Genomic DNA, 130,823 nt, shown 5'->3' with positions numbered 1-130,823 from the left:
GTGCCTGAGTGTTTGCTATCTTCTCTGGAATTTGTTGATTTCAGAATCAAAACTGGGAACGTCTTGTAGCTATTAGGCTAGGAAGGTACTTCCTAGAGAATTCAGCAATACTCAAGAATCTCACTCTATTGACTAGTCATTCAAGATTAAAAAAGTCTGCTTTCAAGGAACTCCTTAAAATGCCAAGAGGCTCTACCGAATGTGAAGTCGTCCTTGACTGGTAAATGAGTAGAGAGGTTTTATGATTTTGTGGTATATACTATATACGAAGCGACAATGAGAGTCGTAGTTTCATGGTTGGTTTGATAATTAACTGATATTTATTATTATTACTTATTAGCGTTGTTATATTTACTCCCTGCTTTATGAATTCACATGACAGCTAGATCTTATATGATCAGCTCAAATGATATTGATCAACTCATAGCAGAGGGAGATAATATATATTAATAATTACAGTATTCCATTGAACCGTGTTTTACCCAAACAATCACAAATTTAATTTTAAAAACGAGTAAAGTTGAGTAATCATTATCTATCTTAACAATTTTTGAAGTACAAATTTGTGTCCTCTTCTCTTTTCTGTCGTGTCTACTTAAAATCATAAATTAATATCCGATTTTACTAATCAGATCCTCATTAATTATCTATACAAATTCTAATGGGACCATGTCAAATTAACCTTTAATGACTCAGGAATATTGATGTGGAGTATTCCTTATATTTCCTCTACTTGATTAAGAGTTTCTTTTTCAATTTTATAGCTCCGATTCTTCTATAAAAAAGTAAAACATCATTTAATTATTTTCGGTAATAGAAACAAAAATATCTCAATTCCATATACGATTTATACTAATGGTCAAAAACTAAATTCTAAATTAATTGATTTCGCAGTTTCCTTCTACAATCAAAAAAATCACATTCACTAATATACCGTAACAGAGGCAATAATATCTTATAATATATTTAATCTATTCTATTAAAGCTGAAGTACTCACTAGACTCAAATAGGACCATGGCTTTGTTTTGGTAGGTTTTTCATTAAAAATGATTAGAGAATCACTTATTTTAATTAAACTAACCTATAGTTTCGATTTATCTAAATGACCATTATACCCTTGGGTCGATCACTTAAAACTAACCGGATCGGGACGCGGATCCCCTCTGACCCGAAAATAGAAGACAAAAAATTTGCGGATCTGTTTGTTCTCCAGATTAATAATTTTTGGATCCTGTACATTATTTGATTCAAGAATAGTTAAACACACAACCAAACAGAGGTATAATCCCTATAAATAAGAATATTGGTATCAGAGTATTTAATGGCTTCAGTAATATCAAATATTAACTACTACCATACTTAATCCCTATAATTATTATGAATATTAATAATAATGAGAAATCTTTAATACTTATCAATTGTGACTTTGTTGCTTCCAAAATAATCAATAGATTAAATATGAAATTGTATATATATGTAAACTTATTTGATTTGCTTTTATATTATGAGATATTTACGGAAACAACAAATCAACTGAATACAATTAAATAAAAACAAATCATTATTTAGTTTAGATTTTTTTAATATTTCCTTAACGAAATTATAGTAATTAATTATGATTAGTATAGATGGAAAAAATAAAAACCGCAGAAATTATATATATGTAAAGTTGTAAAATAATTTACAGAAAATGTGTATTTTATATCCCATATCGACTAAATATTTTGGAATATGGTTCAGAATCACTATAAATATATGACTAATATGTTTTGAGTACAAATAAACAGGAAGCTTGATTTATCATGTCTCCAAATTTAACAGTTTAATTTGGTTCTATATTTGAGCTTATTTAAACTTTTAAAAAGTAAACATATTATAATATATTTACGTTTTTAAAAAAGTTTAAGAGATTAGAAATATTTAAATTCTTATAGAATGTTAAAATTATTATAAATATTTGAACTCCGTCGAAATTTTTAAAATATTATAATATATTTAAGTCTATAAAATATTTAATTAATATTAATATTTTCACTCTTAAAAATTTTAAAAGTGAAATCTCAAACAAATCTGAGATTTTTATTTTGTTAACTTTATCTACTTAGTAAAAAGTCAAACAAATAAAAATTACGATAGTGAGGGAAAACCTCAAACAAAGACAACCAATGTTGTTTTTAAAGAAGTTTTCCAAAAATCTCTATTAGGAAAAGGAATGGTAATTACTTCCTAAATATTTGGTAAATCATAGTTTTTTTTTGAATAATATCTATACTAAGAATTCTATATATATATATATATATATTCTATTTTGGTGTATAGATTAAATACAATAAATGGTTGAAGCGGTTAAGGAAGGAATATGATACCTCCATCAGTTTATAAGTCATGTCTAATATTACTATTTTTAATTTTTTTCTTCTCTTATTGTTTACTGTGGATATTAAACATTCATAAACACAAATTATTATCATTATTGCTACAGCACGAGATTATATATTTTGTTAGTTACTTTTTTTGTAATTAGTATTTTTGTAATGTAGTTTTTTATTTTCACTTATTTTCTTTGTTTATATATTGTTTATTTGTATATTTGGGGTTATATAGTGTATAGATTCGTATATTTGAATTTTTTTTTTTGAATATTTGGGGTTATAGCTATCCCTCTAAGATGTCCATAATCCAAGAAAAAGGAAAATTAAAAAAAAAATTACTAAAAATAAATATAGTATTCTTAATGCTGTCAACAGACCGAGAGGTTGAGATTAGATCTAGGGCGTTTCAGCGACCGAGAGGTGTAGATGAGATGCGTGAATTAGCTAATGCTAGAGGTTTACTTGACTCTGAGTAAGGGATTAGATGAGTTTGAGTTTACTCACAATAGTGAATCGTTCTTAATGTCTGCTTGTTCATATTGCTAGTGCGAGAGTGTGGTAAGTGATCAAGGTTGATTTTTGCTAGTGCGAGAGTGTGGTGACAAGGTTTTAGAGATTAATTGTCTAGGACATAATTGCTTGAGGCATATAAGGCATCTGTACTGGTCTAGAATACTTAGGATTCGATTACCCCATCCTTACGAGCTTTCATATTTTATTTGTTTACATTTTCTTTACTTACTTGACCAATTACACGATCAGGTACATGATAACCTGCATCGAGTAATACTTCGAGCTGTTCATATCTCATTTGCTTACTCGATCACCCCACTCGATCCTGTACTCGACTGCTTGCATGGAGTGCTTAGGTCGTGTGGTTTCTTTGTTTATATTCCTTTCTATTATTTATTTTAGGACTGTTAGAACAAAAACCCTATCTGCTTGGCTTGACTTGTATTGTCCTGATCATATCCTTCCTGCTAGCAATAAACAACCATTTGGATTGATAACCTTTTGTACTACAACTGCATAGGGAATTGATACCCTGGCTGTAAACCCTACTATCAATTAGATATATAAAAAACACGATATGGGAGTTATATGAAGGGAAAAATTTGATACAATATTAATAAAAGTAAAACACATCATTATAACTCAATACTATAACACGAGTTAAATTTAATATTTTGTTAACACCACTAATATTAGATATATCAAATTGTATTAGTTTAATTAAGAGTGTAAAACAATTTTTTTTAGCGGTATAACGTAACATATATATTTATATAATATTGTAAAATATATATTTCAATTCAAAGAAACTCAATATACTCATAATACAAAATCATAAAATTTATACATAAAAGTACAATGCAAAAATTGTCCCGTGGTGTACCACGGGGTAAATCCTAGTATGATAACATGTTGTAAACTAGAGAAACTCGAAGGAGGTTTTCTCTTGTCTTATTATTCATGATTTAATGGAACATTACATATATATAGTGAAGGGCAAAGCCCAAGTACATTAGGATGTCTAAACCGACCTAGACTAAAGGAGGTGGCCGATGGGCTTTAATGTCTTGGACGTACATGGGCCGAGTACGGGCCGAGTATAGGCCGGTTATGGTAATCCACCATCCGTGTTTTACAACACTCCCCCTTGGATGATATAACCGTGCAAATGCTAAGTAGGATCTCTGTAATGCGCTTGGGGGTGCTGCCTCATTAAAACCTTACCAGGAAAACCCATTGGGACAAAACCATGGTGAAGGAAAAAGAGTACATCACGCATTACTCCCCCCTGTTCCAAGCATCCCTAGAAGTCCTTAAGTCTCCGCATTCCAATCTGGTGCGTGAGCTTCCTGAATGTTGACGTCGGTAAAGATTTGGTGAAGAGATCGGCTGAATTGTCTAATTAAGGAAGCTCACGACCTAGACTAAACCGACCTAGACTAAAGGAGGTGCTCCTACCAAACAAAGCTTTTTTCAGTAAGCTGGTTATAAATTATGATCGTATTGAATTAAATTCATTTTAGTACGGCGTCATTTCAATAAGCTGGTTTATAAACAAAACTTTTATCAGTAAGCTGGTTATAAATTATAATCGTATTGAATTAAATTCATTTTAGTAGAACTTGGACAATACGATAAATTTGTTTAGTATCAAACTCAGCCTAATAGGCCCAAAATGAGGGGAAGCACCATCTTCAGTCTTCACTATCACGAGCGTGTGCAACAAACAAAGGTTACCAAAGGATTCGTATATCTTTCTCGCTCGCACTTACGTTCGTCTCGTGTTCTTCAAATATTATCCTCCATACCGTACGGGTGTTTTTTTTTTAATTTTATTTTTTGGATATATATATGTCTAAGATTACTAACCTAGGGTTTTTTTTGTTTGGCTGATTGATCGTAAGCTATGTTTCCGTAATTTCATACGCCACCAAATCGTCTCTTTCTTAAACTTTCGTTTTCAATTTTGTTAGGTAAAGTTTTGTACACAAGAATAAAAAAAAACATGGTTGATAGAGAGAAACCGGAACTTTTGAATGGTTGGCAACTTTTCTTGAGAGCTGCCCTAATCTGAAATCCCTCGACTTGGTGATTAATCTGCTAAACCTTGTGATATTTTTTTTCCTCATCTCTATATGGAGCTTCTGAAATATCCATTCACTGTGTGATTAACTATCCTCTCATTTTTCCTCAACTACCAGGAGCTATATCACATGGAGAGAAGTCACATTAATTTATCATATGTGCCCATGAGTTTGCCATGGTCTCTTGAGTTTGTTGATTCCCAAATCACATTCTCGGGACTTGGTGCGAAATTAAATTGAAGATAGCAAGATACTTCTTAGAGAATTCTGCTGCCCTCAGGAAACTGACTCTACATTTAGATTCGGATTATACAGAAGATATCTTGAAGAAACTCTTGATAATCCCAAAAGCCTCTACCGAATGAGAGGTTGTCATTGTTAAAGCATAGGTAAATCGGTTGATGTAGTCTTAGTCTATTGAACATATGTTCCTGATGAAACTATTTTAGTACTTAGCTCGCCTTTTGTTTTCGGGTATCCAATGAAACATATGTTTTATTGAAGAGAAGTATGATCCATGTTTCAGCATGAGGGGTTAAGGAAATGATCATAACTTCGGACACCTTCAAAGTATTATTATACGTTTATATAATTTGTCTTCAAGAAAGTTTACTACGCTAATATCTTAATTTACAACTCTAATTAAGATCGTGTTGTTAAAGCGGATAACAATATATAAGATGTTCTGTTTACTATACTGATTTCAGTTGATTCTATTTGCTATGGATGGGCCTTGTATATCTTGAATGTGCTGACCATATTGTATATAAATAATTTGAAGTACAATGGTAGTTTTTAATAGTGTAATATATGTATATGAAAATGTCTTTTAATTTTGAGATATTTGGAAAATTAGTACATTTTTGAAACATAATTGGTAATTTATTACATTCACTATTTATAATTTGCAAAATAATCACCTTCAACTATTCACTACTATTTACATTACTTTCTAACCCTCAAAAATTCTTTTTATTTACAAGTATGCCATTAAAATTAAATATTTTATTATTTTATTACATGATCCCTTGAATTTAATAATTAAAATACTAATCAAAATAAATTTATATTCTAAAAAATTTTAGGTATATAAAATTCTATATTCTTGCATCTATTATTTGATATCCATTTTGTTTGATGATTTGTTTTTATTAGGTAAAATAAAGTTCACAAATTTTTATCCGTACAATCATTAAATATACAGATGCAATCCGTACAGTTTATTAAGTGTACAGGTAAATAATAATATATATATTTGAGGTGTACAGCTAGTTTAGTATACATATGTATATTAATATATACATTTTCATCCGTACAGCTGATATAAAGTACATTAAATATGAATAAATTAAAAATATTTCTATTTTTGTATTTCCGTACACTAAATGAGCTGTACGGATCCAACTACACTTTTGTAATTTCACAATAATACACTCTACCCCACTTTCTCATCTATCTCACAAATCTTCTATTACACAAATAGTAAAAACTACCTAATTATCTAATTATAAATAGTACATGTACTAAAAATCCAATTAAGTTTTAAAAATGTACTATTTTGTATAGAAACCCTTTAATTTTTCTAATTTGGGTAATAATTTGTTATTGCTACACCTTAAGAATTGAGTTTAGGTCTAATTTTCCAGAGATTTCTGATTTGGGCTTATTTGGCCTTTTTGGGTAATTTTTGAATTTTTGAATTTTTTTTTTCTCAACCAAGATTGCTATATTGATGAGATTGTATAGTGTACTGACTGGCTTAATGTTAGTGAAATCTTTAAGTATATTGATGAGATTGATATTGTTAGAGGTGTAATTAATTGTCGATTTTTAATATAATTCAAATTAGGCAATCTAAATAGTTGTTATGGTTGTTTTCCAAATTTACAACCGAAATTACTAGTATATTGATGAGAATGTGTAGCGACATTTCTGGATTAGTATTTGTGATAGAGAGGTAAATTAGAATTTGGAAACACACATAAATATAGTAACTATAGCATCGTTGCAAATTTCGCGGTCGTAACTCTTTCTCGCAATGTTGCAACACAATTGTGACAAATTAGTCTGGACTGTCTGTCTTATGCGTTAATTTTTTTATTTGTCTTTGCTTGTGACACCTACTTATGGTGCATTGTTATTCACTTCTATTCATTTTTCGAAGTCTTATTGCAAAAAAAAATCAAAATACTAATCATTTAGTATCTAGTATATATACATATTTACACAAGTATATGTTCCATCAATGTGGTAGAATAGAAGATGAAGAACTCAACTTGTACGTACTAAATGTTTTTTGAACAATGTGTGAGAGATGTATACACTGTTTCAAATTTGTAACCCAATGTAGAATCAATTTTCGAATTCACTGATAACAAGAATCATGTGAATGGATGATGAGTAGCTGCTTCCCTATAGAATTTTGGATATATATTAATAAATTTAGATATTTCTCATGTTTGACACTTGGAGTACAACTTTCATATCTGACTTTGTGATCAACTCAAATGTACTTTGAGCCTCTTTACCATCTTTTTTGGCTATGTGCACTATTTTTCTTTCTATACTTCAATTAGTATACTGACTTTGAATTTATTTTGGTGAAATCCGGTTACATAATTTTCTATTTGGTTCGAAAAATTCAATATACATAACTTTTTGCAATGTAAGAGCATAATATCATTATTGGGAGAATTCTTCCCAGTTTCTCAAAAAAAAAATTAATATTTTATTTTGTAACTAATAGAAAACTTACAGGTGTAGAATCAAGGTGAGAAGCGTTTCTACTCTGAGAATTAAAATAACAGTTCTTTCTCCTTTTCTCTCTTTTTATATTATTTTATTAATTTTTAGTAAAAGAACTATGCGAGAGTAACCACCACTAATGATGGTCTAAGGGTCAAATTAGAATTTGGTTCAAGTTTTTTTCTGTATGAAAAAATCGAATGCTTGCCTCATGTCCTCCGGTGACTCTCTCCGCATCTCTGGTCTTGGAGGAAGCCACTTTTCGTATCAGAATCGTCGCCTCGGAACACTGCATTCCAGTATTATGCTATATTTGCCAGTTAATTTCATCTTCACTTTTTGCCATATTTAGAAAATTTGTTGGTGTATCCTGAATTATTGTTCAAAAAAAAAATCAGATTAATAATTTGTTTAAAACACATGTTTAAATTTAATTAGTGCTTACAAAAAAGAGACATCTCATTAAGTAAAAAGAAATATTCTGTAAAAAAAGAAATTAAAAATAAAAACTGTGTTTATAACTATGAATAAAATAGAACATGGGAGTTTTACTGAATAATACTTTCTTTTATTAATTCGATCTCAAGAAACTTTACAATGGATATAGTGAGCTTATATATTAGCAAACATAACATTCTAGAGTTCTATCTTAGGGTAGGATTGAAGTCCACTTGGCTAACATCTAGCCGCACACCTCTGCTGAGATAGCATTGAATTGGTTAGCCAGTACAATAGGGGAGCAACAAGTTGGTATAGCTTTCGTCATGCTCTGCACCGGTTGTGAAGTTGTCGGCCGATGTTTCGGAGAAGGACTCTGATGCAGAGCAGGACCCCCTTGTTGCAGAGCAGGACCATTTGTCCTCTTATGTTGAGAGGATGATGAATTTTGACCATATGGGCCGTGAGAGGCCTTTGCAGCTTGGGCTTGAGGCTTTATACTTTCATGCCCCTGCAAACTGAGTGTGGGAGAGACTCGAACATTCAGTTTGTTGCGCAGATGTTGAAAAGGTCGTTGAGCCAAGGATTTGGTAAACATATCTGCAAGCTGCTGTCAGCTGAAATTTGTTGGACCTCCAGGACACCAAGTGCAACACGTTCACGAATATAATGATAATCAACGTCAAAGTGTTTAGAACGGTTATGAAGAACCGGATTAGCGGAGAGATAAACTGCAGAGAGATTATCGCAACGAAGGACTGCTGGATGAGATTGAGAGATTCCCAAATTAATCTTGCAGAACAGAGGAAATCCAAGTGAGTTCAGAGGCAGTAGCAGCAAGAGCTCGGTATTCAGCTTCAGTAGAGGACCGTGACACAGTTGGTTGTCTCTTAGCCGACCAAGAAATAACATTTGATCCCAACAAGACACAAAAACCAGATGTTGAACGATGGGTATCCTTACAACCCGCATAGTCACTGTCACTATAGGAAACAATAAAGAGATTTGTGCTCCTAGAAATATGCAAACCCATTGCAGACGTGCCACGAAGATAACGAAGGATGCATTTGAGGAGACCAAAGTCAGAGACTGTAGGAGAGTGCATCCGCTGGCAAATGAAGTTGACTGCAAATTGGATATCAGGACGCGTAATTGGCAGGTACTGAAGCTTCCCAGCGAGACTCCGAAAGTAAGATGGCTCAGAGAACAATCGTTTGTCCTGAAAGACGTGATCAAGTCGCAAGGGAAGTGGTGTGTGACATGAATTATAGTTGGACATATTAGCATGGTGAAGGATTTCTTCAGTGTATTTAGTTTGATGAAGAAACAGACCTTGAGGATGAGACTTTGCTTGGATGCCAAGGAAATAGTGCAAGTTAGATAAATATTTCATTGCAAAGCGAGATTTGAGCTCCGCAATGAGAGACTTAAATAACGTAGGATTGGATCCAGTGAGAAGTATGTCATCGACATATAGCAAAAGGACCAGGATGTTACCATTATGATGATAGGTGAACAACGACGAATCCACTTTGCTGCAGACAAAACCAAAACTCCAAGAGATAGTCGCTAAACTTGTCATACCAAGCACGAGGGGCTTGCTTCAAGCCATAGAGAGCCTTTCGCAAAGAGCAGACATGATTCGGGTAAGCAACATCTTCGAAACCCGGTGGCTGAATCATATACACCTGTTCTTGTAAGTCACTGTGAAGAAACGCATTCTTCACATAAAGTTGAGTAATAGCCCAGTTCTTCGTCGTGGCAACGGTAAGCACAATCCTGATGGTAGAGGTTCAAACAACCGGACTATAAGTCTCATTAAAGTCAACCCCAAGTTCTTGGTTGAAACCTTTGGCAACAAGGCGCGCCTTAAGCTTATTCACCGTGCCATCAGCATTAAGTTTAACGGTGAAAACCCATCGACACCCCAAAATATTCATCTCATCCGTAGCTGGAATCAAGGACCATGTATGATTCTTATAAATGGAGTCAAGCTCATCTAACATAGCTTGTCTCCATCCCGGATGAGCCAGAGCCTCTACTACAATTGTCGGAAGAGACGAAATTGTTTTACTAGCCACAAGAGCATACCTTGGATTTAGTTTGTGAATGCAAGCTTTAGACCGTGTATTCATTGGATGAAGTGATGAGGTTGTCGTGGTGTGATCCGTATCTGTAGTGGGAGAAAGAAGATTGAATGTCCTCTGTTGTGAGAGTGGAATCATCTCCTGAGGGTGACACTGCATGACTCGGTGATGGACAGGTTATGTCATCTTGAGGGTACTCCACCACACAATCAAGTGACAATGGATTACTTGTTGTAGGTTGCGCTGGAATAACCGGAATGTTCGAAATTGAGCATCAGTAGACTGCCAAGCCCCAAGTAGACAAGTTTTATGTTCTGTAACCAGCTCTCTATACTTATCCATGAAGGAAAAACATGATTCATCAAAGATGGCATGCCGACTAATGTAGACATGACCAGTTGGTGGGTAGAGACACCTATAGCCTTTGTACTGAGGATGATAGCCTAGAAAAACACATTGGAGAGAGCGAGGATCGAACTTATGTTGTGTGAATGGGCGAAGACAGGGGTAACATGCAGCACCAAATACACGGAGAACAAAATAATCCGGTTTCTTCATGAATAACACCTCAGGTGGACTCTGCTGATTCAATACCTTGGATGGAAGCAAATTGCCTATAAAGTTGGCAGAATAGAATGCCTCAACCCAATATTTAAGAGTCATTTTGCTATGAAACAGCATCAACAGACCAAGCTCAATTAAATATCGATGTCTTCGTTCGGCTATGCCATTTTGTTGTGGCGTGGATGGACACGACATTTGATGATGAATACCGTGATTCTGTAAGTGTGTTCGAAAGCGACTACTAATGAACTCACCACCACCATCGCTTTGAAAGACTTTGATCTTTCTACTAAATTGATTCTCAATTTGTTTTGGAAACCAATAAACACATCACAGAAATCCGACTTTACTTTGAGAGGAAATATCCAAGAGTATCGAGAAAACTCATCCACAAAAACAGCATAAATAACGGAAACCTTGAATGGATACAACTGGGGAAGAAACCCAAAGATCATAATGAAGTTGATCAAGAGGGTTCATAACATTTGAAGTAGAAGAATAAAAAGGAAGCTGACAACTCTTTCCCATTTGGCAAGGTTCACAAACGGAAGTAGTGCTGCTCTTATTGATTGAAATTGCCTTGCTGGTTTGTAGAAGTTGAAGAACCTGAAAGTTTGCATGACCAAGACGCTGATACCACACCATATCACTTGCAGCAACTTGTCGATTTGAATAAAAAGCAACAAACTCTGGATTCTTCAACACATAGAGCCCTTCATTATGCGGCCTCTTGTCACAACCTTCTGAGTTTGTTAGTCAATAATATATACAACATTAGAATCAAAGATTACACCACAAGGGTAATCATCACACAACTTTGAAACCGAGAGCAAATATTTGTGCATAGACGGACATACAAGAACATCACAGAGGGGAATACTACATGCGGTTGTGGTAAGAGTGGTAGATCCAACATGTGTGATCGGTTGATGTGTACCATCAGCAACCATCACATTTTCAGGACCATTGTAAGGTGTCGCAGATTGAAGAGAGTCCACTGTTGGAGTGATATGAGCAGTAGCTCCAGAGTCAGTCAACCACTCTCGACCACTAGTGTCTGAAACTTGTAACGCAGCAAGGGCTTGTGGAACATCATCACTTTGGTATGAAGTATCAAACCGGTTCCAACATTTAAGGGCAACATGGCCAACACGACCACAAATCTGACATACATGTCGAGGATTAGAGGAGTACCAGACTAATTCGGGTTCCAACCAGAGGAGTTAACTTGTTGGGAAAATCCTCTGCCCCGGGTTGAGTATCCTCCTTGTCCTCGATGACCTCCACGACCCCTCTGTCCAGAACCATGATAGCCGCCTCTCTGAGTTTGGAAATCAAGATGTGGTGATACATCAGATTGAGTCTTGTACGACTGTAGCTTCGAATCAAATCCAGAAATCTCCAAGACAACATCATTGAACATTGGGGATGGTGTGCGAGACATCGAGCTTTGAAGAACGGTAGTTATTGGGAAAGGTGAAGATCTTCATATTCTCATCAACTGGTTTGCCAATGGAGCTCAAGTTGTCACACACAGCTCGAAACTCACGGCAATACGTAGTAAAGTTTCTAACCTTGATGTTCAGGAGCTGCAATCGGCGTCGAAGGTCAAAATCGCGAGAAACAGAGCTTTTGTGGAAGTTTCCAGCAAGAGACAACCAGACATCTTGAGATGTAGACAAGGCATGAACTAGTCCCAACACTTCTTCAGTGAGAGTACCAAAGATCCATGACTTTATGAGCTCGTCTGTATAGATACAAGCTTCATGCTCCCGATTTGGAGCTTCGACGACGTTAGTGACAATAGTCGCCGGAGGTTTGACAATGCTTCCATGAACAAAACCGAGAAGTTTCTGACAGCGGAGAAGAGACTCAAACTGTGTTTTCCACAGGAGATAATTGCTATCACTCAGTTTTATTATGACTGAGCTAGCTACATGGAGAAACGACGATAACGGGTAATGACCAGGACCCTCTGCCATGACAGCACCGGTTAGGTTTTAAGAGAGCTCTGATACCATGTGAATAATATAGAATAGGAGAGTTTTACTGAATAATACTTTATTTTATTAATTCAATCTCAAGAAACTTTACAATGGATATAGTGAGCTTATATATTAGCAAACAGAACATTTTAGAGTTCTATCTTAGGGTAGGATTGAAGTCCACTTGGCTAACATCTAGCCGCACACCTCAGCTGAGATATCATTGAATTGGTTAGCCAGTACAATAGGGGAGCAGCAAGTTGGTATAGCTTTCTTCATGCTCTGCACCGGTTGTGAAGTTGTCGGTCAATGTTCCGGAGAAGGGAATCTGATGCAGAGCAGGACCACCTTGTTGCAAAGCAGGACCATTTGTCCTCTTATGTTGAGAGGATGATGACTTTTGACCATATGGGCCTTGAGAGGCATTTGCAGCTTGGGCTTGAGGCTTTATACTTTCAATAACTAACATTATATATATATATATATATATATATATATATATATATGCCTGAATTACGTGATTTTGAAGAAGTGGATGGTCTAAAGAAGGCTGATCTCGTATGAAGATTATGAGAATGGCTTTGCTGAGCATGATGAGAATGGCTTGGCTGAGGGTGATGACTCTTACGTGAATGGCTTCGATGAGGATGAGGATGGACGTTGTCATCAACTCATATTCCTATGAAGAAGAAGCATATATGTAATAAATTACTTATGTAATAAGTTAAATATATCATCTTGGAATTTAAATGCTTTACCTTTTAAATTGTTACGAGGCTTAAATTTTTTTTGACTTTGATGCATATTTTAAGCAATTTAATCTGCTAATTTCAAGTGAAAAAAGCTATCAAATTGTTGTAGTTATGTCTTGCTAGTACCATTATATAATACAGTGAAACAATACATCTTCATTAGCATGCAATGATTACATACTAGATTAAATCTTAGATATTTCCGGATTATGATCAAAAAAATATTAAATTCATTAAATATTTAAAATAGAAAATTTTGAAAATTAAGTTAAATCATACATGTAATTATATAGAATAATATTGAACACACAATCAAATCATTCACCGATTGAAAATTACATTTTTTTTTTCAGAATTTTCCTATATTATGTTAATTACTAATTTTTACACATCAAATTTTGTATATTTTAATCACTTTCTGTATAAACTTCTTTTACTATATGTTTATAACAAATAATAATTACAATTAAATTGCACATAATTTTCTATTAAAATTAGTAATTTAATAGATGACTTAACTATAATATTTAGTCATATAATAGATTAATTTTTATTTTATACACTTCAAAAAAATATTAATTGCAATCCTTTTTTTATAATTTTTTTAATTTTTTTCTATAATTTTAAAATAAATTTTATTTTCACATGTGTCAAAATATTATCGATATACTTTGACACATGTCGCGATTATGAATTACTAACTTTGAAAACCAAGCTTTATATAGATACTACATAAAGGCCCGCACGATGTGCGGGTATTGAGATTGTTGAAGAGATTAAATCTTAAATCCTAAACAATTTTTTTTTAAATATAAAAGAAATATTATTTCTTGAAGTAAATATATAAATAATTAGAGAAAAAATCATATTTGTATTTACCTTCATACATTTATTTATATATCTATATATTATAACAATTATTACAATAATCTAAAGCTAAATTATACCCCATCAAAATCATATTTGTATTTACCGTCATACACTTATTTATATTTTTATATTTTTAATATATTATAACAATTATTATAATAATCTAAAGCTAAATTGTACCCATACCAAAACTTTTGCCAAATACTCATCATTAAAAATATTATTACTGTTAAATTTCAAAAACGTTTCACAACTTATTACAAAATAATTTACATACAAAGAATTCATCAAAGCAACATACAATGTAGTAACCCACATACAATTTTACGGTATGTTTCACCATTAAAAATATGCTCTTAAACCCTAAATTATTTTATTGTTAAAGTATGTTCTTTATCACCACTTATAAAATGTCTTTTAGACAAATTATATGTTGCTTGGTATAATTATAGTTCTTATAATTACTAAAATTGTATTGTGACATAATTTCTTTAACCATTAATTTTTTTTGCTCCAAAGATATTTTGGATGAAAAACTGGTGAAAATTATCTACTCTATTATAATGATTTTATGATCAACCCAATTAAAGTTGAGAAATTGAAAGAAAGGTAATATCACATAATAAAAATAAAAATTTGAATATTATAATCATGATGGTATATATAAAGCCTTAGATAATTCATATATACAAAATAAAAACTTTATAAACAATCCAAAACATGATTTATGTCATAATCACGTTAAGGATCGATGCCTTATTTACTCCTCAGGAGTATCGCATTGTATCAAAACTACTTAGAACTATGACCTCATCTTAAATATTCTCGAATCGTAAGTTCTCAACTTATTTCTATCCGAATCTTTAAAACTTATAACGCTACTAACTGTAGAATTACTTTTGGAACCTCCATCAGTGTCTCCATCCTCGATTAATTTAGCGGGCTTTATATACTTTGATTCCATTTCATTGAGTCTAATAGCTTCCATTGAAGAACCCACACAAATAAAAGACCCAAAATAGATTTGCAAAATTATATCAGAAAAAAATCAAAGATAAAAGCTTTTGATATAAACATGTAAATTTTATGTATATATAATGTTATTTTCTTAATTAGTTGTTCCTATTATGTTTCAAAAATAATGATTCTTTTGACATAATTTATGTTATTTTTTTAGATTTGTTATTCACTATTTCTTGCAATAATATACATGCTTAATAAATTGTTTTTTTGTTTATACATGTCAAAATCTAATTGAAAAAAACACATATAATATAATAAGCGTAAGATATCTGTTAGATTCGCTTGCAAGATATATGTGGTTAAATTTGATGGTTCAAATGTTTGCTAGTTTTAACTTCTTTTTATTGTTTGTAATAAATCCTGAAATATATATTTTTGTTAGATGAAAATGTTTCGACAAAAAGAGAAAAAGTTAAAAATTAAAAGTTGTTACCATTTTCTTAGCTGCATAGTTGTAAGCTGGAGTCTCTATATTTTGTTAAATAATATTAGTCAATTATGAAAAAAATATGTATGTGAAGCTGAATCTGAGTTTTATACTTACGTATTGATTTAGTTTGTCGACCATTGCCTGAAGTGTAGCTAGTTTCAGTCGCATATGAGGTTCATCGGTAAGCGCCTTTTCCATCATAACAATCTGATTATTATTCATAATGGTTCTATTCCTTTTCTTGGCTGACTTTTCATTATTTTCACAGTTTTGGTTTCCATTTGTAGTGCTCATGTTTGAAAATTCTAATTCAGTTTGATACATTGGAATGACGTATTCCTCTCTATATATATGACAAAGATCTGAGAGAATACATATCTTTATATTTGAATTCTTTTTCTTTTAATATTAGGCAAGGAATTTAATATAACATAGGATTGTTTTGTATAAGTTAATTATTGTAAAAATTTTAGGATAAATATATATATATATATATATATATATATATATATATATATATTTTAAGATTAGGCCAAGAAATTCAATATAACGTAGACGATTCCTTTTTCTTTAAAATTACAAAATTGTATAATTTAATATAATTTTTAAAATTATTATTTTAATAATCTACAACATAATAAGATTTTGACACATGTCGCGATCTTATGAATTAGTAACTTTTGAAACCATACTTTATATAATAAGATATAGAGGGTGTATTTATAATTATATTCTTTTTAGGATTAACAAAAAAAATTAATATAATAATATTACAATTATCTTATTCTTTGTTTTGCCAAGCTTGAAAACTGTGATTTATGATCATTAAAATTAACACATGTCACGATCTGATGAGTTACCAACTTTGATATTTAATCGTTAAAATTGATACTTATCACGATCCGGTGAGTTTTTAATTTTGATCGTGAAACTAAAACGTGTCACGATCTAGTTTGATATTTAATCGTTAAAATTGACACGTGTCAAGATCTGGTGAATTTTTCAACTTGATATTTAATCGATAAAACTGACACATGTCACGATCTAGTGAGTTACTAACTTTAAGAACTAAAGTTTATATAATAAGATGTTATCTTTATAATATAGCAAGTTAGTATGACATAGCAAAAGATCTTACAAAAATTTTAAAGCTACTAGATAAGATCATATATATATTAGCTAATATAAAATGAGAAATATATCATATATAATTTATTTAATGGAATGATTCATTGATTTATGACTTATCTTATAATTCCTCTCTTTTGATCTCTTTCCCAAAACAAATAAAATCACATAAAGTTATGAGAACTGGTGTCCCAGCCTTGCTTAGAAAAATCTTCTACTATATTATTATTATATATACATGTACTTTGACAAGACAATACACAAAAAAAAAACATATCTTGATTACTATCTAACTGGAAATAATTTGTAATGTCTTCCCAACTTTTGACGCTCCTCGTCATCCTATCTGCGGCTGTGATCTACCACATCCCCGTTGTGACTTGTATTGAACCATGGTGTGTGGCGTTGCCTGAAACCACACCAGAGCAGTTACAAGCCAACATTAAATTTGCTTGCGAAAAAGTCGATTGTTCACCGATCCAATACGGTGGATATTGTTATTATCCTAATACTTTACTAGACCATGCGTCGTTTGTCATGGATATGTACTACCAGAGCCATGGTCGCACTGTTAATGCTTGTGACTTTAACCATTCCGGATACCTTATTTATTCCGACCCAAGTCAGGGAACATGTATCCATTGAGTTTAATAATAAAGGAACTTTTTATAAAACTTATAAATTACGTTTGCATCCCTAAGATAAAATTAATGTAATTGTTGTATTAAATTAAATCTTCAGAAGTTTCAATGTTCTTAGCGATCACATATATCTTATATAATTAAGTGGAAAATCCTCTTAATCATATGTTTTAAGAAGTTGACACATAGGCACTCTTCATTTTGAATTTTGACATGTGTCATCTTTTAAACTTAAATCTTATAATTATTTATTTTTGTTAATTTCAGTTAAATTTAAACCAACCTCAAATACACGGTTATCCATCTTTTATGGATTTAATTATAAATTTATATTAGAAATGTATATGAATAATATAAAATTCCAGCATTTTATTTTTTCGTTTTTCTCATTTATTTTAATAACCAAAGATCAAACTAATTAAATTTTAATATAATTGCATATTGTAATGTAAATGAAAGGTTTATTATCGAACTACACATGTTCTATTAATAATATTTTTATAATAAAGTAGAGAATCCTCTCTAATCACATGCTCTAAGATGTTGACACATAGACACTCTTTCTTTTGACATGTGTCATATTTTAAATTTAAATTTTATAATAATTTATTTTTGTTAACTTTAGTTAAAGTCAAACAAATCAAATCCAAGTACACTATTATCCATATTTAATAGGTTTAATTATAATTTTATATTAAAAATTTATATGAATAATATTATTCCAGCATTTTATTTTGTCCTTTTTATCATTTATTTTAATAACCAAATATCAAACTAATTTTTTAAAAAAATAAATGCATATTGTAATGTATATGAAATAGTTTTTATCAAACTACACATGTCATATTAATGTATTTTTTTGAGAATTTGTTAGAAATACCCTTTTTGATATACCCCTTTTTAAAAATACCATTTTTTTTTGCTATTTTCATTTTGAGACATTTGTTGCAATGTTCGGATTTAGAAATGATATGTATGGCATTTTGAGTCTTCTATGTATAAAGTTCATATAAATTTATTTCTTGCTATATATATATATATATATATATATATATATATATATATATAGATTTTAGAGCATAGCCAAATGTGAGAAATATATTATAGCAACAATATATAGCTATACTTGACAAAACCATAGTACAAATATACAGCTACTATTAATTATAATATGACAAATAAATAACGCTACTAATAATTTTAATATAACGATAATATGGCGCTAATATAGAGCGATAATTAATAGCATAGGGAAAAAGCGTTATTGTATGTGCTCCCTTTAAGATAGCACCGACAAAGACAGCGTTTACGAAATCGCTATCAAAACGATATAATAGCGTTTTCGTGTGCTAAGAATACACATATTCCTTGTAGTGGTCATATCTAATTGAAAAGAAGATAAAATGAGTAAAAACTGAGCTAAAAAAAAGTTGACGGTAATAGATTTAGGATCCTGTGGAGAATATGACCGTGAAATTACCATTTTTCTTATTAATTTCACATATTTTTCTATTAAAATTAGTAATTTAATAGATAACTTAACTATAATATTTAGTCATATAATAATTATTTTTTTTTATATACTTTAAAAAATATTAATTGCAATCCTTTTATTTTTAGAATTTTTTACTTTTTCCTATAATTTTTAAATAAAATTTATTTTCACATGTGTCAAAATATTATCGATATACTTTGACACATGTCGCGATTATATGAAATACTAACTTTGAAAAGGAAGCTTTATATAGATTTGTTATCTTTATAATATAGCAAGTTAGTATGACATATCAAAAGATCTTACAAAAATTTTAAAGCTACTAGATAAGATCATATATATATTAGCTAATATAAAATGAGAAATATATCATATATAATTTATTTAATGGAATGATTTATTGATCTATTACTTATCTTATAATTCCTCTCTTTTGATCTCTTTCCCAAAACAAATAAAATCACATAAAGTTATGAGAACTGGTGTCCCAGCCTTGCTTAGAAAAATCTTCTACTATATTATTATTATATATACATGTACTTTGACAAGACAATACACACAAAAAAAACATATCTTCATTACTATCTAACTGGAAATAATTTGTAATGTCTTCCCAACTTTTGACGCTCCTCATCATCCTATCTGCGGCTGTGATCTACCACATCCCCGTTGTGACTTGTATTGAACCATGGTGTGTGGCGTTGCCTGAAACCACACCAGAGCAGTTACAAGCCAACATTAAATTTGCTTGCGAAAAAGTCGATTGTTCACCGATCCAATACGGTGGATATTGTTATTATCCTAATACTTTACTAGACCATGCGTCGTTTGTCATGGATATGTACTACCAGAGCCATGGTCGCACTGTTAATGCTTGTGACTTTAACCATTCCGGATACCTTATTTATTCCGACCCAAGTCAGGGAACATGTATCCATTGAGTTTAATAATAAAGGAACTTTTTATAAAACTTATAAATTACGTTTGCATCCCTAAGATAAAATTAATGTAATTGTTGTATTAAATTAAATCTTCAGAAGTTTCAATGTTCTTAGCGATCACATATATCTTATATAATTAAGTGGAAAATCCTCTTAATCATATGTTTTAAGAAGTTGACATATAGGCACTCTTCATTTTGAATTTTGACATGTGTCATCTTTTAAACTTAAATCTTATAATTATTTATTTTTGATAATTTCAGTTAAATTCAAAAAAATCAAACCCAAATACACTATTGTTCATCTTTTGTAGATGGAGCATTTTCAAAAATACCCCTTTTCCTATGTCATTTTTAAAAAATACACTTTCATTTTGTCCTTTTTAAAAAATACCCATTTTCTATGTATAAAATGACTAAATTATAAATACTAAATTTCAAATACTAAACCATATCCTATCAAAACTATATCCTAAATGTAAAATAGAGAACCCAAGCATAAAAAGAAAATACTAAAAACTAATTTAACATATTGTAATTGTATAAAAGAGAGCAAAAAGGAAAATGTTCAAAACAAAATGGGTATTTTTAAAAAGAGGCATCTCAAAAAGAATATTTTTAACAAATTCTCTTTAAAGATTTAACTATATATATATATATATGTATATTAAAATGTTTATGAATTATATTATCCCATCATTTAATTTATTTTCTCATTTATTTTAGTAACTAAAGATCAAACTAAAATATTTTAAAATAATTGCATATTATAATGTAAATGAAAGGGTTCTTATCAAACTACACATGTCCTATTGATAATTGAAACGATCCGACCCGTTTTTTAAATAATAATAATAATAATAATAATCTCAACTAGTGGTCTCGTACCCACTAGCCACCTAACCACAATGACACAACAGCGGATAACATAAACCGACACCATCAAACCAATAACCTATAAATATTAAATCAATAATTCAAGGGATTCAATCCAGCAGATTCATAAACATAAAACCATCAACCTAGCAATGTTCTAATGACCCAACTCTAACAACCTAACCGAAGTCAGACCACAATCAATGAGTCACTAGAACATCCTCCTCTTCATCGCCTTGATTCCACGATCACACTTTGCCTTTACCTGCACCACAACACATATAAGATGCATGAGTATTTTATAAACACTCAGTGAGACAATCCTTCCATCTATTGGGCTATACACACAAGCAATTGAGATAACTCTAACCATCAAACAACAATCAACAAACAAACAACAAACCAGGGCAACCGCATCGACAGACACCAACCCATGCATCGACCGACACCAACCAATGCATAGACCGACACTAATTGGGGTTGCATCGACCGACACAAGCTTGCATCGATCGACGCAAAACTTGCCTGCATCGACCGACACTAACACTGCATCGACCGACGCATGCTCAATATTACACGGAATCCCTAATTGCATCGACCGACACCTCTACATGGTATTGATCGACGCTCCTAGATCAAATCGCGCCGTCCTTGCATTGTATCGACCGACACTCAAAGTTCATTGATCGACACACATATCGAGCATCGTTTGTTCCCGAAGCTTCTCGCCGGATTTCCGTTCCTATGGGCCTCTGTTTGATAATAATTGATATCCTTAATTATTTTTATGGGCCTCTGTTTGATAATAATTGATGTCCTTATTTTTATGGGCCTTCATTTGTTTTAGTCACATCCAATTTTGCATACATGCTTAAGACAAATTTACATAAAATCGGTCTAATAAATGTAATATAAACGATCTTCTTAATTGTATCTCAATCAAAGGTAAATTATTAGAAGACAAATAATTTAACTTACCTTAACAGTTAACAACCTTAGCTATATATACAGTACTTCACCTTCCTGTACTATTGAATGTTAAATTCCTTAATAAACTTTACAGGATATCCCAACGACATAATAAGAAAGAAAATTATCAATGCCTTTCTTATTAGTTATTACTACCATTGAGACTCACGTTTAATGTTTCTAAAATCATCGATTTTAAAATTGACTAAATTGAATCAGACATTGATCTTCTACTTGGTCACCAAGGATTACATTAACTACTACCCTTTATCACTAAACTCTACACACCAGTATAAATAATTCTACTTGATATCATCTCACCTCACACGAATGTCAAAATGTGAAATTGGAGACATCAAATCGATTGGAGATGAGTTTGAATGTGTTTTCGTGTGGAATATGAAACGAAGAAACATTAGAATGAATCAACAATCTCCGGTTTTTTTTTCTTTCTCTATATTTCCTTTTTTTTTATTTTGCTTAAAATTTTGCAAGCCTAAGTCCAGGATGTAATATTTGATCCAATCCCAAAAAAACAATTGCCAAAAAAGCCATTCCAAAATTGATAGATCAACTTAAAAGGTTGTTATTTCAATATACTTATGTTTTTAATCCTTTTTATGGGACTAAAAAATATTAATATTTTTAAACTTAATAATTATTGTTATGTTTATAAGTAAATTATACGCTATTATTTGATTAAGTCACAATATTGCTAATGATTAAATTATTTTACACAATCTTGTTGAATTAACTTTATTTGATATGTCAAATATTTTAATATTCATAGTATTGACCATAACATAAAATGAAGATTTTAACCCGTATGTCTACTAATGTCATTTCAAACCATCTTTTTTGAAACTCGTCCTGCTATATTAACCACATTCTATAGTATTTTGAACTTTTTATAAATTTACATATTCATAATATTTTAAAGTTCTTATTAAGTTGATATCAATAATAATATTTAAAAATGTAAATGTTTTAAATTTTTTAAAAATTTTATATATAATTTTGTAAGATTTTACAGGTTTTTAGTTTTAGTATTAAAACTATATGTATATATATAATGATAATGTTTTCAGGATTTAACCCATGATACATTGAATTTAAAATATACAATTATACTAAGTTTAATTTTTTTAATCAAACCCATTAAAACAAAGCTCAATAATGAACCATAATACTAAAAGAACAGCCCAATTAACCGTTTTCATCTTTTTCCAACCTTTTGACGCACCTTCATCCCAAATCAACGTTTCTTCATCCTTCATCTCTGATTCATCCCAAAAAATACCTAATGGTGTTTGATCGTCTCTGCAACAGATGAGGTAATGCATGTGTCCATCGGTGAGTAATCGACGGAATTGGTGTGAGATAAGTAATTTTTCGATGACTATGGAGGAATTCTAACGGCGGTGAAGACAAAACTGTGTGTGGTTGAGCTCGTGAAGAGTCTTTGAAAATGTAGAGATTCGTTATGGTGGAAACTTGAAAAATGTTTTTCCTCTGTTCGTATTTATGAGATGCAAGACTATGATAAGTTTCCCATTTTTCTACCTTACTTTAACTCTTTTTTCCTGGGAATTGCGTGAGGTCTATAATAACTTTCGAAATGGAAAGTGTATGTTTTAGCCAGTGCCGGTCCTGTTATATTTGTGGCCAAATACGAAATCCAAATTTGAGGCCTTTATATAAAAAATAATACCACATTGCCAAAAAAAAAAAATTCTCAACATAAAATCCAACATAAAACAGAGAATGAGAGAAACGATAGCTTATTTAAACTTCTTCTTGAAGATACTCCTTGTTGCTTTCCGTTCTGCAAAGTCATTCATCAACTTTTCATAATCAAGGTGTTTGATCATGTCTTTTTCAATCGATAACATAGCCAAACCATTCAACCTATCTTGTGACATTGTTGATCTTAAGTAAGACTTGATAAACTTTAGCTTTGAAAAGCTTCGCTCTGCAGAGGCTACTGAAACCGGGATTGTAAGCATAATTCTATAAGCAATTCATGTATTTGGATAACAGTCTTTCAACCTTCTCAAAAATTCTAATACCTCAGCAGTCCTTTTGACATTTTCTGGTAGAACTTCTCGAAAGACCTTGATTTCAAAGAATAAATCAATCCCATCAATATCTGAACGTTCTCCATGCTTAAGAGAAGCTTCAAGATTGATACATGATTCCTTTAAGCTATCATCAGTTGCTGAATTGAGTTTTCTCAGATCAAACAAGAAACCAAACGTTTTCTCATACTCTTGAAATTGGTCTAACCTTGTTTGAAGAGAAACTAGAGCTTGATCCATGATTTTGATGAAATACTCGATTCTAAACTTCCCCTCTTCGCTCAGAACCACACTTTCATCATCAACTTGTCTTGGCTCTTCATCAAAATGGGTTTTCTTTTTAATAGGGCGCTTCCTTTTAACATGAAAGATGGGTTCGATATCCATCTCAACAGCAATTTTTGTGGCTTCAACTTTTGCTGCTTCAAAACCCGTTTCTCTATACTTTTGAAAAAAAGAGACTAACCCTTTTAGTTGTGTAGTCGCTGCATCCATATCTATATCTTCACTTTGCAAAGTCTTGCTCACAGTATTCACGGCAGCCAAAATATCATACCATATAACAATACTAAACAAAAACTCAAATCCTCCAATTCCGTGAGTTTCACTTATCGCAAGACACTCAGCCTCACTCCGAGTTTTAGGATCTTCTGTGTTTTCAACCAAGAAAAACAGAGCATCACGGATTTCAGGAGCTTGAAAACGTATAGCTTTAACGCTCTCAAGATGACTTTCCCAACGAGTATCTGATAAGGGTTTAAGTGTAGGACCTCCTACCATTTTCTTGTATATATCCCACCTAGTAGTAGAAGGCGAGAACAATGTATATAAACGTTGGATGATCCCAAAAAAATCAATCGCTTTAGTAGATGACTTAGCCATATCACAAAGTGCCAAATTCAGATTATGACAACCACATGGCGTATAAAATGCTCTTGGATTAACATCAAGCATTCTTTTTGTACTCCTTTATGCTTCCCCTTCATATTTGAGCCATTGTCGTAGCCTTGTCCTCGGACATCATCAATGTCCAAGTTAAGATCAGTCAATGTATCACAAAGTAGATCAAACAACCCTTTTCCTGATTTATCACCAACCTCCAAAAAGTGAATGAAATATTCTGATACCTGAGCTAAATCCATAGAAACATCCACACATCGAATGATAAGAGACATTTGCTCTTTGTGACTAATATCGGGAGTACAATCCAGAATAACTGAAAAATATTTTGCCTCTTGAATCTTCTTAATGATCATAAGCTTCATCTCTGATCCCAACATTGCTATCAATTCATTCTGAATTTTGTGACTGAGATAATGGTATTGAGTTTTCTTCTCTTTGATACGTCTGATGTGCTCCCTGATCACTGGATCAAAAACTCCAAACATTTCAATAAAGCTAAGAAAATTCCCATTGTTGTTCTCACCAATCTTATCATTGCTTCCACGGAAAGCTATATTGCATTTAGCCAAAGTCTTCACTAGTGCAAATAATCTCAATAAAACTTCTCGCCAATGATTTTTCTCTTTCTTGATTTCTTCTTGGACAGACTTATCAATTGTTATATCCTTTTTCAATCTCAACTCCAATTCCATCCATTGGCTCATGCACACAAGGTGACCATGACTACGTTCATGTTGACCAAGCCTTCCTGCAACATTGTTCCAATCCATGAATCATGTTCTTGCCAATTGAGAAGTATCCTTTTCCCCTGCAAACAGCTTGCAACAGAAACAGTAGATTTTCTCTGACTTTTTTAAATAGATTAGCCAACATCTATCTTGTTTATCACCGTTCTTCATTGGCCTTTTGTAGAGTTTATGAGAAAAATGTCTACCATTGACATTTTTGGGAAACTTATAATCCTCATACGGTCGTGCTAGAGGACCTTTTCCAACCAAAAAATCTCTCAACATTTGATCAATTTTTCCCCAATTTGCAGGATCCAAAGAATCCTCGTTGAAAGGCACACTATCTCCATGATTACCAACAACATCCTCATCATCTTTCTCAACCCTATTATTATTTGCTTCTTGCTCTTCACTATGGATTCTAACCTCATTAAGTTCTCCTTGCTTAGAAGTTTCACAATGTTCATCAGCTGTTATGTCACTGTGAGATTTTGGTTTTTTCAAATACCTGAACATAGAATTGGCTAGAGATTTTGTTAATTCTTCTTCTCTTTTCTTCTTTCTTTTCTTTGGAGCTCCATCCTCAAATCTCGATTTCATCTCTCTGAAATTGAAAATATATTAAAATATGAGTCTGTGAATCTGTGAATTTAAGAATATTACACAACGAATTGCAAAGAAACAAAAAAGTTACGAAACTTAACTGTAAATGTGTAAGAACTATCAAATCAAACAACAATTTTGGAAGTTTTTTATATTAAATCAATCGTTATCATTCAGCCATTTACGATTGTATCTGAAAATCAATTAATCTAGTAGAAAAACCAATACCAAATCAAAGCTTGTTCTCTACGACTCTACTCCAAACGCTCTCTAGTTTTCTCTCGAAGATTCAAGATTGTACTTCGGTACTTGTAAACATATATTGGTTTCCAGCTGTTGGTCCTTATCTAGATCTCTAACAAGCCTTCTTAAGCTTTACAAAAAAAAAAAATGGGTTTTTATTTTGAGGCCACATACAAATGTATCATAAGTATGTGTCAAGGGCCGGGCCTAGTTTTGGCTTATCTTGTACTCTATAAAGCTAATAATTGCATGTTGATGAATATGGACTTCATTGTATAATTCTTTTTAACCATTTTTAAAGGTAATCAACTACTTTACTCCACTAAATCCAACAATCATATCTGCTTGTATATTAAATCCAGCTTCTTCGTCCTTATGGGTCTTCTTGATAGTCTTTTGCTTTGGAGAGTGCATATTAAAATCAAGAGACCAATTATTATAGTTTAATTGGAGTTACAATAAGTCGTACCTTTTAGTCATTGTTTTGACATGAGCGAGACATGACCCTGGTTTATTTCCAATTAAAGAAAAGTTGTTCTAACTAAGTGGCTACTTCAAAACCAAAAAGTCCATATATCATCACATAATGGTCAAAATTTGGTCTTACATAAAACTCTTACCTGAAAGTTGCTGGAGAGGAGTTTAGAAATTCAGGAGGAACATATGCAGCCATTCCGACAAAAGTGCGCACCTTATAGACATGCTTAAAATCCACAATCTCAGAGAAAGGCCTTAAGCTCAAGAATATAGAAAAATATCATAGATCTCATATTACCGGAAGTTGCATTAGGAAGTACTGTGATTTGACTTTTTATAGACTAATGGTATGACTTCTTTCAAGAGTCTCCCTCTTTGTTTTTTTACAGTGAATACAGGATTTTTACTTGAACGCACCATATGGCTATGTAAGGCTTCAAGTCTCTAAGATAGTAAAATGAAACAGCCATGTGTTTGTCGCTTTAGGTGCTGTGTGTTTAACTTTGTTTCAACGTATATATATATATATATATATATATGTCGTTGGGTTTGGTGATCAAGTAGGTTAAATGATTAGTTTTGATCATATTTCCAAAAAAATTGTGATTTATTTGTTTTGATTAGGTTTTTTGATAACGATTGTATGTAAAAGGTAAATGTGGGTAAAGTATAATATTTTCAATTAATAATAATAAACTACAAAAAGAATCAAAGATATTCTAGTTTCTATTTTTGGTGCAAAATATTTAAATATTTGAATAGTTATAATTTTGTAGAGATAATTAAGGAAAAAATATTATTAAGATTTTGGCTATATTTCCTTAACAAATCGACATTGAAGTCCAATTTTTTATTCATTAACAACTGAATAGATTTGGTCAACGACTTACAATATTTTTATTATTGAGTTTTGTGCAAATTTATAAGGATTAACTTTGTAAATATGTTTTTTAAATAAGTATAATTTAAAGGTATAACCAAAATGTACTTTAAAAATGTATATATAGATAGAACATATCAAAAATTTAAAATATAAAAAATTACAAAATCTTATTATATATGGTTACAAAAAGGTCATTAGGGCAAGTCCAATGGTAGTATATAATTTTGAGACTCTTAATTTTTTTAACAATATATTATGTATTTGTTATAAAATAAGAATTTCTAGAAACTTAGAGGGGGTATTCAACTTGTTTTTTTAAGGATTTTAGAATATTTTAATATTTTAGAATTTTGTAAGATTTAGGAGATGTTTAGAAGATTTTAATATTTTAGATTTATTTTTATTTTTCTTTTAGATAATGAAATGTGATTCTATCAGATTCTATGAGATTTTATAGTAAACTTTGTGTGATTTTAAAATATTTTGCTGTAGATTTTTATTAATCACTTATTTGTGAAGAACTACTGTCGATCTAGATAAGAACAAAAACAAAAACAGAGTAATTAAGCTAAAAAGCTGCAGGGCCACTGTTTTTTATGTTGCCAAGTCTTTTACGTTCATCAAGGCTTCCACCTTCCAGCTTCAGCATTTTTTTTTTAGCTTAATTAATCACTAAACTCCAAAGAGAGAGAGAAGCAAACGTGATAAAGAGAGAGGCAAACTTGAGAGAGATTTACGACGACAAATTCTGGTATTAATCTTGAATTGTGATGTCTGAAAATTGCTGTTTACATTTGAGGAAATATCTTGAAACTGTCTATCTCAAATTCTCTCAGGTCTAAAGAGCATACTAATACCCTACAGAAGCTACCTTGTGAAGATACAATATGGGCAAAATTTACTCGACTTTGGCTAGTTAATGAGCAACCTCAGCAAGAGAAGCTGGAGTTTCCAGAAGAATTGAGACATAATGAAGCAAATCAGAGTTACTCTGCAATCCCTGTAAGCCTTTCGGGAATCTTCGCTTTCGTTTTGTACATAGAAGTCGTAAAGAGAAGGAATCTGAGGATTAGGTTCGGTAGTATAGATAAATATATATATATATATATATATATATATATATATATATATATGAAAATGTGGAAACGCTAGTAAGTGGTGTGTGTCTTTTAAACCCGACTCAGAACCACGCAAGAGATCAGTCAAGCGACTCTCGTTTAACCCATATCTGCCACACCCTCCATGAGACCCAAACTGACCTGAAAAAAAAACCAAAAAAACACCCAAAAGAAAACAGTTACACACTAAATCAGTCACAATATTTATCTCAGTGAAAGAGAGACTAGAAAACGTTACCAATGGTGAAGCAGCTAAACATCTTTTCAAGAGCAGAAGAGAGCTCAAGGTAGCTTTTGTAAGTTTTGAGATCGATTTTTCTCAAGTAAGGAGCACCTTCCATACTCACTTTGACATACAAGCAAGGTTGTTGTTCTGGTCCAGACTTAGCCTTTGCATCTTCTGTCTCTGAGTTATTACCTGGTTTCTGAGATTGATCCGGTATGCTTTTACGGCGACAATGATTTACGACGACAAGATAAAAGTATCTTGCACAGACTGCAAATTGCAGTACATGAGAGATTTTTTCAAATTAGAGGGAGAAAAGAGAGAGTTTACTGATTGTGATGATGGTTTCTATGGCTGAAAAGAGAGATAATAGAGATGGTGATGGTTTGTTTCTTTACAACACCTAAGAACAGAGAAAACAACTCACAAAAACAGAGAGATAAGAAAGTTTTGAGACGAATTCAGGGATGCCAAAGCCACGAGGTGCAGAGCCAGCGATGTCAAAGGCAAGAGTGAAAGGAGACAAGAGAAGCTTGATTGGACTGAGCATCAGCGAATTGTGCTAAACGACGTGTACTAAACGACCTGGTCCTCTCGACATTAGAACGAAGAAGAAGAAGATAAGGAGCTTTCTAGTTTTGAGTGACGAAATCCTTCAAAATTCCATGTTAAAAGGTATGATTTGAGAATATTATTTTTCAACTAAAAAGAAGAAAAAAAGTCTCCTAGAATCATTCAAAGTAGCATTCTAAAAAATGTTGTGATATTTTGAATAAGAAGAGATTTTAAGTTGGTTTTATAAACTATTGATTGAATAACAAGAGATTCTGGATTATTTTAAATGATTTTATATAAATCTTAGTTGAATAACATAGGATTTCATGAGATTTTTTAAAAACCTCAAGAGGGGGTATTTGTTTCAGATTTTAAGAGAATTTTAATGACTTTAAATAAAATCATGGAAAGTATAAAATGAAAAATTCTAGGTGATTGTTAGAAAGTTTTTTAAAATCTTGTTGATTTGTTTTTCCTAATCTAGTAAAATCTCTCATAAAATCTTTCTAAAAAAATATTCTTTTGTTTATTTAAAGTTTCTATGAAAAAAAAAATCTCTTTACTTATCTCTCTCATCTTCCTTACAACTCGACCCACCGAACACATAATTTCACCACGATGGTTTATGCAAGCTATGAAAAACCGAACACATAATTGAGATTTAGTGTTAAGGTTAGTTGATATGAACTAACCACCGAACACATAATTGAGAAAATTTTCTCTTTACTCAATACGTAACAAAAAGGTTGATATAAAGATATGTTGAGTCTGAGAGAAAAATCGAAGAGATGAGGACAGAGCAAACTATGAATATATATCCCAAAAGACCCACGTTTTTATTTTCAACAAAAGAACAACAAAAGTCATGGACTCTATTATGATTCACAATCTCTCTATTTGATTAAAGAGTTTTCAAGACTTTTGTTACGAAGAAAATGATATAAAATCCCAAACCAATAACATAATATTCATTAATAATCCAAAATTCTTTTATTTTAACTGAATAACATAAAAGTTTTAATGACTTTATAAACTCTTAATCCAATAAATTTTAGACAACTTTTTACAAATCCACAACTAATAACACCAAATTTTAACAGAGTTTTAAAAAGTCTTGATTGAATAACAACATATTTTATAAAACGTTTAAAGTCATTAAAATTCTCTTTAAATCCCAAACCAACACCTCCCTCTTAATTAAAATTATCCCCTCCACTGGTAGTATATAACTGAGGTTCTTAAATTTGAAATCAAAACATTTTTTAGTGGGTTCACATGAGGAATGGCTTTTGGAACCACAGTTGGAACCACAGTCGCTAACACTACTACCTTTGTCAAAACCCAATAAGAAGAAGTCGCTAACACTACTACCTTTGTCAAAACCCAATAAGAAGAAGCTGTCTAAACCCAACAAGAAGAAGCATGCTTCTTCACATATTAACTATTTAAAATATTAACTACCTCAAATTTTTAAATCAGAAGCAGCGCTCAAGAGAGAGTTGGCTGCTGAAACCAAAGCTACACCTCCATTCTCGGCCTTTCAGTACTTCTTGTACACTGCACGTAGCCTGCTCTCACCGCATCTCGAGTGAAGAAAAGCAAGAAGCTTTGAGCAGTCCCTATAGAACAAAGAACAAACATAAGTTTCTGCAGTTAAGAGACAAAACAAAACAGATGATGATATTTCAAAGTCTTTTCTCTTCTTACATAATCTCAGATTCTATGTACCCTGTGTGGAACTGCAATGTATCAGTCCAAGCTGGGGACTTTTTCAGTGAGCACCTTGGTGTGTAAACACCTGAAGCAGCAAGCATGGAGGGACATTGGACCATCTGTTGAAATACCTTTAGACCTTCTTCAAATTGACCCTGAAGTTTTAAACCAATGTCCATAATAAGTACATAGAACAATCCAGTATATCTATACATAATTGCAAACATAGTTTAAAAGGATCAAAACACACAAGAAAGAAATACAGGATTGGTTTTGCAGATGATTGGGTTTTACCTTGACCACATGCATTTGACCAATCAAGACTTGTATGTTTCTCTCCTCAGTTACTCGGTTTCCTTGTCGAGCAACCTCCATAGCTTACATGAGATATCAAAGACAGAGGAGTCATGAGTCTTATGCATTACCATTGCAAGAAATAAGACAAGATCAAACGTGAATCCTTCTGCAATATCGAAATCAAGGCACTACTATTCTATTACCAACCAAGAAAAAAAGAAAACACAATTTCTACTAAACATCCACTTAAACACATTACGTGCAAAGCTTCTGATCAAACGTGATCAGTTGTGCCATTGTCTCGTAACAAAGCGCTTCTAAATGCTTCCATTCAATTTCATGAGGCTCTAATTTCATCAGCTTCTCAAAAACCAAGATGCCCGTGGCCAGGATTTGTCAAGAAATCAACACAAGAAGCCGCCGATTCAATCTTCTCTGATGGAGATTCGAATCTCCTTTGATTTCCATCTCCTCCCGATTGAGAGATTCGCGAGAGTTCGAGAGAGAGAGAGAGAGAGTCTATTGGGAGAGGAAGAGGAAGCATCGACCAAAAAAAAATTCTAAATTAAAAGGTTTACCCAACCATTTGCTGACACGTCACAACTCTTATATGGTTATTGAGTCTACTAACCTAGATGCGTACAAAGAGGGCCTCTTGATTTTTTTTTCCATTTTCTGATTATTTTTTCTCTTTCTCCTAAAACTCTACCTTAAAACCTCAGAAGGTCTAGGGCAAATTCACAACAGTGGTCTAGGGCAAGAAATCATTCTCGACATGAGACCGTCAACGTCAAGGAAGGCGAATAGTTAGATCTGCGGTGGTAATTAAACTCCATTATATTCCGGTGTGTTCTTCTTCTTCTTTTCATACTTCTTTTCCTTGATTTCTAGTTCATTTGAGAAATTTTGACTAGGGTTTGTGTCGCCATTCCTCTTTCTCCGAGCTTTGTACGCATCTAAAATTCTAGATTAGTGTTCAAAACTAGTTGGTTGTTTATGTAACTTTCAGTTTTTTTTCTTCTTCTTTTGTTAAATTTGATGATGCAGATTATAGGTGTGTGCTGAGAAACAAAAATAATGGGTCGAAAGAAGAAAACCAAAATATGTGACAAAGTGTCACATGGGGAAGCAGATAGGATAAGCCAATTACCGGAACATTTGATATGTGAAATACTTTATCATCTTCCTACCAAGGATGCTGTTAGAACCAGTGTTTTGTCTACCCAATGGAGATATCTTTGGCTGTCGGTTCCTGGATTAGACTTAGAGCCATTCTCAAGTTCCAATATCCCTTATAGTCTTGTTGAGAGGTTTTTTGATTTCCACAGGGAGTCGTGTATACGCAAATTCCGGGTCAATTTCGTTCGTAATATTGGCATGGATTATTGTCCCACCCAATGGATTGATGTTGTGATTAAGAGTAGGATTCAGCATCTTGATGTTTGTTGTTTGCAGTTTATTGATCAGATACCCTCGAGCATATATACTTGTGAGACACTAGTACACTTACGACTCTATTGGGCTTTCTTGCCAAATGCCGAGTTTGTTTGCTTACCTTGCCAATGAGGCCACGTTGGAGAAACTTATCTCAGGCTCTCTAGCTCTGGAGGATTTAACCATCATCAAAACGTCAAGGGAGAGTATAGATAAGGTACAAGTGCGCTCTCATACACTAAAGAGAATCCATATCGATTGCTCCACGCAAGTTGTGATTGATGCACCTCTACTCCAGTGTCTGAAGACTAAGGTTTACTTGACAAAGAACTTTGAGATCCTCAATTCTGGTTTCTCTGGTAAACTAGATATTGATTCCGTAAAGGAATATAGAGAAAGCATGATTTGCAATATCCTCACCGATGTCACCGATACTTGGAGGGTCAAGGATCTAGTTATTAGTAACCTTATTTGGAAGGTATATATCTCAACTTTTCAGCATATTTTTGTTTAAAAACCTATTCCTCCACAAGACTTTCTCACCATGGCATTCCTTTTTACCTGTTTACTTCTGCTACCAGGGAATACTTCAATACTTTAAATCGGGACCAGTGCTTCAGTTTCGTGACCTATCCCGCTTGAATGTTAAATTTTCTAAATCTGATCTTGAAATGTTGCCAATCCTTCTTGAGAGCTGCCCAAAACTAGAATCGTTCGTATTGGTAATTAATGAATAACTTTAACCCTCTGATTTATAATATCTTTTGCGTTTATTTCTCTACTCCAATTTATTTTCTTCTGTTCTTACAGGAATTGGTCAAGGGCAAATACATCTTTCGTGAGAAGAAAGATTCTAAGGTGATGTTTTCAACAGTGCCTCAGTGTTTGGTATCATTGCTAAAGTTTGTGGAATGGAAACGTGCGTACTCATTGTTTGAAGGAGAAATGGAGCTAATAAGATACTTCCTGAAGAATTCAACAATCCTGGAGAAATTTAGGCTTGATGCTTATTCTACCGAAAAAGCTAAGTGTGCCTTCCTTCAAGAACTCCTTGCAATGCCAAGATGCTCTAGCATTTGTGAAATCCATTATTCTTTCATTCCTAGAAAAAATATTGAATATTTCGTTGGTTGATGTTTTGGTTGTTAGATTAGTTGATTTTATGAGGGATCGATGTATTAGGCTTTGAGCCAAAAGCAACTTTTCCTGTTTAAGTCATTCTTATGTTACTTATTTCGAATTTGATCATACATCAAGTCAGTTTCTTTTTCAATGCAAATTTCGGTAAACAGAATTCGCAAAAATGAAGCTAATAAAAATATAGGAATCGTCAAGAAACTCCCACTAGATTAGTGAATTTGTTGTAGCTGCATCTTCTTTAGCTAAGACTCATATGGCTCAGTCTCAGGGGTCAAAGAAGAATGACAAAGAAGTCCAAATTGTGCATTTCATTTGTGCCTTATAAGTAATTATTATCATCCCTCTCTAGTTTGCAGTTATCAAATTCCCTATCTCCAGTTCTGATGAAGCCATGAAAATCATTAGGTATATTCCTAAAGAAACTGGCTCAGTTTAACTTGGTAACAACTAGAGAGACACCAAGAGTATAGTTTGTGTATGTTTCCTAGGATTAAACAGGGGATAAAAATTGTCTTGTAACAACTCATGTTGTTTACTGTTTAGAATCGATTGGTTGCGACTCTGTTTTTTCTTTGGCATGTGGGGAAAAAGTTTTAGAATTAACCATAAATTAACTAAGAACATCACTAGGTTGTTCTTCTTCTTTTTACTTGAACCTTTTTTCTATAATGTTTTTATAAGACGTTGAAAAACTCAATTAGTAGATAACGTTGATTATTATCACCAAAGGCTACATTCAAAGGAGATGGATCAAATCAGTTTTTTTTCATCTCCTCCCGAATGTTTGTTATCGTCTCTCAAGTTCATTGATTTTTTGTTATGTATGGTTATTACGTAAACACGATCAGACACTTTTAATCATGCAATACATAATATTGATTAGTAAACTCCTCTTCTCTTCAGATCACATCAGTTTATAAAGCCTTACTTAACAAAGAACTTGAAGATCCTCAATCCGGGTATATAGTAATCCTTAACCGATATCGTAAATGTGCTGACTATAAACTCAGCCCAATAGGCCCAAAATTACTAGAAAACCTTTCACGAGTTCCATAACAGATTTGTCTCTTTTGCTCGTGCTTTCAGGTTCGTTCCTTCAATATTTCCAGACACTTACCTTGGTTAATCGTGTTCTTTTGTAAGTTTGTTCAAAGTTTTTTAACAAAAAAGAAAAAAAATAGACATGGTTGATAGAAAGAAATCTAAACAAGCTCCTTTCAAAGGGTTAAGTGAGAGGTTGAAGGAAGCTAGGATAAGCGAATTACCTGATCCCTTAATTATAAACAAATAACTAGAATGGGGTTTTGTGGTTTTATCACGTAAAGACAATGTGAGTTTGCGTACAAGTTCATGACAAAGGTTATTGGTTGGTTTGGCTTCGGTTCTTTGTAATGATGCTATTAGCGTTCTTCTTTTGCTCTTTGAATTTCTGAACTCTAAGCAAGGTCAAATGTGTTACTTAACATATTAAGATTTTGACAAAATATATGTATATATTCATTAATCCTAATTTTTTTCTTTTGTTCCTGTTTAATAATGTGAAAGTTGTGATTTTGGAAAATTCAAAGAAAGAAAGGAGAAGAAAGAAAAGCTAAATTTATATATATAGTTACAGTATAGCGTAGATGTAAATGGTAATGGAAAATTTACATATTCTTTTCACTCGAAATTGATTTATAGGAAAATCCGTAGACTTGATGATTAGCTTTACTGACCCTACGATGATTTTCTCCATCTCTATGAAAGTTGCTGCCATATCATTTCATTATGTTTTCTCCTCTCTTATTTTTCCTCAGTTTCAGGTTGAAATGTATCGCTCACAGGAGATGAATCAAATGGGTTATTCATATGTTGTGCCCAAGTGTTTGTTATCATCTCTCGAGTTTGTAGAAATCAACAAGATGGGTAACCTAAAAAATCTTAGTAAGTTTGTTAATTAGTTACTTCCTAGAGAATTCGGCAAGAATCAAGAAGCTTACCCTTGGTTTGCCTTATTCAATAAAAGAAAACTTTACTATCAAGGAACTCCTCAAAATGCCAAGAGAGTCAACCGAATGTGTAGTTGTCGACTGTTCCTCTGATTGGTAATATGAGTAGAGGTGAGGTTTTATGATTTTTGTGTAACAAAGCGAATATGAGAATATTAGTTTCATGGCTGGTTTTGGCTTTTCAATGATATTTTATTATTTTTCCTCTTTGCTTTATGAATTTACATGGTTAAGCCCAATTGGATTTGTTTTCTTCTTGCGCTATCTAATTGGCAATCTATTTTTTCCGAAATAATCTGAATTAAACCATTGGTTCGGGTCGGTCAGAAACCAAATTCACACACACTTATATATACGTAAACTGGTCTTTTAATAAAACGTTACCATTCCAATTGTTTTTTATCGGAACCCTAAAATCTCGATATACATGAAATCATATGCTACATGATCGTGGAGGAAGACGAAGAGTTTTGATCTGCGGTGGTGACTAAACTTCATTCCGGTGCGTTCTTCCTCTTCTGTTTCTTGATTTTACTCATCTTTAGAAACCTTGAAAACCCTAACCTAACAAGTCTCGTATAGTCGTATGTGTTCTTCTCATAGGGTTTGTCGCAATTCATCTGTGTCCGTGTTTAGTTTTTTTTTTTTACTATTAGAAATTGGTTTGGTGTTTCTCTAAATTTCCCTTTTTTAAAAAACAAAAACTTTCTTAAATTTTATAATGCAGATTAGTTGTGGGAAGAGAAACAAATGGTGAGTAGAAAGAAAAAACCACGATCAGTCGAAGATCGGATAAGCCACTTACCTGATCACTTGATATCTGAAATACTTACTCGTCTTTCTACTAAGGATGCTGTAAGAACAAGTGTTTTATCCACTAGATGGAGAAATCTTTGGCAATTGGTTCCTATATTGGATTTAGACTCCCGAAGTGAGTTCCGGTTGTTTAGCGAGTTTGTGAGTTTTGCTGGCAGGTTCTTTGATTTCCACAAAGACTCATGCGTACAAAAACTACGTTTAACTACTTATGATCCCGATGATAAGTCCTATCTCACCTCATGGATAGATTTTGTGACTAGGCGTAGGATTCAACATCTTGAAATTAATGTTGTTAGCTGTTACTATAGCTTCGGTGACATACCCCTGAGCTTGTATACTTGTGATACACTGGTACACTTACAACTGTATCGACTCACCATGGTTAACGTCGGCTGTGTTTCCTTACCTTGTGTGAAGATCCTCCATTTAAAGTATAATCACTCTCCTAACGAGGCCATTTTGGAGAAACTTATCTCAGGTTCCCCAGTTCTAGAAGATTTGACCATCATCAGAAGTTCGACTGAAAACGCAAAGGTGTTACAAGTGCGTTCTAAGACGCTAAAGAGAATCCACGTAAACGAGTTTGTCCATGTTGTCATTGATGCTCCTCTTCTCCAGTGTCTAAAGACAAACCTCCATTTGACAAAAAACATCACGATCACCAATTCGGGTTTCCCAGCCAAAGTAGATATTGACTTTGGTGGTGCGCATGATGTGGGGGATCCAAATGGCGTATCCAAGAGAAAAGTGATTCGTGATATCCTCACTGATATTTCAAGGGTCAGGGAGCTAGTTATAAGTTTGTATTTTTGGAAGGTAAACTTGTCAACGTTTGAACATATAAAATATATTCTTCCACAACATAAAATTTTTAACCAGCGTTATTCTTTTTTGGTTTGTTACCAGGACATCTTTCCAAGTTTCGCACCTGGACCGTTGCTCCATTTTTCTTACTTGTCCAGATTGACCGCTACATTTTGTGACTCCGATCTATGGATGTTGCCAAATCTTCTTAAGAGCTGCCCAAAACTAGAATCTCTTATCTTGGTGATTAATAGTTCTATCTTATTAGTCTGTGAAAGCTTTTATGCATTTCTACTCAACTTGTTTTCTTATGTTATTGTTTTTATTTCCGCAGAGATTGTCTGCCAACCGCCTTTATATACGTGGTACGAAGAATAATGAACCAAAGTTCACGTTTCACACGGTAGTGATCCCGTGTGTGGTATCATCGCTCAAGTTTGTGGAATTGAAAAGTCCAATCGTAGGGTATGAAGGAGAAATGGAGCTAGTAAGATACTTCCTGAAGAATTCAACAATCCTCGAGAAAATGAGTGTGACATTTTCTGGTTATCTAAGGAGGAAAAGGGTAAAAGCCACGGATGCCATCTTCAAAGAACTCCTTGCAATGCCAAGATCATCTAGCGCTTGTCAACTACTTGTTGTTTAACTAGTAACTAAAACATTGCTTCTTCTTCATCGTTTAAGCACAATTAAGAGATGGTGGCGGTTCTAGCATCCAAGTTTGGTTTGAAACAAGATTCTATTAATATAAAAATATTTTGATTTGGAATGTTTTGAAATATATAAAGTTGTGTAAAAAGTTTATTTTTTTTGAATCTAATGTTAAATTAGATTTTAAAAAAACATTGCTTTTTTTTTTTTTTTGGTCGTTAAACATTAATTACTCTTATGTTTCTTGGTAGTTGCTATTGATTCATGCATGCAATCTCACAAATTACCAATTTTATTCCGAATTTCATGGATACTTGCACAAATTGTTCAAGCACTTTTGCATCAATGTTTTTTTAGACCCCGACCCGGACAATGCGGCTCCAATGCTAATATCAATTAATGTTTAAATCATGGACAGTCATATGAGTTTGCTCTTTTCATTTTTGTTGTATAAACTCATTTGTGTAAGACTATTGGAACCCTCACCCGGTACTCTCAAGTCTCAAGTCTCTCGAAAGACATCAATGTCGATGGTACGAGGGACATGCGTAGCAGGTTCATGGTCATGGCTGGTAAGTTTTACTCGTTCGGCTCTTAATGGGCCAAAGATAACACGGCCTAATAGGCCCAAAAGGACCTGAGACGTCATCTTCACTCTCACGAGTAAGAATTTGCCAAACGATTGATACTGTAAATTTCAGAACTTTCCGAGTCGTCTCGTCTCTCTCTCTCTCTCTCACTTTTGTTCGTCTCTTCTTCGTCAAACATTTCCACCATTTTCGTTTCTTTAACCTTTCTTCAGCTCTTCTCTTCGTCAATCGTGGGTTTTATTCACCCATCTTTGGGTTTTAAAATTTTTGGGTTTTTTTTTTCTTGAGTCACATTTCTGATAAACCCTAGTTTTTTTTTCTTCCTTCCAGTGCGATCATTAGTAGTGGAATTGGAGTCTCTTCGGTGAGTTTCTTAGTAATGGATACCGCTTCGAGCGTAGCTGCAACTCGTGGCGGTTCCCTTCAGAATCCGTCGCCGACGACTCCGTCGAGAAAAGAATGGCGTGCCGGTTCGGATTCACAAAACGTTGGAGACGGTTCAGATTATGTGGTAAGGTTTTAGCTTCTGGGTTATGTTTATGTTTAGAGGACTGAATAGACTGAATCTGAAAGTTTTGATTTTTTTTTTTAAATTTCATATACTGTTTTATCTGTTGATTTCACTGTATTGATTCTTTGGTAAAGTGATTTGCTTTTGATTTGTTTCCTAGTTCATATTTTGATTGTCTTTGTCAAATTTTGTTGCAGGATTTGGAACAGTTGAAGCTGAACCGAACTGATGAGAGAACGATTTATGAGGTTAATTATTTCTGGCTTTGTGATGTTACTTAGTTTTTTGTTGTACTTATTGGAGAGTGGAAACGAGATTTTTATGGGGGTTTCTTGTTGAGCAGAATGGAAGAGAGCAGGATGGTTTTTCAGATAGTGAGATGTTGCAGCAACAGATTCTCAATGTTTCTAGGAAGAAAGGAGAACTTCAGCAGTTGGAGATTGAGCTTCGAGCTCAGATGTTTGCGAGACATGAGATCATGGAAATCCAGAGCAACTATGAATCTCAATTCACAGAGTATGCTAATGCTGCTGCTAGAATGCAGGTTAGGTTTTAGTCCAGTCCCCTGATATATTAGCATGGTTTTTTATTTCATTGAGCATTGTGTTGCAAGGAAGTTAAAGGAATGTTGTTGAATTTTTAGGAGCAACTTCATGAGAAGGAGCGATCTATTCGGGAGGCAGAGAGGAAGTTAGAAGAGAAAGACAGAGAGCTACATGCGATTAAACTGGATAATGAAGCGGTCTGTTGGTTTATATATTATTACTAGATTCTTTTCTGATATAAATCTGAATGTCTTGTTTCTAAGTTCTTTTTGTTCTGATACTAGGCATGGGCCAAAGAGGGTATCCTAAGAGAACAGAATAAAGAACTTGCCACATTCAGGTGCTTTTTAATTCCTTAACTCGTTTTCACTTTGTTAAGTTTGTATGATGTTTCCTATTATACTGAATTTATCTGTTACTCTTCTATCTTATATAGGGTTCTGCTACTTTTGTTTTAAAATTATAGTATCCAGCCTTTCGATTTCTTCTTGATTAGACGTTTTAGGCATGAGGTTTTGGAAAATATAACACACTACTTTTTTCCTTTCTTAATATGCAGGAGAGAGCGTGATCATTCTGAAGCTGAGAGGTCCCAAAATATACATAAAATATCTGAACTTCAGGAGCATATTCAAGAGAAAGAGAGCCAGCTCAGTGAATTGCAGGAACAAGTTAGTTTTCCCTTCTTTTTATGACACAATCAAATTTGTCAAACATATGGACCTTTCAGTTATATATCATTGTCGTTTTTGAAATTCTAATACACTAACACCAGAATCCTTATCCTTAATGGCTTTGTAGAATAGGAATGCTCAAGAAACTATCTTGTACAAGGATGAGCAACTAAGAGAAGCGCAAGGTTGGATTGCCCGTGCCCAAGAGATAGATGCTTTACAATCATCTACAAATCATTCGTTGCAGGCTGAATTGCGAGAACGTACGGAGCAGTATAACCAGCTCTGGCATGGTTGTCAGAGACAGGTCAGTTCCCTGGATATCTTCCAATTCCTAATTGGTTTTCCTTGAAATGATTCTACTCTAAACGTATGTTGTACCTTGTCGTTGAGTTCAGTTTGCAGAGATGGAGAGGTTGCATGTGCATACAGTGAAACAGCTTCAGCTTGAGCTAGCCAATGTAAAGGAAGCAGGTGGTTCCAAAACTAATTCCAGCGGTGCCTCCCAGACTATTCAAAACAGCGGGAACCAATTTGATGCTCATGGAAACAGCGCAGAAAGTGCAAACATTGGTGTCCGTTCAAATGGAAAAAGCTCAGATAACATCTCATCTTTTACTTCAGCTGATGATAAGGCTACCCAGGTACATGTCTGTTTCTATTGATTCTCTTGAATGATTTCTCTCTGTTTGGCGTTTTGTGTTGGATTCACAAGATGATTGCGTATCCACAATACAATGTTAGCATGTGTTGAGATGAATCTGTACATTTTCTTATTCAGTTGGCTCTCGTCAACCTATTAATTGTTGAACATTAGATGTTAAAACTGCATCAATAAGGACGGCATAGATGTTCTGTGATCTTGTATCTGGAAGTATTTGTTTCATTACTTGTTTTCAATTTAATGCTGATTCTTCAAAATTCTAGATTTTTCATTCTCCACATCATATTTGCTATTCAGTACGATGGCTTGTATTCTTGACGATGAAATTATCCTTGCTAAAATACTTGAGATGGATCCTATTATAGCTGTAACTGCCTTTTCTCTTGTAATTATTTGTAGAACAACCGTGTTGATGGGGTGTCATCTTCTAATCTTGTAACGTATGGGTACCATCAAGCGGGTCAGATGACCCCTCTGCATTCTATTTTCATGCACCAACAAGAGATTTCTCAGCTTGTTCAGCCTCAGGTCCCTTCACCTCATTTTGCACAATCAGTGTTGCTGCAAAAGGTGTGTGTGCTGAAGAATGCTTTTTTTGTTTCATTTTTTTTTTACAGTTATTGACCATTGTCTTTCCTGCTTTTGTTTGTAGGCTGTACCAGATAATTCACAGATGCCTACGCAGAATCATGTGCATCCATCTCAAGGTGTTCATGGCTTGGTAAGTTCTGATCTGAAGAGTGAATATCAAGTGCCTGCCAACGGACAGTCTTTTGGTCAAGGGTATGGAGATGTTCAAACTAGCCAAGGAGCACAATACGGATCTACACCATCGTCCACTGTGAATGAACAGGTAGGGGATGTTTTTATTACGCTATACATGTTCAATACGATATGTCGATACCGTCTTAGAAAGTACTTGTTAACAGGCAGTGGAATCTGGCAATGGAGATTATAATGGATCTAATCACTTGGAGAATAACATTCAAGACATTTCTTCACAGTTCCGTGATGCGCTAAGGCTTGACTCCCATGCCCATAATCAGAAACCCGAGGTATGCAATGCTCATATTACCTAGCAATTTTTCTTGGCTTGTAGAGCCTAGTTAGGTTGGCTACAGGGAAATGTTCTGAATGTGTCTCCAATTTCTCTCCCCAGGAAGTTAATGGCCAGGTTTCACCTGATGAACACAATGGTGCTACATCCATTGTGCCTGAAACTCTATTCTCATCTGGGAAACCTGAGAGGAACTCAGAGAGTACTCTGCTTGATGAAAGGTCACTTTTGACATGCATCCTCCGAACTATACCAGCTGGTGGAAGAATCCGAATTAGTTCAACGGTGAGCTAACTAATTGTAACCACAATGAGTCTGAACAATTTAATTTGAGAAAGTGCTTTCGTGTAATGTCTGTTTCATATGTGATAAACAGCTTCCAAACCGTTTGGGCAAAATGCTAGCCCCTCTGCACTGGCATGATTACAGGAAAAAGTACGGGAAGCTGGATGATTTTGTTGCTAGCCATCTTGAGGTCTGTGTGCTTCATCCCAATTACTAAACAACTAATGTGTTCTTCTTAAAACTTCAAAATGCTAAACTGGTTTTGGCTGCAGTTATTTGTGATAGAGGATGACTACATTCAAGTTAGAGAAGGTGCACAGAAAATTGTAGCAGCATCAGCAGCAGCAGCCAAAGTGGCAGCAGCAGCTGCAGCGTCGTCATCCTCAAACTCCATGTATGTGGCTATGACTCCTATGGCTCAGTCTCAGGGGTTAAAGAAGAATGACAACACAGTTCAAAGAGGTAGGCAGAGCTCTGATTATATGGGGAAGCAACAACGTAAGGTCTGATTTTACAAGTCAAGCTTTCAAAAGTGAAAGGCATATAGAGTGAGGCAAAACAATCTTCTATCTTGCTTTCATTTTTCGGTGTATTAATGGCTAATGCTCAGAAGTTTAAGATATACATTCAATTTTACTTCTGCCCTTTGAAATAGTATCCATGCCCAAAATCAACAATTGTTAAATTTACATGCTTAGAGTCGGCCATTGAAACCAGCAAAACTCAACGCCTACCATCATTTAGACATTTACACTTCAAATTATTTGCCTCTTACATTCGTCCAATCTATAAACCAAAACAGCAAAACGAAAACTCATTTCTTAACTTACTTAATTACAGCCTTCCAAATATATATAGAGGAATCAAACCCTCTTAGCAATTGACACGCTACAAATCTATTCATCATTAAATCATTTAGCAAGGCAGAACGGTTGTGCAGTTGGGATCTGTGCACGTGATTGTGTCGATTGCAGCAGAGGAAGCTTCGTCAAGTTGCAGCGAACAGACTCTGTTTTGCCTCGGGTCTTCTCTTTTCCTTTTCTTGATTTGAACACTTCTGTGTTAACTGGAGTCTCAGGAGGTGTATTGAACTGTGGATTTTAAAAGATTTGCTGGGATTTTAATATTTTAGAATTTTGGGAGATTTGAGTATTTTTGGGGATTTTGATATTTTGACAGATTTTTTGAAATTTGGGTTTTGGGTTTGGTGAGATTTGATTATAAATTTTAGGTGATTTTAGAATATATGAAAAGGAAAGAAAAAAAACAGCTTAAGAGAATAATAACATTTCATTTCATCACCCTTTGGTTAATTTAAGAAGAAAATAGACATTGAGTTAAAAGGAGACAAAGCATTTCTCAATAAAAAGTATTAGATAAAAAAATAATAAACCAACAGTAAGAATGAAAACAATCTAATATAAAGCACAATAATATTGCATCATGATCCCATATTCATAGCATCTATGTCCACATGTTTTCTGCTATAGTTGCTCTCCAGTTATTAGCAACCACTCTTTGTTGGTTTTGAGTACCATGAAGCTGTTCTTCTTCATTATTCCCATCATCAACTATTTCATCAGCATCAGTTCCTTCTGCATTTCTAACATCTTCAAACAAGTCTGAACGACATTCTTCACGAAGATAATTATGTAAAACAACACAAGCAAGTACTAACTCTACTTGTGTCTTATATGGAAATGGTGGTGCATATTTGAAGATGAAAAATCTTGACTTGAAGATGCCGAAAATCCTCTCTACTACGTTTCGTAAGCTAGAGTGACGATGGTTAAACAACTCATTTGCAGTTACAGGATCTTTTCCTTGTCCCCTAAAGTCTTGGAGATGATAGCGAGTACTTCGGAATGGAGCTAAAAATTGACGACGATTGGCGAATCCACAATCAACTAAATAATATTTTCCTACAATTTTAAAGTTATACAAATATAAGTGAGATAACTTGAAAATTAACAACAAAGAATATTAGTTTTATCATAATATAATGACATACCTTCTGGAACTATTAATTTGTTGGTGTTCCTAGTTAAAGCATCGTTTAGTACCTTTGCGTCGTGAGCTGAACCTTCCCATCCGCTAAGAACATATGTAAATTCTAAATCAAAATTACATGCAGCTAACACATTTTGCGATAATTGTCCTTTTCGATTACGGTAGCTAGACGAGTCTTGTCCAGTTATCATTGCGGGGATATGAGTTCCATCAATAGCCCCTACACAATCCTAAGGAAAATAGAAACAAAAGATTAGCTAGCCATATAGCTTTTTGAAATACTAGAAAACAAGCAGAAGAAAACAATCTCATACCTTAAAATAAGGATAAAATCGTGTGTTATCCTTTATTTTTGTAGGCACTGCAAGCCCAGGTTTAGCCATATACTTTGGAGCAAGTGCTTTTAACACCTTCAGAATTGTGTTAAAGCTCTTACTTATTGAAAATTTTGATCTCTGAAATCTAGTTTCAGCTGAAACATATCTTGAATTTTGACCAACAATGAACAAAAATGTGGCAAGCATTTCTTCAACTGAAACATATCTTGTGTCTTTTAAACCCATCTCCAATCTGAAAATAGAGCATAGATTCAGAAATGCTTCTGGTCCATACGGTACAAACGTCAAAATGTGTCATGTTTCTCATGAACCAATTGTTTTTGTATGTATTCATGTCCAAGTCTTGTAGCTGGCTTTCTTATCTGGCGTGGTATATGCAGAACAGAATATTGAATCTTCGCAATGATTGACAAAACCATCATAATATCAATATCTGACTTGAAATTTCTCATTCGTCTTCTTTTTCTTCTTGCTTGTATCTCTTCGCTTTCATGAACAATGCGATCCATTATCCAAATTCTACACAAAAACATAGCTATAAAACCATCATCATATGGAGAAAGTACATATCATCGACTAGAAAACAAACGAGGAACGTACGTTCTTCGTACGAGGAAGAACGTATTATATAAAGACACAAAATAATATAATAACATAACAATTATTTAAAAAGAAGAACGTACGAGGAAGCAACATGGGCGGCTACTGAGGATATGGAGAACAAATGATGTAGGACAAGAAATCATATATATATATATTCACCCTAATGTATCGACTATAGAACAAACATGTCATAGCCTAAGAATTATTTAAACGAACACTTTCGAATCTATCTCCACATGACTATAGAACAAACATTAGCAGAACTAACTCATATGAGAAAGTAGGCTATGAGAAAGTAGCAGAACTAACTCATATGAGAAATTAGGAGATGAAGAACAAACGAACACTTTCTTAATTCTTAGGCTATGAGAAATTGAATTCATTCTCTGGATACAAACTCATATAATAATATAACAATTCTCTCATTTAGAAGAACTTACGAGAGAAAGAGATGCGGCTGCTAATGTGGAGATGAAGAACAAATGAAGGAGGGCAAGAAATCATATACATATATATTCAACCCTAATGTGGCCTTTAATGTGGCCCTAGGAAGTACGAATATGATTGTTTTGCATATTTTTTTGCGAAATATCTCTTGTTCAACTTTCATCCAAGAATAAAAAGCAATAAAAGAGTTGATTATTTTTTAAAAGAAGACATGTCTTAATTCAAAAATAAAATAAAAAAGAAAGCTCATAAGGTATTGCTAATTTGAAAACGAAAAACTATTAAATAAAAAAAAAAAAAAAACCGTCTTCAATTTTTGTTGATGCATCCAACTTCAGTCTCATGGTTTACGAAGGTTTCGAAGAATCCATCCCTTGCGATCTGCTATAGACATATGGACGAATTCATATTTCATACCTAAGCTGTGAATCAATGTCATGGCTTCATAACACAAACCATCATCCAAATCAGGAATTTCTTTGATAGCATCCCACACGTTATTAGCTTTGTCCTCAGCTTCTTTTTCTTCATTTTCCTTTTCCCATCTTTTTTGTATCATGCCAAAAATCTGCTGACCAAAATTTTGCACTGTATTCATTTCATCAACAACCTTGTTCGAGTTTGCATCAGTTCTAGCCTTCTTTCTTAGAGGAAGCTTGCCCCCCCCCCCTTCTTGTCTCTAATGCAAAGAAAACTTCTTGAACAGATGTTTCTTCGTACGTTATTTCCTCATCTTCCATTATTTGGTCACGACATGAATTATCTGTCACTTCATTCTCTCCAACGTGATATGTATTTGTATCAATGGCATCGCTTAATCCCACAACATTCCTTCCAGTAGCAGTATTTGATTCAAAAATCATTCGTAAATCTCCAAAATCTTCAAATGAGTCATCACGCAGATTTGTTTTACCTGGATGAGCCTATTTGAAAATAAAAACATTTTAGTAATTTTGATACATATGAGCAACACTACTATGTTCACAAATTCTATGTTATAATTTTGCTTACCTTCAAATAGTTAGCCCATACTTCATCTCGAGCAGTGAATTTCTTCGTTTCAAGGTCCCACCCAAAACCACAACTAAAACGAAAATGATCTGACAAGCCTTGGTACTTATTCTTCTAGATCTTTAACCTATTTGTATACTCCTTGTAGCTTTTGTTAATGCCAAGATTTTGGTTTAGTGTTGGTAACACTCTTGTCTCCATGGTTAATTTGCTGAACTTTCCATTACCATCACAAAAACCCTGATTGATTGCATCCACTAGGAGCTGGACTAACATCTTGCTTTCATGTTCTAACCACTGGTTATATTGACCTTTAGCTTTCACAGCCTGTGAATCTCCCATTGTAGTGTGTACGTTAACTAGCCATACCATACAAAAAAAAAACCCAAACAATTCATGAGTTATGATGTATCCCACAGATCTCAAACAAGTATTATTTATAAACTGGCTGGCCATCAATTCGTTTCCAACTTAAGAAATTTCTTTCGTTGGGATATATATCTATGGGATAACATACACACATACATGTTTTGTATTCTTTATTTTCTTTACTCCCAAAGTGAACAACATGATACAAAACGTGGAATTAAAAAGAAAAGTAAAAAGTAATAGCAAATACTCACCTTGCCAGAGAAGAAAATAAACCTCAAGTATGATAGTAGGAGAGAAGAAAGCTGTCGATCGTGAATATATTTATATACACCAATAAACTAACCCTAGCTAACAAGAAAGGAAGGGGAAAAGCCCATATATTAGCCTTCTTTCTTGATCCAAAAAAGAGCAGCCCACTAATGCTAAACAATTGTCAAAGAATGTCTCAATTTTTTTTTAGCAAAACGATTTGAAGCAGACAGTTTACCTTTGTCTATGATGAAGTTCCAGATACCATCCATTGATTCTTGTAGAAGATAAACTCGTTTAAGGATTCCATACATCAATAAATTTTGATTTTTCCAGAGTAAAGAGAGAAGCGAGACGAGAGAAGAGAGAAGAGCGAAAGAGAGAAAGAGAGAAAGATAGATCTATCTATTCAGAAAGAGAGAAAGAGAGAAAGAGAGAAGAGAGAAGAGCGAAAGAGAGAAAGAGAGAGAGAGTTCGTAAAAAACAGATTGCCAGTATCCAATTTTTTTTTTTTTTTGGAAGATCGAAGAATAGTTTGAAATTTCACCTTTAGAGGTGTGATTTTGTAAGACATATTTTTGAACTAAAAAAGTTACAAAAGTCTCCTAAAATCACATTCAATAAATTTTTTAAAAAAATTTGTGATTTTTTGAATAACAGTATATTTGAAGTGAGATTTATAAATTATTTATTGAATAACAAGAGATTGTAAATGATTTTAATAAATTTCGCATTGAATAACATAAGATTTCAGATGATTTTAAAAAATCATCAATTAAATAACATGGGATTTAAGAATATCCCAAAATCTCTTAAAATCCTCAGTTCAATACACCCCCCTAAGTAACTCAATAATGAGCTTTAAAAGTGGTGTGATTTTATGTCAGTGTGTCTTTTAATTGTGTAGCTAAGATGATAAAAAAGTTTCCAATGATAAATTAATATATCAAGTGGTAATAATTTATATACTTTTTCTATTTACTATTTAACATTGTTAGATTCTAGAGTTTTATTATATTGGTTCAATGATATAGGTTGGAATTTTATTATATCCAATTTTATACTCATCTTCTAATACTTTCTTTTAGCAAAAAAATCAATTTTTCTATTAAAAAAAATTCTCAAAGTTTAGGTAGTCTAATTAAGTAACTCAATAATGAGCTTTAAAAGTGGTGTGATTTTATGTGAATGTGTCTTTTAATTGTGTAGCTAAGATGATAAAAAAGTGTCCAATGATAAATTAATATATCAAGTGATAATAATTTATATGCTTTTTCTATTTACTATTTAACATTGTTAGATTCTAGAGTTTTATTATATTGGTTCAATGATGTAGGTTGGACTTTAATTTATTTCCATTTTTCTTCATCTTATAAATAAACCAAGGAACAGAGTATTAGAGTACAAAGGTGCAAAACAAAGTTGCAGATAAAGGTAAAACCTGACTATGCCAGGTCTTCAGAGTAACAAACTCGATTTCTTGCATAACAAACAACTCGATTTAATTCTTACAAAAATACAAAAAATTGTACATCCAAAACTTATAAATCAGATGACAAACTTCACATGTTCTCTCTAATTTTTACTAATCAGATGACAATGACTTGAGACACAACTAAAATTTGCTTGGACAAAATGAGGTTCCAATTTTACCAAACCAAATCAAATCAAGAGGTCTAACTAAACCTACATTTTGTATGGCAAGAGCTAGTAACTCGATTCGACATTGCTAAGAGTTTTCTAACACCTGAACATATATAAAGATCAATGTAAAATTATAGAAAACGCAAAATTCCATGGTTTTATTAAGATACATACATATGTTAGTCTTTATTCGTAAACATTTTGACACATATTAAGACCATAATTTGTTCGTCGAAACAATAAAATGAAGACCATACAGTAATTTGTTTACAATGATAACAGTTCAAAAATACATGTCTTTTCATAAGTATAACATCTGCAAGACTCTGAAACATCTTCAATAGCTTGGGGACAAAAAAAATGATGTTTGTTACACTAGACCGAAAAAAAAAAAAGATGATTGCCCAAGTTTCTTGAGAATTACCCAAGTTTACCTTACTAGTTCATTTCAGCGACATAACTCTCGTTATTGAAAACTGCATTGACATAGAAACCTTGAAAGCAACTTGATGTATGATCGTTAATATCTAACTTGAAATTGGAATCTATCTTCTTTATTATAAAACTTCTGGCTTTGCTTCTCTGTACTTCAAACAGGTTCCTGCTTGATTAAATAATGCAAGTATCCATCAGATTCGAAATAGAACTGGTAATTGGTGATTATTACATGAGCAGCAACCACCTAAAATCATTATTTTCTTTTGCCGCATAGCCTCCTAAAATCAAATGTGGAGAAGAGAACAAACAAATAAATAAAAGTAAGAAACCTGAGTAGAGAGATACATGAGAATTTAAAGCTATTAATTATATTACCATTATGAGAGATTCTAGTTTTGTGCAGCTCTCAAGAAGGGCTGGCAGCATTTCAATATCACATATAGCAAATCTAGCATGCAAGCGGGATAGGTTACGAAACTGACGCACTGTTCTCGATTTTGAGTATAGAAAGAATTCCTGGAAAAACAAAGTTATGGTGAGAAGCTATGCTCAAACGTTAAGATATGTAAACCTTCAAAATATCACTAGTAATAACTAGATCGCTGACCCTCCTAATATCGGCGAGGATATCCCGAATCACTTTTTTAGGAGGTCTCTCTAAGGGTCGGCGGCGCCTCCATTGCAAATCAATATCTAGTTTGGCAGGGAAACCAGAACTGATGATCTGAAAGTCTTTTGTTGAGGCTATCTTAGTCTTCAGACACTGGAGTAGAGGTGCATCGATAACAAATCCACTAGAGTGATCCATATCCATGTCGATTTTCTTTAGCGTATGAGAGCGAAGTTGTATTGCATTATGATTCGAACATCCAAAGAGTTTTAAATCTTCCAGAACTGGAGAGCCTGAGATAAGTTTCTCAAGTGTGGTATCACTAGTAAATCTAATACGTTTTAAATGCATGATCTTCAGACAAGGTAATGACACAAACTCGGTATTAGGCAAGCTAACCCATTCGAGTCGTAAGTGTACTAGTGTCTCACAGGTATATATGCTCACTGGTATCTCATCACTTGAGTAATAATTAACATCAAGATGCTGAATCTTAGGCCTAGTCACAGCATCAATCCATGACTTGAGACCACATATATGATGACGATAACCCAAATATAACCGAAGCTTGCGTATCCATGACTCCCTGTGGGAATCAAAAAACCTCTCAACAAATTTAAAAAAGGCATCGATATTTGAGAAGTTGATATTTAAGAAGTCGTAGAGGGCTAAGTCCAGTCCAGGAACCGTTTGCCAAAGATATCTCCATCTTTTGGACAAAAGGCTTGTTCTTACAGCATCCTTAGTAGAAAGACGAAGAAGTATTTCAGATATCAAAGGTTCGTGTAAGTTGCTTATCAAATCTTCCTTCTGTAACTCTTTGTCACATATTGTGGTTCTCTTCTTTCTACCCACCATTTTGTTTTTCTTCACACAACTCTATTATATAATCTGCATCATCCCTAATAATTTCACAAATTATTAAAATTGAAAGTTACAGAAACAACCAACTAATTAATTTCGAATGTTATTTACGAGATACATGAGTAACCAAGAGAGAAGAACTAACATTACATGCGCAGGGCTTGTTAGGTTTAGGGTTTTCAACCTAGAAATTAAAGGAAAAGTATAAATCGAGTAACTTTGACACAAACGCCTTACGTTTTTTATCTCTTACTAGAAACGCCTTGCTGTTTTATCTTTGAACCAAGAAACAACCAGAAGTCCGATTGGACCAAACCGGAAATACCCACTTTTGTGCAGACAATTAGTCCTGGTTTCAAATTTTGATGCCCGCAAAGCTAATAGGTCAATTCGACTGACATATTAAAAAAGCAAAAAAGAAACTATGAAACTACTCTCATATTCCCGTTTTGTCTACACACACAAAAAATAAAATAAAATCATAAAACCTCTAAATATTATACCAATCAAAGGAAAAATCAGTTGGTGGAAACTGGTAGTGATCACTTGCTTGAACTCTCACTGCACTTCTGCTCAAGACTCTAGTTCATGGTCATGACCGATGTCTAACTTGTGTATGAAATGGCCACGATAACATTTCCATGGTTTTATTAATTTACATGTTAGTCTTTTTTTTCGTAAACATTTTGACACATATATTAAGACTATAGTTTCTACGTCGGTAGTTTTATTTATTAATTTACATGCTCTTAAGAAGCTTTAGCAAGATTTCTTAGATTGTAAACTTCTAATAAAGCTAGCTCTCTGAAACAGGACATGCAACAAAAACTGAGGCAGAGACAGGGGAATGACATGTAACTATCATGATTCCTAACAAAAAAATATCTTAAGAAACAGTTTCATCAATCTCTATCACACAAAAGAAAAAAACTGCTTTACGTGTGTGGAAAGATATCTACTGACTAAACCGGTGTCAAAAGACTATTAGCTTCACGTGTCCTGTTTGGCTGTTTTGTATTGAACAATAATCACAGTACAACGATTGAACAATTAACGGAGCGTCGTGGTATGAAAAGGATTTTCTTGAGGATGTCCACTACTTTAAAATCTGCACCACCACCCAAACGTACGTAGAGTCAGCTTCTTGAGAATTGCTGAGCACTTTATAAAGTAAGTGGCTAGCTTCATTATTTCCGCAGGACATCCACTGTATGGCATTTTGATATCAACAAACTCGAGCGACGACAATAAACATCGAGGCACATCTGATGAAAAACAGATCTGATTCATCATCCACATCTTAAGATGATTATCCAATACCTGTGGGGAAATAAATTAGACAGGAAAAAATTAAACACACAATGAAAAAAAACAAATATGCGAAATCTTCTTAGAGATATGAAAGAAAAAGAAAAAAGTAATAGGGTTTATAAAATACCATCACCAATACGAGGGATTTCAGATTCGGGCAGTGCTCAAGAAAAGTTGGCAACCATATTAAATCGGATACGCAGAGTGTAAGACATAGATGAGTCATGTAAACAAATTCTACGTTGGCATAGTGACGAATGACCTGAAACAAAACCAGACATCATAAAGTATTGTGTCTAAGGAAGAGACTTACATCAAAGAAAAAATTGCATGCATAATAAACATACCTTGAAAGTGTCTTGATATATGATCATGTTCTCGACCTTTGAAACCCGATGTGAATTGGAAAACAAGTCATCAAAACTCACAAGGGGAATCCGGCCGGGGATTCAGATCCAAACAAGGAACCGAAAGCCAGAGGCTTCTCCATCTGGTAGATAAAACGCTTGTCGTAACAATGTCCTTTACGGGGAGATAAGAAAGTATGTGACTGATCAAATGATCAGGTAATTGGTTTATTCTATCTTCCTTCAATCTACCACGACATAACCCGCTGACACGAGCTTGTTTAGATTTCCCTCTACAATCCATGTGTTGTCTCCTGTACGTAGAAACTATATATTTCTGCAAAACAACACTAAAAACGTAAAGTTTAAGATAGCTTGCAAGCAACAATACTATCGATTCTTATGTTCCAGTGAAAATAGTTTATTTTCAACATCAATAATATTAACATCAACATTGGAAAGAAGACGAAGAAGACTCTTCGTGATTCGTGACATATGCAGAAGTAATTACAGTGATTCGTGAGAGAGAGACGAAGAACCACGTAAAAGCAAGTTAGGGCTAGGATTAGGGTTTTCAAGGCCTTAATTTTGAAGATGATTTTACAACAAGAAAAGTAAAAATAAGAACAACTTACCGTATTTTTAGCCGGCGGAACGAAATCAGTTGCCGAAACTTTAGATGGTGTATACGCCGCGAGGGGAATAGAATCACTTGCTAGAATTTTAAATTCACTTACCCGAACTCTATGGAGTTCTTTGAATCCTGGAGTCTGTAGGTTAATTTCTTCTGTATATATATAATGAATGTTTTCAATTATTATTAACACAAAAGCCCAACATAATACAATATTTTAATATGGCATTGGGTTGAAATTGTTTTCTATATGGGCCGTAATTGACATGTTTATTAATTCTTCTAAACATTTTTTTTTGTCAATTTTTTTTTTCTTCTTTTTTTTTTTTTTTTATAATATCGATCAGAATTTGTTGTTTTCATGGACATGGCCTAATAATAACTCCTTTATTAAGTGTGAACATATTTTTAGTTTCTAATATTATAAATATATTAATATTTAGGAAATTTCCGGATAATTATAGGGTGGAATGTAGATAATATACGTATACAATAACATCAAATATTTTGTTAAAATCAGTTTAGATACGATTTTTATGTGAGTATCTAAACCGATTAATTTTATGTTTATTTTAATGGTCAATAATCAACATATTATATTTAATTTAATTGACCATGTTAATTGCAGTAAGTAATTAGTTGGCAAAGACTAAAAAGTTGCCGTAATTGAGGTAGATATCAATATAATTTGGTAAACAATCTCAATCAAAGTCAAATATATATTTGCTTATTTGGTAATCCTATGATATGCTCGATTTTTAAATTTTTGAAAGAAAAAAAAGAATAACATATTCGAGACACTTGGCGTGAATGGTAGTAATCCCTAACGAGAAAAAAAGAAAAAATAATAACATGGTCCATGCCCAAATATGACGCGTTAATATCAAATAAAGAAAGAAAGAAAAGAAATATTCACATTCCTTTCAATAAAATAAAAATCAAATAATACGATTATTCCCTTATTCCTCACGATTACATTCTTTAATAGAAGAAAAAAAAGCATTCACATTTGAATTACTCTTTGTTTTTTTCATCATTATCATCATCATCATCATCATCATCAAACTACACTAAAAGAAAAGAAAAGAAAAAAAGAGATTAAGCAAACTAAAAAAAAATCTCAAAAAAAGAGATCTGTCAAACCAAACCAAACCAATCAAATCCAAAACCAATTACATGTCAAACCCAAAACCAAACCAACGAAATCAAATTAGACTTCAGAAACATCGGAGATGGTTGTTGTGGTGGGTATGGTTGTGGCCGTGACCACCATGACTATGACGACGGCGATGAGTCTCCTCGTCGATGATTTCCTGAACATGCTTAAACTCATCAACACGGCAAGGGATCGTAATAGGACCAGCGTGCTTGAACCCATACTCCTTTTCAGCTTCTTTCAAGAGGTCCAAGAACAGAGGATGACTCAAGAACACCAAAGGAACAACGAATCTGTGTAGACCTTCCTCGTCGTCTTCGTGTCCAACCAAGATCGCAACACAGCCTTTAGGAACATCATGATGGTTATGGTGGTGATGGTGGAGTATGTGGAGATGAGGGACATGAAAGTGAAAGTTGAACACCATCTGCTTCGGACTCTGTTTTGGACTCTGTTTTTGATTAGATTCCTCAAAACCCATCAAAAAGAAGGAACCTTTTGCACCGAAACCAAACAAGAAAACACAACGAATGAGTAAAAAGATCGACGAGGAGGTAAAAAGAAGAAGGTGTTGGAGCGGGGGTTGATGCTAGAAGACGGTGATAGAAAAAGGCCAAGGATCAACAGCAGAAGAGATTATAAGAAGAAATAGAGAAAGATCTGAGTCGGTGAGAGATTTGGGGATGTTGCTCATGATAGGCTAAGCATGAAGAGATTATATATTTTTTGGTTTTGGTTTTTTTTTTTTAATGAGGAAGTTGAGAAGAATTTGGAATTAGGGAAATATATTGTTGCAAGTATATATATACAGATTTGGGTGTAGGGTTTTTGCTTAACGCGTACATTTCCAAAGGGCCAAAGGCTTTTTCTCCTATTTGTTGTATTTTATTTTAGTTTTTCTTTTTTGTATAACAAAAACAAATAGTTGATGAGGTGGAATTGACGTGGTAAAAATTGGAGCGTGTTAGGAGTACTTAGGGTAGGGTTTTACCGATGTTAGGAGGTTTGTTACATCACCATATTATTTTCTATGTTTTATAATTTCTATACCACAAAACCAAAACAAAAAATAAGATTCCAGTGGTTTTGAACAGTCAAATTTGTTTAATTTAAAAAAATAAAAAAAAATAATGAAGGATAATTTTTAGACAAAACATAGTATTTTGATTACATATAGTACCTATATATTATTTAAAGTATATATGTATATACATACATATGTGATTAACATATTTATATTTAGTGATTATTGTATATTGAAATTTAGTTATTCACCAAATCTATATATAATAGCAATCTAAATAAATGCCACCAAAAGTTGTATTTTTTCAATCGTATCTTTTTGATTATTTTCTAAAAAAATCTGTAGAAAATTTAAATATTTGTTTTACAAAAAGTTGCGATTGTTCATTTTAACAGTTTTTTTTGTAAAGTTGCAACTGTTCATTGTAGAGTTGTGTCTATTCGAATATTCGTATCTTTTGAAAACTATATATATATATATATATATATATATATATATTTGAACTGTTTTCATTTTTTTGCCTTGACACAAAAAATATAATTTCAATCTCAACAATTTTTACAGCTCTCCAAATTATTCTTTAGCATTCATCCTTTTAAAAGTAAAGAAATTCCTCCAATTATTGATTTAACAAAATATTTTTGGAATGATGAATCTAATTTACAAAAGAGATTTTTTCCAAAAGTTAGATGGATTATATAGTGAGCTTTTGGATTTGACTTTTGAATATGGTAATAAATATGTCTTTTGTTGTTTAAAATCAGTTTATATGAGTTTTTAGGTATAATCAAGTGCAAATACAACAGTTGCAATTTCTCGGAGTATTTTTTCGTTCAAACGGTTGTATTTGTTCATTGTTGTGTCTTTTCACTATATTTTATTTATATTTTTTCATCACAACTTCTCGTTCTAATAGGTGTGTCTATTTAAATAGTCATGTTTTTGAACTCTCTTTATATTTTTCTCTTCATCACTAACTAACAAGTTCGTTGAAACACATTTTTCATTTTATGTTAAATCTAAATAATAAATATTTATATCTAATATTCAACGTTATTCTATAATCCAATTAAAATTTTAGAAATGATTATATCAATAGAGAAATTTAATACGACTTAATATAGAATTTACAATTGCGTCTATTTATCGTAACGTTTGTTAAAAATATTTAAAAAATAATAATAACAATCTGAATAAATGTGAACAACAATTGGGACTTTTCATAATAGTTTTTGTAAAAAAAATGGTGTTTTTTTTAAACTCAAACAATTGTATTTGTTCATTGTAGAGTTGTGTCTTTAATGATCACTTTCTCAGTTAGGATCACTTTGTCATAATGATTTTTTTAATCGTAGCTCTTTATCTTAATTTTTCATAAAAATATCTTATATTTATAGTATTTTAAACAACATGTTTTGCAAAGTTGTGTTTATTCTATATAATATTTTTTGTTATAAGTTTTCATTTTGATGGTTGTATATTTAATAACAGTTTATGTTTAATGTTTATGTATTCAAACTATTCTATTACATTCAAATAATTTTATAATGTATTATTTTAAATTTTAAATTTAATTTTTTTTTTCTAAAATACTTACCCCGCGACATCGCGGGGGGTCTGAATCCTAGTAATAATAATACTAATAGGTAAAAATAACTTGGATTCTAGTACAATTATTCTTTTTATACCTCTTGTCAACTAAATATATTTTTAAGCCCCTGCACAGATTGAGAAATGGTCAAAATTGTTAGTTGTTAATCATTTTTATTTTTGGGTTTGCTAGCTGCATTAATATCATTGTATATGTTTTATTTATGATGCTATAGCTTAACATTATAAGTTTATAACTCATATATGTGTAATATAAATAGTTAACTACCTAGGTACCGAACTATCAAAGGTTTCTCGTAAGATAGACAACCAGTTGTCGAACCTCAAAGACAAATTATCGGTGTGGCATTCACATCAACGGTAGGGGGTAGCGATTTACATTGTTACCTTATAAGCAAAGATAAAAACGTACTACTAATCAAATTCGGTTGATGTGTTTTTTACTTTGATCAGCTGGCACAAGGCCCCTTAGCATTTCAAAAAGCCAACGACTCGGTAAATTATATGAATAAACAATCTTATATCAAAAAGTATATATTTGTGGGACTCTTGAAAACATTATAATAAACAAACCGGAGGTTTCCAAAAAAAAAATCGAGAAATGAAAGAAAAAATAAATAAATTGGAATAGAGATTGAGGTAATGTGTGTTTCACTAGTTCATTGTGTGATTACCGGAAAACGGCCAGAATCAACCCAAACAATTTACTGAACGCTTTTTCATACTCAATCTATGACCTCGTACATTTATCAATCTGAACCGACAAATAATTCAAATTTCCTACCTAAACTTTATAAATTTAGCTAATTTCAACATTTTAATAAGCGGTGTTAGTTGACCGTTTAACAACGCTGAGTTAGACGCCAACGAAGCTATCACGTGGCATCTTGACATCAAAACGATGTCGTTTTTGGTAGCTCAAATAAAACAAAAATAAAATGTCATTACCACAACTCGAACCTAGGGAAGGAGAGTCAAACAACCAACCATCTGAACAGGGGACATATCGATTTATATGGCTTTTAAGAACAAAAGTGCAATATATTATCTCATATCTCTCTTCTTCTTCTTCAATTAGACATGAAAAACGACAATCTAATATCAAAAAGTATAGATCGAAGAGTATCAACATTATTTGAAAAAAAAGAATTGATTCTTGTATAGAAGATTACAAAACCCAGATCTGGATTTTACAAAATTTCAGATCTGCAGAAACAGAAACCTAATTATGTGAAATGGATTGATACTTCAGTTTCCGCCATGGAAGAAGTATGCTAAGGTAAAGAGGTTTTCATTCCTTCATCAAGAATAAAACGTCCTCTCATACTCATATTGGTGCTTTCATGTCTAACTGAAGAAGAAGAGCTATGAAAGAAAATATATTTTATTGTTGTTTATGGAAAGTATATAATTCAATGTCTCAGTGGTTTAGGTGCTGGTTGGTTTGAGTGTGCTTCCTTAGGTTCGAATCCTTGTAACGACATTTTATTTTTGTTTTATTTGAGCTACCAAAACGACGTCGTTTTGATGTCTAGATGCCACGTAATAGTTTCGTTGGCGTCTGACTCAGCACTGTTAAACGGTTAACTAACATCGTTTATTAAAATGTTGAAATCGGCTAAATTTATAAAGTTTAGATAGAAAATTTGAATTATTTGTCGTTCAGGTTGATAAATACATGGGGTCATAGATCGAGTATGAAAAAATGTTATGCAAATTGTTTGAGTTGATTTTCGTTGTTTTCCCGTGTGATCACCGTGATCGTGACTTAAGGTAAATGGATAAACACGACTAATGGTAAATGGATAAACACGATTAAAAGGTCAAACCTAACAAGCTATTCGTTTTGGATAGTTACAATGTATTTAAAATCGTTCCCGTGATCCCAAGAGGTGCATGCGAAATTACATCCCCGTATTCAAATAATATTATATTTCTATCAGTTAGTACGTAATCTGTTTGGTAAGTTTTTGTATTATATATTTGACTTTATATATACCAATTTAAGAAAGTCATATGGTACTTAAGAAAGTATAAAACATCAAATACGACATATTTTTTTATAACGTGTTAGATACTCATATAGGATCCATTCGAGAATATGCTTATTCACATAATCACATTAGTCTAAAATCATTCAATAGGCAAACTTAAATGTTTCCAACATTTTGAATTTTGGTGGCTTGCTTTTAACCAAAAAAAAATAAAAATAGTGGCTTGAGGTTTGAGATTGCTATATGCGGAAAGAAGGCATTATTCATAAGGATCATGCTCGTGAAAAAAAATTCAACTTCCATATCGATCGAAAAAAATTCTAAAGCGAGTGGTTAAGGACTCCGCCACATCATCCAAACGTAGGCCCAAGAACCTATCTATACATTAAAATGTTATACAAAACACGTCACAGCGTAACGTAACGTAACCCTTACCTGGGATGAGAGTAGCGCGTCAAGCGCATGATGACAAAAATGTCCTTTGCCGAGTAAAGCGCATGTCGCGGCTCCTCAGGTGCCTATAACGCCGCCGATCAATATCACTAGTCCAATTTATATATGACGCGTGTTGCTTGCTTGGTTTATTTGCGCTCTCACTTTGGTTTTGCTTCTTATCCGGTTCATCTTGTTACAATGCTTGATAAGGTTTGGTTCAGTTACGAATTTGGTTTGGAAAGTGTAAGCACAATCTCAATCCGAATGAAGTTTTACTAGGCCAAAATGAGACCAGCTCGGTTTAGTTTGGTTTTATTCCATTAGGTTAATTAAGAATAAGAAGGTTCCAAAGTTTGCGGACCATCATGTCGGCACGATATGACAAAAGACCTTACGGATGGAGTAATAGCCGTTGGATTACCAAGAAAGTTGGAATCATGTGCTCTATGTTATAAACTTTGATCTTGAGTTTTTTTTTTCTTTTTTCTTGATATAAAAGCGGACGACGACTTTTTGTCAAAGAGTCCATACACGCCACCAAAGAAGGCAGAAGGATTAAGCGCATTATAAAAACCAAGTGTCGTTAAGTATAAGATTTATATAATGATTAGTTTACTCTTAATAACAGATTGACGTTTGAATAGAATCTAATCAACAGAACCAAGTAATTAAATTTTATATTCAATATGAACCAAACATTTCTTTTATCAGTACATTGTTATGATTTCAACCAAAAACATTACAAAGAAGCAAACCATATCAAATTAACCAAGGTAATGTTACTTCAAATTTTATCAAAACTATTTCTAAGTTCTAACCCAAACCTCCTAAGCAAATACCTGACCCATATATATAGTGCCTTCGTTATCATAACAAATTTATATGAGTAGGAGAAAATAAACTTTTTTAAAAGAACAAAAGTCGAATCAAATTCTATGAATATGACCCAAGCATCATCGAAGTTTATGGGCCACATCCCACATGTCAAAAAGATTTGTCCTTCGAGTGGCTCCTCAAACTCTCAGCCAAACATTTAAAAAATGTTTTTCTAAAGCTATTTGACTTAATAATCTATGTAAATTAATTATTATAATTGCATGTGTCTGTTTGAATATAGAGGTTCTCCACCCACGCAATCTAAAGCTTTCATGTTTCAACTACCACACGAAGAAAAACGAACAAACATTTTGTTATAACGGATGTGAGCAAGATAAAAAAAAAGTAAAGATCAAGACATAGATTTAACGTGGTTCACCAATACTTTATATTGGCTACATCCACGAACAAAAAAACATATTTTATTATTGGAGAAAGTATCGAAATTTCAAAATAGATAGAGGCTAGGTTAATAAGAGTATCTATAAAAAAATAAAACCCTAATTAACCCTAAACTGATTGGCCAATCCAATTGAAGGCATATCCAACACATTTTTCTATTTCTCTACATCCCCTACTCGCCAACAATAACAACAACAAAAGAATTTAAAATCTCTCTTTTTATCAAGTGAAAGTGAAACCTAAATTTAAATTAAAAAGAGAGGTGTCGTTTTTTACGTGGATGTGATTAGAGCTACTTATCAAGACACGCATTAGCTCGTCATGTAAAACTTACAAACTAATTTTAAATTGTGATCATATCGTTTTGACTTATGCGTTAACGTCTACCCCCGAACTATAATAAACTATGTATAGTAAAAGCAAATGACACGTCGTGAAATTGATGCCAAAAATATATATTTACGTCGTCGAAAGAAATATTTATCTATTCGAATTCGTTTTGGTCTTGGTATAGAATCATGTCATAATTCAATTTATGTGCATTCGGATATTCGGATTTTTGCCAACTGATGTAAAAAGGAATAAGCCTTGGTTACCACAAAATTGTTTCTTTCTTTCTTTCTTTCTTGCTTCATCGTTGTGTTTGCATTCTCTTTCGGACATATAATCAAAATCTTCACAAAGTCAATAAATCTTTACAAGCCAGCAAGCTCTTAGAAATTGTAGACTTGAAGTTGGTATTACAGTAATCAGATTCTTTTAAGCCTTTCGTTTGGACATTATTCTTTTTCTTTTCTTTTTCAGTTGAAAATTATTTTGCCTTCTTTCTATATATATATATATATTTCTTTTTGGTATGAAACTTGATCATGTATAGTTATACAAATAATTTATTATTTTATCCCACAACACACTATTAATTAATATTTGCAGTAAAAAGACTATCAAATTTGTTATATTTTCTTTGGAGAAAATCATAAAACTTGTATTTTCTTGTATGGACTTTCACAAAATTATGTTATGAGAACGAGACTGCTGGACCTGGCCAGTGGCCATGGATAGAAACGCAAAAAAAGTTTAAATCTTATGACCTGACCCAAAAAAGAAATGAATCTCTTTTTTTTTCTTTTCCAAAATTTAATTTCTTTGATAAATAGTAACTTTCAGCTTTTTCTTAAGTAAATTTAGGCTTTTTGTGCAATGAACCAATTAACATAGTTTGCACACCAAAAAAAAAAAAAAAAAATCAATTAACATAGAAACTTTGATAATATAATGGGAGCAAATTTCTGATATTAAATAATTAAAAAATCCAAGAAAAATCATAAACAATTATATCTCCTTCCTGCCACACACTGAGAAACAGCAGGAGAGGCTCTGAAGCCTTTCTTCTTCTCCAACTTGAGACCCTTTTCAATGGCTTTCACATTGTCCACCACAAAGACCTTCACTAAGATAAACTGCTCAAACACTCCTTCAAACATAACCACCTTTAAGCCCCTCAAGCTTCCTCTATTCTGGCCATGGCAAAAGGTAAACACGCCAATACATATACAAAGCAAACGTAGCAAAAGGCTTCTCTTTTCGTATGTAATTAGGTGAATGAATCGATGGTTTTAGGTAAAAATGGGTCCTTTGAGTGTTTCACCGATGGGTTTTGGGACATGGGCTTGGGGAAATCAGCTTCTTTGGGGTTATCAGACTTCCATGGATGATCAGCTTCAACAAGCTTTCGAATTGGCTTTGCAAAACGGAATCAATTTGTTTGATACTGCTGATTCTTATGGTACTGGTAGGCTTAATGGTCAACGTGAGAGGCTTTTGGGGAAATTCATCAAAGACTCTCAAGGTCTGTTCCCTCCTATATCATAGGCCTTTAGTTTGGTTCTGAAGTACATCCTAGAGCTGTCTTGCTTGATATGTTGTTACTGTGGTGGGTTTGTGAGTTGATGCTTAAGCTGATGATTGGTGTGGTTTTCAAATTTCAGTTTTAAAAGGGAAACAAAATGAAGTAGTGGTAGCTACAAAGTTTGCAGCTTATCCATGGCGTTTAACTTCTGGACAGTTTGTGAATGCCTGCAGGTCTCTCTCTCTAGGCTTGATTTTGTCTCTGTCTCTGGATTTTACTTTTTGGTTTTTTTGGAGATTGATGATAGATTGAATGTTTCTGTTCTTATGTCAGAGCTTCTTTAGACCGGCTTCAGATAGACCAGCTTGGGATTGGACAGCTTCACTGGTCAACCGCAAACTATGCGCCTCTACAAGAGCTTGTTCTCTGGGATGGTCTAGTTGCAATGTACGAAAAGGTTGCTTATAAATCTACTGACATATGAAATCTCCTCAATGACCATTAAGCACTTGGAAAGTGGATGATAAAAGGGTTCCTCCTCTTTCTCAGGGACTAGTTCGAGCGGTTGGAGTCAGTAACTATGGACCTCAACAGCTTGTGAAGATTCATGATTACCTCAAAACCCGAGGGGTTCCTTTATGCTCTGCTCAAGTACAATTCTCATTGCTAAGCATGGGAAAAGAGCAACTAGAGATCAAAAGTATTTGCGACGAGCTCGGGATTCGCTTAATCTCTTATAGTCCTCTTGGTCTAGGAATGCTAACTGGGAAATACTCCTCTTCAAAACTTCCAACTGGTCCACGGTAAACTACTTACAGATAGTGATAAAAACAAAGAATTGTTTCTTGTTTGTAACTCTGCTTTTAACACATTTTAAAACAGATCATTGCTGTTTCGACAAATTCTTCCTGGATTAGAGCCTTTGCTTTTAGCACAGAGACAGATTGCTGAGAAACGAGGAAAGACTATGCCCCAGGTATTATTTCAACTTTCATAAGAAGAAGAATTTGTGAAACTTTGAAGAATGAGTTTACTATCTGGCCTTTCAGGTTGCAATAAACTGGTGTATATGCAAAGGGACAGTGCCTATACCGGGTATCAAGTCGGTTAGAAATGTTGAAGATAATTTGGGTGCGCTGGGATGGAAACTTACAAATGATGAACAGCTTCAGTTAGAATATGCAGCTAAAGAATCACCAAAGTCTATGATTCAGAACATTTTTCAGACGAGATGATAGAATAAGAGAAGTATGCTTATACATCTTGACCACATAATATATGAAAAATATTGTTATTATTCGACTCAAACCAAATCTACATAGATGGATAGAACTCAAAACATTGCGTATGGAAAAGTAATGATATCAAGTTATTTTAAAAAGCTTAGATTTGGACATAATGTTTACATTTCATGCCGGTAGACATGATATGAGAAACTTAGCATCGTTGTGGGGGACACATAAACAAAGTTATCGATAGTTGTGTTCTTTGCTCTTTTAAGATCTCTATCCATTCTAAGTGACCAAACTTATCATTGCAATTTCTGCATTTTACATAGACAACAGAACTTATCTTTCAAGCAACCAAAATGTTTTATCCCTAGAAACATAATAATGTTATTTTATACCTACAACTTGGCTACTAGTCTTTTGTTGTATTTTCTTCTCCATCCAAGGAACTTAAATTTTCCTCATTCAAAATATCATTAACTTCTCTTTAAAATTAAAACAATTATAGTTCCAAGAACATGCAAAGTATATTTCATAACCATTTAAAATAAAATACTTATTCGTACCTTATTATTAAAATAATGAATGATCCTTGTCCATATGCTTTGTTAATTTAATACCAACTATATTCCAGATTTGGTTAATGACATACGCGGCTACTATATTCAATTTAATAACATATCTTTGGCTTTATGCCAGTCAAAAAAAAAAGGAATAGTTATTTTTCTCTTTATTCCGTTACACTTTAACTAGTAACTACTACTAACAAAACAACAAAAGAAACAATAAACATATCATATTAATCAAATTCTTTTTCAGTCTTTGTTTATAATTTTGCTCAAAAAACAAAAACAAAAAAAGCTTCTGCAGTTTTTGGTTTGATTTGACTAGGTCTTTAGATAATAATGATAATTGGTTTTTTGTTCTCTTTTGTTAATTGTATTCATTGAATATTTGAGACTCGTTTTTGCTTAAGCTTAACATTAATGTACATTGGAGTTATCTAAAATATTACATGAATCAAACCGAATTTTAACTCAACTTATATAATCATGGTTATTATTTTTATTAAAATTTTATAAAGATAAAATTACATGTACATTGATATAAAATAAAATAAAATAAAATAAAGACTAATCCTAATTTTCTAAACTAAAACAAAATAAAATATTAAAAAAATATCAATTATTTCTATATCATTTTCAAATTCATAATCGATTTCGATTTGGTTTAGGTCAATCTCAAGTTTGTAATAATTATTTTTGTTATCCATATAAATCAAATCAGGAAAATAATCCTAATTTAGATAAACGTTTGACTATATGCTAGTATGCTATTGAAAAATTTAATATAATTCCATGATCCTACCAAACAAAAACTATTCCAGAATAGTAAACAACCAATTAGCCATGAATGAATGATGTTAATCCAATCTTAATATTACCATAGACATAAGAGTATAAGGTGTAGTAGGTCCATTAGGTCAACATTCTTATGATTAGATTTGTTCTTTAGTGCACACTAAACACATAGTACACATTTATTTACTCGAAAATCTACAAAACTAATCATGATTATGTTCCTTAAAAGCCTCGGTAAAGTGGGAACGTAATTGAAATCTTTAACCTTTTTGACTTTCTAAAGTTTTAAGTTTTAACATGGCCTTGGACGGTTGGACCAAAACTATATATGTATATTATTAATTTTATGTTCAATTCGGATATGGTAAATCAAGTAATCAGACCCAATTACAGCACACGTGTCATTCCCTCTATGGATAATCTACGATATCGCGTGTTAAAAAATCTAAAACGAAACGACACCGTCATGAAACAAAATTTAACATTCATCACCTACCAAATCGCGTAAAGAGTTAAAGCGCGTGTCGGTAAAAAGGTTAAAAAGCGCGATCACACGCGCCTGAAAATATAAAAGACAAGAGCTGAAAAAGAAATAAGCAAAGTGGTTAAGAGGGGTTTCAGTTGTTGGATGCTTTTGCCCTTTTCTTTTTCTTTCTTTCTTTCTTTCTTTCTTTCTTTCTTTCTTCTTCAATCTCTCTCTCTCTCTCTCTCTCTCTCTCTCTCTCTCTTCCTCTTCCTCTTCTTCTTCGTCTTCAGTTTCGGCGTGCTGAAGAAGACGCTTGAGAAGTAATAATCACAGTGACAGATTTGATTTGACCCCTCAAAAATCTCTCATGCTTGACTCCTGCTGTTTTTACCCTAAGACGGAGGAGGAGGGTCACGAGGCTTTAGTTTGCAATCACCGGCCAAGTTACGGCGGTGATTCGCCGTGTAAGAGAATGGGTTTGTTTGTTTAAAAAGTGAAGATTTTTCTTAGATCTTCGATGAGACTTTGTGATTTTTGATCCTTTTTTTTTTTTGGTGTTTTTGGGGTTTTGATTTAAGAATCCTCCGATGAAGGCGTTACGGAGAAGTTATACTTCTACGTCTTCCGCTAATAATAATAACTCTTCTTCTTCGTCTTCACCTCCTTCTAATTCTAATTCTAATTCTAATTCTAATTCTAATTCATCTTCTTCGAGTTCTTCTTCATCTGCTTCTTCGTCTTCTTCATGGATCCATCTACGGTCTGTTCTGTTTGTGGCTAATCCTTCGTCTCCATCTTCAGTTTCTTCTTCCGATCGGTGAGTATGTTCAAGGTTTTAGATTTGGAATATTTAGATGGGATCTTAAAAGATTCTCTTTTTATTTTTTGATCCAATCCAATAATAGAGCTCAAATTGAAATGTTCTGATTAATACAAAGTTTCTATCTTTGTTCAGATTTTTTCATTGTGTTGTTGTTAGATTTGATGATTTTGAGCTTGTAGGGAGTTCTAATTTTTGACTTGTTGTGTAACAGCCGGCGTAAATCACCGTGGTCTCGCCGGAAAAGAAAATATGCATTGACGCCTCATCAGTGGAGGAGTTTATTTACACCGGAGGGTAAACTCCGTGATGGTGGTGTTGGATTTCTGAAGAAAGTTAGAAGCAGAGTGAGTTCCTTTTCGAACATAGACCATATGTATGTCTTGATTCTTACTTGTCTTGGTTCTTGTTTTTATATCTTGTTATGGTTCTGTAGGGTGTTGATCCAAGTATTCGTGCAGAAGTATGGCTGTTCTTACTCGGAGTGTGAGTGTTTTGTCTTCTGTGTTCTTGGTATTTTTGTCTACTCTGTTGAGATTCTCAACTTGATTTCTGTTATTGGCAGCTATGATTTGAATAGTACTAGTGAAGAAAGAGAAGCAGTGAAGACACAAAAAAGGTTAGAACAAGATTTGATCTAGTGTCATATAAATATAGTCAAAGAGAAGCAGAGAAGTAATTTCATTGTTGGGATCTGTGAATGTAGGAAAGAGTATGAGAAACTGCAGAGACGGTGCCAGATGCTTCTCAAGTGCGGCACTGGAAGTACTGATAATCTTGAGGAACTTCCTTGTGAGGACGTAAACGGTGGTCAATGTGTTCGATTTGTGGATGATTATAAGATTGCGGGACCAATGACAAATCAAGATGTGGTCTGTGCTCTGAACACTGATTCTTCTGATACAGACTCGTGTGAAGACAATGAAGATGTTCTACTACTCCCATCTTTTGTATACAGCGATGCGAAGAAACCAGAGGAGGATAAAAGTAACAACAACTCTGAAGAGAGTAGTTCTCCTCTTGTAGCTACTGCTGATGAGATTCAAGTAGAAGTCGCTGTACATGAAGACTTCTCTACTTGGCAACGTATCATCCGCCTTGATGCTTTACGTGCTGATTCTGAGTGGGCAACTTATTCTCCATATTCAACTGCAGTCACTGAAAGCAAAGCTCGTGGTTTAGCCGAGTCTGTAGGGTTAAAAGACTATGATCACTTAGAAAGCTGTAGACTTTACCACGCTGCACGGTTAGTTGCAATTCTTGAAGCATACGCTATGTATGATCCTGAGATAGGCTACTGTCAAGGAATGAGCGATCTGTTATCTCCCATTCTCGCTGTGATCTCAGAGGATCACGAGGCTTTCTGGTGCTTTGTGGGTTTTATGAAGAAAGCTCGGCATAATTTCAGGCTTGATGAAGCAGGGATTCAAAGGCAGCTGAGTATTGTATCGAAGATTATAAAAAACAAAGACTCTCAGCTTTACAAACACTTGGAGAATCTTCAAGCTGAGGATTGTAGTTTCGTTTACAGGATGGTGCTTGTGATGTTTAGGAGGGAGTTGAGTTTTGAACAAACGCTATGTCTCTGGGAAGTGATGTGGGCTGATCAAGCTGCCATTAGAGCTGGAGTTGGAAAATCGCCGTGGAGCAGAATCCGGCAACTAGCACCACCAACTGATGATCTTTTGCTCTATGCAATCGCGGCGTTAGTACTACGTAGGAAGCTTATCATACAGAAGTACAGTAGTATGGATGAGATTGTAGAAGAGTGTAACAGCATGGCTGGTCAGCTTAATGTCTGGAAGCTTTTAGATGATGCGCATCATCTTGTCGTCACACTCCACGACAAGATTGAAACTCTTTCTTCTCAATCTCAGAGCATTTGATGAAGTCTCTCTTAAAGCCAGGAATGAAGTGTTTCCACTACACAAAGGCCCTTGCACTCGTCTGGCTGTGTTTTGTCAAGGTCTAAGGTTTGTCGCGGTTTGGTTCGGTTCTTACTGTTTTTACTCCTTTCTATTCTTTTTTTTTTTTTTTGTTTCCTCATCACACAGAGAACACAATACTATCCTTATCACTTTTATTGTAGTACTAATGAAAATAGACAAGACAAAAATTCCTGTTAAAATGTAACGGATGAGTCTGAAACCTATTTGTATGAATCTTATTTGCTCAATTGTAGAATTCCAGATTCTCAGATTTTGTTGGAACTTCCTCAACAATAGGAACCCTAAGATTCACCTCAACATCCTCTGTAGACCCTTCTAAAGAACCAACTCAATACTAAAAAAAAAGTCGACTTAACTTACGTTTAAACGTGGTTGGAAAGATTTAACTTACTCTTTAATTTGTTTTGTTTTTATTTTTCTAATTACATAGTATATTGTTCTATTTTCATTAGATAAATTAATAGAAGATGAATAAATAACTGAATCCAAAATATTTTCATATGATGATGGTTCAAAGAAGGAAGTTAAACATGTGGATAACACTGTTGAAGAAGAATCGTGAAAGTTAAGTGAGAAGGAAAGACAAAGAGATCAAGAACAAGGAATCATCAAAAGGGTCAAGCAAGGTATGGTCTCATTTGATGACAAAAGAAGAGGCGTTATCGGAATTGGGAAGAAGCTTGGGATTTTGATAAGAGTACTCAAGTACAAGTTGCAAGATCTCTAGAGATTCATAGATTATACACAAGTATGGGTTTGAGAGGAGGCTAACTCGAAGTTCTCAGTGGATTCTTTAACAAGAGATTGAGAATAGGAAATGAGAGAAACAGTTGCAAGTGATGCAGGGACTGTTTAAAGTTAATTAGTTCAAGAAGAATGAAGTTGTTGTGCTTAAAGCACAATGAAGAAGTTGTCTCAAACGATGGTGTATGCAACAAAAGATTGATTCTACATGGATGAAAATGCGATTCACATCCTCTGTCCTTGTGTCATGGCTTTCTTGGAAAGGACTGGTTAGTCTGAGTGTGTCACGTGTATAGAAAGGCCAATCGTCTTGCGGATGGGTTGGCGTCCTATGCGTTTACTTTATCTTTAGGTTTTCATTTCATTGATGTTGTTTCGCTGTCTTTAGAATCGATTTAGCGCGAGGACAGCTCCTAATGCCTGTATCCCCGAGAGGTTCTGAGCTGACGATAGTTATTTAAATTTTAATAATACCGGGAAGTCTTTCTTCCCGTTTGCAAAACAAAAATCATAAAAAACACAAGAGTTGCCTCTTATTAATTAGTAAGTTTTGAGACCAACTCTTGTTGGGTGAGTTGGGCACGTGTAGACATATCATTGGTTTTATTTTTGATATGAAAACCAATGTGCCCTTCTTCTTTTTTTCCTTCTTTTTCTTTTTCTCCCCATCTCTTTCGCGACTCCCAAAATTCTCATATTTGTGATTAACGAATCTACGTTCTTTGCTCTTTTTGATTAAACAATCTTCAGTCGGGGTGATGATTAAGCAATTAGAACAACACATCAGAGGTTCTGATCAATTGACGAGTTTGGATATGGAACCGTTGACTCGTTGAGAGTCTTCTCCACCAAATCAAAGCGTTTCCTTCTTTCACTGCTTTTCGAGAAGGGCTTAAGCAATACTATTTTCAGTATATCCATGAGCACCAACGTCAGCTCCGACAAAAGACGAACAACCTTAAAATCGCCTTGAAGCTCAGAGGAATGAACTCAATTCTAGAGGTCTCCTTCTTCCTTCTTTAATCATAATTTCTTCCGTTTTTTTTTGTTTTTTTCATGGAATTTCGTATGGGTTTCTTTGTTAAATTGTTTGATTTGGGTTTAGTAATCTCAGGATTATGTGCTATTTAATTGTTTTGGTGATCCTTGGGATTGAGGGTTTCCGATCTGGATGTGATTGGGTGGCGATAGAATCTCCGGTGTTGCATCTCTTTGACTTTTAGTGGCAATCTTTTATCTAATAAAACACAAGTTACTATACCAATAAAAATGTGACATGTTAGCAAAAACAAATTGATTTTAGAAAAAAAAATAGAAAACAAATAGATGGAGCGAGAAAAAAAAAACAATTATACATCTGCTTTTTCCTTAAAAGAGATTCTATTGAAGCGTAAATTATTGTTTTCAATTATTATTATTATTTTTTTTTAAATCTTTAAATCTTTTTCTCTATCATCACCCACGATCTCCACCTCTTCCACTTCTTCTCCGCCAAAATCTCTACTATCTGTATCTATAAAATCTTTTGATGGTCTTCTCATCTTTTCACATCGACTATTCGTACTTTCTTCATTCGGAAGAATCAATTTTACAATTTTTTTTTGTCAGTTTACTATCTCCTCTTTCATTGACTATCTCATATTTCTGTTTTTCAATTATGGGTCTAAGCTGATTGATTATCTTAACTGATTAATGTTTAACATGTCCAGGAAAAAGAGTTAAAAGTCGACGAAGTTTGAAGATTCTCATTGTCGACGAAGTGGGTAAACGTGCTAAGACAACGACAAATGTTGTTTTCAAATAAATATTTATAAATCTGCAAGGTATGTCTTGCAGATTTTTTGAATTCATCATTGTTATTCAACCGTTATCTCAAACATCAGTTAGGTTATTAACCCCTTGATTCCATCTCTAAGTATAGGTTATGGAAGTTAGCAGTTCCCGAACTATGACAACTAGAACAGAAATTGGTAAACTCATATTCACTTATCTTGGTTTTTTTTAATTTTGCAAGCATAGAAAATTTTATCTTAGTAGTGAGGGTCAATTTATTTTTTTGGCATGTAAAGACCCGTTCATTTACCTTTAAAATCTTATTTCACACTTGCAGTAATTGTCCATTCTCTTTTTTAAAACGTTTCTTTTTATTAGCTTTTGCAGTGGATCCAGCGGATAATACCACATAATCATGATGAACCTTTGTATTTTCTCTATATTGTTCTCTGCTGTTTTCTATATGCATCAGCAACATTATATCGATGTTGTGATTACTTAGGTGTTTTATTTAAGTTCGATGAAATTCAGAAATATTGCCATTAAAGCTTTATCATTTATGGAGCTTACTTCTTCGCCCCTTCCATTTTTTGACCAGTCACTTTCTCTCTCTAAGCTCACTTTATGGATAATTCATCCCTATGTTCTTTGTATGTGTTTGACAAAAGACAAAAATTGTTCTTTTCATGTAGTCGTGGTTTAAAGTATACCTTGATTGCATATCACTTTCTCACAAATAGTCTCAACATTTTTATTTTTTGTTGGATTAAAAATGCAATTTGATTCTTATGTCTAACCTTTTTCCCGTACGAAGTACGGGGCTAATACTAGTATATATATAAACCCAATTCAGATTGCTTGATTCTGTTTGTGTTGAGTTATGTATTAGCTTCTGTCATCTGGTTGATTGTATAAATATAAAAAAACAAGGTCTTGGTTAAGGTATGAATCTTTATATCCTCTTATTTAGGCTTCATTTGATTTTGAATTGTCCGCAATCATATGGACATAGCTATCATAATACTTAAAACTCCCATGTTTCAGGTACATCCAGAGGGGAAGTATGTTGTCGATGTTGACAAAAGTATAGACATAAGGAAACTCACTCCATCAACGAGAGTTGCTCTCCGTAATGATAGCTATGTTCTCCACCTAGTTCTGCCAAGTAAAGTAGATACTGTGGTTAACCTTATGAAAGTTGAGAAGGTGATGAATGATGATGTGTTAATTTTTTGGTGAGTGGTTATCTCAAGGATTCAGGTTATGAAGTCATCAAAATTTCATAAATATGAATCGAGTTCTACACAAGTTTATGTGAAGGCAAGACTACAACTCAAGTGAGGATAAGAGTGTTGTTAGCTCAGAAATGCAGTGTGGTGTTCACATATGGAGCTCAACAAAACTCTCATAAATCATATACATGCCATATTTTCAAATACTTATTTTTATTACTTTCAATTATTGGCAATGATATAACCATAGAAATATATAAATATAACATGATCAATGGTATATTATACAACAACATTGTCCACTCGGTGGGACATTATCAAAGCACATAAATTTTTTGTGATCTTCATCTGGGGCAGTGCATACATTCTTGCAATCAGCAATGCTTTTACAATGGCCTTTGTAACGACAGCTAGCTGAAACAATATTTTAAAAAACTACTCAAGTATAACTGATTTCGTGTACCATTATTCTTTTGATATGAAGAAGTTTAGGAAGAAAATATTACCAGCACCTGGTTGAGCAATTGTTTGAGAAACAAGAAGAAAAATACATAAGAGCATAAAAGCACGTTGAAACTTTTGTGCTGCCATTATTGTTTCCGTAGCACTCTTCTTGCTAATGATAGTTTTTTTTTAAGTTCTTGTTTTCAGAGTAAATTGGTCATCTCCCTTTATAAAATGCTATATATATACAATTTAGGAAAAATAAAATCTGGTCAAACGTAAACAAGTTACCAAAAGGATGGTCAAAGTCAAAACCATAAATAATCGTTATATAATTACCCAAATAAACAAAATTCAAATGTTATCTAATAAGTGTTTATCATCACTATTTTGATATATGCCTTATACTTGAATAGAAAAACATTTTCATAAAAAATATTGATGTGTTGTCGCTAAAGAGCTCTACACACTATTTCTTAATTTGTTTTTAATTTTTAACAATATTAACATTTACATATTATTATATTTTTCAAAAAAAACAATAACACCCAAAATTGAATTCTTATATTATATTTCTAACTTAATTATATCCTTTTATTATATTTTTATTTAGTTCATATAGTGTGATAATATACAATTGATATTATGATAATTCATATGGGTTAAATCTGAATTATTATACAAAATGTTTACATATTCAAATAAAACTAAAAAACATATATTACAGAAACAAATATTACATTCCAAATAATTTTTTTTATCAATAAGTATAATAGATTTTATAAATAGAAATTTCATTAAAAAAATTTACTCTGCACATTGTTACCTAGTATTATACATTAGTGATGTTTTGACACTAGCGTAGGGCATATTAACCGGACCCAAAACCCGAAGCCGGCCCAAAATAGGCAGTTTGGTTCGGGGAGTATGTAATACTTGATCGGGTCTAATATCTCTGAGGTTCGGATATCCGATCGCGTTACTCGGGTTCAAAATAACCCGAATTAAATGTAAAAATATATCTAAGGGGATTTGAACCCAATACCTTAAGCATTTATAGGGGCATATTAAACCATTTTGCCATCTTAGTTTTTATGTCTTAATTTTTGTTCAAAATAAAAACAGTTTTTATGTCCTTATATGAAACATTAAATATATATATATATATATATATATAACTTGTGTTATAAAATTTCTAGAAAGATAAAAAATATTTTTTTTTGTTCATGGTTTGATTTGAATTTGGGTATACCCAAATTACCTGAACCTGAACCCGAACCCGAACAAGTAATATCCAAACCTGATCCGATAGTATAAAAAACCTGAACGGTTCTATATGTCTAAATCTGGAAAGCCTAACTCGATCGGGTTCGCGAACCTGAATGCCTAGTACTATTTGACACTATTGTAGGTGAAAAAAAAACTTAAATTTTAATTTTAAAATTTTACTTAAGTTGAAGTTAACAAAGGGATATTGGTTCTATCTTTACTAGTATTTATGCAGCAAATTTAGTAAATAAATCCTCATTTTCAAAAGAATTACAAAAAATTATTTTTTATATTAGTTACCAAAATTTTAAAATCAATTATAAGTAAGATTTTAAAAGATAAGAAAATATTTCTACCCAATTCAAACATAAATACAGTAGAACATCTATAAATTAATACTCATTAAATTAATACTCGCTATAAATTAATAAAATTTTCCGGTCCTGAGTTGGACCGGTGTAAAAAATGACACAATTCGATAAAATAATAAGATAATACTTTTTTTTGAAATCTTATGTAAAAAAATGGTCCCATAAATATTATACATTAATAATGATATAAACTATATATATATATATATATATCTAAGAAAATTTAGTGAAATATGATTCTATTGTTGTTTGATTATTCTTGAATTTGCATTCTTGTTTGAGCTAATCTATAATATTTTTCATTGCATCAAAAAATTGTGGATCATACTAGACGTGATAGTTGCTTTCTTACAAATCATTGGTTCTAAAGATACCGCAATATCTTCTTGGACTTCATCATGAAGGATAGTAACAACGATTTATTCTAAACATTGAACTTTTAAACATTTATCATTATCACTTGGATAATCAAGTAAATTATTGGCATCCGTTATATTACGATAGCCAAAATTATAAATTAAGATAATTTAATAAAAAAGTGAATTATAACAAAAGTATCTTACAGTACTTTTAATAAAAAACAATTATAACACTAAGAGTACTCAAGTACAAGTTGCAGGATCTCTAGAGATTCAGAGATTATACACAAGTATGGGTTTGAGAGGAGGTTAACTCGAAGTTCTCAGTGGATTCTTTAACAAGAGATTGAGAATATGAAATGAGAGAAACAGTTGCAAGTGATGCAGGGACTGTTTAAAGTTAATCACTTCAAGAAGAATGAAGTTGTTGTGCTTAAAGCACAGTGAAGAAGTTGTGTCAAACGCTGGTGTATGCAACAAAAGATTGATTCTACATGGATGAAAATGCAGGGGAGAACATAATGCATTTGGAGACTAAAAGAATTCAAGATTGTTGTGTCTGGTTGCATCGAAAAAGACCAATTTTGAAGTAAGAGACTGATGAATAAGGAGAAGTTTAGGTTCATGGTTTAAAGAACAGTTTCAATGAAGGTCTCTAAGGCACTGTCACAAGTAAGGTTGACGGTTAAAGGGAGATTCCGGTCAGGTCTGATACTCGTAGATATTTTTCTGCAGAGCAAGTTCAGGTTTTGCAGGCTATTTTTGTGTGGAAGTGGCTGCAAAAGAAGTGTCTCAGGATTGTCACAAGTTTTAGTGATTAGAGACAAATATCAAAGAGTTCCAGTAGTAGGTCAATACTACTGGAGAAAGGCTGATTAACAGGAAAATTTAACAGGGGGTTGTGTCGAAAGTCTTCCTAATATTGAGTGTTAGGCAGCGTATCTTGTTAAGTGATAACAACGGTACAAACTGATGTTCAAGAGGATATGTTTAAACAGGGTTATGAAAAGGGAAATCTCAGGTTTTCTAGTGGTTGGATTTGGTTCTTAAGTCTGTTAATTTTTTGGTGAGTGGTTATCTCAAGGATTCAGGTTATGAAGTCATCAAAATTTCATAAATATGAATCGAGTTCTACACAAGTTTATGTGAAGGCAAGTCTACAACTCAAGTGAGGATAAGAGTTTTGTTAGCTCAGAAATGCAGTGTGGTTTTCACATATGGAGCTCAACAAAACTCTCATAAATCATATACATGCCATATTTTCAAATACTTATTTTTATTACTTTCAATTATTGGCAATGATATAACCATAGAAATATATATAAATATATCATGATTAGTGGTGTATTATACAACAACAAAGTCCATGCGGTGGGTTATTTTCAAAGCACATAAAATTCCTGTGATCTTCATCTGCGGCAGTGCATATATTCTTGCAATCAGCATCGATTTTACAAGGGCCTTTGTAACGACAGCTAGCTGAAATAATATTATTAAAAAACTAATCAAGTATAACTGATTTCGTGTACCATTATTCTTTTGATATGAAGAAGTTTAGGAAGAAAATATTACCAGCACCTGGTTGAGCAATTGATGGAGAGACAAGAAGAAAAATAAATAAGAGCATAAAAGCAAGTTGAAACTTTTGTGCTGCCATTATTGTTTCTGTAGCACTCTTCTTGCTAATGATAGTTTTTTTTAGTTCTTGTTTTCAGAGTAAATTGGTCATCTCCCTTTATAAACTGCTATATATATACAATTTAGGAAAAATAAAATCTGGTCAAACGTAAACAAGTTATCAAAAGGATGGTCAAAGTCAAAGTTATCAACCATAAATAATTCTATAATTACCCAAATAAACAAAATTTAAATTTTAAATCTTGGAAAAACTTATCTACAAAATATTTATTTTTGTAAACGTTTTCCTATCAATTGACTCATTTGAGCTGATCTTTGATCTTGTACTTTGATGCCAAAAAAAAAAAATATTTATCATACTAACTAAGATTTACCTCGTGGTTTACCATGTGTCCATTTCTTTTGTTTTTTTTGTTTTTTTATAAATCAATAATCTTATGCATTCCAAAGAAATTAATTTGAATATTTCATTAAAAATTTTGAATTAAATAATTAGTTCCTCTATTTTTAACTATAATAAATATAGAAAATTTGTATTTGATACTAATAAATAGATTTCATTAAAAGCGAATATTTGTTATCGAATAATAGGAAATTTTTTGATTGTGACTCAGATAATAATAAATAAAAATCCGATTAGTGCAACCGATTTTTTTAATTAAAACCAACCCGACAATTATATATATATATATATATATATTTTTTTTTGACAACAACATACAAGATTGACTCAAACGAGCCAATGCGAAGGTAGATTATTTACAAAGGTAACTAATTGCGGAAATGAACGAACACGTCGCGCTAAATTATCCGCTTTACCATTCTGAGAGCGAGAAACGTAAGTTAATGAAAACGATGCGAACTCCTCTCTATCCACCTGTATATCCTCTAGATAAGGCGTGAAAGCTGGCAATTCAGAAGGCGAAGACACCATCTTCACCAAGTCGGAGCATTCTGTAAGGAAAATAACAGAATGATTATCCGCCCCAATCATGCATCTCATTGCCCATAGAAGAGCTTCCATCTCAGCATGAAGAGGTGAAAGGCTGCGACGAGTGTTGGCGGCTCCCATAGTAAGGTCATCTCCCGTAGGCGAAACGCAGAACCATCCTCGACCAGCAAACCTATCTGACGTTTTCCAAGAGCCATCAATATAACAACGATAACTCGTCAGAGATCTGAGAACCCCGAGACCCCCATCCCCATATATTACACCCGTATTTGGAAGAGTCGTCTCTGGCCCTATGGACTCTGTCTGAGCCAGAAACCAGGCTTTAGCCTCATCCTCCGCTAAACGCAAAATTGCATTTGGATTATAATCCAAGTTGCTGAAATGTTTATCATTTCGTGCTTTCCAAATATACCATAAAATCCACGGAAAGCCATCCTGTGATGGAACATCCTTAAACCGCCAAAATAGGAAATCCATATTTGTGAAAATAGAAGGTGAAGGGAAAACCCCCGGGGCCGTCGGGAATTGTGACAAGGCCCAAACCTGTCTCGCTGGCGGACATTCAAACAGAGTATGATTAATTGTCTCCGCCTCATAGCCACAAAGACCACACATGGGATCACAGGTCAGCCCACGCTTCCGCAAGTTAGCTGTGACTGCTATGTAACCCGAGAGTGCTTGCCACATTAAGTGTCGAAGTTTTGGTGGGCACCTGATTTTCCACACAAAGGCATGTAGGGGAACATAGTCTGGCCCAAGGACCTTTGGTCCTACCGTAGCCAGCTTATGTAACCGAAGGGTATTATACCCTGACTTCACCGAATATTTACCGGACTTGGTAAAATGCCAACCTAACGAATCCGGTTTGTCCGGTTGTCGTAGCGGTATGGTGGAGATTATGGCGGCATCCTCTGGTACAAAAGTAGCCATTAGCTGAGCCATATCCCAGGAATTAGAATTCCTGTCAATAAGATTGTGAACGGAGAGCAGAGGGTCAAACGACACCCCCGTGTCTAATGCTGGTCGCGGGGATTGAGCAGGGATCCAAGGGTCATTCCATACAGAGATGGAAACACCTGATCCTACCCGTTTAATAAGTCCTTTATTAACCAGAGAGCGAGCAGAAATAATGCTTCGCCACCCATAAGACGGCGAATAAGATTTTATTGGATCCAAGGGGTCAGAATGCCGAAAATACCGGCCTTTAAAAATCCGTGCAAAAAGTGAATCCGGAACAGAGATCAAACGCCAGAGTTGCTTTGCTAGCAAGGCGGTATTATAATCATCCAAACATCGAAAACCCAAACCTCCCTCACATTTATCGCTACATAGTTTATCCCATGCCACCTAGTGTAATCCTCTTGATTGGCCAGATGCACTCCACCAAAAGTTTGAAATCGCACTAGTTAGCTTCCTTGTAATCGTCTTGGGTAACCGAAAACACGACATCACAAACGTTGGGACAGCCGTAGCAACAGATTTAATCATTACCTCTTTACCGCCCTTGGACAGAAGCCTAGCCGGCCAACCACTTGCCCGTGATTGTAATTTATCCTGAACAAACGAAAAGATTTGCGTCTTTGCCCCCTAAGATCTCCGGTATCCCTAAATAAGAATCCATGCCACCCAAATTAGTAATACCTAAAACCCCTTTTAGCTCCTCGCTCAGGGCGTGGTCCACCTTATGCCCGAACTGGACCGATGATTTCTGGAAATCAATTTGTTGGCCTGAAGCCCGCTCATACTTTTGAAGTATCTGGAGCACCACCTCACACTGCTCCCTATTGGTCCGACAGAAGACGAGACTGTCATCCGCAAACAAAAGATGAGAAATAGCAGAACTAGCGGTCGAAACCTTAATGCCAGTAATAAGTTTCATCCGTTTCGCCTTACGGAAATGTGCGATAAGCACTTCCTGCCGCAATCCCCGACAAGAAGTAATGAAGCCATATGCCTGACCATTAATCAAGACTTTATATTGAATCGACGTAACCAACCCGACAATTATAGTTACACCAAAAATATTAAAATATATTTTATGCTTTTTATTCATAACCAATACTATTAATTATCTAAAGAACATAGACGAACTATCGAAATAATGCACAGTGACATACACATAAATTAAAATTATGTAGTAAACCTCATTTAATCCATTGTTAATAGATTTTGATGATGAACCTTTATATTGTAATTAAAATATATTAAACCAAAACCAAAACAAAAACTAAAACAATTAAACTGATCAGACCCTAATCAACTTGATTCTCTAAGTAAACTGACCAGACTCTTAAGTAAACCGACCAGAGTACCAAATCCTCTAAAAAACCAATTCCAAATTTCTTCTCAACTCTTATCTCACCGATTAAGATTTTTTTTTTCTTTTGTCGACAACAGGATAAAAGATAGATTTACCCCGCGGGTCCATTTTGCTAATTTTTTTTTTATAAATCAATTACCCTGTGGCTTCTCTAGTTTTGTTATGAATCACAATTCACGTATTATGAACATATTTTAACAAACCAGACTATTGGTGAAACTATGCATCAAACATAACTGTAAAATAAACAATAATTACTCAAAATTGTAAAAGAAAATCTCATACTTGAGAACCAAAATAAAAACCATTAAAACAAAATAAATCATATTATATCCTCAAATTCCGACGACATGATATTACACAAGTATTGATAATGCTCTTGAATCAATTTTTTTTTTTTTTTTTTTTTGCTTTGATAGCTTTTAGTTTACTCGTTGTGACTCGTTTGTGAGATTTTTTTACATGTTGTTATCCCCTTCTTTTTATTTTTTATGTTAACAAAAATATCAAAGTTAGAAACATACAAACTCTTAATTTTTAGTATAACAAATAAATATCAATTATATTAATTCCTACACACATATAACTTTAAAAATTAACAATCATAACATAACGATTTTGAGTTTATATCACTGGTATAATTTGAACTATATATATCTTTTCTTCATCTTCTACTCTAGCGACGTCCTCTGCAACACTCTCTCTTTTTATTTTATTTTTTTTGTCAAGCCTGCAAACACTCTCTCTATTTCAGTACGATTCTTGAATTTTTAATGGATTTCATCAAAATGTGCGGTAGATTGAAAATTTGAACAGAGAGATATAAAAAGAAAAACATTTGCGCAATTACCATTTCAAGAACTAAACAATGCTTTAACCTTTTTTGACCAAAGAGAATGAAAATGGACTGGATTAGAAACCACTTGTTTCATTCGTTTATGATCGAATACTGCTTTTTTTCTCTGGAATTTTTTCAATCCGACCTAACAGAGCCATATCCGTCAGTCAAAAAATGCAAAGAGTTTAGCCTTAAGCTACCAAAATCCTTGCCGAAATCTTCTTGTAGTGCCAATTCCCACTCAATCTCCTCTCGCAGTTGATCTACACTAATTGACAATCTCTCTTCACTCTCAATGAAGTGCCATATAGTCAGGTATTATTTGTATCTATCGTTTTAAGGATATATCTTTGTGTAAATTGTGTTTTAAAAATAGCCTTATGGCCATTGATAATGCAACAAGAAAACCGTTTTCCATATTATATTTTCTTGACAAATCTAGTTGAACCGGTTTGACAGAATATTTTTGTTCTGATTAGTAATTAGTAATTAATGATGGTTGTGTGTTTAGTACTTAGTACTAGATATCCTAATCCTTGTTTTTGTTCAGGATTTTCTTCTGCCTCTGTTTGTTGTTACTGGTGAGAGGTGATTTGAGTCCAGGGCGCAACAGAGATACTCTTCTTTCTATAATCAGAGAATTAGGTGGTTTGCCGCGGGATTATGCAGAGAGTTGGAAAGCAAATGATACTTGTAATTGGTATGGTATACACTGCTTAGACGGACGGATCAAGGGAATTTGCTTCACATACATGAACCTGACGGGTACAATCTCTCCCAAGTTTGCGGATATCACATCACTCACTCTGATTGATCTTTCGCACAACAGTCTTACCGGAACTATTCCCTGGGAGCTCACCAAGCTGAACCTGTTGTCAGTTCTGGATCTTTCCTACAATCAGCTTCACGGGAAAGTTCCGCAATTCAAGACGACAGTTCCACTTACTGAAGGGAATCCGGGGATTATTAACACGACCAACATTTTTGTTCCTTCACATACAGGTAACAAGAAAAGACCAGTCATTTTGGGACTTCTGATCGGCGTTTTGATTGTTGGTTTGCTAATTACCGGAGGAGGATTCATCGCCCTCTATCTTCTTATGAGATCGAAGCGAGCTGATAGGCAATCAGAGCCGAATGAAGCCTTGGCACACACTCAACAGTGTTTTGAGGTCTTCGAACTCGAGAACAGAGCATTCCCGTTGCAGATTCTCAAGGATGCTACGAATGACTTCAGCCATAGCAACATTGTTGGGAGAGGCGGTTTCGGAGTAGTGTATAAAGGCACACTCCAGGATGGGATAGAGGTTGCTATAAAGAGGATGGAGCAGCCTGTCATAGGTGGGAAAGGCGCTGATGATTTCAGATCCGAGGTTAGAGTTCTAACTAAGGTTCATCACCGTAACCTTGTGACTCTTCATGGTTACTGCCTCGACGGAAACTACAGCATGTTGGTATACGAGTACATGCAGCAGGGGACGCTCAGCAGACATCTTTTTGACTGGAAGGACCAAGGATTGAGACAACTCGACTGGACTAGACGCCTATCTATTGCGTTGGATGTGGCTAGAGGAGTAGAGTATCTCCATGCCCTAGCGCGTCAGAGTCAGAGCTACATTCACAGGGACCTGAAACCCTCGAACATTCTTCTGGGAGAAGATTTGCGCGCCAAAGTTTCTGATTTCGGTTTACTTTGGTCTACAGAAGAAGGCAGAGAATCAATTCGAACCAAGATTGTTGGAACATTCGGTTATATCGCACCCGAATACACATGTACGGTTTTCTCATAATCTCATTTACCCTTTTTCTAATATATCTATATATATGTGTTCGATTTGTAACTCACATCTGAAAACTCTGTGATTGCAGTGACGGGAAGGGTCACTAGAAAGGTTGATGTGTACAGCTATGGAGTTATTCTAATGGAGCTTTTAACCGGCCAAAAATCCATAGATGAGGCTCGATCTGATACTCACATAGCCATTTGGTTCAGGAAGATGGTGTTTGAGAAAGATTCATTAGCAAAGGTAATTGACGATATCATTGAAGTCGACGAAGAGACTCGAAGAAGCATCCAGGAAGTAGCTGAACTGGCATGTCACTGCTGCACCAAGGAACCAGAGCAGAGGCCAGAAATGACTCATGTTGTCTCTGTCCTTGCGTCGCTTGCTGAGCATTGGGAACCCAACAGTGAGGTCAAAGTCGAAGAGGAAAAAGATATAAACAAGATATATCATCAGGAACTTGCAAGGAGATGCCAGATGGATTTGGAGGCAAGTAGCAGTTGTTTGAGTTGAGTTGGGTCTATTGTTGAGTCTCGAGTAGTTTCTTATAGATGTTGTATTGTATATAACGCAACGTATTATAAGGTATAGTTTGTTTGAGTAGTTTTGTGTATAAAGATATATATGAGTTTTGCTGATTCGACCTGCAGTGTCTCTCTTAAGTGTCTGCTTCTTTTTTGCACTCTTAAAGTAGGCAAATGTGACAATACATGTTTAAACATCACACAATCAGACTGGAAGTTCGTATCCCTGGGAAAATGTGACAATACATGTTTAAACATCACACAATCAGAGACTGGAAGTTCGTATCCCTGAGAAAATGTGACAAGACATGTTTAAACATCACAATCAAACTAGTATTGTCGTTTCCACAATCGTCTGAATCTTATTTGCTCAATTTTAGAATTCCAGTTTCCCACTTCTTCTTCATTTGCAGTATCTGACAATCAAACTGAATCTTTTGTTTACCGGTGGCAAAAGAACCACTCTTTTATTATATCATCAAAATCGAAAACATGTCATCATAAAACTCAAAACAGCAACACTAGCAACACATTGATTATTGGTTTATAAATTTCAACAAGAATCAGTAAGGGACACAGATGCAGTCTAAGACCAAGACCAAACAACAGTAATAGTATCTTATAGCAAGAAAGAAAATACAGAGAGAATTCCATGACAAGCAAAAGCAAAAGCCTTTGGCGTCTCTTCTAGTCTTTCTTGGTATAGTGACGAACGACAAGAGCCAGTCCCAAGATCAAGATCGGAACAAGAAACTGAAGAATCTTGATAATGAATTCAGGTGTCTTGTCTTGGTTGTAAGCTGGTTGCTGTGGTGCAACATACGTCCTTGTTGCAGGAACAGTAGACGAATCGATCTCACCAATGTGATATTTCTCCATCATGTCCCTAGCAGTGTCGCTGTGACCAACGTCTTCAAAATCATTTGTAGCATCTTTCCCTGAAATACACCACAACAGAACTTTAGTCATCAAACAGCTCCTAACCCGCAATGGATCAGCGAGCGCAACCATCGTTATATATCATTGAGAAATTTTTGCCCCACCTGTTGAGGACAACAAGACTTCATCACCTCCAGGATGATCATCCATGAATGGGGTCACATCATATACCTGAATCAAAGTTCAAGAACCAAACCGTCAACCAATAGTGCAACCTCAAGAAAGCAACAATCACGGATCATACTCAAGTAGAAACCACTAACTAACGATATACAGTAGACACAAACTACGTTTGAATGAAAACACCAAAATCAATCTCCTATAATGTAAAGTATTCACTAAAACAACATTAAGGGCCAACAAAGATTGTGAATTCAAACAGACAAGCAGCTCGATAACAGCTTCTAGCAGTAAAAATCCAACTTTTCAACTTTAAAAATCGAAGCTTTTGACACAAATCAATGAGAGAAGAGAACTATATGTTGGTGAAATTCACTCAAATAGAGATTTAACTCAAAACAAAGAGACAAGATCTAAACCTTGCCGGAAATAATAAGCCAACAATCCTTAGTTTTGTTGTGCTGTGAAACTTCTTCGAAAGTTAAAACCTTGCGATCTGAAGCCATCTCTCCTCAAACTGCCAAAAATCAAGAACACATAAGATCAAAATCAAGTCTTTCTGATATTTTATAATCAAAATTAATAGAAGAAGAACAAAAAAAATAAACAGATGATTCAAATCGAAATAATCAAAAGGGTGATGAATTACAAAATTTTCGACTTTCAGATTCAGAAGTTCGATAGCTCCAAAGCTCAAATCAGATGGCAACAAGACGGGGTTAAGTAAATGGAGTTCCTCACCTACTCATAATTTGTTGTGCTCAACTTCTGATTAAAAAGACGAAACTACCCTTAATATTATTGCCTAGGGTTTGGTTTGTCAAAGGATGACCAGGGGTAGTTTTGGTCAATTGAGCTTTGACTTTTATCCAATCTAATTGGGCTTTTTGCAAAATCACGTTGTGAAAAGTTTTCTACACTTCTGGTCCACGTTTTGTATCTACAAAATGCAAATATGACGTGTGGTCTCAGTGTGCTGTTTTTGACCGCAAGACAAAAAAAAAAAAAACACAACGTATGATCTCAAATGCTGTCAAAGAAAGGAAAATAATCTTAGGCTTTGAATGGACAAAACGGACTAATCTTGGATCATGTAACAGTGGTTTTTAATTGGTTTATACAACTATGGATTATGTTTGTTAAAAAAAAAGAAAAATTCAATTATGGAATATGGGTTATAGATGCTAAATACAAAACGCTCAAATCTACAAAGTACAAACTAATTTGTCCATTCGAAATTTCCAATTGCCACAACCATTCGATCCCTTAATTATTTTTATCAGCATATCTTATAGTAGTGATTTAACTGTATATCACTATTTTTGCAAAAAGGTAAATATCTTTTAGAAAACTTTAATCCCATGAATATTTGATTTATTCATGGGATTTAAGAAGATTACTGGGACATGGATTCAAAAAGAGTTTATTGATTTTACAAGTGCACATACTATTATAAAAAAAAATTGACTTATGGTTTAGTGTACTTATATAACAATCTTTGAGAACTCTAATAAATAACCCTGTTATAACATTTTCATTAGAATTTTTTAATCTTTTTATTGTATATAGTATATACTATACAATTCTACACATAACTACTCAACCTCTTTTTTTTTATTTCGAAAATCCCTAGACATTTCTGATTTCTTTAGCTAATTTGACGATACACAGACAAAAAAAAAAAGTAAAACTCACAAAAGCTAAGTTTTACTCGGCATGAAGCTCATACAGATCGGAGGCCTCACTCCGGCCAAAGCGAGAACCGACGACGGTAAAATCCAAAGACCATCTCCACATATCAAACCGGAAGCAACCGCTGGTATCATTAAACCGGCTTTAACCCGATCTCTCATATTCCAAGCAAACACAATCAAACTACCAACACACATATCAATGGCAAAGTACCCTCCTACAAGAAACGGAACCGCCATTGCCATAGGTAACGGAACCCACTTCCCAATCTTCTCCGGCGACAAATCCCTAACGAGATTCGCTGCCACCGCGAATGAGAAAAACCCGTAACAAAGCTGTAAACAATGTTGAGGCAAAGCAGAGAAACCTTCTACTCCAAGAATCGCCATGTTTCTGTAAACCAAAGCGTACGGAGCTTTATACTCTCCATCAGGGTTCCCGACATCGAAAGCTTTGTAAAACAAGAAGAAAGTGAGAGGAGCCACGACGCATCCAATAGCTGTGCCGATAGCTTGACTCACAAGCATTGACCTCGGCGAAGTCAGAGTCAAATGACCAGTCTTGAAATCGTGCATTAGGTCAGAAGATATCGATACGATCGATTTTATCAATCCGCATCCGACGAGTCCCGCTACTACACCGTTTTGTTTCCCAGCCATAGCAGCTAAGATGAACAGAGCGACTTTACCATAGTTATAAGCCATGTTCATGTCAGTAAGCCCTGCTCCATAAGCGTTGCTGAAACCTAGTGATGGAGCTAACATGTAAGCTACGACTATGAAGTACCATTTGAGTTCGGGGAACATTAGAGGTATCGCGATTATAGAGACAACAGAGAACGCTGCGTATCCAACTGCTGCAACCCATAAAGGAATGCTGTCTCTTACAAAGATCTCATCTCTTTTTAGATCCGCAATAGATTGTTTATCTTTCTCCGCATCTGCGGTTTACGTTTGGATATCAGATACATTATAAAAATGATGATTTCGATATTTTTTTGGTGTATACTTACTAGATTTCCCAGAGTGGTGATCCTTTAACTTGGCATACATGTTTCTTGCTGTGATAAGAAGTATCTTGATGAAATGGTAAAGCCCGTCTCCGAGGATCAATGAGATTGATATAAATACCTGCAGAGTTAGGAACAAATTAAGAACGAAGTTGCGCAAAAGAGAGAGCGAGAGAGTATTATTAGTCTTTTTTATTTGTATGGAACCTTGTAACCATTGAGACTCTTCATGCTGCTTTCAGGAAGAGTTGATGAGAACCAATCTCCTTTAAGACCTTTAATGAGTGGCCACATGATTCCCCAAGACAGAACCGCACCGAAAAGTAAAGATATATTGACAATGTGAGAACAAATCATTCCTGCTCCAATGTACGTCATGCTAAAGTCGAAGTAGAATCTGTCAAGTTTTTTCAAGATTCATCAAGATTCTGTTTTTTATCAGTTGATATGTATATGACAATTTGATTCGGAAGAATACTACTCACGAGTGTTTCCAAGCTTCTAATCCAAAAGTAGGAAACTGAATGAATCCGCACGCTACACCACCAGAGAAGAACCATTGAAAGAAAGCCCAAATAAAGCTAAACGAGAAGTACTTCACAAAGCCAGCCACTTGTTTCCTGCATACAAAAAGGTTTTAAATTGTAATCAGAAACTCAAGAAGTAGTGGTGAAAGAGAGCTAAAGAGACTGCGGAAAAAAAAAATCGAGTTAATACTTGGCCATTTTATTGCCTTTAGGAGTGTGGAAACCGTTGATTAAAACCGCGGTAGCTGTTCCACTCGGATATGTCAACTTGTAGTCTATGATCATGATCTGGTTGACAAAACAAAACATAATGAAAGCTTAGCAATCAAGACCCAAGCCAGTCATATCTTGAGATGTTGCGACAGACCAAACCAGCCAAATAGTCCAAACTTGGCCTATATGAATCCCGGTACTAAGTTGGCTCTAGTGGGTTTGGTCCGGCTCATATGACCCGCAAACTTTGGCCTACCACAACATCTCTAGTTACAGTATAATGAAACATGAAGCTTAAAGTCTATACCTTTCTTAGAGGAACCAATGCTAAAAGACCAACAAAGCAAGTAAAGAACAAGAAAGCAGTCATCCAACCAATTCCAGGCTCTTTGGTGCTTCCCGGATAATTCCCATCAGTGTGAGTTCCTCCTGACTGGACAAAAGTATTTTTGTTCAAACCAAGAAGGTATGAACCAAAGCCACCTGCAAATCAAAAAAACACAAAGCTCAAAAAAAATCTATCCAACCCAAAAAAAGAATTGGTCAGAAATTCACCAAACCTCCAACTGCAATGCTGTAACAAGCCACAGCACATGTTTGGACCACAGTGTTCTCTTGTTTAGTGAAAGGTTTAGTCACAAACCCGGCTTTTGTCAGTAGCTTGGTCCAGCTTCTAAGGAAGACAAAGGCTAAAAGTGCTGCAGAGACATTTAGGTTTGGTACCAAACCTGTGGTTAAGTTTAGTTTCATCACAATCACACTGTAGATAACACCAATGATCAAACTTGCAACAATTCCTCTAACAGTGATCTGACTCCTCCATGGAGGTATTGACTTGAAATCATCTGCTTCGTTTTGCGTCTCTTCCAAGTCATCTAGTTCTTCTCTCTCTATCTCATTCCTTCCCTCTCTCTCAAACATCATGCTCCTCATTTTTACTCTGCTTTTTTTTCTTCCTCTTCTTGATTTTTTTTTTTTTTTGTGTGGTAATACTGGAAAAACAAGAACCCAAAAGACAGATTCTTTTAATAATTACTATCAAATTAAAAACAAACTTATTTTTTAGAGATAGTGACGAGAGGAAAAAAAGGCACCTCTTTTTTTGGATCAATCCGATTCTGGGAATTTTATATAAAGTTTAGAACTTTTGGACCAAGCTTAATTATCTGAAGAATAGGAAGAAACAGTTACTTACCCAAAAAAAAAAAAAAAAAGCAAAGCTAGAGATTATTTTAATCTATTGCATAATCTTTAAGCTATAGAATCAAATCAAATGACGCAAATGATCTCTTTTGCTCAGAGAGATCTAAATAAAAAAAAATAACATTGGATTATACTCAAGAATCTACCATTAATCAAGAACAGTAACAGGATGAGTTTTTTTTTTTTTCTGATATCAAGAGAACAAGAGAATGAAACGTAACTGATAAAATGAAACAGACACACACGAAGACCACACTCCACACTTCCCAAAGAGATAAAAACAAGTTTAAAAGCAGACCAAAACATTAAATGCTTACACGAAACGAAGACTCAAGGGAATAGCCAGAAGTGGTAGTAGTAGATTTAAAAGTAAAATGGACTTTGGTGACTTGTTTAAAGTTTATATATAGAGGAAGCAGAGATGAAGAAGAAGAAAGCTTAAAAACGAAGAAGAAAAGGGATCTTGGGTTCTTGTGTACCGCACGTTGACATCAGTAGTACTACACTAAAGAAGAAAGGAAAAAAGAAAAAAAAAAGTTTCTTTTGGGGTTATGTAGTACAAATAATCATTATTAAGGGGCTAATCATCAAAAGGAGGAGTAATAATTAATTTATAATTAATTAATCTAATCCCATATGTAACCTTCATATATGTCACTTTAATTGACCTTCTAAAGGGACAAACAAAAAGATGGAGGATATTAGTTTAATTATAATTATTCTAATCCCATATATTTTTACTAGTAACCAAGATTTGTTTTTTTTTTTTTGTGAGACAGAGATATAAATTATGACTGCATTTCTATTTTTAAAGACTTATTTCATTTTGTGGAAGTTAAATCAAATATTTTTATTTCATGATTAATCCCTTCACCAATTTTTTTTTTAGTTATAAGAGATTTTTAACATATTAACGTTAACCAGTCACAGATTACAAAATCTGAAGTCTTTTAAAAATCTTAATTGACCTTTTTAAAAATTATAGAATACATGTTTTAACTCAATGAATCTGGTGGCATTCATGTGAAACTGAAAAGAAGTGATGACATTTATTCTTTAATTGACTGGTAAAGCTGGATTTATTTGGTAAAACCAAGATTCCGGTTCAAGTGACTGTCTTTTAATCCAAACACGACGATGACATTATGAGCAATTTTATGCCATAACTACCTTTTTTATTTTCTTGACCACATGATTAAATACTAAAAACACAAAATATGGAAACATAACTCTCGACAATGTGAACAATATATTTATTTATAAGGTAGTCAAGCAAGAACTTGGTAAATATCAACTCCATACCATGTGGTCACAAACAAACCAAAACCCAAGAGAAAATGAAAGTCGAATAAACTATTCAACATGTTCGACTTTTGATTTTTTACGTCTACACGTCAAACTCTCTATAAGTAGAACTGGACTATTATATTCGGACGTTTCTTGGCTGAATTGGTACGTCGATGTAAAGACTAATCCTGCGTAATCGGATAAGATCAGATAAAAGTTCAATCCAATTATACCATTCTTCTGCAAGAACATATGATTGATTGAATTAGCGCAAGACTTGTTTTAGATTGAAATTTATAAGACCGTTCCCAATTAAACTTGTTTAATTCGTCATAAATAATTTAATGTACGATTGTTTAATAGCCGTGGTAAGTAAATTTATGTTCACATTATTGTATTTAATGTTGTATAGACTCTAGTTGGCTAGTTAATGCTCAAGTGTTAGTTATTTATTTTTAAATTATTTTATTTTAGATAGTGGTATAAAAACTTTAGTAATATGATTAAACAGATCACATAAGTGATTATTGTAATAGTTATTTCATTAATAGTTAGAGATCTAATGCTAATAGTATATTATTTACTGGTAATTTTTCCAGTAAGTAGCAAACAACTAATCTTTGGAAACAGCAAGTAGCAATCAACTAATCTTTGGAAAATTACTTCATTTAGTTACAAAATAATCCCTCTGTTTCATAGTAGTTATCATGCGAGATTTGATATTTTTGTTTTTATTGAATTGTCTTTTTTGTTTTCCAATATTATTTTAGTAGAAAATTATCTTATTTGTCTTTTATTAAATAAATAAAATATTTGAAATTTTGAAATTTTAATAATCAAACAAAGTATAATATACTAGATATATATATATATATATATATATATACTTAATTTGTGTGAAACAATCTAAAACAACAACTAATTAAAAAAGAAGAAGAAGTATTACTAAAGGTACAAACTAATTAAAAACGGAGGAAGTATTACTAGAGGTATAGATACCATTTATGAGTCCGATATGTTTTGAGTTTAAGAAGATAACCACATTAAATAGTTTTAAGATGCTTCTAATAATCATCCCATGACAATTAGAGTATTAGACAACATGCATATAGAAAAATATTGTTTTCAAATTTATCTACTTTGGTTTGGAAAGGGTTGTTTTCTGCTTTCAAATGTTTCATCAAAGAGTTGTCTGACTTTTACCCTAATAAAATATCATATGCATGGTCTATGTAACATCTTCAAGTCATTTAGATGATGCCATATGCACGTTTACGTCACATGTTACTAGTCTAAATATATACTCGATTACATGTAATATTTTGGGAAAGAGTCACTAGACGTACGTACTGCATGCAGTAGAACAAATTTACCATTCCGACGGTCCTCTAAAAATTCCAGCCAAACGATTATAAATACCACTATTCATAATCCTTGGTTTGTTCTTCAAAATAATTTAATACATATAAAGTCTTAATTAAACTCGAATTACATAATTATAGTTAATACGATCGACAACAGAAAATCTTTTACATGAACAAAAGATCCAAAAAAAAAAAGAGATTCACATTTCTCTTCAAGTCTCAAGGTTAAAAACTTGAGCAGGGGCAAGCAAAAATAGTCGCGAGCAATCAATTGTGTTCAGTAATTAAGTCTAAACAACTCTTAGCACTCATCGGGTAACGCTTGTTGTTAATTCAATAATTTAATTAATTTCTCAATTAAGACAATAATTTATTTTTATTTTTTTTTGCAAACCAATACGTTTGCAAACAAACCCTATATTAATCTTCATTTGTCGTCTACATACAAAAACATTATAAAATTTGAACCGAATTGTAACACATAGATTGTGTGAGTACAAACCATATTAGACAATATAACTTTCGGATGTCTAGTATGCATGCAAGTATATGATCGAATCTTGTTGTGCTACGCACATACTACGAGGCACTACGGAGAAGTAAAACAGAACAATACAACTCACTTTTGTATGAATTACACTTTTCTTTTTCTGACTTTTTTGACGTACTTCTTTTTTTGGGAATTAATAAACGTTAAATTTATACAGTACTCAATATAAAAAAAGCTTTTAAAGAGGAAAGTGTAATTTGGTGAATACAACACGTGATGATTAAGAAAATTAAAGAAATAGTATTATTAAAGCGGTAGGTGGAGTTATTTAAAAGGTCGTTCTATTGGTATTTGGTATATTGATATTGAAAGTGTTAGGCACTTTGCAATACTTTACAATTTTACATTGTACTTCTGACTCTGAGAGAGCATAGTAGTGATGTGGCTGCGCAGTATCAAAGGAAGATAACAAAAAATTTATAAAGTATGAGTGAAATCTTCTTGATAGTTTTTCTTATACGTACAATATTTGATTGCAAAAGTTAATAGTATTTGATTGCTTCATGAAACCAACGAAGGTTCCAATGCTTTTTCCATGCATTGTTTTGAATAATCATTTTGACTTTTTTTTTCACAACATGGGTACTGACTCCGATAATTATCTATTTTCATTTAATAGTAGGTGGAAGAAAATCAAGATCAACCATATGACTTATCTATTTAAGTTTTCTTTATGTCCTAAGCTTCTCAGCTTGACCATGCTTATCTTCATAGCTAGGCATCGATGGGTCAGCTGCAGTTTCTAATGATTGAAAAAATGATCGTACACAACTTTTAGTTCATGTTTGATCAATTGACTCTTTAGGTCTACCCCATTTTTGTCTTTGCCTTTTAAGGATATTGGACCTAGACATTTAAATGATAGTTCACTTTATGCCAAATGATACGCACCAAGCAAAGAGGATTTGGTATAAAATGGCACTTTCAGTTATTTTTTATACGATCTCTTTTCACAACAATTATTGAAGAAGCAAACCTTCCATTTATATTCTATTGTGTAAATACATTGATATTATTATTCTAAAGAGGTTGTAATATAGCATATTCTAAGTAAATTATAAAAATGTATGGACCACTATGCCACTTATTTTTCGCAGCATAATATTTATTTAGCTTCACCGAATTTGACAAAATATATATTATAAACTACTTTTGTTATTATCCATATACATATCCCAGCTCTGTCCATCTCTATGGATTTATTCGTATGTTAGCCATCATTGCCCTAACTTATCGATTTTTATTTAAGTAACTAAAAAGTACAATTTGTTTTTTTCATAAACCATTTTTGCGTTGATATTATAATGTTCGATATTTCGATCAGTCTGCCAAATTATTTAGTTGATATATCAAGTCTCTCAACATATTATAAAAGATGTTTTTGGCGTATTCCTTCAACCCTTAAAGGTATTTAAAGTCGATCATGAACGAATTCTATTTTTATCGGCATGATTTAAACCAGCCCATGTTCACATATTCCGCCCATGTTTGGTGTAGCTCAAGATTGATTCTCCACTGCCAAACTAAAAAAAAGTTGTAAGATACTATATAGTTAGATCTTAAAACTTCACCTAAGTTTTATCGATCAATCAATGTTCTCCATTGACGTTACATCACCGTCCTCAAACGTCATTATAAAGCTCTCCCTAATCAACTTTCTTTTAATATTCTAGTGGATAGTAATGCATCCCCAACTATGTGTTTGGTTTGGGATAGAGCATAAAATTGGAATATGAGAACCCAAACATAAAGTGACAAAACGACAAGTGGAAGGCTGAGAATTTGGTACGGTGCTTTTTTTTTCTTCGTTTCTTACAAAAGTGTTAGCGTTCGAAAGGTAATAACAACAGAAAATAAACCATAGAACAGACGAAACAAAGTATGACCAATGCAAAAAACAGACATTTTCTTTTATTGTTGTTGTGATGTATGCACGGCCAACGGGCCAAGATCTCCATATGTCTTTGATTGTTTTTTCGGTGAATAAAAGATGAAGAGCGTGGTTGATATGCCGTTACAAAGAAACTCGCTCGTCTTTTAGTTAGATCAGCGTTTGTCTAACGTGCCTTCGGAAAGCCATGTGCAGTTTGATTCCAAACCAAAACCATTTTCTGATATCATTGATTGCGCTTTTGAAATCGATCATTTATTTGTGTTTAGTAAGTTTTACAAATATAACATTCACTGTGTAAAGAAAAATATCAAAACTTCTTGGCTGTTGTTTTTTTTGTTTGAAAAAGAAAAAAATCTATTGTTATTGAATTACACAATCAAAGTCATCGAGCTAGTGTAGCTTGACAAAAAGAAAAAAAATCATCGAATTTTCGTTTCGTTCAATTAATTTTGTTTTACTACTATGTGTGTGGTCAGTTGGTCACAAAAATTTTCATAAATACTAAGGGGGTGTCATTGATTGTATAAGTTGAAGTCAACTTCATTAAAGTGTTTTTTTTTTTGTCTTTTAGTAATTCCAAATGTAACATTTTAAATCAATCAAATCATTTATATAATTAATCTCATCTTGAAAATGTGTATCTTTATTTTAAATATCTATTAATTAAATTACAAAAGGTGATAATTACAAAGTGTCAAACTCACATATAGTCACGATGAGGATGATTTCCCATAATACATTAATTTACGTTTTGGGTTTGATCTCGGATTATAATAATAAAATTTGAGGTTGATGATGCGTTATATGCATGCTAAAGGTCAACTCTCTCTTCCACTTCCATTATACGAAAAAGAGTGCACCGGAGTTGAAACAATGAAACGTGTCAGGGATAACTCGATAAACTCATGCACTTGTAGTTCAGTAGTTGTATCAAAATGAAGTTAATAAATAATAACAAAGATGAAGAAATAGTATTTCTCTACAAAAAAAAAAAAAAAACTATATTTCTACCATCATATTTTTTTAATATTAATTAAATTTTATTAAATTAATAGTAATACATCAAGGATTATTAAATAAAAATGTTTCTAACGAAAACTCACAAAATCTTAATAAAGAAATTGGGCTTTCGAAGGCTTTTAATTTCAGATCCATTGGTGAAGTTAATACCCACACAACAAGGCCTATCAGGGCCAGTTTGATGATAAAATTACTATCCGAAAGAAAATACACAAAAAAATTATTAACAATATTACGATAGTGCCACCAGAGCTGTTCCTTTCCTGTAATTTCAGTTTCTTCTTCCTTTCACCTAGCCATGTTAAGAAGGGCTTAAAGTTACAGGGTTGGCCCGGCTCGTTTAAATATCTTGGACCGTAACCCTGTATTTTTGTTATTAATATTTCGAGCTCGTCTAGGGCCGAGTTGTGCAAAAGTTCGAACTGACCCTGTTTTATTCTTCTTCAATCTTCTATTTGAAAACGACGACGTTTTAGTCTAGGTTTTTTTAGGCAATTTTTTTTCTTCTTCCCAACTCCCAATCACCATTGACGGACCTCTCAAAATCAATTCACTCACACGATCTTCGTAGAAATCAATTCGCTCTAATTGAGGTGATGGAGGAACTAGGGATTGAAAGATGATCGAACCCAAAGAAGAGATTGGGGAACGAATAAGGAATTTTCCTGAGATCTAAGGGCTTATTAGATTCAACTTCAAGAAGTCCAAAACAGAGAAGATAATCGCATAGCAGAGACACAGTCCAAGGCTCTGGCTTCGATTCTACGACCACTACAAAGTTTATCACTCAACTCATCAATAATTAAATAACACGTTTAGAAAGAGAAAACAAAATAATAATTACAGGGTCAGGGCTGGACCGAGTTTAGGCTCTTTAGTGTTAGTTTTGTAGGGCCCAAATTCAAAATTGGTTTTTGGAGGGCCGAGCTTGTACACGGCCGGGCCGGGCTGGGTTTATAAACCCTTTTTAACATCCCTACAGTTTCACCTATCCTCTCAACCCACACACGCTCTTCAAGAATTAGGGTTTTTTTATTTTCTTTGTAACTTCTCTAAAATTCCCAAATCCGAAGATATGAAGAGATCGTCTGGTAGAAAAGATTCAAATTTCGTAGAGCAATTGATACTGTACGTCGCTAGTGAAGCATTGAGTAGCTTGGTTCTCTATGTGGGTCTTCGATCAATTGACCCTAACCGTGACGCTGCTAAAAAGTCTCTCCAGCATAAGCGAGAAATCGCCAAACGTTTGGGTCGTCCTCTTATTCAAACCAATCAATACGAGGTAGTTTCGTGACTCCCAATTGATTCAATTTCTTATTCAAAGTTCGTTCTTTTTTTTTTTTTTTTGAGTTCGAATCGAAAGATTAGGGATTTAAGGTTCAAATCTTGTTTTATATGTGAAAACAGGATGTTATAGCTTGTGATGTTATAAACCCATTACACATAGATGTGGAGTTTGGTTCTATTGGAGGTTTGGAGTCAATGAAGCAAGCTTTGTATGAGCTTGTGATTCTACCATTGAAGAGACCTGAGCTCTTTGCTTATGGGAAGTTACTTGGTCCTCAGAAGGGTGTTTTGTTGTATGGTCCTCCTGGAACTGGGAAAACTATGCTTGCTAAAGCCATTGCCAGAGAATCAGAAGCTGTTTTTATTAATGTGAAGGTTTCGAATCTGATGAGCAAGTGGTTTGGTGATGCACAGAAGCTTGGTAGGTGTAGATTTTGTTTTATGTGTCGAAGGAGTTCACGTTACTGATGTTATTTGGTTATGTTACTGATTTATGAGTTGTTTTGTATTGTTTCTTGCTTCAGTGGCTGCTGTCTTTAGCTTGGCCTACAAACTCCAACCTGCTATTATTTTTATCGATGAGGTGGATAGCTTTCTTGGCCAGCGTCGTTCTACTGATAGTGAAGCAATGTCAAATATGAAAACTGAGTTTATGGCTTTATGGGATGGATTTACTACAGACCGTGAGTTGAAACTTTCTTGTCCTCGTTGTCTTATTTAAGTTTAACTGTTAAAGTAGGTAACATGAGTGTTATCTGAAGTTTGATGTGTTTTTTGTTTTGTAGAGAATGCGAGGGTGATGGTTCTTGCTGCAACTAACTGACCTTCAGAGCTCGATGAAGCAATATTGAGGCGTTTTCCTCAGGCCTTTGAGATCGGGATGCCTGATTGCCGAGAGAGAGCACAAATATTGAAAGTGATTTTGAAAGGAGAGAGGATTGAACCAAATATCAACTATGATCATGTAGCTCGCTTATGTGAAGGTTATACCGGATCAGATATCTTTGAACTCTGCAAAAAAGCAGCCTACTTCCCGATTAGAGAAATCTTAGAGGAGGAGCGAAAGGGCAGAGAAGTTTCGGTAAGTAAGAATCCGGGTTATAGGAATGCCAATTATTTTCTTCCTCCACTTGATTTCTTAGTACTGACATCTTGAGTTTCCTGAAATTTGTAGGAGCCTAGGCCATTGACACAACTGGACTTGGAAAAGGCGTTTGCTACCTCAAAGAAGACTCAGGTTGCTGCAAGCGAGTACTCTGGTTTTAAACGCCCAACAGATGCTGACGAGGTCCAAGCAGCTATAAACGGCATCTTAGAGCTTTTCGTCTCTCGGATGAGAAATGAACGTGATTCAGAATGAGATTGGGAATAGAGGCTCTTCACTAAAGTTTTGTATAGCCACAAAAAGTATAACCAAAGATATTATACTTATTCAGTAAACCGTCTATAGGCTCATATGCTGAATAAGTTGGTACCTTAAAGCTGTCTTTAGGAAATGAAATTCACTTGAACTTCATTTCTAGTTCAAGCTATGCTTCTTTACATTTTACAAATTTGTTTTTTTATTCTTCAATTTTTGAATAAAAATATCAGCTTTGTTTGTTTTCTTTATCAGCTTTAGAATGTTATACGGTCGTGTAAATGTCCATGACAATGATACCACCTGGGCTTCGATCGGTTTATAATATAACTGGGCTTTGTGTAGTCAACTTGAGAAAAAAGTTTTTTTTTTTTTTTGCCTTTTTTGTTGTCGTCCTCCGTGACTTTGCGATCGTCTTGAACCCAAACTGTCAGAATCTTTCGTCGATTTGATCGATTCTTCTTCGTCTCAGCTCAGAAGGTACCAAATTTTGTTAAGTTGTTCAATACGAGTCTAAGTTCGTGGTGGGGGGGGGGGGGGGGGGGGGAGATCTCAGTTTTGATCTCGCGGCTAATCTCTCGATAAAGTCTTGTTTCTTATCGTTGTATCATTACCATGTGATTTGGTCTCATCTGAAGGGGTTTATTTGATTACTTCTTCATGAATTGAGATTTGGGATTAGGGTTTATTTCTATTTCGTGGTGACGACTGGTCAGCCTAAATTTGGAAGCTGCTCTAGCTTAAAAACCAAACTTTTTTAGGTGTTTCAAGTTGGGAATGCCGCTGATTTTGTATCATCTGTGTGCTCTGTGAACAGGTTGTTTTGATTGTGATTGGGATTGGGATTGAATCTTCTGATCATGGTAAGTGCTCTTTGCTTGGTGTTGTTGTTTCTGTGTACTTGGTGGTTCTCTTTAGCGTGAACTTGTTCTAAATTGTATACCCATTTTTGTTGGACTATTATCACAGAATTTTCTTCTTGGAGCTTTCAAGCCGGCATGTAATATTTCAATCACCTTTACTGATGGGAAAAATCGTAAACAGGTACATTCGTATTTTGCTTCTCCTATAGATATGCACTTAGGCTGCAGGTTTTCTTAATGTCACTCATTGATCCTCTGTTGCGGTAGGTACCCATTAAGAAAGATAATGGACAAATACTTATGAATCCACTTTTCCAGAGTCAAGAAACTATTGCTGGGAAGGTACTTTTGTATTGTTGTGATTTCCTAGTCATCAGGAGGTTTATGGAATTGCTTAAAAGGAGTTTTTTTTTTTTTCTTTCTTTTTCATAAATTGTCTCTCTCAGATTCACATTGATTCATATCAAGGGAAAAAGGTCGAGCATAATGGTGTAAAAGTTGAGCTTCTTGGTCAAATAGGTGTGTAGATACTGTGAATTATGTCGGTTTTGTTATCTGGTTTTTTAGTCATGTCTTTATTTCTCTTATCGATGACATTTGTGTTTCTCTTTTTGACAGAAATGTACTTTGACAGAGGAAACTTTTATGACTTCACTTCCTTGGGTGAGTCAAAACTTAGGGTTCCATTATGACATGGTTTCTGTGTAACTGACTGATTATCTATCTATGTGGCTTCTGAGTAACTGATTGATCAACTATCTATGTGGCTTCTATTTCTAATTTCCAGTGCGTGAGCTTGATGTACCTGGAGAAATATATGAAAGAAAGACATACCCTTTTGAATTTTCGAGCGTTGAGATGCCATATGAGACATACAATGGCGTGAATGTGCGCCTAAGGTATATCATATCTTTCTTTGACATCAGATGGAAACAATATATAAGTTCCTAATTCTGCGTACTGTAGTACATTATTTTTTGTCCCTGTTTTCTTCAGGTATGTTCTCAAAGTAACAGTTACACGTGGCTATGCTGGAAGCATCGTGGAATACCAGGACTTTGTGGTATTTTTTTTACGTATACGCGTATCTTTGTGACAACTGACAACATAGTATTTTAAGATAAACTTAGCTTTCTTTAACTGGTTTGAAACAGGTCCGTAACTATGTCCCGCCTCCTCCAATCAATAACAGCATTAAGGTGAGTTCTGATATGATACGAGTTTTTCATTTTAGAAAAAAATTAGTTGAACTCAATCTCGCCCATTGTTCACTCTCATTTTTACTGGTTCCTTACCGCTCTTGCTTTGATAGTGAATGACGTTTTGGATATTTCAGTTCTTTATTTGCATTAGATATGCTTAATCATTGGACCCTTACCCGTTCTGTAGATGGAAGTTGGAATTGAGGACTGCCTCCATATCGAGTTTGAGTACAACAAAAGCAAGTAAGACAACTTGATTTGTAGAATTTTAGGCTCGAGTGGGAAGGAAAATTGACAACAACAGTTAATTCGCTATGGTCTGGATGCAGGTATCACCTAAAAGATGTTATCCTTGGGAAAATATACTTTCTTTTGGTGAGAATCAAGATAAAGAATATGGATCTTGAGATCAGACGGCGAGAATCAACAGGTGCAGGAGCTAATACTCACGTCGAGACAGAAACACTAGCCAAATTTGAATTAATGGATGGTGCTCCAGTTAGAGGTACATTCATCATATACTCCAAAACTCATTCAGACCTTTTGTGAGTTTTGTAACGAAGTATTGATTTGAGACTAATGTTGCAGGCGAATCAATACCTGTAAGAGTTTTCTTGACACCATATGATCTGACACCAACACATACGAACATCAACAACAAATTCAGCGTAAAGTATTATCTGAATCTTGTGCTGGTGGATGAAGAGGATCGACGTTACTTCAAGCAGCAAGAGATCACGTTGTACAGGCTCAAGGAAGAGACATCTTGATGTTTACAAAAGAGAAGAGAGAAATGATTTTTCAGAACTTTGTAAAGCCTTTTCTTTTAAGACATTCCCTGTATGCAAAATTGGTTGGGACTTGTAGTGGTGAAATTACATCATCTTCGTAGTTTGTTCATCGACCCAAATGTTGTTTTTGCTTTGTTTTGGATTCTTGCGACTTCTATTGTCTTCTCCCTCTATAAATGTACTTTTTTGTTGTCTTATGTTATAGAAGAAGCAGCTTTGTTTACAGACAACATATAAACCAAAGTTGTAAACGAAAATGTTTTTAAGGAATACAAATACAGTTTAGCTGAGAATCTTAGTTTAGAAAACAGGACAACCATGAACAATAACACCTTTAGCCGTCGGACATTTAGCAACAGAGCAACCTTCACCAGAGCTCCCCCACCAGTCAATCGCAATCTCACTACGTTGCAACGCAAGAAACAAAAGCACAGACATAAATCCAGTTCCTGCATCCATTCCTCCAGACAGAACATAGTTATACCTCTGCCACCACTCTCTTCTGTACTTAAACACGAAATGTCCAAACACAAACGCCAAAACGAGCCAGCTCGTGAAGTTAACAGAAGAAGCTGGTGGCATCATAGCCGTGGCTCCAATAAGAACAGGGATGTGAATCATTGAGATCCATTTCCTGTTTGGGAAGAGTCTTGTGGCTAAATAAACCACTGCTGGAGCTATTGCACCTCCTACAAAAAACCAGTTTATGTTTGAGTATTCTCCAAGATTACCAAACACTCTTCTTGGTCCCACGAGTCCCCAAATCACTGATGCATCGAAGAAGACTCGATCAGTTGGGCAAGTCCATTGACTTCCTGGTGGAAGCAGAGAAGTGTCACAGATATTTGGGATTTCTGCCATTAGCCACCAAGCTGTTAATGCGTAAACGAATACTGCTACTAAAGTCCCCACAACCTGTGAAAACAACAACAAACTTGTCAAGTGTTATCTTTTTCACAGATTTATGTGACACATACACATAAAATTAAGAAGACTTGCCTGTGCCATGAACATGGTTCTTGGTGGGATCTTCATGTAAGTTCCAAGCTTCAAATCAGCGAGGAAAGTCAAAGATTGAGACATGCTGATGTATCCGTAAGTCTTGAAGCATATGTTAGCAACTGGTCTCTCTGGATATGCATACCCAATTATGTATTCGGTGATAATGTTCAGACCCGGCGCCTACAAAATAAAAACAGAAACACGATTTAATGATCATAACCGGATCGTGAAGCCAAGTTATTAAACGTGTGTATCTTTCTTCTAACCTGGTTAGTAGTGGCCATGATGACACCAACGAGAGGAGTGAAGAAGATAGCTATCAAACAAGCCAAGAAAGCTCCCCACCATGGAAGCTGAATCTGTGCCTCATAGTAGATACATATAAAGACAATAACTGCAAGATTTACAGCGAAAATACAAAGAAACCACCAAAGAGGAACTTCTTTATAATTCCTCTTCATGATCTTTGTATGTATATCCATTTTCTTGTTTTTCCCTAAGGCTCCTTTGGTTTGATTCCAAAGATCTTTGCCGTTGAAAAGTAGGACATGGACAACACTAGCAGTCAAGGTTGCAAAACCTAGTCCATAGGTCACGGCAAAGAAAGTGCTCATGTGGACTGGTCCGGTCTCTGCGTAAGCCTTATGATCGAGGCGGAAATTGGCATCGATGATGCTTCTTACATCGTATTCCTTCCCACTGGCTAAAAAAAGTTTACCGGAGTAGATTGGGAAGGTTTTGGCGTTGTAGATATCTAGGTAGTAACAGAGAGGTGTAATAACGTACATCACAAGAAAGAACCCAACGGCAATATTTGCAGAAGCAAAAAAAGGGCTAGCGAGTGGGCTTCCAAGGTATGACGCGACGGTTGACCAGTCCAGACCAAAGGAACCAATACCTAGACCCGCTGACCCTGAACCGAGCTGGTTGACTAGAATCGATTTAGGGCTAATCCAACATAGCCAAGAGACTGTGGTTAAGACCGTGAAGAGATAACCAGGTAAGATATAATAGGAGAAGCTAGTGATGAGCGTGATGACGAAGAACTGATTTCGACTAATCCCCCATTTCGATCTCTTCTCTTTCTCGTGCAATGCTCTGTGTATGATGCAAAATCAGATATTTTTTTTAAAATGCTTAATCAAAAACATCAGAGCATCATTAGAAAGGGAGCATTACCTGAAGAGAGATACTTGAACGAGATTGATTGGCCACCACATCTCACCAGGCTCAACTAAATGCTTTCTATACATACCAGCCCAACCAAATCCTAATACCTTGTAGCCCAAGAAACAGGAGAAAAAAAAAACTCTCAGTTGACAAGCCTCTAAACCTAGAAACTCAATACCAATAAACACGAACTAAAAAATCAAATCACTTTTTACCTGAGTGGTGATCATAACGAGCAATGCAGGTAAGAAATCAAGCCTTCTCTTGTAGTAAAGCTTAACAGCACTAATAATATGACTAGCGTAAACAGCACCTGCGCCTGAGTTTGCAAATACGGTTATAAGAACATGCTCTTTGGTACTAAACGGACCAGGATTCATTGTGAAGGACCACCTCGTTCCTTCAAAGAACCTCCTTGTCGGAAGAACTCTAGCCATGAGATGACCAATGGGAACAACAGCAATCTGAGCCGAAACAGAGGAGATGGTCAAAGGATTGGTTCTATACCAGAAAAACTGGTTGAGAAACGACAAGAGAACACAAGCGGTTATGCCAAGAAACCACATCCTAAATGTAACCGTCGGTGAAGTTGGATCGTCCGTTTTGGGCACCGTTAGTTCCACTTGTGGAACCACACTTATCTCATCGTCGGCATAAGAATCCGACTCAGACTCCGATCTTATCTCTGTAATTTCTTGCATTGGTCGTCAGAAATAGAGAACTGATGTTCTGTTTTTGTCTCTGCAATACAATAAAAATAATGGGATTGTGTTATGTGTTAGTGAGATTGTGTTTATGTAACCGTTCTTAATATTCTCAATTGAACAGAGGAAATACAAACAAACGAATTAAAAAAAAACTCACAGACAGAGAGGATTTTGCTTCCTTTGGTTGTGTGTTTTTTGATCTGTGAAATTCTGAGTGAATCAGATTTTTTTTCTTTTTTGAATGAAGAAATATATAGTATTTTAATGTATTTTAATTTATTAATTTTGGTAGCATATCTCTACTGATTTTTTCATATATGGAAGTATATATACAATGGATACATAACCAAATAAGAATATTTTGCTTCCTGCAGATTACTATTGAGGAAACTTATTTTTTTTTTTTCTTGGTGAATTTGAGGAAACTTATTTCTTGAATCCATGGGATTGTTAGTGTTTATTATGATTTGGTCCGGAAACGGATTTAATAAAACATTATCTACGGGTAATTTTAGACTTTCGGTTTGGATACTTTAGGTTAAAAATTTAGAACCTAATTGATATCCAAAATACCAGATACACGAAAAAAAATCTTGAAAATTAGTTTAAATTTAGCTAAATTTTGACATTTGTAACAACTAATTTTTGGATATTTGGATTATTTTTGGGGTTTAAGTATAAATCTAATTGATACTCCCTTGGTTTCTTATTAATTCAATTTCTAGAATTTTTACACATATTAAGAAGAATTTTAAAGTCATACTTTTAACTTGTCTTATTAGTTTTTTTTTTGTAGACAATAAATTTTTTATTACATAAAACTTTAACATACATCTGTCCATGATATTACATAATTTAATTTTCTTGTTCTAGCATCCTTAGCTAATTTGTCAGCAGTAAAGTTTACAGTGCGGGGTATATTTGCAAAAGAAATATTATCATTAGAATGTTCACATTGATCCTTCTGCTCGTAATGGAAGAAACGTAGGAGCTTTTCATATAAGATAGATGTATCTCCGCAGAACATCACATCAGTGTATCCAAGCCTCTGAACATGGTATATTGCTGATCTTAATGCATAAGCCTCTACTTCAAGAGGTGTGTTCATTGGATTGGTGGATGTCTTCCCTTGAAAAATAATCTGATGATTAGTATTGTAAAGAGTCCAACCTATTCCTGCACATTCAGAGGGAGAAATCCATGATCCATCAACAAAGCAAGAGTAAGCATTAGCTTTCTGCTTTCGTAGCAACATCTTTCTTTCCGGCGACTGTTGGCAAAGCCCGTGATGCTGTTTTCCGGGATTGTTTGATTCTTGTCTTATTAGTTAAATGTAATTATCAACAAAGCAAGAGTAAGCATTAGCTTTCGTAACTATCAATTCTTGTCTACTATTGTAATTGATAGTTATAATTTTTAACTGTAATTAATTAAGAATTATCATTAAAAATAGTATTATCTTTTCAATACTTATGTCAATTGATCATTGTAACCGTACGGGACCTGACGCACCGTCTCCATTCAAAGCCTTGGTGTATGTCGGTACTAACTTCTAACTACAAATTGACGTGATGAATTTGAGAACGATTTCTTAAGGTTAACTTCTAACTAAAATTTAACTTCTAACTATCCTATCGCCAATATCTATAAATTTAATAATAATGGTCGGAAGTGAAAGATCAGAGAAGCAAAACCTAGGTGGCATGGAAACAGAAACGGATACACGAAAGCGAAACGTTTCAGAAATGGGAAACGATTTTTTTCTAAAATTATGAAATAGAAACGAGTTTGGAAACGTATGTATATATATATGGATATATGTATATACATAATAAAACATCAAACATAAAACCTATATCAAATGGAATATTTGAAACAACACAAATTCAAAACATAAATATTAAATAGTTAAATTAAAACACTAAAAATATTATATATTTATATGTATTATGTGTATATATATATATATATATATATATATTAAGTTTCTAAGTTAAAAAAAAAATTTCGTCGTATTTTTAAAACAGAAACGGAGTTTTTATCGTGTTTCCATGCCTTTGTTTCCGTTTCAGAAAAAGGAAAGGAATTTTAAAAAAAGTTTCCATACAAACATAGAGCAAAATAAACTCTTTTTAAGGTACATACGTAACAATCATATTTTTCGAACGATATGAATACCTTCCTCCTTTTCATTTATTATACATCACTGATGGTATATTTATTAATGTTTTTACACCATATGCGAGAGTCTATATATAATATATCCAAAGAATGCAAATTTTGTGGACTAATGGAAACAAACTTACTAAGGATCTCTAGTAGTGTACAAATGCATATATTAAATAAAGAAAAATCTCAATGAGTTGCACATATCTCTAGTGTCTGTGTGTATTCACAACATTTCGTTCACATTTTTTGTCACAAACTTTTCTTTCTAAATAGTTATATGTTTTATAAATAGTTGAGTCTACTGAATGTTCATGTTTTTCAACTCAATAAAATTTTCTATCCTCTTAAATAACTATTAAACTTTTGTTCTTTGACACATATATTTCGTCTTATGATAAATCTGAATAATTTCAGTTTTAATATCCGACAATGATATATACTCAAAATATTTCTTAAGAAAATTCTCTAATTACATTTAAAAAATAAATAGAAAGTTACACTTACTCGTCCTAACTCTTCGTTCGATATATTTCACTTAAAATCACTTTTCTCACGATAATGTTTTCTACTAATTAATGATATAAATCTTGATAAAGGTTTCTAAAGGTTGATACATTTTCATGCACAATTAAAAATATCATCAATAGAGGCTATATATAACAATGAATTGCCATCATATAAATTTTATTTTTATATTTACATATAAAGATCCTAAGGATATCCAATACTCGAGCTGTTGTAGAGTTATGTACAAAACAAATTTAAAAACTAGTTCCGAAAGAAAATCTAATCAAAGGGGTTTGTATTTTAAGTGACAAGGTCAGAAAACAGGACATCCATGCATCATTACGCCTTTAGCGGTAGGACAAGAGGCGAGGCTACAGTTTGTGCTATCATCAGCGTTTCCCCACCATAACAATCCAATTCCTTTGCGTCCAAGCGATAGGAATATCAGTATTGTCATAAAAGCAGTTCCCGCGTCTAAACCGCCTGAAAGAACGTAGTTATACTTTTTCCACCACTCTCTCTTGTACTTAAACAAAAAGTGTCCAAACACAAATGCCACAATACACCAACTCGTGAAGTTAACCGCCATCGCGGGTGGCATCATGGAGGTTGCTCCTAAAATGACTGGAAAATGGATCTTCGAGATCCATTTGTGAGCTGGAAACGCTTTGGTCGCTAGCCAGACAAAGAAAGGACAAATTGCACCTACGAGGAAGAACCAATTTATGGCTGAGTATTCCCCTAAGTCACCGAACATTCTACGTGGTCCCACAAGTCCCCAAATCACAGAAGCATCAAAGAAGACACGGTCCATCGGACAGGTCCATTCGCTGTCTGGAGGAAGCAAAGATTTGTCACATAGATGAGGAATGTCTACCATTAACCACCAAGCAGTTCCTGTGTACACTATCACTGCCACAAGCGTCCCAACCACCTGAAAACATTGTGTTAGTATATATTTAGATTGTGTTTTAACAAATAATTAACGATGGTCAAAGATGCAATAACCTGTGCCATGAACATGCTTCTAGGAGGGATCTTCATGTAGAGACCAAGTTTGAAGTCTTGGATGAATGTTAGAGCCTGAGTCATGCTGATGTATCCATACACTTTGAAGCACATGTTCGCAACCGGACGTTCTGGATAGATATACCCGATTACATATTCCGTTATGACGTTCAAACCCGGTGCCTAAAGCAATAGAAGCCTTGTTAAAATAAACTTGTCACTTACCTAAAAATTAAAATAAAGAGCTGTGGCTCTAACTAGTCAATGATAATGAACAAGGCATATATGAATGGAATATGATTTGTAAAAGAAAGTACTAAAAAATAATAAAACTCTTATGACAAAAAAATAAATAATAATAAAACTCCTTTTTAAAGTTTGTTTACATTTTTTTTTTCAGTTTTTCTTAGAGGAATGTGCGAATTATTTTCATGATTTTGTTTTATATAGTTATGCTTCCTACACAATTGAAAAGAATAATTTTAAAACTCTAATTTGCTTCTTTACTTTCATGTAGTTTTAAGTAAGTACCTGATTAGTGGTGGCTACGATAACACCAATAAGAGGAGTGAAGAAGACGGCAATAACACAAGCTAGCAACACTCCCCACCAAGGTAGCTGCACGGTTGCATTGTAGTAGAAAGAGATGAACATGATGAGCGCAATGTTAAGTACGAGGATCACATAAAACCACCACATGGGAACTTCCCTATAGTTTTTCTTCATGATTCTCGTGTGTAAATCCATTTTCTTGTTCCTTTGAAAAGCACCTCTTGTTTGTTTCCATAAATCCCTGTAAAATAGAAGGAAAATAGTTAGATAACTTCGATCAAGACTAGTCTCAGACATTTAGTTTGGATAAACAAAAAGAAGAAGTAAAATGTAGTTATAAGGAACTGATTGAGTTACACGTTACCTTCCATTGAAAAGTAAAACATGGACAATAGTTGCGGACAAAGTAGCAAACCCTAGCCCATATGTCATTGCAAAGAAAGTGCTCATATGAATAGGACCAGTCTTTGCATAGATTTCGCGGTCGAGATGAAACTTATTATCAATGATGCTTAAAACATCATAGGAAGAGCCATTTCCCATGAAAAGCCCACTTGAGAAGATGGGATATGTTTTGGCCTTGTATATATTTAGCCAATAACAAATCGGGGTGGCGACATACATGATCCCGGCAAAACCGATGGCTACATTGATGGTAGCGAATAAGGGACTCGCGAGTGGGCTACCCAAGTAAGAACTAATTGTAGCCCAGTCAATACCAATTGCGCCAATACCAAGACCTTGTTCACCTGAACCGAGTTGGTGGACTAAAACCGATTTGGGACTAAGCCAACAGACCCATGAGATGGAAGTTATCATTGTGAATAGATAACCAGGGAGAATGTAGTATGCAAAACTGGTCACAAGGACAATGAGGAAGAACTGGATTCGAGTCATGCCTCCCTTTCTCTTCTTTTCCTTCTCATGCAAGGCACTGCAATGATTAGTGAGCCAATTAAGTAGCTGAAGACTAATTATGAAGTTTTTTTTTTTTTATGAATGTAATATAAAGAGTATTACTTGAAGAGAGACACTTGAACTAAATTGCTTGGCCACCACATTTCACCAGGCTCAACAAGGTGTTTACGGAATAGACCAGCCCACCCAAATCCGAGAAACTACAAGGAGATTCAGTGGGTTAAAAAAGAAAAAAGTACAAAGTACACCAAAAGTAAACATTTTATTTTTGTAAGAAATGTCCAAAAAAGAGTCTCAAAACAATACAAGTAATCACGTTTTAGTCTAACCAATCAACCCAAAACTTAAAACCAAAGCCAATAACTATCCTTTACATAAGACAAAGTTGAGTTTAGTAATTTAAGAGTTATGGACTTATGGTTAATGCAAATCTCTATCTATCTATTTATAATTTAGCAATCACTCTATCGTCTAGGAGTCTAGGTTCTATATAAGCTAAAGCGAATTAAATAGATTTAAAAAAAAAAAAAAAACATACCAATTTCAAACAGATCAGTTTATGCTTATATATTAATTAGGGCACAGAAGAGTTAATCACCTGCGTAGTGATCATAAGGAGAAAAGCCGGTAGAAACGGAAGAGATCTCTTATAATAAAGCTTGATTGCACTAAGTATATGTGTCGCATAAACCGTTCCAGCTCCCGAATTAGCGAAGATTGTGATCAAAACGTGTTCCTTAACATTAAAAGGACCTGGATTCATGCTAAACTCCCACTTTGATCCTTCAAAGAACATCCTTGTCGGAAGCACTTTAGCCATCAAGTGACCAAGCGGCACTACAGCGATCTGAGCCGAGATTCCTGTAATGGTCAATGGCATCTGCCTGTACCAGAAGAACTGGTTTACGAACGAGAGTATGATACACGCGCCAAGACCTAGAGTCCACATTCTAAAAGTGAGAACCGGTAACGTTGGATCATCGGTTTTGGGAACGGTTAGCTCAACCTCCTCCACCACGCAACGGTCAAGGTCATGAACATCTCCTTCTATCTCCATGACTCTGGGCGAGTCTTCTACAATCTCGGCCATTGAAAAGAACCGAGAGGTGTTTTTTTTGGTGTGTGTGATTAGGAGTTTTGTGAAAAATGTGGTGAATCTTATATTTTATAGGGTTAATGGTGAAACAAATATTAAGATTCAGTAAAGATTCTCGTTATTGAATCTATCCATTAATCTCATTTGTATACGTAAAAGCCGTGATAATTTTGCTAACTAATCTCCTATTATCTAGACGAGATATTACAAAATGAAGTAGAAAAATTATCGCTTTGAAACAAATCCACGAAAAATGTGCTTTATCTAGAGTCCTTAAGTTGAACCAATCAAACTTTGTTTTGCCTAGAGCTTTGATTTGTTAAAACTTTTAGATAAATGTTTTAAATCTCTACAGTACTACAAACCCCAATCTACCAATCAGTCAGATTTTTTGGTCAAAACCAATCAGTCAAGATGTTGTGCACGAGTTGTGTATGTAGCTTTACACATCAATTTGGGAATATCAGTTTCAAGTAGCCGGATACTGAAATATCAAACGTTACGTATTGTTTGGGTTTGGGATATCTAATAATCCAATTCATTATCCCCTAAACGAAAATGTTTTCCTTTTCTTCTTATAACAAAATTCTAGATTTTTCACATCAATAATTTCGATCTCGTTAAACAATTATTATTTCGATTCAGAATTCTTACAACATATATAGCAAAGAGACAAGTTCAATCATATAATTAAAAACAAGAGGAAACGCCAACACTTTGAAAATAAACATGAAACAGAAGAGTTAAGTGCATAAACACTTGATAGCAATTAAACACAAAATCTCCTAGTGGATAACACAAGAATGATATGTCTATATTTTGTCTCTCCTTAGCCTATTTTTATCATGCATTTAGCTAGGATAACTCATTGGTTTGCATCGTTTTCTAGTTTTTTCTATACACTTTGCACGTCTAGGTAGCTCTTGCATCATCCTTGCATACATTGTGCATTTTGGAGTATTTCAGGTATTTAGGAAACGTTGGAAGCTATTCTCGTCCGAGCCATGGTCACCACCTTCATTCTCGTCCGAGCCATGGTCACCATCTCCGTCTCGTCCGAGCCATTGTCACCATCTCCGTTCCGTCCGAGCTATCCGTCCAAGCCATGCTCCTCAGCCTTCCATCCGAGCTATGATGACATTGGATTCCATTCGACGCACATGGACTTGATCGCACATGTCGGGAAGAAAGACGTTTGGTTTCACATGCTTCAGGAGATTACCGAACCGACGCTTTACCTTGTCGTTTTAAGTTTTAGGGCTTTCCATGTTGGACTACTATATATACATTTTGTTAAGTCTTTGCGGAGACATCTTATCTTTTAATCTCGTTTTCGTTCCCAGAAGGTTTTTAACCTAGCATCCAAAACACGTTCTCAGACTTGTATTCCGATATCGTTGAGATTTATTGAGATTTTGCATTTGATTCCTTCTACAAAGTTGTTAATCTTATTTTTATCTATCTTATTATGCTTGATTCAATGATTTCGGTGTTTGCATCCTTGACTATGATTTTCGGATCTGAGTAGTGTGGTAGTTCCTGAGGATGGGATAGATTAGGTGGAGGATCTTAGGATGTAGAGTGTTTAAGCTTTGATTGTAAAATTCCCTTCTGGACTAGAGTTAGAATTACTTGTTTCTCTCTGATCAATTGGAACTAGGTTCGAGACATTTCCGCACCCAAAAGGTGTTTGATGAAATGTCTGACCAACTAGTGCCAGAGACTTACGTTCCTAGCCTAAGAGATTAGTTGTCTAGGATGTTTGTTGACACGAATGAACTTGTCTGTCATGCCTGCTCGACCACGTTTCTCTAGCGAGAGCTAGGTATGGAAGTGGTTGCGTCTGAGTAGCTTTTGCCAAGAGATTGGATTAGCTAAGTTGTGATGTTCATTGTTTAGGGATACTTTGCTTATGGTATGTTAAACACTCCTTAGACTAGAATACTCCACCGACATCAATTACCCCATCCTTAGGACTTCTTTCTTTCTGATTTTTATTACATTCCTGGAACTGTTTCGTTTGTTCATGCTTAGAATCGTTTGCGTTTTTATTCACTTTCGCTTCTTGTCATGCATTCTTGTTTCTTGTTCTGTGACTCATTTCCATTTCGCATTTTGATCATTCTAGGACTCTTAGATAAAAACACTCTTTGAATTGGCTTAACTTGTGATTCCTTGATTGCATCTTGATTGCTAGCAACATCCCATTTGGATTGACACCTTAAATACTACAACACTTAAGGTTAATTGAACCTGCTAGGAGACACAAAAATCTTAGTATCAATTTGGCGCCGTTGCCATTTGGGATTCGTATTGTTACATTTGAGATTTCAAGTTTTGCAAGATTAAGTTCTGTTACACTTATCATTCTGAGTACTGACTTGTTTTGGTTGTTTGCTTGTTTGTTTTGCATCTCAGGAACCTGTTGATTGCAACCTTGCATGCACACCAGATCAAGAGGGCATCAGAATCTCCTTCCTGTGATCGACGAAATCAACCGGTTGCAACGCCCACGACAAGCTCGTCAACCCGTTGAGCATCTCGCACACGTCACTATGGAACAACAGCATGAACCACATCAGGGACCGCGAAACATTGGTGCTGGGGATGCACCGAACACTCACACTCAACGTGCTGGAATCGTCCCTCCCGCCGTGCCGAACAACAACTTCGAGATCAAAAGTGGTCTGATTACCATGATCCAAGGAAACAAGTTTCACGGGTTGCCTATGGAGGATCCACTCGACCACTTGGACGAGTTCGACCGTCTTTGTGGTCTCACCAAGATCAACGGCGTGAGTGAGGATGGTTACAAGTTGCGCCTCTTCCCTTTCTCCCTGGGAGACAAGGCTCATCAATGGGAGAAAAACCTTCCCAAGGGCTCAATCACCACCTGGGATGGCTGCAAGAAGGCATTCTTGGCCAAGTTTTTCTCTAACTCCAGAACGGCACGTCTCAGGAATGAGATTTCCAGTTTCACTCAGAGGAGCTCAGAATCATTCTGTGAAGCCTGGGAGCGTTTCAAGGGTTACCACAGCCAGTGTCCACACCATGGTTTCAGCAACGAGTCACTGCTGAGCACTCTATACCGTGGTGTACTTCCAAAAATCCGCATGCTGCTTGACACTGCTTCCAACGGTAATTTCTTGAACAAAGAGGTTGAGGAAGGATGGCAATTGGTTGAGAATCTCGCCCAGTCAGACGGCAACTACAATGAGGATTATGACCGCACATTTCGCGGCGACGCTGGGTCTGAAGAGAAGTACAAGAAGGACCTCAAGAATGTAAATGAGAAGCTTGACCGTATCTTGCTGAGCCAGCAGAGGAGCGTCCACTTTGTCTCTGAGGACGACCCTTTCCAAGTTCCAGATGGGGAGGGTGAGCAGAGTGAAGAGATCAGCTATGTTCAGAATCAGGGTGGCTACAACAAAGGTTACAACCCCTACAAGACGAATCCCAATTTGTCTTACCGAAGTACCAATGTTGCTAATCCACAAGATCAGGTGTACCCTCCTCAACAACAACAGCAAGGGCAACAAAAACCTTTTGTGCCTTACAATCCGGGATTCGCTCCAAAACAACAGTTCCAGCAGGGTTACCAAGCTCCCTCGGGACCACCGCCAGGATTCCGCCCTCAACCAGTTCAGCCTACACCAACCCCAGATCAAGAACTGAAGCATATGATGCAACAAATTCTTCAGGGTCAAGCTAGCGGTTCCATGGATACTGCAAAGAAGTTCGCTGACCTAAGTCAGCGGATGGAATGTTCCTACAATGATCTGAACGTCAAATTCGAAACTCTGAATTCGAAGATAAGGTACATGGAGGGCCAATCGGTTTCTACTTCTGCACCAAAGCCTGGCCAATTCCCAGGTAAAGCTGTTCAGAACCCCAAGGAGTTTGCCAGTGCCATTACGCTAAGAAGTGGGAAAACATTGCCTCCCAGGCAAGGAGTACCAGACGTCACTGAGGACAGTGCGGAATTAGATGGGGAGGATTTTGGTCAGGATGACACTCAGATGGAGAACCCCGTCGAGGCAGTCAAAGATCCAATCGAGCCAGTGAAGCAATCCGAGCCTGAAGCTGTTAAGGAGCCTGCTGTTCCTGAAGACAGACCTGCGAAGTTCATCCCTCCACCGTACAAGCCTCCTCTACCATTTCCAGTGAGGTTCAAGAAGCAGCTTACTGAGAAGTACAAAGCCTTGTTCGAAAAGCAAGTCAAGGAGATTGAGTTGAGAATGCCATTGCTAGATGCATTCGCACTTGTTCCTCACTACCAGAAATTCCTCAAGGACTTGGTGATGGAGAGATCAAAAGAAGTTCAAGGCATGGTGGTACTAAGTCTTGAGTGCAGTGCAATCATCCAGAAGAAGGTTGTACCCAAGAAGCTCAAAGATCCTGGATCATTCACTCTTCCCTGCTCCATTGGACCCATGTCTTTTGAGAGGTGCTTATGTGATCTTGGCGCTTCAGTGAATCTGATGCCATTCTCTGTGGCTAAGAGGTTGGGTTTCACAAGGTTTAAGGGATGCGACATCTCCCTCATCCTTGCAGATAGATCAGTGAGACTTCCACATGGTATCTTAGAGGACTTACCTGTCAGGATCAGAGACGTGGAAGTACCAACTGACTTCGTGGTTCTGGAAATGGATGAAGAACCTAAAGATCCTCTGATTTTAGGAAGACCGTTCCTAGCGACTGCTGGAGCCATCATTGATGTCAGAAATGGCAAGATTGATCTTAATCTGGGCGATGACTTCATCATGAAGTTTGATATCAAGGATACTTTGAAGAAGCCAACAATAGGAGGACAAGTTTTCTATATTGAAGAGATGGATAAGTTGGCTGATGAGCTGTTGGAGGAACTAGCTGAGGAGGATCATCTCAAAACTGCTCTAACCAAGGATGGAGAAGAAGGGTTCCTGCATGGGGAGACAACTTGTTACAAGAATATGCTAGATTCCCACAGAGAAACGGATGGATCAGAGGAATTCGAGCAGATATCTGACGCAAAGGAGGTACGTGCAGTTGAGACAGAGAGTTCAGAACGTGATATCTCCCACTCGACCGCGATCATTCCAGACTCCCGTGCTGATGACTGGTCGGAACTGAAAGCTCCGAAGGTAGAACTCAAAACTCTCCCTTCCGGACTCAGGTACGTTTTTCTGGGAACCAATTCTACTTATCCTGTCATAGTGAATGCTAGGTTGAGTGATGATGAATTGGGGTTGCTAGTCACTGAGCTAAAAAAGTTTAGAAAGGCCATAGGTTATTCTTTAGATGATATCAAAGGAATCTCACCTAGTCTTTGCACACATAGGATCAATCTTGAAAATGAGTCTTATGCTAGTATTGAACCCCAAAGAAGATTGAACCCTAATCTGAAAGAAGTAGTAAAGAAAGAAATCCTAAAACTGCTTGATGCTGGAGTTATCTATCCTATCTCTGATAGTACTTGGGTATCTCCAGTGCACTGTGTACCTAAGAAGGGAGGCATAACTGTGATCAAAAACGACAAAAATGAGTTAATCCCAACTAGAACCATCACAGGACATAGGATGTGTATAGATTATAGGAAGTTGAATGCTGTATCTAGGAAAGATCATTTTCCTTTGCCTTTCATTGATCAAATGTTGGAAAGACTAGCTAGTCATCCCTATTATTGTTTCCTTGATGGGTATAGTGGATTCTTCCAAATCCCTATTCACCCAAATGATCAGGAAAAGACAACCTTTACTTGTCCCTATGGCACATTTGCCTACAGACGCATGCCATTTGGTTTGTGCAATGCTCCTGCCACCTTTCAGAGGTGCATGACTTCAATTTTCTCGGATTTAATTGAGGAGTCAGTGGAAGTGTTTATGGACGACTTCTCTGTATACGGTTCCACTTTCTCCTCCTGTTTGTTAAATTTGTGCAGGGTATTGACGCGATGTGAGGAGACGAACCTGGTGCTGAACTGGGAGAAGTGCCATTTCATGGTTGAAGAAGGGATTGTTCTGGGACACAAAATTTCTGAGAAAGGGATTGAGGTTGACAAAGCTAAGATTGAGGTCATGGTTCAGCTTCAACAGCCTAAGACAGTGAAGGACATCAGGAGTTTTCTGGGACATGCTGGGTTTTACAGGAGATTCATCAAGGACTTCTCAAAAATTGCAAGACCTTTGACAAGGTTGTTGTGCAAGGAGGTTGAGTTCGAATTTGATGCAGCATGTTTGGAAGCTTTCAGCAAGATCAAGGAGGCCTTGGTTTCAGCACCCATAGTGCAAGCTCCGAATTGGGATCATCCTTTTGAGATCATGTGTGATGCTTCAGACTTTGCAGTTGGAGCAGTTCTGGGACAGCGTATTGACAAGAAGCTTCATGTCATCTACTACGCAAGTCGCACCTTGGACGAGACCCAGGGAAGGTATGCTACCACAGAGAAGGAACTCCTAGCAGTTGTGTTTGCATTCGAGAAATTCAGGAGTTATCTTGTAGGTTCGAAGGTCATTGTGTATACCGATCATGCCGCTCTGAGACACATCTACTCGAAGAAGGATACCAAACCGAGACTGCTGAGATGGATCCTGCTTCTCCAAGAGTTTGACATGGAGATAGTTGACAAGAAAGGAATAGAAAATGGAGTTGCAGACCACTTGTCAAGAATGAGGATAGAAGATGTTGTTCCAATAAATGACTCAATGCCTGAGGAACAACTTCTGGTAGCCCAGGTTTGTGAGCGGATGCATGACACAGGGGTTGAGAACCTCAAAATCAGATGCATGGCAATCACTTCTGAGACTGCACCCTGGTATGCAGATGTTGTGAATTACAAGGTATGTGGAGAAGTTCCTGATGACATGGATCCATACAGGAAGAAGAAGCTTTTCAGAGAGGTCAACCACTACTTCTGGGATGAACCCTATCTGTACAAGAGAGGTTCTGACGGTCTGTTCAGAAGATGCATAGCAGAAGGGGAAGTGCAGGGAGTGCTTGAGCATTGTCACGGTTCCGTCTACGGAGGTCATTTCGCCACATTCAAGACAGCTCAGAAGGTTCTCCAAGCAGGTCTCTGGTGGCCAACCTTGTTCAAAGACGCTCACAACTTCATCACCAAGTGTGACGCTTGTCAGAGGATGGGCAACATCACAAGGAGAAACGAGATGCCCCAAAATCCAATCCTGGAAGTGGAGATATTTGACGTCTGGGGGATAGACTTCATGGGTCCTTTCAACCCCCCATCTAATGGGAATGTCTATATCTTGGTGGCAGTTGATTATGTTTCTAAGTGGGTCGAAGCCATAGCCAGCCCCACCAATGATCACAAGGTTGTTCTGAAGCTGTTCAAAAGTATAATCTTTCCAAGGTATGGGATACCTAGAGCGGTGATCAGTGATGGTGGAACTCACTTCGTCAACAAAGTTTTTGAGAGCATGCTGAGAAAGTATGGGGTCAAGCACAAAGTGTCTACTGCGTATCACCCTCAGACCAGCGGTCAGGTTGAAGTTTCGAACAAACAGATCAAGGGTATCTTGTCAAGAATTGTTGGAGTCTCGAAGAAAGATTGGTCTGTCAAGTTGGACGAGACTCTTTGGGCATACAGAACAGCGTTCAAGACGCCAATAGGCAGAACACCGTTTCAGTTGGTATATGGTAAAGCATGTCATCTCCCTGTGGAGGTTGAGTACAAGGCACTTTGGGCAATCAAGCTGCTGAACTTGGATATTGACACAGCTCAGGCTAAGAGAACTCTTGACATCCATGAGTTGGAAGAAATAAGACTTGATGCTTATGAGAGTTCCAAGATTTACAAGGAAAGGACAAAGAATTTTCATGACAAGAAGATTATTGTCAAGGAGCTCAAAGCTGGAGATCAGGTTTTGCTGTTCAATTCCAGACTTAAGTTATTTCCTGGAAAGCTTAAGTGTAGGTGGTCTGGACCATTTACAGTCAAAGACGTTTTGCCATTTGGAGCTATCACTCTTCTGAACAAGGATGGCAGCGAATTCACTGTAAACGGCCAAAGAGTAAAAAAATATTTAGCTGATCAAATCCGCCCAGAGGGGTTTTCTGTACTCCTCCATGAACCCCAAAAAGCATAAAAAGCTGAAAAGTCAAGCTAGAGACTTTAAACAAGCTCACTTGGGAGGAAGTCCCAAAGGTATCACTGTAAATATTTTTAGGATTCTTGTGTTTTTAATTTTTGTTTTTGGTTTTCTGTGTTCAAGAATCTACAGAAGGGAGTGTGTGCAACAAAGATAGAGGATACAGAGAAAAACAGAGTGAAAAGGAGAGGGAGTGAAAAAAAAAAAAAAAAAAAAAAAAAAAAAAAAAAAAACGAAAAAACGAAAAGAAAGCAACCCACTTGCATCTCCCTCTTTGTTGGCTTCCCCTCCCACGTGAACCTCTATTATCTTCAATCACCTCACTCCCCCCCTCTCTTGTTCCCTCACAACAAACACATCACTTTATGTCTTCTTTCTTCCCATCACTCCACCACTCTTCCTTCTTTTCTCCTCTTTAAATTCAACTCTCCCCTCCCTTCACTCTTCACCCCTACCAAACAAATACTCTCCTCACGACCATTATTATTCCACTCCCTCATCACTCTTTGTTTACGTTCTCACTTTGTTCTATTACCTCTGCTCACTCTCCATCTTCGACCTGCTGCAGTTCACTCTCCATCTTCTCGCCGAAGCTCCACTCTCCCGTTCATCACCGCCGTCTCACCCCGCGCTTCCGTGAGGCATCAACCGAGCTACTGTCGCAATCTGCGTTTTGACCGAGCCACTGTGACCATCTTGCTGTCGTCCGAGCCACTGCGACCATCTTCGTGTGTTTCGCGCCATACTCACTCTCATTGATTTTTTTTGCGATTTTTATTATTGCTCGGTCACTAACCTACTAATCTTTGATTTTGAGTTTGAATTGTTTCACCTTTGCAATGTCTGACAATTTTTGGGATGAGATGTATGATAAGTATGGTTGTCAGGTTCCAGGACGTGTTGCTACTTCCAAGCCGCCTACGCAAGGCGCTGGGTCAAGCAGACCGGCCAAACCGCTCTCTAAGAGTAAGAGTCGCGGGAAGCGACCGGCACAAGCTTCACACTCAAAGGAGGACGGGAGCGATTATGAACAGGAGGAACCCGCTTTGCGCTCAACACCAGCTCCCAGAAAATCGGTCAAACGGAAGAGCACTGAGACGAAATTAACTCCCAAGGAATACTACGAGCTGTTCCAGCAGATGGAGTTTGAGGGAACAAGATATCCCCATGTTGAGACTATGCAGCAACTTGGGATTTGGGAGGATGTTCAGTATCTGTTTAGCCGGTGCCATCTGGGGGGAATCATGAACACACCAAAAAGCGGATACAGGGAGGAGACAATTCAGTTCCTCTGTACTCTGGAGACGCATCTGTATGCGGATGAGCCGGGAATGATGTCTGATGGAGGTCTGGGCTACATTACATTTCGCGTTCATGGCCAGTTCTACACTCTCAGTTTCAAAACTGTCGAAGAGATGTTTGGATTTCCCAGCGGAATAGGGACTACGCCGCAGTTCGATCGAGATGAGATATCCGCACTCTGGGCAACGATTGGGAGTGCACCCACATTCACCTCCTCGAAGACAAAAGCGCTGAACGTGCGGAGCCCAGTGTTGCGTTACTTCCAGAAGGCGGTCACCAATGCATTTTACGCTAAAGAGATTAAAGGATACATGACGAATGGCGATCTAGAGATGATCGATTTGGCGCTTAAGGGACTCTCATTCACTGCCATGGATTGCACCGCGCTGCAAGGTGACATATCCAACGCTTCCGTCTCGCTCTACCTTATCAACCACATGCTGACATACAAGCATTGGGTCTCGCGACTAAGCCTCAACCACACTCCCGGAGTGATGTGCATGGGAGGCATCGTGACTTGGTTCCTTGAGGCTGCTGGCGTCCCCCTACACTCTGAGGCGCACCCACCACGTTGGATAGACCTCCGCTACCTGCGACAGCTACGCACTTTGGATTGGGGTTTGAGGCATGGAAGGTTGCTCTACAATTTTGTGCATCCTGCGGTCGGACCTTCGAGATTACTCCTCCCTTGCGTCGAGTTGACTACAATCTTAGGTGGAGAGCATATCGAGTTTATCCCTCCTACGACAATCTTATACAACTCTGAAGCTGAAGAGGATCATGTCGACGTTGTGGAAACACGCGCGGAGCCAATGGAAGAAGACACAGAGGACTACCGCCCAGAGGAGTACCGCCCGGAGCAATTCCACTTCGAGGAGTACTCGGATCCGAGAATGTCCAAGGGGGATCGAGCCGCTCATCATAGACTCAACCTGCTGCAACAATGGGGGAAAGCCAGAGACAAAACGTTTAGCCGTTTCACCAAGAGTGTCATGAACTTCATGCGTAAGTTTAGCTGTTCGACATCCACAACCGCGGTCCCAAGGTCCATCCCCGAGGATACCATACCAATGCCAGGACGCCCTTCCGCGAACCTAGAGCGAACACCTTCTCCGATTCCATCACCCGCACGTCAATCTTCATATGTGCCACGACAGCGCCCATCTTCTCCCGTCCCTTCACGCCACTCATCACATGAATCTAGGGAGAGAAGGGGACGCGGTTTGCGTGGTTCAAAAGCCTCCTCAAGTCGTCGATCAGCGCGTCGTTCTGCAGCTCAAGCTGAGCAAGAGGTTGAGCAACAAGTTGGGCAGCAAGGTGATTATCAGCCTACGGATGTGGTAGTATTGGTCTCGGACCATGGCGAGTCTAGAGTCGACGACATGCAGTGCGACGAGCAGCCGAGCACTTATCAGAACACTCAAGCGGTTGAGCAACAAGTCGACCCACCAGGTGAGACCACTCCTGCGGATCCCGAACACGGTGAAGGACAGAGCCAGTACCACGCACCAGCTCCTTGGGCGAGCTCAGACTCCTTTTTCTACTACTGAGGTACTCCTACCTTCCTTTGTATATACCATTTCATTTCTGCATTGTTTGTATTGTGATTCTTAAATCCTCCAGCAAATTTTTCTTACACAGGAGACTGTGTATTTTAAGTTTGGGGGAGGGTTTGAGATGATGTATCTAATGTCGTGTTTTGTGATTCTTATTTCAAATCTTTGCATCATATCATGTTTGAGTCTGCATCCATCTATTTGCATAGAAAAACCATAAAAAAATTTGAAAAAAAAAATTTCGAAAATTTCCACAAAAACAGAGTGTTCATGTAGTTTGCAATTGCATATTAGGATTGAGTCTAGGTTTATTCATATAGGGTTGTTGCATTTAGCATAGGGGTTGATGATGATTGTAACCTTGTTAGCATGTTGGATTCAATAGGATAGGATCAAGGCCCTTGTTCTTAGTTCTTTGATGCTTGTTGATTGAACTTGAAAATTTAAGATTGAAGCATGTTTTGAATTGATATCATTCCCTATCTACTTGAACCTAATCCTGACTTGCAATTATCCTGTTATGCATTAAAGTTGAACTCATGGATACCATATACATACTTGGATTGTCTTTCACATTTTTACCACCCTTGTCGATCCAAGTAGCTGATTCCCATCTTTGGAACAGTTCCCCGCACCCTTAACCAACCGTTCTTTCAAGCCAATTGTATTCTTGAATGTCAGGCCTTTTTCCGAGTTGAGCTTGTTAGAAAGTGTTAGGTTCTAACCGACAAGAGTAGGATCCTGTGTAGTTCTAGTTCGCGTTATCCGGACTAGTAGGACTAGGTGAGAACTCGATTTTGGGTATTGGGTATGGATTTGTGCAGAAAAGTGAAGTGTAAACAGAAAGTAAAGGGGAGAAAGTCTTTAGGAGGGGGATGTGTTTTCAAGGTTTACAAGTCTAGTAAAGGATTTGGGTTGAGCAAAACAATGAGTTATTGGTTCTGGGCATAAAACGAAAAGATTAGACAAAGGAAAGAAAGTAAAAATGCTTATGATGTCTAGAGTCCTTAGAAGAAAAGAAAAAGAACCATAGTGATAATAAAGATTTCCCAATCTGCTAGAATGATAATAAGTGAACTTCCCCTAAGACCAAGTATAAAGAGTGAAAGAATGGGTTTGAGATGATGTTTCTGATGAAGGGTAGAGATAGGACCAACTTCGGTTTGGAATGTTCTTTGGGTAGACAGGACGCTGCTCTTGTATGTATCAGTTGGTTTCAACCTTTAGCCTTCTCTTAAGCTCAACTCATTTTTGTGAGAGAACCTTGTCATGTATTGATGAAACCACTCGAGAAGGAGACCATCTAAGTCTCCAACCCTTCACCCTAGCCAAATGAGTTCAACGACATTGCTTAGCTTGATTCACGGTTCTCTGTTAATGAATGTTAAAGGGAATGATTGATAGGATTGCATGTGTAAAAAAAAATATAGAGTTCTTTCACCATGCATCATAGAACTAAAAACAAGGACCTTGATTCTAACTATTTTATTTAGCATGTTTTAGGTTCTGAGACCCCATCTTCACACCTCTTCTCCATACTCTATTCTTGATTGTTTGCTTGAGGGCAAGCAAAGAGTAAGCTTGGGGGAGTTGATATGTCTATATTTTGTCTCTCCTTAGCCTATTTTTATCATGCATTTAGCTAGGATAACTCATTGGTTTGCATCGTTTTCTAGTTTTTTCTATACACTTTGCACGTCTAGGTAGCTCTTGCATCATCCTTGCATACATTGTGCATTTTGGAGTATTTCAGGTATTTAGGAAACGTTGGAAGCTATTCTCGTCCGAGCCATGGTCACCACCTTCATTCTCGTCCGAGCCATGGTCACCATCTCCGTCTCGTCCGAGCCATTGTCACCATCTCCGTTCCGTCCGAGCTATCCGTCCAAGCCATGCTCCTCAGCCTTCCATCCGAGCTATGATGACATTGAATTCCATTCGACGCACATGGACTTGATCGCACATGTCGGGAAGAAAGACGTTTGGTTTCACATGCTTCAGGAGATTACCGAACCGACGCTTTACCTTGTCGTTTTAAGTTTTAGGGCTTTCCATGTTGGACTACTATATATACATTTTGTTAAGTCTTTGCGGAGACATCTTATCTTTTAATCTCGTTTTCGTTCCCAGAAGGTTTTTAACCTAGCATCCAAAACACGTTCTCAGACTTGTATTCCGATATCGTTGAGATTTATTGAGATTTTGCATTTGATTCCTTCTACAAAGTTGTTAATCTTATTTTTATCTATCTTATTATGCTTGATTCAATGATTTCGGTGTTTGCATCCTTGACTATGATTTTCGGATCTGAGTAGTGTGGTAGTTCCTGAGGATGGGATAGATTAGGTGGAGGATCTTAGGATGTAGAGTGTTTAAGCTTTGATTGTAAAATTCCCTTCTGGACTAGAGTTAGAATTACTTGTTTCTCTCTGATCAATTGGAACTAGGTTCGAGACATTTCCGCACCCAAAAGGTGTTTGATGAAATGTCTGACCAACTAGTGCCAGAGACTTACGTTCCTAGCCTAAGAGATTAGTTGTCTAGGATGTTTGTTGACACGAATGAACTTGTCTGTCATGCCTGCTCGACCACGTTTCTCTAGCGAGAGCTAGGTATGGAAGTGGTTGCGTCTGAGTAGCTTTTGCCAAGAGATTGGATTAGCTAAGTTGTGATGTTCATTGTTTAGGGATACTTTGCTTATGGTATGTTAAACACTCCTTAGACTAGAATACTCCACCGACATCAATTACCCCATCCTTAGGACTTCTTTCTTTCTGATTTTTATTACATTCCTGGAACTGTTTCGTTTGTTCATGCTTAGAATCGTTTGCGTTTTTATTCACTTTCGCTTCTTGTCATGCATTCTTGTTTCTTGTTCTGTGACTCATTTCCATTTCGCATTTTGATCATTCTAGGACTCTTAGATAAAAACACTCTTTGAATTGGCTTAACTTGTGATTCCTTGATTGCATCTTGATTGCTAGCAACATCCCATTTGGATTGACACCTTAAATACTACAACACTTAAGGTTAATTGAACCTGCTAGGAGACACAAAAATCTTAGTATCAAAGAATAAATCGTTTATTTTTGGATTTTAATTGGACCTTATATCCAAATATAGGCCTTGCATGTAGTTTATCAATTAGGCCCGTCTATAATTTTCCTAAGATATTTGTGATTATCATCAAATATGAACCTAATACTAAAATCAAAACTCTATTATTCTTATTAGTTAATTTAATGATTGATAAGCACAACAATCTATAATCAAAAGAAGTTCTCATTTCTTTTGTATTTTTAAAAAAATATCAAATAGATTCTAAAATATGTTATCCCCAAAACCCACAGACACAAAATTAACCAACCAAAGTACAGACATTGACTTTTTCTTTTCTTTTTTTTTACTTTATTTTGTTGTTGTTGCTTTGTTCTGATATTTTCGTACGGTAAAAACTGATGTAGTCCCACATATTATTTAGTGGGACGTACAGAGATGATCAAAGACAAGACAGTTGTTGCGATAATACATAATAGAGTAGTGTGATGATGTTGAGATGAAAGGCCACAGCTTAATCGTGCCCACACGGTGACCAGTGGGGTGGTCCTTTCCGCAGGCTGCAATGACTCTTTTCCTCTCATTAATTCACTAATACCCAAATGCGTTTTAATTATAAGGACCAATGTTACAGCCCATAAGAGATGTGACCACTTCTCTCTTTCCTTTTCTTTTTCTTTTTTTGTCATTTTTTCATCTGAGAAAATTCTTATATAAGAAAAAAAAAAAAAAAAAAGCAAGATCATAAAGAATGTTTGTTAACATTTACTTATTTTTTTGTTTTGTTTTTGCCAATGTCTCAATTAAAAAAAATCAAAAGATTAGATGGTTTAAGAGTATATCTAGTACAGAATGTTTCTTTCATCATAATTGTCAAATCCTCTCCAGATGAAATCTTCTTTTGTTCGTCTCATATCTATATGTCGACCAAATTATAGCCAATCTTTTAATTCAATTTTTAGAAGTATTTTGTAGAGTAATGTTTTTGTCGCTTTACAGGTGAAATTAATCATTTGATGGCTATTTGTCATTGACGACGATTCTTGTATATCATCCATCTCTAGCTTGGATAGTAAATTCAATATTATGAATCCTTCTACATTACATATATTGAGTGGTCGTGTAAGTTCGAACGAAAATTTTATCTGTACCAATTCTTTGTTCTTATTACATAAAAAGCTCAATGCAAAATAATCGTTTATGTTCGTGCAAACTAATTAGAATAAATCTTAAAGTGGGCATGTTGGTTGGTTCGAGAAGAATCACAAAAAAGGGAAGGCACAAATTCCAAAGACCAAAGTACAAAATAGATCTGTCTTGAGTTCTTAAGTCGAGGTATATGTTCTAATTAGAAACCTACTTCCATCGTAAGTCCATAACATCCCGTACGTGGTCCTTCCGCGTACCCTTTTTCACTGCTCATATGCATGCATGGACCAAACCGTAGCAGGCTGGCTTCTTTTCTACATTTAATTTCCTTAATTTTAACAGCTGTCTTGAGTTTATTTGTCCAGTTGTCGTGGACTTTGAGTCGTTTTGAATTTAAACCTAACTTCCATCAACTTCTTGTCCCACTCTCTTAGTATTTTGATTGATGCATGTCTAAACATTTTCAGTTTGAACCTAGCTAACTTCCATCGTATACAATGGATTCTACAATATACTGTTGCTCACTGACATGCACTACGGGAAGCGGTTAATTCGGGTTTGATTGCTCAATCCATTCCAACAAGCAAAATAAATACTCTTATACTCATATATTGTTTGAGTTTGAGTTTCAATCAATACCAATGACTCTTAATATAATTTATACAAAGTAACTATTTTAAATGATATATGTATGATACACAGATCCAAAACCATGTATCTATCCAACCCTACTAACAGGAATTAATTTCTCACACTGATCAGTCTCTAAGTTAGATCAACAGTCAGGATTTATGGAAACGTTAACTAAGCTCGAAATAAATTGTGACTCATCTGTTTAAAAACGCTAATCAACTCGAGGTAGACGGGTCAAACTATAACACCTGGTTGTTGTGGAATTTGAGAGTTATAACTTATAACACAACCTACGTACACGGTCAATAACTCATTGTTCATTTGCTAGTATACATAGACTTTGAATAAGAAAATACTTCCTGTATCCTACAAATATTAATGTTTTGGAATATTTTTTTGTCTAAAAAAATTGATATTTTGTAAATTTCAAAAAGTAATCATTGAAAATATTTAAATTTTTAATTGTTATTGGTTTATATTTTTTCTCTACCAAAAAAAATTATAAATTAATTTATATATAAAAACTAAAAATTTTTTTAACATGCGTGAAAGTGTCAAAATATCAATTTTGTGAGATAGAATGAGTATATTATAAAGAAATAGTGACCTTGATTTTGGTGAATGATAAGATTATATAGTAGTACGAGATTGTCATACATCTACTCAAAGCAACAGTACCCTCGGAATCATCAGTATCCCACCTAGTAAACCCCTCAATTGCAAGTATGACCTAAATTACTATGATGACATCATTCAGTATGCCACTAAATCGCCCATTACAATAATCTCACTGAATAAGATAATAAATAAAGGTCGAAGGAGACACTCCGATCCAAATTTTATGACTACGTGGCTCATTCTCTGTTCAACGTTACAAGAATTGGGAAGCAACTATCCTTTTATTCCTTTCCGATTGGTTCATATTTTGGTTTCTATTTGTTCTAAAGCTAGTTGACCATTCGACCAAACATCTCATTATAAACATTTTAAAATAGATAAACAAAACAAGAAAGACAATTATATTTTACTTATTATAAATTGAACTGTTAAAAAGAATTTGACCGGGGTTTTTAACCGAATACATAATCAAAATTACATATCGTTCTTTCAATCCTATAACCTACAATTTAACAAATAACGATACCTATATAATATTGTGAATATTAGACATATACAACTAGATTAGATTAGGATCCGTCCGAACAGGTTTAAATTTTTTAAAATAAAGTAATATTTAAAAGAGTATAAAGTAAATATTTAAGTAATCTATCTATAAAAGTAAATAGATACATCGAGGTATTCAATGTGATATTTGGTGTAAAAGGTGCGACTCTGCAGTTGAGACTATTAATCATGTTTTCTTTGAATGTCCTCGCTCGCGTGAACTTTGGGATTTATGTCCGACTCTGGTCTCGTCAGAGGGTTTTACATATGACTCGGTATAATCGAATTTGGATTTTGTTTTCTGGAATGGTGTCTCCCAAAAGGGTGATCCTGATCAACTTCTTCAATTATCATCAACTTTATGGGCAATCTGGAAAGCTATAAACAAAAAAGTTTTTCAAGGTTTAGAGATTGAGGCAAATGATATAATTGCTAAAGCTTTGGACGATAAGTTAGTCTGGGAAGATGCGCTCTCTTTTACGGCGGTCATGTCAGCTCCATCTCCGTCTTTGCATGTCCATGTTTTTCACCTCGTGTCTAAGACGGAGCCTCTCCCCCCTGCATTTGGAGTTAGAAGAGATGTTGTTGGCCATAGAGCGGATACGTGCTGTAGAAATCACTTGTCAACATTTTGAGACTGATTTTGCTGAGTTACTCACTATAGTGCAGTCCAAGATTGTCCGTCTTTCTCCAACCTGCTCGATGAGTTTAACTTGCTGGAGTCCTTCCTACAATTCTCCATCTCCTGGATCCCGCGTACGAAAAATACGAAGGCGGATTATCTTGTCTGTGCTTCGCGTTCTCTTATCTCTGAAGTTTTTTTTGTAAATCCTTCCCTCCGGCTTGGGCAACTAACCGATGAATTTCCTTTTAATTTTTTGTTTGGTTGAAATAAAAAAAGTAAATAGATACACTTTTAGTTAAAAAAAATAGTTGTAGATGAGTTCAAAGTTATTAAAATAAAATAAAATTTAACAAAAATATATATTTAATTCTTTTTGTAAGTAAAAACAATGTATAAAAGTAAAGAGATAAACTTTTAGTTATAGAAAATAGTTGTTTTTTTTTTATATAATACACTAATGTATATCCATTTACAAATATACTATCTACATTACCACTAAAAATGTATTTGTACACACAAAAATATTTTACTTGTAAAATATACTCTCTTTAGTCTTTACTACAATCAACAAATTTTATTTATGAATACATTAAATAACCTATTATATATCTCTTTACTTTAATAGTTTTATAGTTACAAAAACACATACGTTAATCTTACATACTCATATCTTATATTATATATATTACAATAGCAGTATTTTTGAATAAATTATTTGATTGGTGAAAAAAATGTGAGATAATTTATTATTATTTTTTCTACTTCAACAATTTTTTTGTTTTTGTGAAGGTGAGTATTTACATTTTTTTAAAAACAGTAATTAATTGTCTAATTTTCACAATCATTTATTTATCTTATAAAAAACTAATCATTTTTCTTGTAAAATTAGCAACTTAAAATTAAAATAAGTAAATAATATTCTAATTTCAAATTTTATGATATATTAATTTCCTTACAATGATTTTGTCTAAATTTTAAAGCTGTTTAAATTTTATAATTTTCTTACAAAGGTTTTTTTTTCTTTAAAAGATTTTAAATAAAATTAGGTTTCCTTCTCTTTATTTTACTTTTATATAAAATCTTTTTATGGTAGGTTTTGAATTTTTATATTTTATTTTTATTTTTTTAAATAAATTTAGAATTGACACGTGTCGACATCTTTAATGAGTAATTTTGACATCATACTTTATATAATAAGATATTTAAGAGCTGATATACTGCACATATATAATTGGTGGTCGCAGACCCACAAACACTGTTGATGTGACTTTATGAAGTCACTAAACTTATATATGATAAGTTTTTTTTTTTGTATTTTTGGATTCGTTCAAAATAAGGCACTATTTTTTAAGTAGACAGATATCCAAATTTAGAACAATAAAAATATCTTGTAAGAGGCATAATAGCGAAATGGCTGTTTTAGTGCGATTGTGAAATAATTTGTCCAATTAAAAGAATTTGCATAATGTCTACCAAAATGCATGATTTATGTTTTTGTCTAAAAAATACAATAAAAAAATATTGTGTAAACAAGTGAATATACATATATATTTATTTTACTATCCGAAATTTTATTATGTGCTTTTTTTTTGTGACTTGTATTTATTTGTGATTATGCAATATAAATGTAATCCGTTTTGATTTATTATTTTATTTTTATTGGTGTTATGTGGTTTATTTTTAGTTCTATTGATGTTATGTGACTTATTTTAAGTTTTGGTTTGATCCATTCTAAAAATCATCTCCAGTTTTAGGTTTACGTGGTTATATATATGTCACATGTACGTGCTAGCTACATGAGTTAGATATATCTCAAGAGTCCGCATCCCAAATCACAAACACAAGTAAAATAGTCACACATAAACATATTTGAACATTATGTATATCTAGTTACATCCGCTTAAACTAATTTATGGTTTGAAAATTTTACTTTGGGAAAAAAAATTGAATCGGAAATTTTGCTGATTTTCTGACTACGGTAAACGCTTTAAGTGATAAAAATATTCAACTTGGATCATCGACTTCATGGACATTAATCAGAAACGATTGTATATATATATAGAAAGAAATTTACATGCCCATAATAGCCACACAGCACAATTACAGGTAAGTAAGTAAGTATCTAGTTATAGTATAACGACCTCACCTAATCATACATGCGCGTATAAGATACACACAGCACAATCACATGATGCGTCTTGAACTTTGGGACGTTCCATCAGAAAGGGAATACCCTTATCTTCCGACCCACCCGCCGAATAACATTAATTCTTCATAAACTTGTCAACGTATTCATTTAACTTATTCTTTTGATATGGTATTTTTATTTTCTATTATAACTGTTATCTACTTTAGTCATTCTAGTGTTAAGTTAATGAATCCTTTTAAACAAGTTATTGTTAATATAAAAAATTCATGCGTTTCATTGTAATTATCATTATATTAATAGTACTATCTATATTCCAAATATAAGATTTTCATTTTTTTTGTTTCAATTTATAAGATATTTTTCAAAATTTTATGCATCATTTATATGTATTAGTATGTTATGATTATTTGTATTAGCCAGTCTTTTTTCTATTGGTTAAATTTTTTGAATAGATGTTTAAAATATATATGTATGTAAAAACAATAAAATTTATAGTTTCTTATACATTGTGTTTTTAGTTAGAAAATTTAATAAAATCTGACAGAAGGAGTATAATAAGACTATTTATCAAATACTAATTAAGATTTTCATAAATTTTATGACCATTAATTATATTTATATAATATTTTTAAAGAATTTATGCAAAGCGACATTTAATAATGAAACAAGAATCCAAAACGATATATATTACAGAACGAAAATGATGTGTTTGTTTGGTGTATAACTATCATCTATACAAGATCATACCTTATTAAGAAACCGGTGTATATATATATGGTTTACCCTCTTTGACTTCCAAAGTTTAACGACTACTACTACATATATCATAATCTGATGCGTCGCATAACTATCATCAACATAGAGACTAGTGAAGCTCCATGTTCATTCTCCCAAACTCCGAAGTCAACTTTGACTATTTTCACGTACACCGACACCCATATACGCGTATGTATAAATTCATAAGTATCTTCAATCTTTATTCACGAATGGCTACTAGATACTACGGTCCATTATATGATATAGTGGGTCCAAAATATATTGTCAGAGTCCGTACAATACAAGCGAAGGTGCTAGTTTTATGAGTCCAATATCGCAAGTGAACACGTCTGTAGTTTTATAACCACGTCGGGAAAAGACAACACAAAGAATGCGCCTACGTAATTTTCTCTTTTAGTTTGTAAGTAAGTATACACTAATTATGCGATGTACTCATGTACACGTACGTAATTCAAATATATTGCTGATATATATACATTGAAGCTTTGATTATACAATGGATATGTATATAGCTGTATTAACAGATTAACCAATCTTCCGGATAAGGATCGCGCGCATTTTAACATGACATGCAAATTTTTAATAATTTAAATTAATGTCTTTATTAATGTTAAATATACTATAACCTAGTAAGATATTCCGTAAGTTTACTTTATCCCAAGACAATGTTTTATATA

The 130,823-nt window shown here is 34.7% G+C and overlaps 12 protein-coding genes, 4 long non-coding RNA genes, 1 other non-coding gene and 9 pseudogenes across 26 annotated transcripts; 12 read left to right on the top strand and 14 right to left on the bottom strand.

The window, feature by feature from the left end:
• The first annotated feature begins 17,247 nt into the window (after window positions 1-17,247).
• Window positions 17,248-17,746, top strand: LOC104761384 (major pollen allergen Ole e 10 pseudogene; annotated as a pseudogene).
• A 1,907-nt stretch (window positions 17,747-19,653) lies between these two features.
• On the top strand, window positions 19,654-20,178 carry LOC104761383 (major pollen allergen Ole e 10 pseudogene; annotated as a pseudogene).
• A 3,516-nt stretch (window positions 20,179-23,694) lies between these two features.
• On the bottom strand, window positions 23,695-27,415 carry LOC109130494 (uncharacterized; annotated as a pseudogene).
• Window positions 27,416-28,740: 1,325 nt separating this feature from the next.
• On the bottom strand, window positions 28,741-29,461 carry LOC147922964 (uncharacterized; the record flags this gene model as incomplete). The annotated part of the gene is made up of 2 exons (XM_087497857.1): window positions 28,741-29,087; window positions 29,185-29,461. Coding segments are annotated over 2 exons (624 nt in total), but the record flags the coding sequence as incomplete, so codon positions are not given.
• Window positions 29,462-30,731: 1,270 nt separating this feature from the next.
• LOC109130570 (cyclin-B1-2-like) lies at window positions 30,732-32,247 on the bottom strand. Its single transcript, XM_087497408.1, has 4 exons — window positions 31,997-32,247; window positions 31,735-31,817; window positions 31,435-31,595; window positions 30,732-31,346 (listed from the first exon to the last, which is right to left on the bottom strand). The coding sequence occupies exons 2-4, from the start codon at window positions 31,813-31,815 to the stop codon at window positions 31,268-31,270; spliced, it is 321 nt and encodes a 106-aa protein (XP_087353534.1). The 5' UTR covers window positions 31,816-31,817; window positions 31,997-32,247; the 3' UTR covers window positions 30,732-31,267.
• Window positions 32,248-32,434: 187 nt separating this feature from the next.
• On the top strand, window positions 32,435-34,416 carry LOC104761382 (F-box/FBD/LRR-repeat protein At1g51370-like; annotated as a pseudogene). The gene is made up of 4 exons (XR_015589422.1): window positions 32,435-32,582; window positions 32,785-33,649; window positions 33,753-33,893; window positions 33,982-34,416. The product of XR_015589422.1 is annotated as an F-box/FBD/LRR-repeat protein At1g51370-like (transcript).
• Window positions 34,417-36,676: 2,260 nt separating this feature from the next.
• On the top strand, window positions 36,677-38,779 carry LOC104763427 (F-box/FBD/LRR-repeat protein At5g53840-like). The gene is made up of 4 exons (XM_010486799.2): window positions 36,677-36,801; window positions 37,027-37,934; window positions 38,025-38,165; window positions 38,257-38,779. The coding sequence occupies exons 2-4, from the start codon at window positions 37,050-37,052 to the stop codon at window positions 38,566-38,568; spliced, it is 1,338 nt and encodes a 445-aa protein (XP_010485101.2). The 5' UTR covers window positions 36,677-36,801; window positions 37,027-37,049; the 3' UTR covers window positions 38,569-38,779.
• A 453-nt stretch (window positions 38,780-39,232) lies between these two features.
• LOC104761381 (uncharacterized) lies at window positions 39,233-43,621 on the top strand. The gene is made up of 15 exons (XM_010484460.2): window positions 39,233-39,393; window positions 39,494-39,674; window positions 39,872-39,922; window positions 40,018-40,218; window positions 40,318-40,416; window positions 40,504-40,559; window positions 40,779-40,890; window positions 41,021-41,200; window positions 41,292-41,537; window positions 41,957-42,127; window positions 42,210-42,410; window positions 42,487-42,612; window positions 42,717-42,899; window positions 42,991-43,089; window positions 43,172-43,621. The coding sequence occupies exons 2-15, from the start codon at window positions 39,543-39,545 to the stop codon at window positions 43,406-43,408; spliced, it is 2,094 nt and encodes a 697-aa protein (XP_010482762.2). The 5' UTR covers window positions 39,233-39,393; window positions 39,494-39,542; the 3' UTR covers window positions 43,409-43,621.
• Window positions 43,622-46,470: 2,849 nt separating this feature from the next.
• LOC109130493 (uncharacterized protein At2g29880-like) lies at window positions 46,471-48,391 on the bottom strand (annotated as a pseudogene). Its single transcript, XR_015588722.1, has 3 exons — window positions 48,168-48,391; window positions 47,309-47,667; window positions 46,471-47,220 (listed from the first exon to the last, which is right to left on the bottom strand). The product of XR_015588722.1 is annotated as an uncharacterized protein At2g29880-like (transcript).
• An 854-nt stretch (window positions 48,392-49,245) lies between these two features.
• LOC147922963 (uncharacterized) lies at window positions 49,246-49,846 on the top strand. The gene is made up of 2 exons (XR_015588373.1): window positions 49,246-49,363; window positions 49,523-49,846. It is a non-coding gene; the product is annotated as an uncharacterized LOC147922963 (long non-coding RNA).
• A 531-nt stretch (window positions 49,847-50,377) lies between these two features.
• LOC109130492 (F-box/FBD/LRR-repeat protein At1g51370 pseudogene) lies at window positions 50,378-51,479 on the bottom strand (annotated as a pseudogene).
• A 3,219-nt stretch (window positions 51,480-54,698) lies between these two features.
• Window positions 54,699-55,716, bottom strand: LOC104761380 (auxin-responsive protein SAUR32 pseudogene; annotated as a pseudogene).
• A 6,668-nt stretch (window positions 55,717-62,384) lies between these two features.
• On the top strand, window positions 62,385-64,505 carry LOC104761379 (pyridoxal reductase, chloroplastic). The gene is made up of 7 exons (XM_010484457.3): window positions 62,385-62,808; window positions 62,896-63,124; window positions 63,264-63,357; window positions 63,458-63,581; window positions 63,674-63,927; window positions 64,007-64,100; window positions 64,174-64,505. Exons 1-7 carry the CDS (start codon window positions 62,692-62,694, stop codon window positions 64,357-64,359), a joined length of 1,098 nt encoding a protein of 365 aa, XP_010482759.2. The 5' UTR covers window positions 62,385-62,691; the 3' UTR covers window positions 64,360-64,505.
• Window positions 64,506-66,281: 1,776 nt separating this feature from the next.
• Window positions 66,282-69,199, top strand: LOC104761377 (rab GTPase-activating protein 22). Of its 2 annotated transcripts, XM_010484456.3 has the most exons (5): window positions 66,282-66,997; window positions 67,215-67,347; window positions 67,437-67,486; window positions 67,566-67,619; window positions 67,707-69,199. In XM_010484456.3, the coding sequence occupies exons 1-5, from the start codon at window positions 66,768-66,770 to the stop codon at window positions 68,884-68,886; spliced, it is 1,647 nt and encodes a 548-aa protein (XP_010482758.2). In that variant the 5' UTR covers window positions 66,282-66,767; the 3' UTR covers window positions 68,887-69,199. The 2 variants fall into 2 exon arrangements, with proteins under 2 accessions (XP_010482758.2, XP_087355020.1); XM_087498894.1 differs by lacking the exons at window positions 66,282-66,997; window positions 67,215-67,347 and having other exon boundaries at window positions 67,566-67,618; window positions 67,705-69,199.
• Window positions 69,200-70,189: 990 nt separating this feature from the next.
• Window positions 70,190-73,041, top strand: LOC109130614 (uncharacterized). 2 transcript variants are annotated; one of them, XR_015588721.1, is made up of 5 exons: window positions 70,959-71,296; window positions 71,403-71,516; window positions 71,615-71,663; window positions 71,854-72,408; window positions 72,511-73,041. It is a non-coding gene; the product is annotated as an uncharacterized LOC109130614 (long non-coding RNA). The 2 variants fall into 2 exon arrangements; XR_015588720.1 differs by lacking the exons at window positions 70,959-71,296; window positions 72,511-73,041 and adding an exon at window positions 70,190-70,695 and having other exon boundaries at window positions 71,854-72,013.
• Window positions 72,895-73,361, bottom strand: LOC147922962 (uncharacterized). Its single transcript, XR_015588719.1, has 2 exons — window positions 73,205-73,361; window positions 72,895-73,112 (listed from the first exon to the last, which is right to left on the bottom strand). It is a non-coding gene; the product is annotated as an uncharacterized LOC147922962 (long non-coding RNA).
• A 3,039-nt stretch (window positions 73,362-76,400) lies between these two features.
• On the bottom strand, window positions 76,401-76,864 carry LOC104761376 (uncharacterized). The gene is made up of 2 exons (XR_763153.2): window positions 76,714-76,864; window positions 76,401-76,620 (listed from the first exon to the last, which is right to left on the bottom strand). It is a non-coding gene; the product is annotated as an uncharacterized LOC104761376 (long non-coding RNA).
• Window positions 76,865-77,509: 645 nt separating this feature from the next.
• LOC147922961 (uncharacterized) lies at window positions 77,510-78,673 on the bottom strand. The gene has a single exon (XM_087497856.1). It carries the CDS (start codon window positions 78,671-78,673, stop codon window positions 77,510-77,512), a length of 1,164 nt encoding a protein of 387 aa, XP_087353982.1.
• A 2,511-nt stretch (window positions 78,674-81,184) lies between these two features.
• LOC104763424 (receptor-like kinase TMK2 pseudogene) lies at window positions 81,185-83,186 on the top strand (annotated as a pseudogene).
• A 446-nt stretch (window positions 83,187-83,632) lies between these two features.
• LOC104761374 (cytochrome b5) lies at window positions 83,633-85,160 on the bottom strand. The gene is made up of 4 exons (XM_010484455.2): window positions 84,906-85,160; window positions 84,676-84,773; window positions 84,241-84,307; window positions 83,633-84,135 (listed from the first exon to the last, which is right to left on the bottom strand). The coding sequence occupies exons 2-4, from the start codon at window positions 84,760-84,762 to the stop codon at window positions 83,885-83,887; spliced, it is 405 nt and encodes a 134-aa protein (XP_010482757.1). The 5' UTR covers window positions 84,763-84,773; window positions 84,906-85,160; the 3' UTR covers window positions 83,633-83,884.
• Window positions 85,161-85,767: 607 nt separating this feature from the next.
• On the bottom strand, window positions 85,768-89,467 carry LOC104761373 (metal-nicotianamine transporter YSL3). 5 transcript variants are annotated; one of them, XM_010484453.3, is made up of 9 exons: window positions 89,218-89,467; window positions 88,792-88,863; window positions 88,258-88,689; window positions 88,005-88,180; window positions 87,675-87,772; window positions 87,443-87,577; window positions 87,165-87,354; window positions 86,961-87,078; window positions 85,768-86,888 (listed from the first exon to the last, which is right to left on the bottom strand). In XM_010484453.3, the coding sequence occupies exons 3-9, from the start codon at window positions 88,628-88,630 to the stop codon at window positions 85,957-85,959; spliced, it is 2,022 nt and encodes a 673-aa protein (XP_010482755.1). In that variant the 5' UTR covers window positions 88,631-88,689; window positions 88,792-88,863; window positions 89,218-89,467; the 3' UTR covers window positions 85,768-85,956. The 5 variants fall into 5 exon arrangements, with proteins under 5 accessions (XP_010482755.1, XP_087355017.1, XP_019095901.1 ...); XM_087498891.1 differs by having other exon boundaries at window positions 88,341-88,689; XM_019240356.2 differs by having other exon boundaries at window positions 89,122-89,308.
• Window positions 89,468-96,002: 6,535 nt separating this feature from the next.
• Window positions 96,003-97,909, top strand: LOC104761372 (uncharacterized; annotated as a pseudogene). The gene is made up of 5 exons (XR_015588718.1): window positions 96,003-96,297; window positions 96,423-96,723; window positions 96,827-96,985; window positions 97,088-97,383; window positions 97,477-97,909. The product of XR_015588718.1 is annotated as an uncharacterized LOC104761372 (transcript).
• Window positions 97,796-100,715, top strand: LOC104761371 (vacuolar protein sorting-associated protein 26A). Its single transcript, XM_010484452.3, has 12 exons — window positions 97,796-98,142; window positions 98,480-98,525; window positions 98,632-98,706; window positions 98,793-98,867; window positions 98,972-99,044; window positions 99,144-99,188; window positions 99,313-99,424; window positions 99,522-99,588; window positions 99,680-99,724; window positions 99,915-99,970; window positions 100,057-100,232; window positions 100,316-100,715. Exons 2-12 carry the CDS (start codon window positions 98,523-98,525, stop codon window positions 100,495-100,497), a joined length of 909 nt encoding a protein of 302 aa, XP_010482754.1. The 5' UTR covers window positions 97,796-98,142; window positions 98,480-98,522; the 3' UTR covers window positions 100,498-100,715.
• Window positions 100,692-103,624, bottom strand: LOC104728622 (oligopeptide transporter 8). Its single transcript, XM_087498889.1, has 6 exons — window positions 103,555-103,624; window positions 102,906-103,431; window positions 102,700-102,797; window positions 101,787-102,618; window positions 101,518-101,700; window positions 100,692-101,433 (listed from the first exon to the last, which is right to left on the bottom strand). Exons 2-6 carry the CDS (start codon window positions 103,389-103,391, stop codon window positions 100,819-100,821), a joined length of 2,214 nt encoding a protein of 737 aa, XP_087355015.1. The 5' UTR covers window positions 103,392-103,431; window positions 103,555-103,624; the 3' UTR covers window positions 100,692-100,818.
• A 2,581-nt stretch (window positions 103,625-106,205) lies between these two features.
• Window positions 106,206-109,882, bottom strand: LOC104761370 (oligopeptide transporter 9). Its single transcript, XM_010484450.3, has 6 exons — window positions 109,150-109,882; window positions 108,654-108,751; window positions 107,998-108,567; window positions 107,613-107,874; window positions 107,082-107,264; window positions 106,206-107,007 (listed from the first exon to the last, which is right to left on the bottom strand). Exons 1-6 carry the CDS (start codon window positions 109,639-109,641, stop codon window positions 106,387-106,389), a joined length of 2,226 nt encoding a protein of 741 aa, XP_010482752.1. The 5' UTR covers window positions 109,642-109,882; the 3' UTR covers window positions 106,206-106,386.
• A 2,716-nt stretch (window positions 109,883-112,598) lies between these two features.
• LOC147922960 (small nucleolar RNA R71) lies at window positions 112,599-112,705 on the bottom strand. The gene has a single exon (XR_015589875.1). It is a non-coding gene; the product is annotated as a small nucleolar RNA R71 (small nucleolar RNA).
• Window positions 112,706-130,823: the final 18,118 nt, after the last annotated feature.

The sequence above is a fragment of the Camelina sativa genome, chromosome 18, assembly GCF_030686135.1.
Source record: "Camelina sativa cultivar CO46 ecotype springtype chromosome 18, ASM3068613v1".
NCBI classification, from domain to species: domain Eukaryota; kingdom Viridiplantae; phylum Streptophyta; class Magnoliopsida; order Brassicales; family Brassicaceae; genus Camelina; species Camelina sativa.
Note: the sequence above shows the minus strand (reverse complement) of the source record. Positions and strands in the feature narration are given on the sequence as shown.

Bases quoted from the DNA above. Each gene is read 5' to 3' on its own strand.
- LOC104728622 (XM_087498889.1), bottom strand. From the start codon at position 103,391: ATGCAAGAAATTACAGAGATAAGATCGGAGTCTGAGTCGGATTCTTAT. The intron at 102,798-102,905 runs GTAAAAAGTGAT...TTGGGCTACAAG, and splicing joins TCGTTATGATCACCACTCAG to GTATTAGGATTTGGTTGGGC. The intron at 102,619-102,699 runs GTAATGCTCCCT...CATCATACACAG, and splicing joins GTTCAAGTATCTCTCTTCAG to AGCATTGCACGAGAAAGAGA.
- LOC147922961 (XM_087497856.1), bottom strand. From the start codon at position 78,673: ATGGCTCAGCTAATGGCTACTTTTGTACCAGAGGATGCCGCCATAATC.
- LOC104761371 (XM_010484452.3), top strand. The intron at 99,045-99,143 runs GTGTGTAGATAC...TCTTTTTGACAG, and splicing joins TGAGCTTCTTGGTCAAATAG to AAATGTACTTTGACAGAGGA. The intron at 99,425-99,521 runs GTATATCATATC...TGTTTTCTTCAG, and splicing joins GGCGTGAATGTGCGCCTAAG to GTATGTTCTCAAAGTAACAG.
- LOC104761374 (XM_010484455.2), bottom strand. From the start codon at position 84,762: ATGGCTTCAGATCGCAAGGTTTTAACTTTCGAAGAAGTTTCACAGCAC. The intron at 84,308-84,675 runs GTTTAGATCTTG...ACTTTGATTCAG, and splicing joins GGCTTATTATTTCCGGCAAG to GTATATGATGTGACCCCATT. The intron at 84,136-84,240 runs GTGGGGCAAAAA...GGTGTATTTCAG, and splicing joins AGTCTTGTTGTCCTCAACAG to GGAAAGATGCTACAAATGAT.
- LOC104761373 (XM_010484453.3), bottom strand. From the start codon at position 88,630: ATGAGGAGCATGATGTTTGAGAGAGAGGGAAGGAATGAGATAGAGAGA. The intron at 87,578-87,674 runs GTATTAACTCGA...TTTTGTATGCAG, and splicing joins AAAGGCAATAAAATGGCCAA to GAAACAAGTGGCTGGCTTTG. The intron at 86,889-86,960 runs GTAAGTATACAC...CGTAAACCGCAG, and splicing joins TCACCACTCTGGGAAATCTA to ATGCGGAGAAAGATAAACAA.
- LOC104761377 (XM_010484456.3), top strand. From the start codon at position 66,768: ATGAAGGCGTTACGGAGAAGTTATACTTCTACGTCTTCCGCTAATAAT. The intron at 66,998-67,214 runs GTGAGTATGTTC...GTTGTGTAACAG, and splicing joins TCAGTTTCTTCTTCCGATCG to CCGGCGTAAATCACCGTGGT. The intron at 67,348-67,436 runs GTGAGTTCCTTT...ATGGTTCTGTAG, and splicing joins TGAAGAAAGTTAGAAGCAGA to GGTGTTGATCCAAGTATTCG.
- LOC104761381 (XM_010484460.2), top strand. From the start codon at position 39,543: ATGGATACCGCTTCGAGCGTAGCTGCAACTCGTGGCGGTTCCCTTCAG. The intron at 41,538-41,956 runs GTACATGTCTGT...AATTATTTGTAG, and splicing joins CTGATGATAAGGCTACCCAG to AACAACCGTGTTGATGGGGT. The intron at 42,900-42,990 runs GTGAGCTAACTA...TGTGATAAACAG, and splicing joins GAATCCGAATTAGTTCAACG to CTTCCAAACCGTTTGGGCAA.
- LOC104761370 (XM_010484450.3), bottom strand. From the start codon at position 109,641: ATGGCCGAGATTGTAGAAGACTCGCCCAGAGTCATGGAGATAGAAGGA. The intron at 108,752-109,149 runs GTGATTAACTCT...ATCTCCTTGTAG, and splicing joins TCCTTATGATCACTACGCAG to TTTCTCGGATTTGGGTGGGC. The intron at 108,568-108,653 runs GTAATACTCTTT...TAATCATTGCAG, and splicing joins GTTCAAGTGTCTCTCTTCAA to TGCCTTGCATGAGAAGGAAA.
- LOC109130570 (XM_087497408.1), bottom strand. From the start codon at position 31,815: ATGGAGGTTGCTCGACAAGGAAACCGAGTAACTGAGGAGAGAAACATA. The intron at 31,596-31,734 runs GTAAAACCCAAT...TTAAAACTTCAG, and splicing joins GTCAAATGCATGTGGTCAAG to GGTCAATTTGAAGAAGGTCT. The intron at 31,347-31,434 runs GTAAGAAGAGAA...TTTGTTCTATAG, and splicing joins TACATAGAATCTGAGATTAT to GGACTGCTCAAAGCTTCTTG.
- LOC104761379 (XM_010484457.3), top strand. From the start codon at position 62,692: ATGGCTTTCACATTGTCCACCACAAAGACCTTCACTAAGATAAACTGC. The intron at 62,809-62,895 runs GTAAACACGCCA...CGATGGTTTTAG, and splicing joins TATTCTGGCCATGGCAAAAG to GTAAAAATGGGTCCTTTGAG. The intron at 64,101-64,173 runs GTATTATTTCAA...CTGGCCTTTCAG, and splicing joins GAGGAAAGACTATGCCCCAG to GTTGCAATAAACTGGTGTAT.
- LOC104763427 (XM_010486799.2), top strand. From the start codon at position 37,050: ATGGTGAGTAGAAAGAAAAAACCACGATCAGTCGAAGATCGGATAAGC. The intron at 37,935-38,024 runs GTAAACTTGTCA...GTTTGTTACCAG, and splicing joins TAAGTTTGTATTTTTGGAAG to GACATCTTTCCAAGTTTCGC. The intron at 38,166-38,256 runs GTGATTAATAGT...TTATTTCCGCAG, and splicing joins AACTAGAATCTCTTATCTTG to AGATTGTCTGCCAACCGCCT.